The 123,644-nt window shown below is 38.9% G+C and overlaps 1 protein-coding gene across 1 annotated transcript; it reads right to left on the minus strand.

The window, feature by feature from the left end:
* Positions 1-12,023: 12,023 nt before the first annotated feature.
* Positions 12,024-90,594, minus strand: foxn1 (forkhead box N1). The gene is made up of 9 exons (XM_039757073.1): positions 89,717-90,594; positions 58,120-58,234; positions 37,195-37,524; positions 36,957-37,067; positions 33,735-33,862; positions 30,123-30,219; positions 23,012-23,219; positions 20,801-21,292; positions 12,024-13,847 (listed from the first exon to the last, which is right to left on the minus strand). Exons 2-9 carry the CDS (start codon positions 58,216-58,218, stop codon positions 13,564-13,566), a joined length of 1,749 nt encoding a protein of 582 aa, XP_039613007.1. The 5' UTR covers positions 58,219-58,234; positions 89,717-90,594; the 3' UTR covers positions 12,024-13,563.
* Between the last annotated feature and the right edge of the window lie 33,050 nt (positions 90,595-123,644).

Raw genomic sequence — 123,644 nt, forward strand, 5'->3', positions numbered from 1 at the left:
TTGAGAGTAGTAAAGAGAGAAAGGAGTCTTTCTCCCCAATATAAATGCTTGTTGTAAAAACATTTTAAAAAGTTTTAAACAGATCCTCTAAGTGAGAATTTGATTTTTTCCAATTTCAAGTAGTATATAACATCAGTTACCCACTGACTTAAAAGAGGTGGGTTAGGATTCTCCCAGTTGAGCAAGATAAGCCTGTGTGCCAATAGTGAAGTAAAGGCAGTTACAGTTTGTTTGTCCTTCTCCATTTTAAACCCATCTTGAAGTACACCAAACACAGCTATTAGTGGATTAGGAGGGATTGTGACATCAAGGCTGTCTGATACGAATTTAAACATTTTTAATATCCAGAATGATGTGCAGACCTAAAACATGTGGCCTAGTGAAGCTTGGATCTTGCCCTGCAAACATTGTGTTCATTCAAATTTTTTAAACATAACGTTTTTGAAAGACGTATTTAAATCCAAGATGAGGACTGTTTATATGGGTGGTGATGCATGCATGTCTGCATTTCAAATCTTAATTTTGGCATGCATCACACCCGCATGGTTTACTTTACAGTATTGTGAAAGGCTCCATCAGCATGCATCTGCAAAGAAAAAAAAAGGTCAAGTCTGAAAGATGTACCAGATGGAAAGCTGAAATCTCACTTGAAGTCTCGATGTACAACTGCTGACTGCGTCAGACCAAGGTACTGTATGTAGAGCAGGCGTGTAGCTTTGCTAATAATTATATTGTCAGAGAAATACTGGATCATTATAATTTGCAGAAAATGCATCCGTCAGGTTGTTTTTAGTGTAATGGAAATCCTGAATGCAAAGTTATTACCAGATTATGATTGTGTGGAGGCAGATCTTATCCTGGCAGTATTGGACCAAAGCTGGGATTCAGCCCTTGATGGTAAGCTAATCCATTGCAGGGCAGATGCATGCATTTTACCTGTACCTCCCACCTTGTACTGGGCCTGTTCAAAAATATTAGTAAACCTAATCCTTTGGAATGTAGGTGGTGAACTGGAGCACCCACAGGAAAATCCATAAAGGCACAGGGAGAACATGCAGACGCCACACAGACAGTAGGCAATAAACTTAAAGTTTGCACCAGTGAACTGGCAACCTATCTTTACTCACAGCAGCAGATCATACTTTACTTTATTAGGCCTACTTGTTGTATTCAAATTATTAATTAACCTAAAGCTGGTAACTTTCTTCATCTACTAACTCACTATTTAAAGTGACTTGAACCTTACTTGTATGCATATTTGGTTCACCTTACAGCTGCCATGTTTGTAAATGTCTTATTTCACCAATGACTACTTTGCAAGTATAAGCTTCCTCTCAGTCTCTTACGAGGATGATTTTAATTTTTAAAAAATTTAAAAAACAACCCCTGCCCCTTCACATGCTACAACCTGCCCGCCCACACGCATCCTTAGTCCAAGAATGCCGCTGAATGAAGCTGGCATTTATTGCTGGCATTTTCAGGGTGAACTCTGTATCCTGAACTCATTATGTCCGTTTGATAGGTATAAGTAGATTGTGCAGATTCTGCTGACTATATGTACAATTACTTGCATTGAATTCTTTAATTGAAAAAGGTGCCAAGACCAAACTGCCAATAGTGACTTTAAATTCCTGTAATTTACACATCAGGAAAAAAAATGTCCTTTTTAGGTGACAAATACCCAAAGCTGCATCAGTAAATGATGAAAAAGCCAATTATAAAAAGTGCAGTGGGTTTCATTTTAAAATAATAGAATAATAAATTACCATCTTCACAGTCCGGATCATCATAAATGTCAGGTTCATGAACCAGCGGGTACTGAAAAACGTTTCCCATCCCACCTGAGGTGCTGCAAAAGAAAAAGAAGGCAGAAAAAAGCAAAATGGCAGAAATAAATAATTTGTTGCTTTAGCTAGAGTTGACAATTGAACTTCAGTTTGTTATTGCATCATTTTTCATAGCATGTTTATTATAGTGAACTCCATGATAAGGCATTTTACAAGACGGATCTCTAGAGAATTTATTTCGTAATTGTTGGGTTGGCAAGTTAAGAGACGCATTCAGCTTCAAATGATAAGTCTGTGGCAGACTTTGAGCACCTCCTGTAATTTAAAGGCCATCTTCTTAAGCACGAGGCTATACTACCTGCATATAAGTGTAGGGTGTGAAGTCCCAGGGTGATCCTGCATTTCTTCATAACAGTGATGCAAAACAAACCTGCTTGAGATCTCGGGTGTCAGATCCCGTCTAGACAGCAATAGGCACAAGGAAGAAACAAACCCTAGGTGGGGAACTAGTCTGTAACAGGCCACACTTTCACACATAGTCCCTACTATCGGGCCAGATTAGAAGTAGCCATTAAACTTCCCTGCACATCTTTGGGATGTTGGAAGAAAAAAACAGGGTACCTGGAGAAAATCCCATGCAGAACATGCAAACTACATAGACTGTAACTGGGCTTGAACTTGGATTCAGGAGTCCATAATACATAGTCATCCACTGTGTTCCCTTTAAATGAGCGATTCCTGCATCAATTGAACATGACTGGGCCACAGTATTAGTCCTTCTTTTTAGCTATTACCATAATGATTATTAATGCACATATTTATACTGTATAACTATGTTCATAATTCTAGTGTGTATACTTGCAATGCACAAGTAATCAAATGTAATGTCCTTTTATGCTTTTTACAGTGTCTTACATTGCACATTTCTACAGTGAACACTATAGCAAAACAGAAAATCACAAAGCAAATTTTAGAAGCTGGACTTTCATTGACTGACTCAAAGTTTAATCTTTTTGAGAAAAGGATGGCCACCCAACTACACTATGACATCAGCATGAATTTGAAAGTGGACCCAATTAAGAGAGACACGTGTCTAGAGGGATTACAGATATTGAATTGAATGTCCAAGATTGGCACAATAATAAGAGAACCAAGTAAAAACTGTGGTCAAAGAACTGGGAATTGGAAAACAGGAATAACTAGACAGGGGAAGTAAAGGACTCATTAATGAATAATGCTTTTTTTTATGTGACGATTGATTAAAAAATGAAACGCTCATTAGTAAGGAACGATAACAGAGGTTTAAAATAATAACTGAGCAGTGCTGCTTGAAAAGAGAGGAAAGGATTGGTCATGGCAGGTCACCCAAACCAGCATATTACGTGACTTCTAGTTGGAGGGCATGCAATACTTACAGTGATGACTTAAGTTTCGGGATCTCATTGCCTTGAGGATGTCAGATTACAAGACTGGAAATCATGTTTCCAAAGTATCACCTCATTCTGACAGCCAACAGCACTGAGAATTGCCGAATCAATGATGACTTTCCAAATCGACATCCCGAAGCACTGTTATTCCTTTTTCTGTTCTACCGTGGTAGGCTAAACAGGACACATCTTTTTGCGTAATACAAAACATCGACATGATGTCTTTCTTGGTGGGTTGTGCTTCCAGGTGAGCGCTCATTGGCTGTCACAAGCATAGACATAGAATTACTAGACACCGCATGACCAGTAGCATCGTACATCAGTGTTGCCCCCATATTGCTAGTGGCACTGCTGTGGAGTGAAGTAATGGATAAAGATGCCTCACGCATGTGCTGCTTGGGATTGTACAAACCGCTGTACACTCCAAACCAGATCCTGGGGGATTACATTTCATAGGTAAGGCTGAAAAGTTGTTTTGGTTATATTTGGCCATTAGAAAATCCCATTTTCTAATCTTTATTTTAGCTACGCCAGGCTAAGATAGCAAAGCTATGCATTCATGTGCTCAATTGCGCCTCCAAACAGCGTTTTGGCTAAACGTATTTAGTCACTAACTATGTAGATTGTTGTTAGCTGTTAACATTTCTCAAACTTTGAAGGTTTCCCAAAGAAATCCACCTCAGGAAGCAGTGGGAGGTAGCCCTTTGACGGGATTTTGAGAAAGCTGTCCTGTGATGTGTGCCGTGCTAGTTTGGTAACAGATGCTGTACCGGCATCATATGATCAAAGCTACCACTTGCTCACATTAAAAAGCAAATGAGGTTTGATGATTCCTTCTGAGGGTCCAGTCAAAGTGGTCAAAGTAGTTGAGCGTGTTATTGGACAGTCGTCATTTGGGCAAGCTGTCAGTGTATCTGATCAATCAGTTTGTTTGGGCTCAGATTGGTTCAGATGATGTGTTTTTTCTCAAGGAGCACATTGAGGAAACACAGTTTGAAACTGACAACCATTATTTTATGCTCCTGTCTTTAGTTGTGTCTGTCTTCCACAAACTAAGGCTGCACTATATTGCCAGACTGAATACTCTCAAATTACAGAGTGGCAATACAAAGAAAAAGCTATGTAAGACAATTCTGTTTCAGGGATTTTAGATCCTATCCTGTATATATTTAAGTAACCACATTCTGTGTGTGTGTGTGTGACAGAGAGAGAGAGATTGAGAGAGGAATGAGTGAAATGTTTTCAGAAATTATTAAGTCAGTTTGTATACAATACAATTGTTTATTTTTGTCATTGAGTGTATCATTTCACTGTTAAAAGAAAGACAAACAAAGATAACTGGCAGTAACAGTGCAAAACTCACAATTGGTATGCCAGTTTTCAAAGATAAGTTTTGAGGTAGTTTTAAAATGTGTTATTGAATCGAGCTGACGTATATGACAGGGAAGAGAATTCCCGAGTTGAGGAGCACCATGAGAGACGCTCGAGCTCCCATAGCACAGAGTTTGATGTGTGGTACAGAAAGTCGAGCAGCAGATGAGAATCTGAGTGAGCAAGACGAGTGTCAGTCTGTAGGAGATCAGTGAGGTTGTGGAGAGCTTTAAATGTTAAGAGCGGTATTTAGTATTGTATTCTGTAGTTAACAGGGAGCCAGTGAAGTTGAGAGAGAATAGGTGTTTATGTTCAGTGGATTTAGAACAGCAGGTTATTATCCTGGCAGCAGAATTTTGAAGAAGTTGTAAGCGATGGATAAGTTTTTTTTTAATACAGTAATCTGTAAGTGAGGTAACTAGGGCATTAACCAATACTTTAGTACTGTGTTGCGTAAGAACAGGACGAAGTCTAGAAATGTTTCGGAGATGGAAGAAGGCAGTCCGAGAAATGTTACTTATACGGGATGAATTATTTAATAATAATAGTAATTATTATTATTTAATAATTGCCATTATTAGTGTATAAATGGATATAAATAATTGCATTTAAACGATTCGCCAAAATCTGTTGTATGTAAACTGTTTTGAACGTTATTGTTTTTTCATCAGAAAGCCCAGTTTCCACGTCTACCTGTATTAGTTTAAATGGCACTTTTGCCTCTCGCAGTATGGCGGACGCGCTGACGTATCGTGTCGACTGGGCAACACAGTGAATGCGGCGTCTGCCAATATATGTCTATGGTCACATGAACTGGGGCGCGTTGGAGTTTGGGGATAACCAAGTGGCGGCCACGAGAATGCGCAACGACTGCGTCGACTCGCTGAGTTTATGTAAATTAAGTCTACGACTGAAAATAACTATGACGAAAGCTCTACTTTCTTATAATATGGCCTTTCTGAGGTGAGTGACAGGTAGCCATTAATACAACTCTGTCATTGCTTTGTGTTGCTTTATAGGAAAATGTAATGTAAGAGGACGTTTTAGTAAGGGAGTTAACCAGCAGTCAACATAACTAATCAGTGTGAATATTTGAACGTCCAACATAAAAGTAGAAATGAAAGTCCAGTATTGCTGTTAATTGCATAGGTAATTACTTATAATTCTGTCGTCAAAATTACTGAAAGAATAAGCTGAATTTGATGGTGTCAAAGCCTAATTGAAGGACAGAAATGCGGCAGACTGGCCGGCCACATGTGTTCGTGAACAGTGCCTCTATTTGATATTTCGCTGGTTACTCTTGATACTGAGCTCCAGCAAAAAGTGAAAATAAATAATTGATTAGTATTGGTGTTTTTAAGCTTCAGCAGAACGTGTAAAGAGGTAAAAGTTATTGGTTAGCATTAGTCCTTTTAAGTATTTTTAACAAAATTAGTCCTTTCAAGTATTTTTAACAAAAATATGTATGGAGCCCCAAAACATATTTACAAGTTAAAATCTTCGGTACTTGTGTATTTCTATAATACTCCAATTTCTGTAAATTTCTATATATTTTTTATGTTATGAATTCGTCAAAACACTTCTGTTTTCCTTTGTAATGTCGTCCTTTTAATACACAAGTACCACATCTTAGTGTATTTTAGTTTGAGTATTCTAACATAATTCATTAATTATTCACGCTGTGGGTGCATCTCACCCTCCAGAATTTTTTAAAATGTGGATATTCAATAATAGACATTGAAGTTGCACAACAGTATCGTCCATAACAGTGGAAAACTGAAAGAAAGCAGCATATAACACCTGCATTTGGCAGGATTCTTCCCTGAATGGCATAGCGGCACTCTCAGTTACACGACAAATCTTCTAACTACACAGGAATCTTCTACCTACAAGCTCTGTGCTGACATTATGGTAGCAAAAGAAAAGCGATTGTTCAGTGTTCCGTACCTGTGAGATTATGGCCGAGTAGTGGGTTTCTTGATATTACACCTGTTTTTCAGTTTGACCTGACATTGCCTGACATTTGGCAAGTAACCCAATGGTAATGGGATTCTCTCTATTCACAAACTCACTTCACTATTTGACACATTTACTGTAAACACAACAGAAGAGCAAACACTAACACATTTATTTACTTTTTCACTATTACCTAAAATAACAAAAAAAGTCACTGGATATCACAAGCTATCCCATAATACCATCTTATGCAAATATAATTTGTTTCATTTTCAAAATACAAGTTACATGTATTTTCAAAAATAAACTCCACGCAACTGAGTGCTTTATACAGTTCATTTCAATTTAGTTGACTAAAAAACACCTTATTACTCATTTTTGTGTTTTTATTTCCACAAACATTCATATTTTTTGAATTTTAAATATACAGTATGTGTGAAATGATAGATTTATAGACTTTCTGTATTTGTAATTTTAATTCTGAGTTATTACATGATTTTGTTAAATTATTGTACTTCTGGATGGTTCATCGTAGAGATGCATGCCATTTTTTACTTTGAAAATGACATACTAACCTCCCAAAATTTAACTGACAAACCTAAATACATTATTTTTCTTGCAGTGTAGCTGTAAAATTGGTAATGGTATCTTCTGAAAATAAATTGAATTATTCATAGATACATTTTCAATCCCACGTAATCCAATTAGGGCTTATAAGGATCAGAGCAGGTCTCGACATAAGGTAGGAACCCACCTTGGAGTGGAGGCAGTTCATTGGAAAGCATACTGAATACAAACCTACACTCAAACAAAGGGAAACTTCTAAAATGCATGTCTTTTAGAAGAGGGAGGAAAATACATGCAGACATGAGGAAAGCTTGCCAGCTCTGTGCAGGCCTAGAATGGGGCCAGGATTTGAGCTCAGTTTCCTAGTTTATGCAAAGTTATTGTGTGTCTGTTATACTTGCATTTTTATCACTCTTTAATTTAATATTGTTTTTTTATCAGTAGGCTGCTGCTGGAATATGTGAATTTCCCCTTGGGATTAATAAAGTATCTATCTATCTATCTATCTATCTATCTATCTATCTATCTATCTATCTATCTATCTATCTATCTATCTATCTATCTATCTATCTATCTATCTATCTAAAGCAGTAGCTCTCTATCCACCATTCTATTATGTTGCTCTCTTATGATAGAAGACCACTGAATTGCGTAATTTCTACTTCATCTCCATATTCATCCTGTTTGCCCCCAGGTCTGAAAGAAGCAGGGCATCCCTGATTTACAGTTTTGGCTCATTTCCTGAAACCGAGATGACATTCTCAAAATAACATGGACAAATCTCCAAACCACCTTGCAATTGTTCACAACAGAATGTCATTTTTCATTGGTTTAATCAAATTGCAAATGCTTTAGTACATGTCTCAAGTGACTCTGTGCTTCTTTTCAAATGATTATGTACAAGTAGCTACAGTTAGCACAATGAGCCCACATTTAGCACATTTTCCAAATAAATAGATCTTGCCGATCTAAACTGATTAGTTGATTTTTCAGTGAAATGGTCACTCACTCCAAAACATATCAGCATGGTTTCATTGTGTAAGTCATCATATGCACAATTGTCTGTTCAACTGTCAAAATTAGTCAAAGATATAATACCATGAAAGAATATCTTGGAACATTTGATAAAGTTATGACAGTACTTGACAATCAATCAGGTGAAATTCGAACTAACGAAGGAGCAGTTTCCCACATCTCAGATGACCAATCAAACAGGTTGTTCAGATACCTGACAGGTGTTGTCTATGATTATGACTGCTGCCAAAAGTATATAGACAGAGCTTGGTGTGGGGCCAGTTTCATTTGCAGTGTGAACATGGAAGCACCTCGCCAAGTACAACAGCAACTTCCTGCTCGAGGAAGAGGAGGAAGAAGAAGAGGAAGAGGAGGAGTGAGAATGCGTGGAGGAATAGGGGGAAGAGGCCGAGGAGCACGGAGGCACCATGATGTCCCAGATGAAATCCGGGCCACCCTTATTGACCACGCCATAAACCATCGCCTCACAATGGCAGAGGCAGGTCGCCGAGTGCAGCCTAATGTGCCTCGGTCTACAGTCTCCTCCATCATCCAAACCTTTCGCAGGGAAAACAGGTACAGAACTATGCTATTGAACTATTCAGTGTTGGTGTGTGTGTAGGCCTAGAGTACTGTAATATCGTCATGTGATGTTATATGATACTATAAAAATGACAAAGACAAAAAAATGGAGAAAATACTGTGAATAGTATTCCAGTCACTGTGCAGTGCATCACACTTCTAGTACCATAAGACAGCAGTACAATTACATTGGTAACTCATTTTGTAACAAATTTACAGTGTTGACCTTTGACTTGTATGTCTAGGATTGGACGACAGCTTCAAGTGGGTGGCAGAAGAAAACTTCTAAATGAACAACAAGAACAAGAAATATGCAACATGGTCATTGCAAATAATGCCATCACACTGAGACAGATTCGTAATGCAATCCTGCTAGACAATGTAACGTTCCAAAATATAAACTCTATCAGCATCTCCACAATAGACCGGGTATTGAAGAAACATCAGATGACCATGAAACAGATTTACAGGGTACCATTTGAGAGAAACTCTGACAGAGTGAAAGGGCTGCGGTACCAGTATGTGCATGTAAGTCAACTACTGGTTGTCTATCATTGTAACACTATTACAGTAAGACATGGTTACCACTGTTTTTGTTTTTGCGTTATCCTTTTCACCTTCAGAATCCAGCTTTGTGTGACTAGAGCATTTTTCCTAGAAATTGTCTTCAGTTTCCCACTCCCTGTTTGTACAGTACTTTAGATCCTCCCTGCAGTATCTGTCTCTACTTGACTGATTAGATTTATTTCTATTCTATTGTAGAGAATTATGGCATTAGAAGGCAACGAAACCCCTCACATCCTAGTGTTCGTTGATTAAGCTGGCTTCAACCTGGCCAAAGGTCGAAGGTGTGGCCGTAACATCATTGGCCACCGAGCCACTGTGGATGTCCCAGGCCAGCGAGGAGCAAATATAACAATGTGTGCCGCTATATCAGAAAGAGGTGTGGCCACACACATTCCCAGTTTAGGGCCCTACAATACACAAAAGCTCCTCAATTTTTTGGACCACCTTTATACTGATCTGATCCCAGAAAATGAGAGAGGTGTAGAAGGACCTCAGCTACCACATTATGTCATTGTGTGGGATAATGTGAACTTCCACCATGCCCACGCATCAGAACCTGGTTCACCACCCATCCCCGGATGCTAATGGAGTTTCTTCCACCTTACTCTCCTTTCCTGAATCCAATTGAGGAGTTTTTCAGCTTGGAGGTGGAGGGTGTATGAGCATCAGGCTCAAGACCAGAGGGCCCTGCTGCATGCAATGGATGCTGCATGTGAGGACATCACAGGGGATCAATGTAGGGGATGGTTGAGACATTCACGCCGTTTCTTCCCTCGCTGCATCGCACGAGAAAATATCCGTTGCGATGTGGATGAGAATTTATGGCCTGACAGAGAGCAGCGCGTCGATGGCCAGGAGGATGAGGATGGTGGCCAGGAAAGAGACGGTGACAATGGCGACCACTGAAAATATTACTGTTCTATAGTTCTGAGACTTTATTTACAGTATGGTGGGCTAGAGTTTTTTTGGTTTTTTTTGTTTGTGTTTATAACTGTTCACATTTACAGAATCCTGTATATGTTTTCTTTTCACAGTATGTTCTCTAATGTTAACATTTCTTTGTACGAATAAAAATGTTTACAGTTTCCTTGAGTATGAGTGGTTTATTGGAGGCTGATTTTACTGTAAAATCTTTTGGTTTTATTCATAGTGGTATTCTGTTGCTAGACCTGTGCCTCAGTGACAAAACGTCTAAGCATTTTGACTTGCAGTGCTTAAACAATGCCAAAGGTATAATGCATTTTGGGGGCATTGACTATTTATATGGGAAGGATATTTAGTTTTGACACATGGATAAACTCTTTTGGGAGAGATATGAGCTTTTGCAGGGGATCCATGGTGTTGTGCTAAACCATCCGGGGTATTCTGACAAAAGCACTAAATGAATGCACATGTGCCAAGGCAATTGAGAAGGATCTGTGCTATTCTGACTGTACTGACCTTTTATATGGGAAAGGAATCTGCTTTTGAAGCATGGACGAAGAGTTTGGGGTAAGATATTTGTTTTGCTAGTGAGCTATAATGTTGGGCAGCACTGTAAGACTGTTTGGCCAAATGACCTTATGGTTTTGAGAATGTCATCTCGGTTTCAAGAAATGAGCCAAACCAATCGAGAAAAACTGTAATAGATTTAAAGGGTCATTATTGTCATGAATACAGAATGCAATGAAATTTAGCTTTTCAGCAATACTGTGCTTTTAAATTGAAAACAGTACTCTTGAGCAACAGATCTTCAACGTAAATGCACAGTATTATGAAAATGTATTTTTCTGTTTATAATATATACTGATTTTTCTGGAAGTAGCTATTAATATTATTTTAGCATTCATTTTGCACGTCTTGATCTTATGACTGGATAATAGACATGTGGTGATGTGAGAATTGTTTTGCTTTTTAATGTTTTGTCATTGTACAACATTGTGGTCACCCATTGGGTTCTCTTATGTCAAAATCGTTTTGCTCTGGTTCTGCCTAAGATGAGTTAAGTAATATATAAAAAAACAAATTTTTCGCAAAGTATTCCTTTAATTAACATGTAACACATTTCCAGTCTCTGGCTCCATGATTAGTGACTATTAAACACCTTACCTCAAAACTGTTTTCCTTAAATGAAAAATCTCAGAACACAGTATTCAGCATTGTCCACGTTTAGGAGAAATATCAATTTGGCAAATTCAAAAAATAATTATATAATAACAGTAAAAAGTAAATATTCTTGTTGGTCACTTAAACCTTACACATTATTTGTAGTAATTATCCAGGTGGCAGGATGCTGCAGTACTAAAACTGTGATTACAAGTTTAATTCTTTAGTCTTTTGAATACCAATTTTTTTTTAATTCAGATTTTTTTTTACAGTTTTTAAATAAAATGTCCAGCTGACAGCTCTACCAAATACCACCAGACACTTCCTTTTTCACTTCACTCTTCTTCTGTTTCTCTGGTCGCATTGTGTAGGCCCGTTGGACAGTAAGGCGTTCTTCAGAGGTTTCTAATATTTGCTCTTATTACTCAGAGGATGCTTTTATCCTTGATTCTGATTCTCTTTCTGCCAATGAGTTGGACTGTACACATTTATTTGATTTGTAATAGGAAAAAATAAAATAATTATTTAAGGACAATATTTTGCCTAGGATGGAGGCATTATTAATCTTTATTTTATTTCCTTGTAAAAACAATATATTTTAATTAAAATAATGAAGAAAATCTGAAAATTCATGATAAAGATAAAAAAGAGAATACAAATTGTAGGTTTGTGCTCAAAATAAGGAGAATACTAAGTAAAGATAGATGAGAAAATATAATTGAACTAATCAAATGAATTAACAACAAACAATTACATTCTTAAAATGATTGTCTTATCAGTATTTGGTTGTGAAATTTGTACCATCAGCACTCTGCAGTGTGTGCTTTAATAAATCCAAGGTGTAGATGAGATTTAATGTTTGTGCTGAACCTGAAATGCTTTGGTCACATTAAGTGACAAAAAGACTCAGCAGGGATAGATAGCACTGATACCTGGAAACATTAAAGGTCAAATACTGAAAACTAGATGAATGAGTGCCATTCCAGAATGAGACAAAATGCATCTCCAAAATGTGTCAAATATCATTATGCTCATCTGGTGACAAGTCTGAAGTGTTGTGGGTTGATGTTAGGGATTCATAAGAAGGAAAGATGGAGACATTGGGTTGAAGCCGGTAAGGTGATTTGGGAAAATCAATATCATTGTCATGCATTAAGTATAATTTGTCACAGTTTCATTTAATCAAATTTTTTGGTAAATTTAGAATTATGAAAAAGTTGGATGACTTCTGGTCAGATTACATATGAGCTGTGTTTTCTGCCACACAGAGGGTGTTACTAAGAACTGAGTGAAAGGGGGCCCAATCTTCTGTGCATGCCACATTTTCTTTTCCAGTTTGTTGCATTTAGTAAATAAGCAGTAATTTTGCACATGTCAGGTTTTTCCCAATCGGTTAAATTTAGTTAAATTAGTAATTGTGCATTACATTTGCAGAAGTATGTTGTGTTTACATTAAGTTTGTTCCCTGTAATGGTTGTGCTAACTTATTTTTATTTAGAAAAGCAACAAAACATGTAATCTGGCCAGGCGTGTCTAAACATTTGCACAAGACTATTTGATATTTGAAGTTGACCCTTTTAAAAGGTATCTCTTCTTTGTCTTGGTCAGGTTTGTTGAGGTAACTATGTGTACTTGTTGATTGTGCACAGTCCATTTTGGTTTACTTTAGCAAACTAATTTAAGAGATAAACATCATTTTAGGAGCTCTTGACACAATAAGAGTGCTTAAGGAAAGCCTCACGTAAATGGGTCTGAATCTGCAAATTCCACTCAAAGTGCCCTAACCAGGATTCAAAAGGAGTTGGGTGAGAATATTTACCTTAGCGTCTTTCTAAAGACAGGCAGAGCCCTTGTAGTGACATGCTTTTTAGTTTGTGCTGCTTACTGTTTGGTCATTAGTAGACGGGGAGTTAGATTTAAGCATCAGCAATTTTAATGTGTCATGATAATCAAATGTGCTTCTACTCCTCATTGAATTCTTGTTTGTAATGACTGTGCTTTCAAGGCCAGTTAAAGACAGATGAACACCATGACTTTGGTTGACAGTAACACTCCTAGAAATGTATTGCTTTAAGACATGATTTCAAGCTATTATTGTATTTCAGTATATTAGTATCTGTGAGAATCAACGGGTGCTTAGTAGTCCCCAAAATTCTGTAGTTGATTATTTGAAATGCTAACATCTTGATGTGTTATCCAATCTGTATTCAAGAAAGAGGTATCGTTGTGTTGCCAGAAGTAGAGAGGTAGCCACTGGAGATGCTGTCAAGGTTAGCGAAGGTAGTTGAGTAGATTCCAGTAATGTGCAGGTCAGATAGGCTGGGCTTCTCCTCAAAGTTTGGCGTCACTAGGTCAGCACTGGAGCAGCCAATATCTTCTGGACAGCTGGCCAAACAGGACGGGCTGACTGCAGACATAAAAGGAGTCGTTGAAATAATAACCAGTGGGTCAAGATTCAGGCTGTCATCTTTCAGTTCCTCCCATAGGTTTTCTGTTTTTTGGGGAAAAAAAATGCACTGTGGGAGCAGTTTAAACATTGCTGTTGAAGTAGGTTTTATTGACAAACCTCCTGCATACATCTTGGAGGTTTTGGTTGTTTCACTCATACTTCAGCACCTGCGCATGCATACTTGCATCATTTACAATCTTGTGATACACACACAGGCATGCAAAACAGTGTGTTCTATCACTCACAAACGTATACGCCTGTATATGAGCACTTTCACATATGAACAGTAAAGCTAATTAATTAACCTGCACTGAGCCTTTGCTTTCTTTTGTGCACACCATCGTGCCCTCTAGTTGAGTTATTAAGATTTGGCAGATGTGGATTCCTTGAATAAGTGCAGCATTAAAGAAGGATGGCAGTTAGATTCAGAGATGTGGACAGTACAAGCAAAAGTTAGTTGTCTGATTGAGTTAAAAAAAAAATAATACTTCAGGGTGGAAATGAGACAAAACCTGGCAAAATGTTATGTAAACTCATTTTGCAAAAAGAAAAAGAAAAGGGAGGTTGATATCAAAAAGACATGGAAATAAAACTTCATGCTCAATTAAAAAGATAAGATTAAGTGTCAGGTTACTTAAATAACTGACAGATTAAGGTCCAAAAACCTCTGATAGTGGAGTGATTCACAGTACCAGGCATTGGTATGTTTAGAGAAAGAACATCTCAGGAATTGATAAATAAAACATTCAAATAAAAATCAATCCTATAATAACGCTGGTCAACAACAATTTTGCCCCAAGGATTGTGACAGATGATCTTATTTTACTTTATAATGCTTAATCCAAATATGAAGTCAGATTTTTTTCTGTTAGCTTAATTTTCTTGTGGTACAACCTTAATATTTTCATCAAAAATAATAGTTATCATATTAAAAAAAGAATAAAGTTATAGAGATTCGTGGCCATGAACTCATTGTGGATAGATAGTGTTAGTTGATTGACTCGTCAAAGGTCATCTTGAAAGCTGTCTTCTATAGTGAAAGAGATGGGAGTGTTGAAGAAGAGTTGAATAAAGATATGGAAGCTGCTTGGCAGAGAATCAAAAGTGTCTGCACCAACTTTTTGGGAAATTGAAAAGCTGAAATCTATCCTGAAACAGTGAGTGATCTTCTCAAGTTATACCAAACAATGCTGTGCAGTATCTTAACTGTAACTTTATTGTTTGACTCTCACTTGGATTTTTTTTCCCCGAAAATCTTTTTGCACTCAATGATGAACATGAACAAGGGAAAGTATTACCAAGGCAGGTGAAGTCTCACTATGCTTTTCTGAGTATTGCTGTACCGATAAAGGACAGGTCTGGTATTTTTCAAATTTCTTCACAACCATGGTACAGCATATAGTTTGGCCACATGAAATTGTGTTCAAAAATGAAGCATATTTTATAAATTAAAAAGGCAACTAGCCATCTTGTATATTTTATAAAGAAGGTGAAGGGTACTGAAGTCCCAATGTGATAAAAAGCCTTAAAACTTATCAAATTTGTTATGAAGTATTGACCCATATCTTGAGATTACACACATATTTTAAAACAGCATATCCTTGTCATTTTAAAAAGGAAAAAAGTGAATGCAAACCATAGTTTTGAGATTCAGCCATTTTTAAAGGAGGCAGGCTTTGTGCCTTTTTGCCGAGTTTGTTATTCTCCATGGCACCCTTTCAGATCCTAGGACATGAGTTCACCTTGGAAAGTATTTGCCGAGTGCTGTTAGGGACACTGAATTTTGATGTCCAGGTGTGAATTACTGTCTTAGTTATGTAGACAACTAGACTATAATAACTGAAAAAATCATGCAATCACTTATATTCTTTCACTATATGAATATTATTCTTTATTTTGCAAAGATACTGCCTGCTGGCACTGGAATGATAATGCAGGCATGTGCTTCACTGAGAGAGAATATTGAGCTTGTGCGTAGCATGTTATAAGTGACAAAAACTGAACTGACATTAATGATATACATCCATCCATCTGTCTTCCTAGCCCACTTATCTAGGGCAGGGTCTTTGTACAGCTGGAGCCTATCTCCGCAAGGGTGCACACACACAAAATCTCACATACACACCACACTATAGGGCCATTTTAGCAATGCAAATCTACCTAATCTGCAAGTGTTTGTTTGGACTGTGGACTGTGGGAAGAAACTGGAATACTATGGGAGAACATGCAAACTCTATGCAGAAAGCAGCCGAAATGCAAACGGAGTTCTCTGTCACTGCCAGATTACAGTGCTATCACTTAGCAGCCTATTAATAATAATCATAATTATTACTGTCCTGAATATCTTCCATCCATGAATTTATGTATATATTTTTCTCTGCAGTAGGCACAATAATAATAAACCATCCATCCATCCATCCATCTTCCTAACCTGCTTATCCAGGATAGGGTTGCAAGGGCAGCAGGAGCATATCCCAACGATCCAGGGCACAATTGTAGTGTTCTAATAATAATTATTTTCATAATTGTTGTTGTCAATATCTTCTATCTATTAATCTATTTTTTCTGCTAGAAGCACAATAATAATAATATTAATAATCCATTCATCCAAATAAGGCTACTATCCAGGGCAGGTTCTGTAGGCAGCAGCTGACGCTCCGTAAGCATTGGTTGGATGGAAGGAAGGAAGGAGCAACAGCTAGACAGAGCGACGGTCCACTGCAGGGCAAACATACATACCTACACACACACACAAGTCAGTTTTGCAATACCAATTCAACTAAGTTTAATCATGTTGAAATGTAGTAAATTTAGCACAGAGCTGCCATTCCTGCCTTATAGTGTCATGTTTTACATGTGCATTTATGGATTGATTGGTATTAGTAAATGTCAAAGAGTTTTTTTACCCAGAAACACTGTCCTTGGCTCTTTTATTACAATACCCTCAGCAAAAGCAGTTCATCATGCATTTAAAAAAATTGATAATTGGTTTGTGGCTCATCAATCTGCCTTATTGCAAACTCTGCCTTGTTCATTTTCTGAGCATGTTTTTTTTATTGTGCGTCCACACAACATACCACAGGTTGTCATAACTCCAGTCTGACAACCTCTGCAATGAGCGAAGTAACCAAGAAACATATTCTTACCTTGAGAAAATAGTACCAAGAATCTGTGCTAAAATGTTTTATTTTCAGTTTACTTTTGTTGTCACAAGCATACCTCAGAAACATGGAACACCAGTTTACTTGAAAACTTTTCTTATTTCAAACCAAACGTATTTAGGAAGTTTTAAGGCTTTTCTTCACATTGGGACTCTGGTGTCCATTAGGTCCATTATACAGTAAAATGCAAGAGTAGGCCATGTATTTTTAAAACTTTTGAACACAATTTCATGTGGCAAATTACTTTTGATTTGAAAAATACCAAACGTTTCCTCCGAGAGATGTTCTTGAGGCAAAGTACAGCAAAAAATCAAAAACAGCTACGTTTTACATTGTAAACTATGTGTGTTATATTAATAAGCATGTAAATATATGTTTTCAAGTTTAAGTTGCACAATACTCAAAAATCTTCCCTGATATGGAAATTCTAAAAACATATTTGGATTTATTGTCATATCACTCATACATGCTACTATAAGATTCTTTTGTTGAACAATGTAATGTTTTACACTCACACATTTGTATTGTTGACATCAATATCTAATACAGTCTTAATTATTTTTTTTTTTAGTTTTGTTGATATGAGGGCTGAAATCAAAGCAAATCAGGTCAGAAATAGACTTACTGTTGTAATCAATGCCAAAGCTGCTTACAGAAACTAAAGTGTGTTTTTATATTTTTTTACTTCCTCACTAGGATTGTGACCTTGACTTAGTGGTGGCAGGGGGTTATATCTCTCGATGATCCTTAAGGCAATGTTGTCTCAAAATATGTACTCCTGATAGACTAACCCAGGGCAAGGATAGGAGCGAGACAAACAAATTATAATTCTACTTCGATCTTAGAGAACTTTTGCTGAAACAGGGATACCAGGTTTCTGGATGAAGCTCAGCCTAAAAAAATGTAGTATGAACCATCTTTTGGGTTCTTCGCCCACAAAACAGGTAATAGTCAAGTGCAGTGCCAGTCAAGTGACAAGAAAGAATTCAGCAAACCCCATACTATACCATGACAATGTAAACTGGTTGTTGGTATGTGAAATGCTAATTCTGTAGTGCGGAAGGAGCTGGAATTTATATGGGAGGTTGAAAAATACCAACCAGAATTAGTTGTATTTACCTCTGTGTACTTGATTGGATGTAGATCTAAACTTCTTAATCATAGGTGGTCTCTCTCTTTCTTACTCTTAGGTTGTCCTACTGGAGAGACCCAAACTGGTTGTGGGGATATTTGTAATGTGTTTGTTTCATTGAGTGGCTGCACACACAGACGCAGCTGCTCTATACCCTCCCTTTCAGTGCTCATTATGTGTGTTTTTGTTTATATGCATGTTTGTCACTGTTAAGTTCAGCCTGGTGAATCTCAAGTATAGTGACCTAGATCTTATAAAAATTGGATTTCTGCATAACCAGGCTGTTGTGGGCAAATTTTTGCACTCACACAACACCCTGCAGGAAATAGCAAGGACACTAGGTCCTCCATAAAAGATGGAGAGATTAAGCACATATGTAGTATGCAATCAACTGACATTCATGGGGGAGAACTTGCCAACCCTGGCATCATTAGTCAGGAATGTTGTGGGGAGTGGGTAATCAGAGACTTTAGCCCCCGATTTATTGCGTGAAACTCCTGATGTTTTTTAGGAATGTGCAAGAATAATATCATTAAGACTGATCTTTTTGTCTATCCTATTTGTTTCAGTCCCTGATCATAGCACGAAAGGCAAAGGAGAATGCTCTTCAAATTTATACATTGGATAGACTATTGTACAACATAAAGGGAGAAACTCCATGCCATGCAACCCCCTAACCTTCCCTCCCCAAGGGCTCATCGTTTTTATTTGGATAATCTGGGTAAGACTGGATGCAAAAATCACAAGGGGCCTTAGACCCTGATCTCTGCAAATCCTAATGACGTGCCACCACTCTGTGTATGTTAAAACATATATACCAAGCTTACTAAACTGTGATCTGACTCTCCCTCCATGCACAATTTACCCTTCAGCACATTCAGGATTATTTAAATGTATACCTATGGCTTTGTTCAATTCTTGTCACTTGATTTCACATGTACACATTCCTAATCTATCACTCACTAGTCATCACTGGATGATAAGAGCACACACATGCACAATGATACTACCCACACCAGGCAATATCTTTTGCATAATAATGCAATACTTTTGTGAACTAACACAATAATTTGATGCAAAATAATGTATTACTTTTGAAAAATAATGCAGTTCTTTTTGAAATAACACAATACTGTTGCAAAATAATGCAATCATTTTAAAAAATAATGCCATGTTTTTTTTAATATGAAAATAAGCTTCCTTACTTTATTTGGACCAAAGGTTTTTTTTCCTCTATCTGCCTTTGATATTAGGACGTTAAAAACCTTTGCCCAGTTTCTGGGCCTGTACAGGCAGTAAACATGCCTTTTGTTTAGTGGCCAGGCAGCCTAAAGTGGTGAGGCCACAAAGTTTGGTACTGAGTTGTGAAGCTGATAGCAGGTCTGGCTTTTAGCATTTGAGGCCTGCATCCATTTTCAAGTTATGACGAACTTATGACTCTCTTCAGAATAAGTTCAACTCTCCCCACTGCAGGAGCTTTCTCTTGCATCTAGGAAAAGGTCAGGGACATAAGGTTAAAGACTTCAGTGGGGGAGATAGCTGGAAGGAGCTGTCGCCAAAAGGTTTATGGTACCTGTCATGGTGGCAACCTTAGGGACCCGTTGGTGGACACCAGCAATTAAAGAAGCTATCAGTGTCAAATATTAGGTGTAGATTCTTTAGATTTGACTGGGAGGTGTTGGCAGGCCAAAATACTCATGTCATATTGTGGAAGTTGCTATAGGAATATGAAGTTCCAGGCCTGTTGCTTTGATACCCAACTGCACTTGCAGTTTGCAGGATATTCAGTTTGAGAACCAAAGGGTTTAATCTGTGCTGTTTGTAAATGGTAATGATATACCCCTGTCTTCATCAAAGTTGTGATATCTGGTGTTCACTGGAACAGTCATGTTTATCTCCTGGTGAAGAATTTCCTGTTCATCCAGGTAGTGGATGAGAACATGGCCCAAGTGGATTATTTCAAGTACCTTGGGATCTTGTTTATGAGTAGGTGTAGAAGTGACCATGAGATTGAGCAACTAATTGGTGTAGCTATAGCAGATTTGTAGATGAAGCTTTTAAATGTCTGGTCAGAATAAACCCTCATGTTCATCTATGGTCATGAGTTCTGTATAGTAACAGAAAGAATGAAATCATGACTATAAGCAACGGAAACCAGGTTTCTGCACAGGGTTGCTGGGTATACTATGATAGGGTGAGGAGCTTGGCCATTCTTGAGGATATTGACTAGAACTGCTGCTCCTCCACATCAGTTAAGGTGGTTTGGGTATGTAGCTAGAATGTTTCCTGGGATCCAAGGGAGGTGTACAAGGTGCTCACAGGAGACTTAGTAGTTGACCCAGGAAACGCTGTAGGAATTCTGTTTCTTATGTGCTTGTGTTGCTACTGTGACTCTGACCAAGGAAAGTGGAAATGAAAATGGTGTTTTTGCCTTTTATTTTATTTGCTAATATTTTGCATTTATTGGTTACAGGATCTTATTAATGATGGGGAGAAAATCTGGAATGATTTGTCATGATTAAGGCCTTTACATGAACAAAAGCTGAAGTTTAAGCAGGAGTGTGTAGACTTTTGTTATTCATATAAAAATTAAACTGCTCTATACCCGATCGGATCCATGTGTACATAATGTCTTACTTACAATTAAGCACTATTTACAAACACACTTTAACAAACTGTTAGACACACTGCATGTCCCTTACCCTGCAATTCCAAGTCAGTGAGGCTGGGATTCAGGGTGTCAATGTCGCTGCCAAGATCTCCATCTGGCAAGAGTTCCTTCAAGCTTTGACCTGCACATACTTTGTATTCGGCCTGCATTGGAACACATTGAGCTGGAAAGGTCGGGGTGAGAAGTGGAGAGTCCAAGGATCCTGGATGAGATGACTCGTGGATAGTTTGACCCAAAGAAATCTGTTGTCTGCTGGTATGAATGCTTCCTATACCCTGCAGAGGAGGAGGAGGTGGTATGTAGTGTGGCCTTTGACTGAAAGAGATGGACCCTGATCTGGAGTTCGTTGAATATGTGATAGACTGGCTGGAAATGTGTGCTGATGGAAATGGAGATTGAATTTGGTATTCAGGTTGATCTTGGACCAACAAATGTGTATTGGAGAGATGTGCTGAGCTGGTATAGGCAGAAGAGGAGACTTTGTATTTATCTGATTTTTCTCCAAGCAGCCGGTCTAGTTCTTCTGAAATGAAAATAAAGATACATATTAAAAATTTGACTTTAACTTCAGGTATATTTTGTGGCTGTCAAATATTGGCTAATAGCATATGTTTGTACTATGGCAATAAAACATACCTCTCTTGTACCTTTTTAAATATCAAAATGAAAATGATTTACAGTTTTGGACAAACTGGAAACTAATACAGCAACAATCTTTGTGCACATAAAATATTGGTATTTAGATGCTTAGGAAAGATTATAAATCAAAGTTTTGTACAATTGTTTACAAATTGTCATGCCAAAATGAACTTAATATTGTCTAGGCCCACTTTGATCCTGAGAAACAAGCCTTGCCTGCAGTATGGAGTGCAGCATTAAGGCTGTGGTACCATCAAAGCTGACCACCAAGATTCTAGACTTATTACTTTCAACCTGCACAGCTGGATTTTGAATTTTCTAAATGGTAAACCCAGCATGTCCAGATTGGTAGCATCACTTCTCCATTTGAATTCTTCACATTGGTATCCCACATTGTAGTATAGTGAAGTCCCAGCTGTACTCTTAGATAATCCATGGTTTATTTAAATTTTTTGGATTGACCACAACACCTTAGCTATAGTTGAGAAAGCTCAACAACATATTTACTTCCTCAGATGTTGAAGGGTGGCCTAGATATCTCCTTCTATGCTCACCGACTTATACAGGCAAAGAGCTGTGTCCAACCTTACTGGCTCCATTATGTCCTGTAAATGCATCTGGTCAGCTGTGGACCACAAAGCATTACTGGGTGGTAAGAGATGGCTGAAAATATTACTGCAACCTTTTGCTCAGGACATGCGCAGCACACATTGCTGTAGAAAGGCAAATAGTATTATTAAAGACTTCATCCATGCTGCACAGCCACTTTTTTCTCTCCTCAGTTCTGGCAAACTGTACAGGACTTTTAGCTTTGATATCACTATATTGGGGAGGATTTTTATCCACTGATTCTAAGAATACTCAGTAATCACTCTAGCTGCATATGTTTATTTTAAATACTGTTGCATTTTTAATGTATATATTCATTATCTTAGAAAGACTCATTGTTTATATTTTGTCAATATTTCACTAGTGTCACTAATCTGTGGAAGAAATTTAATTTTATTATGCATACATTTCAATGAATTAAAACATGAGTTTTGAGTTATTTTGTGTAGATTAGTGTTGAACAATACTAAATGAGTAAGATTTGGTTTCCATGGTCTAATAGAAAAAAATGTTAAGAAAGCTCAGTATATAAAAGGAATTGGTAAATATATTTTCTGATACCAATCTAAAGTCTGGAAGGTCAGTTTTTAATGAAATACAGAGACATTGCTTAAAGTGAAACAACATCCATCAAAAGAATTTCCCTTCTATGGCACTGGTTTTTAAGAAACATTTATCAATTTTAAACATCTGCTTATTCCAATATGTGATGTTTTTGAGACCAGAGACTATCCCTGAAGGAACAAGGATAAGGCAGGAAACAGCTGTGGACATGACAGGGCACTCAGTCATATTAGGCCAATTAACATGCAAAAGACTAGAGAGGAACTTGCACCTACTCACAGATAGTGAAACAAGAGTGAAATCTGAAACTAGCAGGCTAGAGCTGTGATTAACAGTAGCAACATTGTGCAGTGCCTGTTTAAATCCATTGTTATTGTGACTTTGGCTGTGTTCTTTTTGTAGCTAAAGATGTACTTAGTCTGCTACCTACCAGGTCTTGCCATGCTCTTGCGCACAGTGATAGGGTCTTTCCTCCTCCATTTATGCAGCTCTTCTTGCATTTTTTCCACCTTGGTGGGATTCAGTGCCCAAAGACAACCTTTGCGGGATGAACTTCCATTCTTATTTTCCACCTTCTCAAAACACTTGTTCAGTGACAGGTTGTGGCGGACAGAGTTCTTCCAGCCATCTGGGGCTGTCTGTATCAGGGCAAAGGTTGGTGAAACATAGGTTATGGAAAAACGTCAAAAACAGGAGGACAAGAAACGATAAGGCAAAAAAACCAAAGGATTACTTGAACATGAGAAGCTGAACATATGTTGATAGGTCAATGAATGATCAAAGAAATCTAATAGTCAAGGAAACGGACTTCTTTACTAATACCCTGTAAATTTTTGAGACAAGCTATTTAGGTTTCCTCAGTCTACATCTCGAGCGGGGCTTCAGACATTTAAAAGTCTGCACTGCACTTTTGTACCTGTTTTTTGGTTGTACCACTTTTTGACTACCTTGTCTCTCTTCCCCCAGACATCCTCTGCTTTATTCTTTATGCTTTATTATACTGCATTCAAATAAAGTTTCAGTTTCTTGAAAACCCTGAGTGAACCTGAGCAACTGTGACCCAAAGCATGACAATATGCAATTATATACACATAAGTCACAACATTACTGCTACTATAAACTGTAGTAGAAACGGCATCATTTTTCATCCTCATCATCATTATTATTATTGCTGGGACTTGCATCTCCAACACTGTATAATTATAGTTTAATATAGGATAGTAAGTAAATTGTAAACCCTAAACTCTAAATTGTTTAAGTAAATGTGTTGTTGTAATTATATGCTCTACTTATATCTTAGATTATTAGGTAATATAATATTCTCTGCCATGTTAAGTTGCCCAGATATGTAGTGGAAGTTTGATTAGGTGGCCCGTCTTGCATTTTGAGACATGCAAAGAGGTAAATAACCTGTCTGTTTCTTAACAGTGTTTTTCCTTTTTATATTTTTCTATTTTTGTAATGACTGCAATGTAAAACTGTTTTGCTTTAGTCACAAATAATATTGTGATACTTGTGACTCATATTTTCTGTTATTTTTTTGGAATATGTGGCTGAAACATATATACAGTATATATTTTACTAAATGCATATATCTGCTTTTACTTCAGCTGAACCCCATATACAGTATATCTGTAATGGCTAGATTTGACCTTTTTGGCTAACAATACATAATGGCTTTCAGAATGCACACTGTAAATAGGTTGGTTATTTCTGCTCATCAGCTTAGCTTGATTTTTTTTCCTGCATATATTCAGATTAGTGAGGCTATGTTCAAGTAAAGGAGAACAATTTCATTTTTACAGTGTAAGCCACTATTGTAATGTACTGACGTTTGCAGTGATATTGTAGAGTTCATGTCATCTTTTTTTCTCAGTGTAGAGCTGTTTTTTACTTTAGAAGCAGAGCCTTTTCTGAAAAAGTTAACACAACTTGGGTCTATGTTGATCTGTCATGTTGATAAAGTGGTCAATTTATTAATGCTGTATGTTTAATCTTCATCAGACACATCTACAGGAATGCTGCCCTTGCTTGCAGTGTGCATTCCTTACACCCCCTAATACTTTTTTTATATGTACCTTTTCTTGGAAAGAAGCCATGCTTTTAACTGATCAGCCTCTTCAGTCAACACCAAGATTCACCTACCCATTCATTTTTTAATCAGACAAAGTATACCATCAATTGCCAATGTTATTTTTTTCATTCTAAATAGTGAATTGTTTACAGTACTTTTCAAATATGCTATATGCAGCTGTACATACAGAATGTATCACACTGTAGGTTTCAGGCTCTAGGAGAGGTGGCTTAACCCAGAAGACCTCTCTACATTTGCTTTCTTTATTCAGCCCTTGTGGTCGGCAGTTTTGGCCTGGTATTGCCATAATATTTCCACCGTGCCTCTTAAAACTCTGAACTGCAATTGTGACAATGCACAAGAGTGTATATGACGGCTGAAATAGTGAGTTGTAGTTAAAGACTTGGTTACGAGCCATTTTAAGGTCATTTAAATTTACAGTGTTGGCTCTGAGATATACTTGTGAACTGGAATGATTGGTATTGCTATTTGAAAGTTAACTTCACTAAGCTCTGGCTCTGTGTGTGTGTGTGTGCAAAGAGTTTACAATAAAATTACAGGCTGATAATTTTAGGTTCTTTTGCAAATTAAAGGAAATTTGAAGCTAAGGTCTGCTCAACACTCAACTCATGCTATGTGAGCATCTGAGAAATTTGAACTTAGAGACACTTTTTAACATATGTTTGTCAATTATTTTCTTAATATCCATTACAATGCTTTGAATGACCGAGTCTGCATACGGTGTTTCACTGATTTGATAGCAAGTAATCCAACTGTATAATTTTAAGTTCCACAATATGTAAAATTCCCTTCTTATTGGGTTTTATAAAGAAAAGTAAATGATGAAAAATAAACTCTTCAACACAGTTTTGTAACTTAGGTAGAGACTGTACTGAAGCTCTCTCTACTTTGCTTTTGTCAATATATCTGGATTCATGCCCAGTTTATTATTTCACGGTTTTTGTCATTTAGATATTTCATTTACTTGTCATATCACCAGAGATTGAAGGATGTGTTGCATGTTGGCCCTTGCAGATTTATGCTTTTTTCTGCATATAGCCTAGTTCAGTCTCTTTCCATAGTTATTTCTTATGCTCACTAAAGGTCTAATTAAACATCAGAGTGAGTATTTAAGATTCAGTTTTTAACTTGTCAAATAAGGAGCTACAATAACAGCCAACACAACCAGATGAATAGAACTAGGAAATGGTAATAAAGTCAAGGTGACCAAGTGAGGACAAAACACAGCAGTAATCAACCTCCCTTGTCAGTGTTTTTCTGTCTAAAGTTCATTCAAATTAACTGACAGTAACGCAAGATCAGCTTGACAAAGTGATATCAGAACCTGCTTACCTGATCTGTAGTATTTAATTATCATGTTCCATCTGTTTACCTACTGAGAGAATTCCCCAGTCTTTTAGGTACATTCACAGACAATTAAAACAGCACCTACTACCATTGTCATGTCTGCCTGTCCACATGAAACAAGATGGCTCCCAGTGCACTGATTTTGTTGAAATCTGGGAGTGTTCTTTAAGGGAATTTGTCTGGAAAGTTGTCTCAAATACAAATACAACACACTATACAAAGTTTTGAAATTTCAAAAGTTCACATTAAAAAAATACTACATTTTCAGATTTGTCTGCCTTTTACACAGAGAAATATTCAGTGCAGCTTCAATTACAGATTAGTTTTCTGTATCTAATTTTCTCATTCAAGAGTCATTCTGGACAACAGAACAGTTAAACACTGGTAGATTTGTGCGCGTTGCTTAATATGTTGCTTGTAGAAGCAGCTCTGCAGCGGCATGCTTAAACTTCAGTCACAGTAGCTCACTTCTAGTCCCTTTATATTGAAACAGGTACAGTGCATCCGGAAAGTATTCACATCGCATCACTTTTTCCACATTTTGTTATGTTACAGCCTTATTTGAAAATGGATTAAATTCATTTTTTTACTCAGAATTCTACACACAGCACCCCATAATGACAATGTGAAAAAAGATTACTTGAGGTTTTTGCAAATTTATTAAAAATAAAAAAATTGAGAAAGCACATGTACATAAGTATTCACAGCCTTTGCCATGAAGCTCACAATTGAGCTCAGGTGCATCCTGTTTCCCCTGATCATCCTTGAGATGTTTCTGCAGCTTAATTGGAGTCCACCTGTAGTAAATTCAGTTGATTGGACATGATTTGGAAAGGCAAACACCTGTCTATATAAGGTCTCACAGTTGACAGTTCATGTCAGAGCACAAACCAAGCATGAAGTCAAAGGAATTGTCTGCAGATCTCTGAGACAGGATTGTCTCGCGGCACAAATCTGGGGAAGGTTACAGAAAAACTTCTGCTGCTTTGAAGGTCCCAATGAGCACAGTGGCCTCCATCATCCGTAAGTGGAAGAAGTTCGAAACCACCAGGACTCTTCCTAGAGCTGGCCGGCTATCTAAACTCAGCGATTAGGGGAGAAGGGCGTTAGTCAGGGAGGTGACCAAGAACCCGATGGTCACTCTTGTCAGAGCTCCAGAGGTCCTCTGTGGAGAGAGGAGAACCTTCCAGAAGGACAACCATCTCTGCAGCAATCCACCAATCAGGCCTGTATGGTAGAGGGGCCAGACGGAAGCCACTCCTTAGTAAAAGGCACATGGCAGCCCGCCTGGAGTTTGCCAAAAGTCACCTGAAGGACTCTCAGACCATGAGAAACAAAATTCTCTGGTCTGATGAGACAAAGATTGAACTCTTTGGTGTGAATGTCAGGCGTCACGTTTGGAGGAAACCAGGCCAATACCATCTCTACAGTGAAGCATGGTGGTGGCAGTATCATGCTGTGGGGATGTTTTTCAGTGGCAGGAACTGGGAGACTAGTCAGGATAAAGGGAAAGATGACTGCAGCAATGTACAGAGACATCCTGGATGAAAACCTGCTCCAGAGCGCTCTTGACCTCAGACTGGGGCGACGGTTCATCTTTCAGCAGGACAACAACCCTAAGCACACAGCCAAGATATCAAAGGAGTGGCTTCAGGACAACTCTGTGAATGTCCTTGAGTGCCCAGCCAGAGCCCAGACTTGAATCCAATTGAACATCTCTGAAGAGATCTTAATATGGTTGTGCACTGATGCTTCCCATCCAACCTGATGGAGCTTGAGAGGTGCTGCAAAGTGGAATGGGCAAAACTGGCCAAGGATAGGTGTGCCAAGCTTGTGGCATCATATTCAAAAAGACTTGAGGCTGTAATTGCTGCCAAAGGTGCATCGACAAAAGTATTGAGCAAAGGCTGTGAATACTTATGTACATGTGCTTTCTCAATTTTTTTATTCTTAATAAATTTGCAAAAACCTCAAGTAAACTTTTACATTGTCATATTGGGGTGTTGTGTGTAGAATTCTGAGGAAAAAAATAAATGTAATCCATTTTGGAATAAGGCTGTAACATAACAAAATGTGGAAAAAGCGATGTGCTGTGAATACTTTCCGGATGCACTTAAGCTAACTGAGTGAGTCTAGTCACTAGAAAATTAAAAAAAAAAAATTCAAATTTTATAACAGTAAATGTTCTAATTACCTCTAGATGTTACACCTTATGTACATTTTCTTACTTGTTATAATGAGTGTCTACATCCCACTGAAGCTAACATTAGGATGATGCTAACCAATCTGTAAAACAGCATTATGAATGAGTACTTTACATCTGGGGAGATTATTTTTGCTGAGGACTTCATTAAAGCAGATTTCAGGAAATTTACCCTAAATATCAACAACATCTCACCTTCCGGGAGGGCTAACACTCTGGGCCACTATAGCTTACTTAAACTGGACTAAAGAGGCATATAAAAAGCTGCAGGATTATTTTGTATCTGTAAGTTGTGGAATGTTTAGGGATTCCTCCTCAGATCTGCATGAGTATGCAACTGCTGCAACTGCATTGATCAAAAAATGTTTGGATAGCTCTGTGACTGTGAAAACAATCCACATATTTCATAATAAGAAACACTAGATTGCCAGTGTCATCCATAATTTACTGCAGGTTTCGGATCAGTGATATAGAGACATACTAGAAATGAAGCCGAAGAAAACAATTGAAGTTTCTAAATATCAATATAATGATAAACTACAGACTTAGGCAGGGTTTATAGATGCCTACAGATAACTGAAGACTGATCTAGACACTCAGATTTTCTCTTCTGGATGCACTTAATTCTTTGTCCAGCTGTGTCCACAGAACCACATGATTTGTGTGTGTTTGAAAGATTAATCTGGAAAATCTGTAGCAACCGGTTAGCTGCCATTGTTATAAGCCTCTTTAATATTTCACTTACAGAATTGATGGGCGCTTGTCTGCTCCAGTAAGTCAGTAAGAAAATCACTGTTCCAGTGGCACTAACTCCCATTATGATGATATGATTTGAGAGATTAGTACTGGTAAACAATAATTGTAAGATTCCAGGTAGTTTGTACCACCTCTTGCTTGAATGTTGTCACATCTTGTCTGTTGAGGTCTGTAGGGGATGTCATATTTCTTGCACTTTTATTTGAATACATGACAATAAACATGACTTTCTAAACCATGAAACATTTTTTGAGCCAGAGCTCATCCAGGCTACATTAGTTGCAAATATGGAACAAAACTGGTTAGAATGTCAGACCATAACATTACATGCTGATTTTTACACCCACCCTAACTCAGTTCAACATTTCAATTTAGATTTGACACTCAAACTAATATACATGTTTTTATGATGCAGAAGGAAACTAGAGTGCCTAGTGAAAATTTACAACAACTTTTCAAAGCAGTGTACATGATGGAAACAGGACTACCCATTGAGGGAAGACGTTTTCTCAGGAATAAGCAAGACGATAGTTTTCTCAGTTCATTTACTGCTGCTAATGATGGAGAGCACTGGCCTTAGAGCAAGCAATCACAGAAAATAGAAATAGAAAGTATTTGATACACTTAACGCTTATTTCACAAAAACTTTACTGGGTCAACATATAAGATGCAAGCAAAAAAGAAAGAAGTAGGCCACCTAATTAATGGGATTTGTATCCACCTTATAAACTGTCACTCCCTTTTAGATTCACTGACAATAATATGTTTAAATTACTAAGAAGTAGTCAACTACCAAGAAACAGTTTAGTAAAAGAGTCCTCAAAATTTGGTCTCATGTTTTGAATGTTCTATATTGTAAACTCTTTCCAAACTGAGAAATGGGACCATGCGCTCATATTAATAGATCATGCTGTTCCTTCTCCGTATCAATTGCTTATCCCTCACCTCTAACCCTGTTTTTGTCTTTTAAGTTGTAATTTAATTCTTGAATGATCCCATTCTCCCCCTGTCATGGTGTAAGTAAACTCCTACAAATGTACTATGCCGTTGACCTCACAGTTTTTCTACTTATCCTTTAGGTCTGGGCAAATCTCCTGAATTGAATACTGTATAAAAGATGTTTTCTATTTGCTGTATTACCTTGAAATATGGGAAATGCTCTGTCATGAAGTTGTAAATTTCACTGACTGGCAAGCTTCCTGTTTTGCTGTTCCTTAGTGCCATGAAGATCAAAATACTGTTAAAAAGAAAAGAACACAGGTTTTATTCACTACTTGAACATATCTAAAATAGTTCCAGTGGCAGCCTTTATGTAACACAAAAACACAAAAAAGCAATCTGGCATTACTAAACTAATTTTTGAAGTTTTAAGCCACCCAGTAGCCAGTGTCAAATAAAACAGAAGTCAAGTCAGAGTTGATTTATAGAGCACATTTAAGGCCACAGAAGTGGTTTTCAAAGTGCTGTACATGAAAGTAAGAAAATAATGTCAAAGATTATTGAATAAAAAGTTAATAAAAAGAAATACACATCAAAAAGTAAATAAAAATCAATAAACAATTAACAAATTATAATTTGCAACACATAAAAACATGTCCTGAGTAACTAAAAGCCAGAGAGAAAAAATGTGTTCCCAGCATAGATTAAAAATTGACAAGGTTGGAGCTGCTTTTACCAGCAGTAGGCTGATCCAAAGCCAAGGAGCAGTCACCACAAAAGCACAGTCCCCCCAATTTCTTTCGCCTTGATCATGGTAAGGCCAGTAGCAACTGGTCAGGCGATCTTAAGGATCGAGAAGGGGGCATAAGAGACAAGGAGGTCAAACAGATAAGCCGGGGCCAGCCCATTTAAACAGTTTAAAGTGTACAATAAAAATTTGAAATAATGTGCTTACGCTTGCGTGACTCAGTTAAAAGCCCTACAGCAGAGTTTTGGACAAACTGCAGGCAAGAGAGAAGTTTGATTGACACCACTGAACAATGAGTTACAATAGTCAAGGCGGGATGAAACAAGAGCGTGAACAACTCTGTCTAAATCAGCAAAACAAAGAAGATGCTTGATTTTTTGAAATTATTCTTAACTGGGAAAAACAACTTCTTACAACTGAGTTTATCTGCTTATCCAGTTTAAGACTGTTCTCGAGGATAACACCCAGACATTTTGCAGATATCTTGCAATGTTTCGCTAGAGGGCCTAGGTTAGTGATGGGTGCACTGGATGGACTAAAAAGCACAATCTTAGTTTTACTATGATTTAAGTCGAGAAAATTTGATGACATCCAGTCATCCGCAAAACAGTGGAACATTATGCTTACAGAAAATAGATCCAAGAGCCGTGTATGATGAAAACAGAATTTGTTCAAGTATAGAACCTTGTGGGCTCCCATATTTTAGTTAAATGTGTGAAGGTGACGATTCAACCAAATTAACTGAGAGATTCTTTTCAGAGAAATATGAACAAAACCAATTTAGAGCAGTACCTCGAATGCCAATAACATTCTGTAGACGATACAATGAAATGTTCTGATCAATGGTGTCAAATGCTGCAGTGAAATCTAAAAGCAAAAGTACAACAGATGACCCAGAATCAGCAGTTTAAAAATATTAAGAACTTTTAAAAGAACCGTTTCAGTACTGTGATGTTGTTTAAAACCAGATTAAAAAATTTCATGTTTGCACTTGATTGAGTACAATCTTTTTCAGGATATTTGACATAAACGTTAGCTGAGATACTGGTCTAAAATTTGACGGTACAGTTGGATCAAGGTTTTTTTTTTTTTTTAAGAGGGGGCGCACCAAAGCATTTTTAAAATAGGCCAGAATTAAAACAGTTTTAAGGGGGAGATATTAAGGAGGTATTAGTAATACTCATAATAAAAGGCCCAAGAGTTTCAAAGACCTCTTTTAATAACCAGGTAGCAGTTATATCAGAGGGACAGGTTGTGGATTTGAAATGACTGACCAACTGGGACAAAAGAAAAGTGAGACAGGTACAAATTAATTTAATAAGACAGAATAGCTAGAGGAATTAGGTTCCTCATAGGAGAGTGATGGCAAACTAGATCTGATTGTATTGACTTTATCCACAAAGAAATTAAAAAACTTCCCACACATGAAGATTGACAACTCAGAGCAAATGGGGGTCAGAGGATTTCATGCTGAATATACGATGTTGATTAGAACTTGGGGTGTATGATAATTTTTTTGCTATTAACTCAGTGAAATATTTTGATTTTGAATTTTTAACTGTCCCCTGGTAATGGGAACAGCTATTTTTTTAATGTTCAAAACATACCTGGAGGTTGTGTGTCTTCCACCTACGCTCAGCCCCCCTACACACCTGTCTCAATATGTGGTTGTTGTCATTTAACCAGAGTTCTAATATAATCTTGGGATGAAATGTTTTAACAGGAGCGACTGTGTCTAATATTTAAGTGCAAAAAAACAGTAAATTCGTTAACTAATGTATCTGCACTTATGAGGTTGAATGAATTTTCTAACGTGGGAGCAGAGTCCCTAAATGCACACAGAGGGTTTAATTATACAAGATCTGTGAGAAGTAATTCTAAAAGTTGTGTGACATATGCATTAAAACAGTCAGGTGGTCAGAGAAATGCACATCACATATTTCAAGATTACAGATATTAAAACACTGAAATAAAACAAGGTCCAATGTGTGATTATGAACATATGTGGGAATCTTAACAGCCTGTATAAGATTAAAAAATGAATAACATCTATAAATTCCTTTACCATTGACTTATCAGGACAACAGACATGGATATTAAAGTCCCCAATAATAATACGGTTTGTATATATTGATGTAAAAACTGCCAAGAAGTCAGAGAATTCCATGAAAAAATCTGTGCTGTCTTTAGCGGTCTGTGAACTACAGTGCACAGAAGGGGAATTCATTCTATATTTATTTATCTTTTTTTTAATTAAAGAGTCACATTCTTGATAGAGTGATAGTCTGTCACTTAAAACAGTTAAGTAATTGGCCAATTTATTGCTGCCAGCCAAACTAATATATGAGTTTTTAGATAGATGGAAATTTGTTTTTTTTTTTTTGCAGAAGCTCTTTAAATAAATAAATACATAAATAGATAAATTAATATAAATACACACATACTATGGTCTGAATGTACCCCATAATGACATTTTTAAAAGGAAACAAAAGATTGTCATAGTCACAATGCTGTTTGTATAAATGAGCCCCAGCAGTGTTTCTTGACACACCTTTGCTTAATAATTCATTGGCTGAAAGTCCTCAGTGTTAGTGTATCAGAAGAAAGGATGTGCAGCATTGTTCCTAATGGCACTGTTTAGTTTTAATCCTGTCCTTTGGTACTATCTCCAGGGGGTCCAGAGTGTGTCCCATAACTGAACTTGCCCTTTAATTAGCTTGTTGAAATCTAAGATTTGAAAGATTCCTCTTTAAGGTTGTCCACAAATGGAATGGAGGAAGGTGTTTATTGATACTGATCTTTTTGTTAGCAACTGGTGATGTAGAAGCTGATATTCAGATCTCTGAAGATTAAGTGTTTAGTAGTTTGGAGTTGACCGACTGGTAAATGCATACAGTACTGCATTGCAGTTCATAGTTTGTTGATGCATGTCTGTTATTCAGATCCTGCTTAACTTTCATTTTTTAGTAAATGTTTTTCATACATGAATGTTTATGTTCTACATAGTGAGTAACCAGGAATGGAATTCAATTATTGTACGTTCAACTGGTAATCACCAGACATACCTGTAAGAGTAAATGGGCTTTGGGTAGAGCGACTGCTGGCTCTCCGGCAAACTTTGTGGTGCTATCCGCTGATAGGGATAATGAGATCCATCTGAAAGTCCCATTGGAAAAGTTGATCCTTGTGAGACCTGCACACATAAATAAGAGAAAACTGTAAATTGGCTGCATAAAAAAAAAATCCTTGTTTTTAGAAAATAAGTCCAAACTCCACATGAACTGATTCAGTGGTTGAGGCACTAGAGTGCCATTCATGTAATTACTGGTTGAGTTTTCAAAATTTAACTTCTACTGCTGGAAATTTTAAAATGTAAAAGAGTTGTAGTCTGCTGTTGTGATGTTTGAGTTACTTTTTCAAAAAGGTTACAGGGCTATTCTATATTACAGTACCACCATGTGTTACAAAAAGCTGATTATGAAAATTGAGGCCTTGTGTTTTTTTCTTAAAGGTCTTCCAGTTATTAAGAATTTATAGCTTTCTTAAAACATACTACTCCAATGTTCTGCTGTAGACCCATACTTTCCATATGCAGTTAAGATGTACCAGTAGCAGAAATAATTTTGTTGTCTTCTGATTTTTATTTTGTTCATTATTGCTGAGTATTTTCCAATGTTGTCCCTAGAGAATAAAGCTGGTTTAAAAAAAGTGAATATTCTTTCTTAACTTCATAACTTCAAATTTCAAATCACCTACAGCAGTGTTTCTCAGTCCAGGCTCTTGGAGATACCCTGTGGCTGTAGATTTTTGAATTATCATATTTTTTAACACTACGTTTAACTGAATTTGTATAGTTGGGCTAACTTGTTTCTGCTTGCAATCTGTCAAATCTGAAATTCCAAATAGTGGGCTTTAGGTTTTGAAAAAAAAATGGTAGCACCTTTTAAGTAGACATTACAAATCCTGAGGCACTGCAGTACGATTGTTAACATATTGTAACATTCTTAGATCTTGCTTAATCCAATACAGGGATGTGGGGAGCCAGAGCCTATATTTGCATCATTGGGCACAAGGAAGGAAATATTTAAATAATTCTACATTAGCCCACATCAAGTGAATATAGGTGTGTGCCTGAGTGTACCCTGTGCCAGAAAGAGTCCTCCATTGTTGCCAGGACAGGCTTCAGCCTCTGCAAACCCAGAATGGATAAATTGGATTCCTTAATGAATGGATAACAGACATGCACTGTATTTGAAATATAAAAATATATACACATTATAACATAAAAAGTGATAAAGGTAAAAAACAAACACCTAAATTAACAGAATAAAAGAAGGATAAGAACTAAGTACTAAAGCAAAAAAAGCAGAAATAAGCACTGCTGCCATATAGTCCATGTTATACTATACTGGTATTGAGTTTTCTTTCTTCCTGATGGGGTGACTCAAACACTTGCCCACCTTGCTTTTTACATTTGCAGAACAAAAAACGCTGATGGAGAGGTGTGAAAGAATTTAAGGTTGACCAGGATTACGAGTTTTTTCGTGGGTATTAGGGATTCTAGTGTTAAGAACTCAAGGGTAAATATTATCTGGTCTTGGTAATTTGTTTGGTTTTTGCCTAATTGATCTGAGCAGTACTTCTTCCTCTACAATTTTCAAATCCTTCAGTACCTTCCTAGTTGTACAATTTACCACTGGGAGGTTATCCACTACCTCACTTGTGAAGACCTAAGAAAAGAGCATCTGCTATTTCCGCTACATCTTTTAATTCCCTTTTACTATTTCTGATGTACTTTGCCTTTACTTTTACTGTTCTTTTACTACTAAAATACTGAAAGAATCTCTTTGGGTCTGTCTTTCGCCTTATCTGCTATATTCCTCTCCAACTGTCTTTTAGCCTGCCAAATATCCTTCTTAATGGTTGCCCTCATGTTATTATATGCCCTACAATTCACTTTGGAGTGATTAGTCTTATATGCCTTATAAAGCTGTTTTTTTCCCTTTTCAGCTTCTTTTTTAACTCTTTATTAACCCACTGCAGAGTTGTTGTTTTTTTATTTCCTATTAATTCCAAATTTAGGTATGTACCTGTCCTGCATTACATTTAAAACATTTTAAACCACTGCTCCTGAACTGTCTCCACACTTAAAAGGTTATCCCAGTCTATTCTCCTTAGACTTTACCACATCTGCTCATAATTTGCCCTATCTAAGTTAAACTTAAAACTTTTAGTCTTTACATCCGCACTCTTACAAAACACTCAGAACTCTATTACATTATGGTCACTTGACCCTAGTGGTCCAATCACCTCTATACCCTCAATTCTATCATGATTATTATAAAATACTAAATCCATACAGGCTTCACCTCACATTGGTGCTTTAACATGCTGTGTTAAAAAACAGTCACTGATTACTTCTAAAAACTTCTCTTCTGCTCCGCCATATGCAATATTCCCCCAGTTAATATTTGGATAATTAAAGTCCCCCATGACTATAATATCTCCCTGTAAACTTGCCTTTTTAATATTACTAAAAAGATGTGTGTTGAAATTACTATCTGAATTGGGTGGTCCATAACACGCTCCTTAAATAAGGTCTCTTTCCCTAATGCTTTCCAGGCAAAGCCACATGTCCTCACTAAGATGGAGCTCATTGTCCAACTTGCATTTAAATTCTGCCTGACATAAACAACAACCCTACCTCCCTTTAACATGGACAAATTTGAAAACACTGTTTTCGATTCAAAAGTTCACTGTTCACTCTTGCATTTTCAGATCATGTTCTAAATGTTTTTTATATTTCAAAATTGGCAAATCTTTCCAACTTAACATGTATGCTTTACCAGTCAAGAGCAAGTTTTTTTTTTTTTTTAATGGGAAAACACATCCACTCTGCCACACAAGATCCAGCATTTTTAATTTAATACACTTTGGATCGCATGTTTAGAAAGATTAATTTTCAATGGTCAAAAATGCAGTTTCATTGTGGATGGAAGGCCAGAATTAACAATACAATATTTTTTAAAAGTATCCATGTTAGTGTGCACTAGGCCTAATTGACACGGAAACTGCTAAATTAATAGATTTGTGTATTAAAGACAATGTTAGATAAATTTGGTTGCACACTGCACAGTTAAGAAACATAATATTGTATTGAATAATAATAAATAATTTCAATGAAAGCCAGATATTGTTTGTCTAATTAATGCATTGTTAATACACAAGCCATGATTCACAAGTTTCCTCTACAGCAAAGTTTGAAAAGTATAGTTCCAGAAGCATACCGTTGTTAGGTGTGGGTCGATATTACAGACTTGATGAATTGGTAAGCGATAGCTTGGTGGTTTTATTTTAGCTTCTTCTGGAACATCAGGGGAGTAGCTTTGATCAGCAGTCTAGTAAATAAAGACATACATGACTGTTCAAAAGTATGCTTTGAATCTAGAAACCAATGTGCATTAGTGTTTAAACTTTTTCTTCCCATCTCATTAACACCGACGCCAGATTTCTTCTCCTACCCACCATTAGTCTGTTGCATTGTGTACCCACGTTTCCTGCTTCAGCCCACTCAGCCAGGATCTGTGGCAGGACATCTGGCTTGCACTGAGCAGTCTGTACAGGGCCCTCAACAGCTTTGAAAGAGTGTGGACATCGAGACAGATGCAGAGAGTCGACACCTCTTAAACCTGAGAACTCCTCAGCACTATTCTGCCGACGGTAGGGGTGAAACCGACTTGTGTCTGCACCTCCATATGTTTCTCCTTGGATCCCGTCACTGCTTTGAAGCCTGTACTTTTCACTATTGCAACTCTTTACCCGGTAAAGGGTGCCATCCTCAATACTTAATTCATCCTGCAAATTAGAGAAGAAGCTGTGATTAGTTATCATGACAATTCCATTTATTCTATTCCATTAGTGATTTCCAGTGTTGATGCAGACAAACAGACAAGTCAAGGGTAAAGCAAGTCCGATTAAAATGTGAGTATAAGCAATATGAATGGCAGAAGTGCAGGCTTGAGGGAGAATTAAAAAAACTAATCATTGCTTGAGGCTGGCATTGCCAAATGAAATGCAAAAATAAGCCATACCTACTTTGTGCTACCTTCAAATTCAATAAAACTAGCACCATGTTAAACTGGTGCGGAGGTTGATCTAGCCTCAAAAAAGAGATGCCATTGTTTATATATTCATTTCAGTGGAATTAAGCCAACTTCTCAGGCTGAGTGTTTTAGATATATTTTATTTTTTTACTTTATCCTTTTAAAAAACTTTCTACACTAATCTCTTGATTAACAAGGCAAACAGAAGTTTGATGTCCTATATTAAAATGTATTTTTGTAAGTAAATGATAGACCACAAGAGTTAACTGTTCATTTTAATTGACAAAATTAAATTATACAGACCTGTTGTTCAGGCCTGAGACAGTTAATGCATTAATTTTTGCAATTAATGTGGCCTGTTTAACTCGTTAAGAAGTATTGTCGCATTCCGAGCCAGCATCAAGGCAATTGCATCAGTGCTCTGGTCAGGATGGCATTTTCAAGTAATTTTTAATGCTTACTGCCCTAATATAATGACAAAATTATGTGAAACAAAAATGTAATAATTATCCATATGCATGATTCAAGTTTGCAGTATTTTTTACTAATTTATGCAAAGAATGCAACATAACCACCCAAGCAATGCAGGGTGTCAGTTTTTAAGTGAGATAATAGCTATGGAGATCTTTTTAGGTATACCAGGAGCAAAGTTTTGGTAGAGCAGTATTTTTCCAACAGTTTTTCTGTGGCAGCACACTTTTTGTAACCCAAAAAATCCCAAGACTCACCACAATTCTACCAAACACAAAAGCATTAAAACTATACGTTTGCTAAACTGTCTGAAAGGGTGGGACTATCAGAGATGCCAGCAAAAAAAAAAAAAAGCTTGGCATTTTAAGACACAGCACCTAGTGAGCACTTTGAATGCATTTTCCCAGTTGCTTCCTCCCTTTGCCTGCACATACTGGTGGTGCTATATGGTACACCTGGGTAGCTCTCATTGCACACCAGTTGAAAAACACTTGTTTAGAGTATAATTATAAAGTCATCAATGGTGATGAGCAATTGAGGATGGCATTTGTGGAGTTTTAACTCAAGTTGTAATGAATGCCCATTTAAGAGATGCTTATTTCAGTTAAATCAGTCTTTAGCAGTGAATTTAAAGTCTATAGTTATTTAAGTTGTTTAATTTTTACTTTGACATGTCTGTGTCTCATATGCCATTCCAATTTGAGAATTAATACGATGGCCTCATTTTCTTATTTCCTCCTTTTCAACTTGACTTTTAGGAAAGCATTCAAATTTAGGTTGTACTATCTCAAGTAGTATTTTGTTAAAAGGTCAGGTTTCAGGTCATTGTTTAAGTTTAAACGTAACCATTAAATTTTTAAAAGTTCCTTTGTGTTGATTCTATATTAATTTTGAGATTCAGTATATATTTGCTTCATGATTTGTGTATTTGTTTTATGATTGAATGTTTTAATGTTAGATGCAGTTAATCGCAATTTATCCCATACAATTAGGAAATTAATTTTTTTAATCATAGTCACACACATGCGCATAGGAGGTAGCTGAGGGTCTTAAGTAATTGAAATTGTACATCAGACCAAAGGGTGATACTGTCCACTAATACCTTCTATCTTTCCTCTGCAGACTAATATAAGGAAATCCCATCTGATTGTTCTGACCTCACTTCCTGTTCTGGCTCCCATGATCTCACTTCTGGTCAACCCACTAAATAAATGCCATCTTAACTCAATGTATTCAATTCTGTTCCAAACTCCATTTGTAAGGACCGTTTTTGCTTCAATTCATCGATTATTTCAAATATAAGGGGTAGCTATCCCAAATCTTTATCTTTGTTTCTTGTGTTTATGCCTCAGTTGGCGTATTTGGCATGATCTTTGGTACTAGTAAGACCAAGGAGCAAGCCTGAATGGCATTCTCACTAACATGGCCACAGAACTCCAGTGACACAACCTCGTCGGTCATAACCATATGTTGTTATTCAGCAGGACAAGTCGTGGGCACCGTTGCAGGTATTGTTCTTGAGAAAGATGATATCGAAACTTAGTTTTTGATTTTTGAATGTACCGCCACTAGATACCACTAGGAGCACATATAGTCCATAAAGGGCGAAGTGCAGAGACCTATTAGATAGATAGATACTTTATTAATTCCAAGGGGAAATTCACATAAAATTATGATCTATCATAGGAGAATGCCTCTAACTGTGACAGTCTTAAGGCCATGGACATAAAGAGGTATGGCGTTTCTTCGGCATGGATTTCTCATGAGTGGAGGTTTGACCTAGAGAGTCCAGCTTGCTTGCAAGGTTTTGATATATGGGTAAGACAAGGTGCTGGCTACGGCCAGATGTTAATGATGTCCGGAAGATTGTTGAGAAGATCGCTTGTGACATTTTCGTTAACAAACTCCCTGAATATCTCTCCCAGATGGTCCGGAGATAGTCCTGTTGGAACATGGAAACTAGAGCGACATATCAGTTTTGCTATCTGAGAAGTCAGAACAGACTGCTCATCAAGTCCAAACAGGATGTGTTGCTCACTGAGAGCCCACCCACCGCAGTATGGAGTCCGTGACAAGGCCGAAGAAGAAGCAGCACATGAAACCCCCACACTGTTTCAAGTACAGTGGAACCTCGGTTCACGACCATAATTCGTTCCAAAACTCTGGTCGTAAACCGAGTTGCTCGTGAACCAAAGCAATTTCCCCCATAGGATTGTATGTAATTACAATTAATATGTTCCAGACAGTACGAACTGTATGTAAATAGATTTCTTTAAAGATTTTTAAGCACAAATTTAGTTAATTATACGATAGAATGCACATCTAATAGTAAACTAAATGTAAAAACATTGAATAACACCGAGAAAACCTTGAACAACAGAGAAAACTAACATTGGAAGAGTTTGCGCTATAGCCTTATGACCCGATTGCTGTAAACACTTTTTTTAATGAGTTTTAAGCACAAGGGAAAAAAAAAGGAACATTTGAACAAATCCGAAATTTATTTAAAAACCAACCACAAGCAACCAAGAAAGTAACATTGCACGAGTTCACGCTAATAGCCTTACAACCCGATCGCTGTACAGTAAACACTTTTTTTAAAATGATTTTTAAGCACAGGGAAAAAAAAGGAACATCTGAAAAATCTGTAATTTAATAAACCACCAAGAAAGATAGATAGATAGATACTTTATTAATCCCAAGGGGAAATTCACATAATCCAGCAGCAGTAACATTGCAACAAATCACGCTACGAACTAAAAAATTAACTTTTGAAAAATCCGTAATACATAAACCACCAAGAAAACTAAGCTTGCATGAGTTGAGTTCTGGCATGAAGTGAGGAGGAAATGGGTGGAGAGGAAGTTTTGAGGGAGAGTCTGGCTCCGCAATGGAGGGATGTTTTCCTTCAGGTGTTTTCTCTGTTGTGATTTCTTGGGTCTCTGGTGTGTTTAGCTGGTGGATCAGACTTAGTGAAATAGTGGTCTAATGTGACTTGCCTTTTCCTACGCATTAAAATTTTTCGGAAATGCGAGACAATATTGTCGTTCATCATGTTTATCACTCTGTTCGTAACTGCTTTGTCAGGGTGGATAGTTTTGCAGCAAATCGCCATGAATCTTCCTGGCTTTCTCGCATAACATCTCTCTTATGCTGTCCCCTGCAAGTTGGTTCTCGTTCAACCACACTAGCAACAATTTTTCCACCTCTTCCAGCACTTGAGGCCTCTGCCTAGTTAACGCTGTAACTCCTTTTGAAACATCAGCTGCTTTAATAGATTCTTTCTGCTTTAGAATAGTCGAAATCGTAGATTTTGACTTCTTGTACTTGGCGGCAAGAGCAGTAAAACGAATGCCACGCTCAAACTTTTCAATAATTTCTTTCTTTACTTCGATTTCAATTTTCTTCAAAACTTTCTTCTTACCACTGTTCACTTTCTTAGAAGCCATGGTTAACTGCAAAAGCATACAAAATACTGTAGAGCACAAAGAGATCACAGGTAAAGCACGCACGTCTGACTGAAATCAATGAACAGGGAGCGGCTCAACACGTTCCTAAATACAGTAATCGGTGCGTATGAACTGGAAGGGAAATGGAATAGAGCACAAAGAGTTCACAGCAAAAGCAGGTACGCACGTGCAGGCAGGCACGTCTGACCGAGAAAAATGCAACATGTACGGAAATCATCGGCGTGCACAAACCGAAAGGGAAACTGGCTTGTTCGTATACCGAGTGTGTGGTCGTGAACTGAGGGGCGAACTTTTTGGTCATGAACCGAGTTGTATGTGTACCGAGACGTTCGTGAACCGAGGTTCCACTGTACAGGGAGGTAGGGCACGCTATCCTCAAGTGCCCTCTGTTCAGTAAGCCCATGGACTGCAGCTCGGTGAAGGAAGAAAGGTACTATGCTCTCTCTAACACTCTGTCTCTTCCCTGTAAAGGGATGTTGTTTGTATATGGTGATAAGGTTACGGCAGTCATCATTTTGGCAGTAACATTTCCATTGTCACTCACCGTTTTGTGTTACCGTGACAGTGGTTTGAGAGAAAGACCACTCTGACCTGTATTCATGGGGAAGCATGCTGGTATACTGATATAGTGATACTGGGACGAGACTGGTCTGAAGTAAAAGTGATATGAAACAATCCACTACTGAAAAACCTTTAGGCCTAGTGATGGACAATGATAACTTGCATGTGGCCGTGCATTATGACATGGTGGATCCTGCAACGTCACATGTTGCATTTCCAGTTTAGGCAAACACTGGCATCCTTCAAAAGGTAACAGTAGAATGAGGATTCCCTCAAGTTTGCAAGAAATGCAGTGGTTCTGGTAAACTGCTAATGCACTTAACATCCCATGCCACAGGAACCACACTTTGTTTTAAATAACGGCCTCCTGTATCAAGTAGCAAAGCATGAGGGGGAGGTAAGGTAGCTCCTGTTATTCCCAACTTTTGGCTGCAAGTCTGTGAGCTAGCATACACCCACTTCCTTAGGTGCCTACTTGGGAACCAAATAAAACCCTGGAGTGCATTAAGCTCCCATTAGATTGGCTGGGAATTAAAGATGAGGTCCGTTGCTTTTGTGCTTCATGTCAAGAGTGTCAAATGCGACAGATTCCTAAGAAGGACCATGATTCTTTAATTTCCATTGCCCTTATTGACATCCCATTTGAAGGTATAGGAGTCAACATTGTCCTTATTGATTATGCTACCCGTTATCTTGAGGTTGTCTCTTTGCATACAGCCATTAGCAAAAACATTGCACGGGAGCTACTGGGGGTCTTTGCGTGAGTCAGCATCACCAGGAAAGTCTTTATAGACCATGTGACGCCTTTCTGTTCGGAGACGTTCTGGGAAGTGACCAAGTTACTCAAAGTTAAGCACATAAAGATCTCTGTATATCATTCTCAAACTGATGGTTTAACCAGATCTTCAAACATATGCTATGCAAAGTGGTCAGCAAGGACAAGAGAAACGGTGATCAATGACTTCCCCTTGTGTTATTTGCCTATTAGGAAGTCCCCAAAGCCTCTATGGGCTTCTCCCCTTTTGAATTACTTTATGGGCAACAACCCCAGTCCATATTGGACATTCTAAAAGAATGCTGGGAGGCCCTTCCTTCCACAATATATTATAATATTTTGCGCAATTACATTATAGATTCATGAAAATTTGGCTCGATCTTTAAGAACAAATGGAAAAGACGTAAGCAGCATAGGCCCACTATTATGACTGTGGTACGTCTCTTCAGGAATCTGACTGGGAAATTGTATCATGGTCCTCGTTCCCACCTCCCACTCTAAACTACTGGCCCATTGGCAAGCCTGTACAAAGTTAAGCAAAGGAAGGAGTTTGTCGATTATTTGGTAAAACAACCCAATTGTCGACCAAGCAAATGGGTTTATCACGTAAACCTGCTGAAACCATAGAAGGACAGGAACCTTGGTCCCCCTCACTGGACAGCCCTGTTCACTCTTCACTTGCAAAACAATCCTTAAATTTGGTCCCAATTTGATGGCCAAGCAGTGGCAGGAGCTGGAATCAGTCATCCAGTCTGTCCCGGAGGTGGTAAGTGAGAAACACAGGCAGACTTCTCTGGTAGCCCATGACATTGTTACTGAACCTGGGGTGATCATCAGAGAACAGCCATATAAACTCCCAGAGGTAGACTGAACAGGAGTGGAACTGGAAAACAAGTGCATGCTGGACTTAGGTGTAATTGAGTAAAGTCTTAGTTTCTGGTGCAGTCCCTTAGTCTTGGTTACTAACTTGATGTCAACCTGATGCCATTAGTGAATGACCTCCTTGTGCAGCTTGGCAGGGTGGAGTTTTTGACCACTCTTGACATGACAAAATGTTACTGGCAGGTTCCTTTAATGAACTCCACAAAGGTAAAGGCAGTGTTTAGCAACCTTAGTGGACACTGGAATTATTGTGTCCTTACATTTAGATTGCATGGGGCACTGGCAACCTTCCAATGTCTGATGGTATAGAGTGTTTCATTCCCGCAATGCCTATAGTGCCATCTAATTTAATGACATCATCTATTCCAGCACGTGGAAGAAACACCTACAGCATATCCAAGCAGTGCTTCATACATTTGGTAAATCCGGACTTCGGATTAACCCAAATAAATGCTTCTTTGGATTAACTGAGGCCAAATATTTAGGCTACCTTGTAGGCTGGGTCACAGTACTTACTTATCTACTTAACTGTCCCCATCCAAAGACCAAGTAGCAAGTCCAAGCATTTCTAGGTTTAGCAAGGTACTACCACCGGTTTATACCTAGCTGCTCCAAGAGAGCAGTGCCCTTGACGGATTTAACTAAGAAAAGGGCCCCAAACAACGTGGTATGGGATGAAAAAACAGACACTGCATTTTGTGACCTAAAGCAAGCCCCGATGTCAGCACCAATGTTTAAGGCTCCTAACTTTTTTTTGCCTTTGGTTCTCCAGACTGAAGTGTCAGACACAGGTCTTGATTCCGTGCTGTGAAAAAGCGTTGATGGTGTTGATATGTTCCAGAGCCTAAGTTGGACCAGGAAACCAGGTATGCAGTGGTGGAATGAGAGGTTCTGGCAATCAAATGGGGAGTTATCCAGTTGAAGTATTCCCTTGTAGTCCATGGTTACTGACCACATCACTCCCCAGTGGATGGTAGTACACAAGAAATCAATCCCCCTATTCACAAGTTGTTTTTTGGACCTCCAGCCTTACAGGTTTACACTCATTCAATGTCGAGGATCTCTCCACACCAACGGCAATGCTATTTCACGGGTTCACGACCTCTCGGTTCTGGCCGTTCGACCCTTTGGGTCTGGTGTGGGGATGAAGGGCCATGTCACATACGTTCTCATGGGAGGCAGCTGCCCTAGCTATTAGATGCAATCTAATACTAATATCAATGTGACAGTACCTTAAAAAGGTGTTTGTCCAAACCATCACCCTCCACCCCTAGTCTTAGATGCCATATGATACATATTAATGAGCTACAACCTTCAACGTGGACAACCCGAACCCACCATTATTAGATGCTGTCTAATACTAATATAAACACACCAGTTCCTTCAAGGGGGATCATTTAGAAGTTATTAAGCATTGTGAGGTAGAACAAGAATACAACAGAGTACCAAGTAATGTGGTACCACTGTAATCTCTTTTAGTCATACTATTTTAAAGAAGAAAATTCATTAGAGGAGACACCATTAGTCAATGTGGCTTTAGTGCAGCATATAATCTTAAACCTTACCTTAAGCCTTCCCTGACCACAGCTCTATAACCTTCCTTATCATACACTACTGTACTTCCCCTGCAACCACCAAAGGTCAAGAGCAAAGCAATTAATTGATATCTTCATCTGAGGACATAGCTCACTCTGGCGACTTTACCAATCTGCACTTTTACTTTTTGATTATATATATATATTCTGCAGCCCTTTAGGAATAAATAAATTGAGATGATTTGCATTAAGATAATTTAAGACAACATCATTTGTGATTTGTAAAACAATATGGACACTCTTCTTACAAGAAATCAAAAGCATCCTCTTAAACATAATTTTAGTAATATGATGGAAACATTAAGCAAGGTGTTAATAGGTGGCATCCCCTCCATGTTACTTTAGCTGACGAAATTAATATTGACAAAATGTACATCCTCCCAGAGCCTCTATCTTTTTTAGGGCATCCCTATATACAGTATATTAACAAATCCTCCTAGAAGAGGTTAGACTTAATTGTAATTTTATTTCTCTGGAATTCAGGTTGGTCAAAATAACCACACATTAAAATGGTGATTCTATAGAGACCTAAAGATAAAGGTGGCATTGCACTATTAAGGTTTTCGTTCTATTACTCGGTTGCAAATATAGAGACACCAAAACATTGGAAAGTGGCTGAAGTCCATGAAATAACACATTCTTGGTTAGGCATGGAAAATAAATCTTGTTCATCATAATCCCACAGTGAACACTAATAACCATTACGTTAAATATAGGGAACCAAAACAGGACACATTTAAAGGCAGAGAAACGTATCTATTGTTTCTATGTAAGATAATCAATCCCTCATTCCTTCCTGCTTTCTGTAACCTATTCAGAAGTCACTAGGCATTGTGAAATTTAGAGATTTCTATACCGATAATGTATTTGTGTCTTTTAAACTATTATGCTCCAAATTTAATCTTCCAGCAGCACACATTTTCTTCTATATACAAATGAAAAACTTTGTTAGAAGCAGCCTACCCAACTTCCCTCATCTTTCATTCCTGAATAAATACTGGCTAATTTGGAAGAGTATGCAGATAGCATCTCCAGAGTACATTAACACATTTCAAAGAATTTACCCTTTATTGATATTAGAAAATGATGGGAAAATGAATTTTTCAAATATCAGAAATGAAACGAAAGTCAGCCATTCATAAAGTACAATATAATTTAGTATGCACCAAGCATGCCAGAATTTAACTTACAGTATATTTCACCTAAAATTGTCTAAAATGTACCCAGGACAACATCTAAACTGTGACTAATTTCATATTCTTGCATCTATAGGTCATATGTTTCAGAATGTCCTGCAGTCAAGCCATTTTGGGTAAAGATTTTTGGATACCTCTAAGATAGCCTTTGATCTAAAATTACTACTAATGCTTTAACAGCATTATTTGAAGTGACACCAGATGGAATATCACTTTGCTATGAAAAACCTATTTCTATATCTTATACTACACTGCTTGCATGCAGACTTATTTTGGTAAGTAGGAAGAATCCTAACTAATCTAGCTTTCTTAACTCATTGGGGAAATTATGTTCTATAATATCTCAAACTTGTAAAAATCAGATTCTATAATTGAGGATTCTGTTCTTTATTTTGGAAATCATTAGAGGAATTCTAAAATAAGCAGACCAGCTTGTGCTGAACTTTTTAATTTTATTTTATTTTTTATTCTATACTAGCCGTCCCCCGTGGATCCGCCCATGTAGTAGTGAAACAGGACAGTGAGAAAAGCTCCACCTGGCTCCCTACTCCTGAAGTTATGCTTCCTCCTCCCGTTGGCCCGCAGCCTCTGTCCCAGATTTGTGCGAATATATCGCTCCTGCAAGTGAACTATGATTCTTAGCGCAATAAGAGAAGTCACAAAATCAACTAGAATGTTCAAGCAAGTTATAGAAAAAAAAAGATCTAAATCTGTTAAGTAGTTCTCTCGTTCGCTAGCTAAGCGGAGATAAGATATATGCTCCGAGGCTGGTGTGTGAGTGAGGAGGTCAGCCACCACCCTCCCCTCGACCTGCTGTATGTCTCTCAGATTTGCACAAATAAATCTGTACCACAAGTGAACTATGATACATAAAGCAGTGAAAGAAGTCGCAAAGTCAACCAGAATGTTCAAGCAAATTATAGAAAAAAAAACAATCTAAATCCGTTAAGTAGTTCTCTCGTGAAAGCGGACTGACATACAGACAGACATTGGATTTTATATATATATATAAAGAGTGTTGGGAAGCACCTGGAGCCCATCCGGGCATGTATATAAGGGGCCGCCTCCCTCCATTTGATGGCTGGAGTCAGGTGGAAGTGGATAAGAGTCTTGGAGCAGAGGAGTGGAGGCGGCTCCAAGTGAGACACTAAGGAAAGAGGCCTGGACTTTGGGGTGATTGGTGCTATGGCACTGGGTTATGCACTCTTTATTGTAAATAACAGTTTGTAAATAAACGTGTGCTGGGTAACAAACTGATGTCCGCCTGTCTGTGTCCGGGGCTCGATATATTACATCCATCCATCTATCACCCAACCCGCTATATCCTAACTACAGGGTCATGGGGGTCTGCTGGAGCCAATCCTAGCCAACACAAGGCACAAGGCAGGAAACAAACCCCGGGAAGGGCGCCAGCCCACCGCAGGGCACACACACCCACACACCAAGCACACTCTAGGGACAATTTCAGATCGCCAATGCACCTAACCTGCATGTCTTTGGATTATGGGAGGAAACCCACGCAGATACAGGGAGAACATGCAAACTCTATACTAGCAAAATACCCGCGCTTCGCAGCGGAGAAGTAGTGTGTTAAAGAAGTTATAAAAAAGAAAAGAAAACATTTAAAAAATAACGTAAAATGATTGTCAAAGTAATTGTTTTGTCACTGTTATGAGTGTTACTGTCATCAAGGATTTGATTATCATTATTTCTTTCAATCAGGTTTGTATTTGGAGGATGTGTTGTGCTCAAATTATGTTCCTTGTTTGTCAACTGTTGTAAAGATAACAGGTTTCATTCATTGAAGTGTTCACTACCCAAATCGGTACTTGTGAATCTAAGATGTTTAACAGGCATTCCCGGTATTAAGTTGTGGATTTGCCTGCGAATATTTAGCAGCAGCATGTCTATGAACTTATGTTAACCTTAAGCTTTACACCTTGCTTTCCTATTGATATGTCTACAAAGGCTTGTCCAGATTCAGAGGGTTGTTCCTTTCTTACTGCATCAATAAACAGCTAGTCTTCCTCTTTATCTTAGACATCACACACTGCATGCACGGGTTTACCTTTACCAGTCCTGCAAAGTCAGTTCATGTGAGCCACTCGGAGTACATGCATCGAAGGTTCTTAGCTGTGGTTGTGCTATTTCGTTAGCTCAGACCCAGCACTTAAAAGTTTCTCTCACACTTTCACTGAGTTTGTGCCAAACACTGGTCTATCCCTGACCATCTCATCTTCGTTTGCATAAGCACAGTCCTTCACCCGTGAATATTTAGCGGCAGCATGTCTATTGGATTGCTGCTGACGGACGGCCTTATATGGGCAGGCACTCAATTACGTGGGAGGCGTGATGATGAGGGACGCAACTCTGCCTCACACAGTGACCGAGCTGCAGGCTATGGCCGTATATATGTACGTAACTAGGTTCCAGTTATGACCGTCACGTAGAATTTCGAAATGAAAATCTTCACCTACTGAAATCGTCACCTGTGAATCTAAGATGTTTAAGAGGCATTGGCGGTTGTCGAAAGGTGTAAAATATTTGGCCATTTTGGTACACTTGAAAGCGACAACCGAACAATTCAGCGGCAGCCATCAACTCACATGCAGATGCATAGGTGAAGGGCTTAAGCATTTCACTCTTATAGTGCTCCTGTGTAGTATAATTATCGCCTTTACCGTCATCAGTCCACACCTTGAACCTGTCCCAGTCATTCAATACATAAGACACAATGTTCCTCCGGATATGAAGAGTGAGCCTGATATGGCCGTGCAATATGTAACAAAGAGAATGGAAAAGGTAGGTGCCATCTCCGGGCATGGAAACCACTCGGCAAGTGACAGTTCTTTGATTGATGGTGATCACCGCGATAGACATGTCAATGGGGGTACGGTTGGAATGATAAAGGAAATGGGTACCTGAACATTGTAAAGTAAGTCTAAAATACCTACACAATAACTATAATCATAATAAATGAACAATAAAACAGCGGAGAAGCCGTGGATTAAATAAAAAGGCTGTAGTTATCAGCAGGGAGACGTGAATCCCGTGGCGAAGCAAGGAAGGGAATGTAGAGACTGGAGCGACGGACGGTCTTATATAGGCAGGCAGCCAACAACGTGGGAGGCGTTGGGATGGGGGACCCAACGCCGCCTCACACAGTGACCGAGCTGCAGGTTATGGACGTATATATGTTGTGGTCCCAGGAGGACCAGAGAAGGGCTTGTGCCTCCTCTAGACCGCAAGGGGGCGTCCGTCCTGGTTATGTTGGGGGCCTCGGGTACAGGGCTTGGAAGCCCAGCCCTGTAGGGACCGTGGCCACCGCCAGGCGGCGCCCAGATGCCTGAGGAACCCTGGAGCCCAGCACTTCCGCCACACCAGGAAGTGCTGGGGGGAAGACGACAGGGGACACCCGGACGGCTTCTGGGTGCGCAGCACTTCCGCCACACTGGGGTGTGGCTAGGACTGATTGCCGGGAAGCAGCTGGAGCCCATCCGGGTTCCTATAAAAGGGGCCGCCTCACTCCAGTCATGGGCGGAAGTCGGGTGGAAGAGGACGGAGCTGGAGTGAGGACTGGAGGCGGCCAGGAGAAAGAAAGGCACAGGACTGTGTGGCCTGGACATTGGGGGAATCGGTGCAGGAGGCACTGGAGTTGGTAGTGCACGATTAAAGACTTGTAAATATTGTAAATAAACGGTGTGTTGGGTGATAAACAAGATGTCCGTCTGTCTGTGTCCGGGCCAGCGTTCACAATGTATGCAAGTAGGATTCAGTTAGCGTTGGGAACCCGCGTACCAAATTTTTAAAGATGGGCCCATAAGTAACAAAGACTGTTGAAAAGTTCAATATGGCGGCCGACAGTGGCATCATACCACCGAAATAAGTACGTACAAAGTTCAACATGGTGGACGTTGTCGACTGTTATGACCGTTACGCGTAGAATTTCGAAATGAAAGTAAGCTGTAAGGAATGAGCCTGCTAAATTTCAGCCTTCTACCAACACGGGAAGTTGGAGAATTAGTGACGTTGGAAAGTTCAATATGGCGGCCGACAGTGACGTCATACCATTGAAATAAGTACGTACATCGGTTTTGGTTAGCACAGGGAAGACGCCTACCAAATTTCATGAAGATGGGGTCATAAATAAGAAAGTTCAACTATGGCGGACGTTGTCGACCGTTATCGACTGTTATGACCGTTACGTGTAGAATTTCAAAATGAAACCTGCTTAACTTTTGTAAGTTAAGCTGTAAGGAATAAGCCTGCCAAATTTCACCTTTCAGCCTTCTACCTACACAGGAAGTTGGAGAATTAGTGATGAGTGAGTGAGTGAGTGAGGGCTTTGCCGTTTATTAGTATAGATATAATATAGAGAGAGAGAGATGAAGATCCACTTTACATGATTTTGTGGCACTCTAAGTCATGTGGCAAAAGTAGCAAAAGGGTTTAAATCACTGATCATACTGTATTTGATTAATTATTAAAGATATCTATGTTTATTAATTGCTTATTGTTGCATCCTGCTACACTTCTCTGTGCTGCAGGAGACAAGAACATGTTACTGGTAATCTATTTTATAGAATTTGAGATACTGAAGCAACTGAATGTAATAAAGCATAATAATAATCATTGTGTGTTTTCTGACAGCTGTATTGCTTACTGTTACACTTACAAATCATTTCAGCATTTACCTACTTTCAATATCAAAATATGGAAAAAATTTATAAAATTATACTGGTAGCGTTTAAACTTGCTCTCAGAGCAACAGTACAAAATGATGAAATTGTGCTTATTTCACTTAGACCAGTCAAAATTTACCAATGAGTAAAGTACACAGATGAAAGGGTTATTATTTTTTGAGTAACTTTCATTATAACAAATACCAAAAATAAAGATGGTAGGACAATAAGGAAATAAAGAATATAAACCAAAGAAAACATTATAATCTAGAGATTAGAGCCATGCAGCATGTTTAAAGAATTAAGTATATACAGTACATTGCTTTTCTTGCTTGTTTATTTTCTTGTTTTGATACTTTGTAAATACTGCTCCACATCTACCTCAATTTTCATCAGCGCCATGTATAAAAAATGACATGTTTGGAGTGACATCAGAAAAGCACACATGTCATGCAGGGGGTTTGTTCATTACAGCTTGGAAGAATGTAAACTTGGCATTGTACTGCTTGCACAGGGCTACAGCACATATGTATAGTTGCTGAGGTTTTAAAGGTCATGGTATCTATTTTTATTATTTATTTTTTGTTCCCTTGTGCTTTTACTAGTGTTAAGTATGATTCATGTTCTCCCATGATGATATCTTGTTTTTCTTATGAATGACAACATTCTGGGATATTTTTGTTGATGGTTGCCATGCCATTACTAGGCCTGGTGATGGGGACGACGCAGTGTGTGATGTCCTCACCACAGCAGAATAAAGGTCAGTGTTTTACACTTTCTGGTCATCCATGGTTTGAATTTACAAACAAAAACCTTTAGAGTGTTTCTTATTGATATTTTCTGAATTACTGTTTCCGAGTATTTTTTCTGTTCTCTGACTATGAATTATATTTCATGTTCTGTTTGTTTCTGGTTACATTTTCCCTTTTAGCTTGCAACCAATAACTAGGTGGAGTAGCAGATACCCAAAAGTTTAAAATTCACAGTTCAACTTAAGAATTAGTTGGTATTTTCTTTGGTGTATTTCAGTGAAGATTCAGTTGATATTCATTAGAAAAATGAGGAAGGATGTTAACATTGTTATTGTATTTGTTTCCTCAGCTAATCCGGCATGTTATATTTATTTTATATTGGGATAATGACAGTGATGAAAACCTCAGTCCGCAATAGGAAATATATATTGATAGATACCAGCTGTAAGAAAGTGTATTTTATACAACATAATGCATAATCTTCTCAAGCCAGCCTACTCCAGTTCATGGCCATAGGGGATTAAATCTTATTCTTGTGCCATTGGCTACAAACCATGCTCCGCAAAATTATACTTATATATATATATATATATACTAGCAGAACACCCGCGCTTCGCAGCGGAGAAGTAGTGTGTTAAAGAAGTTATGAAAAAGAAAAGCAAACATTTTAAATATAACGTAAGATGATTGTTAATGTAATTGTTTTGTCATTGATATGAGTGTTGTTGTCATATCTATCTATTTATATACTGTATATATATATATATATATAGCAAAATACCTGCGATTGGCAGCGGAGAAGTAAAAAGAAAAGGAAACATTTTAATAATAACGTAACATGATTGACAATGTAATTGTTTTGTAATTGTCATGAGTGTTGCTGGCATATATATATATATATATATATATATATATATATATATATATACACACAGAGACACATATATAAACATATATATACATATAAACATATATATAAATATATATATATATATATACACATCTATACACATATATACATACTGTATATACAACATATACATATCTACATATTTACTGTATATACACATATATATACAAATCTACATATATATATCTACATATATATATTAGGTGGGACTCGATTAAAAAATTAATCCAATTAATTAGAGGCTGTGTAAGAATTAATCTTGATTAATCGTATGTAATCGCACACGTAAATTTGCCCCAAATCGCAAATGTTTTTTTTTTTATTTAAAACGGTTTTAGTGGGCGACAGAATCAAATAATAGACATGGACATGAATATTGTAAACTGAAGCTGTTTTAATTTCTGAAAAAAAAGCTTTTAAACTGCATTTGAATTCAAAACAGAAACAAAAATATCATCCCTGGTTAAAATTGGGCAGACTTAAAAATAAAGTGGTAGTTTAAGTACTTTAAGTACATTTTCAGAATAGTATTGTCTTTAAATAATAATAACCAAAATTTCACCATAAAGTGCAGTTTTTCTTCTTAAAAAATAAGTCAGAAACATAAAAGGTAATTTGACCAGCTTACTCTTTAAACTCTGAGTAACATTAGCCAAAATTATTTTGTACATTAGGCTAAAACAGTGTGATCATTGAACATTTTGTAATTAGATGTATTTAGAATTACTAACGGTCACGGAAGTCCAATGATCCCCAGTAAAGCCACAAAGTCCGCTTTCTGTAATGCATCTAATTTTGCTTGCTTTTCAGTGTGCACAAAACCATGCTTTTATCAAGGCTTCTCGGGTAGTCGAAATGATCAGTCGTAGGAACGCGCTTTATTCCGACTCTAACATTTTTGTAGCTGTGATGTGTGCATCAGTGTAATGGATGTACCAGGAAATCATGCATTGACAAAAGTTCCCGTTTGCTTGGAATTGAAAGTGTGATTAAATGCGTTATTTTTTAACGCGTTATGGAGTACATGCATCGAAGCTTCTCAACTGTGCTTGTGCTAAGAAAGGGAAAATTTTAAAAATAACGTAACATGATTCTGTTAACCTAATATTTTTCATACGCCCCAAACCAAGGAGATGAAGGTAAAATGAATCGGTAGCGCTACATAGTCAGTACACCCTCTCGAATCGAACCTCAGTGTTAGAGGCGAAGACTCTACAATTGAGCCACAGCGTGTGGCTTGTCTATGCTAAAGTATGTATTGTAGATCGGGCTATAGATATACATTTATATATATATATATACCCGTACCGCAGTGGAGAAGTAGAAGTTATGAAAAAGAAAAGGGAACATTTTAAAAATAACGTAACATGATTGTCAATATACAGTAATTGTTTTGTGAGTGTTATTGAATGTTGCTGTCATCAAGGATTTGATTATCATTATTTCTTTCAATCAGGCTCGTATTTGTAGGATGTGTTCAAGTTACATTCCGTGTTTGTCAATCGTTGTAAAGATAAGAGGTTTCATTCATCGATTAGTTCCTTACTGCATCAATAAACAGCTCGTCTTCCTTTTATCTGTGATGTGACAAACTGCATGCACGGGTTTTTTTTACGCTGTCTTCCTTTAGCAGGACATTCACTTTTTCCACCGTGTGCTTTGTTTCCGCAGTAGCTGCACTTATGAATATGATTGTATGTATAAGACGCTTCATATTTTTTTGCTGCCTTCTCAATTGTGTAATTCGGTTTTTGTTCAGCACTCTTTGGAACTGTTGCTTTTGTCTGTGCACTGCGTCAGTTCACGTGAGCCGCTTGGTGTTCTTGCATCGAAGGTTCCCAGCTGTACTGGTGTCATCTCGTGTAATGTCAGCTAAGACCCGGCACTTAAAAGTTTCTCTCGCAGTTTCAATGAGTTTGTGCCAAACACCACCCTGACCATCTCATCTTCCTCTGCATAAGCACAGTCCTTCACACGTGAATATTTACCGGCAGTGTTTGTATTGGATTGCCGCTGATGGACGGCCTTATATGGGCAGGCACTAAATTACAAACGCTAGTGGCAGCCTGTCTATGAACTTAATTTAATATAAACTTACGGTTCACGCCGTGCTTTGTTTCTGCAGTAGCTGTACTTATGAATATGCTTGTATGCATCATTTGCTTCATAATGTTTTTCTGCCTTCTCAATTGTGAAATGGCGTTTTGTGCTCATCGCTGGAGTTCTTCCTTGTTCTCTACGTACTTACGTAGGAGGCGTGATGATGTCACACGAAACTCCGCCCCCCGCGGCCATCTCCAACTCAAGACTCCATTACATTATATGGGAAAAAATAGCTTCCAGTTATGACCCTTATGCGTAGAATTTCGAAATGAAACTTGCCCAACTTTTGTAAGTAAGCTGTAAGGAATAAGCCTGCCAAATTTCAGCCTTCTACCTACACGGGAAGTTGGAGAATTAGTGATGAGTCAGTGAGTCAGTCAGTGAGTGAGTGAGTCAGTGAGTGAGTGAGGGCTTTGCCTTTTATTAGTATAGATATGGAGACAACATTCAATTGTAACTGGAACACTATTAGGGCTAACATCAAACTACTCATTTTCTTGTCTAAATAGGACGCTTGTCCTTGCAAGGCCTAGTCATGAATACACCTAGACTCACATGGCAGATGTAATATGATAATAATCCTAGTGTCTGATTTGATTTTTGTAGGTTGTAAAAGCTACCTTCGACTACTTTTACAAGTTATACAGTTTGTAGTAAGTTATATGTTCTAATTGGATATTATTTTGTCATCTTATTGTTAAATATGTACTGGTATTTTAACTTGGTAATGAAACTGTTGAGGTTTTGAATGCTCCATTCATTGGATATTTCTGTGGTTTGCTGGAATGAGGCTGACTAAAGCCAAACAATACAAAGTTTTCATTCCTGTGACGATATTTCCGTCACGTTTTAATATTTCTGTACATTAGCTACATGATTATGGTCATTGTGATGGTGATACATACATTACACAGATTGATTAATGTAAAAACCAAGCAAGTTATTTTACATATTGTTGTATAATGGAGGTAAATAGGGAGATCCTCTGGGCAGAAACCCAGGCTGAATTGCAAGATTTAAAAATGCCTGCAGGATGGGCTTCATACTCTGTGTCTGGGAATTTAACAACATGTTTCAAATATCTGATCCAGATTTAAGTGAACATAACAAAAACTCCTTGATCATTGTGTTAGTCTTTACTTTGTGTGCACTCCAGAATTAGGTAACAATAACAGGTTTGCACAACACTTTACATGTTACATGATGTACACTTTATGACAAAAAGATGTCAGTGATATATGGACCCCTAATATAATTATATATAAAAAAGATTTATTATCTTATAAAATATATCTCCTTTGGGGTATAAATTAAGTATTAAAAAAACTTGGAAGAATGTTTCATTCCTAAAAGACAAGTTGTCCTCATTAAAATTCCTCAGCAGCTGCCGCAGCATTGCATGTTTTTTGATGAAGTGGAGGAGCAATGCACAGACAGTCTGATATGCCTCTGTGCTATTTATGTGTATTGACTAATAAACCAAGCCTTACACTCTTAGCAGGATAGAGACATTTCAGAATTTTGTATGGCAAATTATGTCTCTGCACTTAAAACTATGCTTTTTTGTCAGTACCAAGTCAACAATTGTTTGTATCTCTTGCAAAGTGGAAATGAGAAGACAAACATTTAAATATATCAAAACACTTTCAAGGTGGCTTCAGATTCTTCACTAGACTAATAGTTAAGTGCAGTTCATAGAAAATTTGTACCTGTAGATTCATATCTTTGAAATGTTTTAAGGCCTCAGGGTGCGGTTATTCTCTATGAAAACCCATGGACCAAGTAATTTATAATTCTTTTAAGTACAAGTTAATCTATTTCTGGATCTGCCTTTTCCACTATAGGGCTGTAGGGAACCTGAGTCTATCCTGGTAACAAATAGGTGCAAGGCAGGAAGTGTCTGAGGTCAGAATAACAATCCATCATAGGCCCAAATAAATCCAAAGTAATAAAAGGGCTGGTAAAGGCTGTCACAATTTATGGATTAAAGGGATAATGTACTGTACTTGCTGACTTTTAGCTCTTATTTATAAATGAGTCATTCTGTTTTAGGAGATCGACTAGCATGTCTCTTGCTTTTTGATTAGATTTTAGGTCTACTCTAGGTACAGTCTAGGTTTTATTTAAGTTAAAGAGTTCTGAATGACTGACATTTGGGGTCTATAAACAGTGTAAAGTGATCTTTAACATCCTCACCACAGCATACACATACTTGTCGACAAGCAAATAATGAGCCAAACAAATGAAATGATCTTTATCACTCAGTGTCAGTGGTTTGTCAATTTGTTGAGTAGGCAGCAATTGTAAATTTATAAAGCAAAGAAAACCACAGGTGCCTCCAAGGCAAAACAGTAAGAATAATTCTGCAAATGTTTAGTCTAAATATTTTAAACATAACTAAATTGTCAGAATTCAAATATAAAAAAAGAATTCAATATATTTTGTACTTTGCATTTTTATTGTGGGCTCCATCCCAATGTATTTTACATTTGCAACATAGTGCAATTGCCTTCCTGTTTTGTTTTTCATTTGTTTTTTTATTATTATTAAACTATTGAGATGTGACATACTGGGATACATAAAGTGTGAGATGGGAACTGAACTGGCAGCCTTGTGGTTTACACTGCAGTAGATTATCCACTAGGTTACAGGATGCAAAACCTTTAAATGTACTATAATATTTTACAAGTGAGTGGAAAGAATAAAGAGTGCTCAATACACATTTTCCAACTAGATACAGTGCTCTATGCATTGTGTGAAGTTAATAATGAAATAAGGTATAAGGGAGCAATGGAGTTGAACCAAGGCTCACTGAACTACTGACAAATGTTTGCTAACAGAGTGCTGCTGCTTACATGCTTCAAGCAAAAAAACCAAGTAATAGAGCAATAACCAAAAGGGCTCTGCCAGTCCAGTTCCACTCTCAGTAGTGTACTTGCGTCCATTGCACCTGCATGTGTGATGACTCTGCTGTTCTGTATGTCTGCATTGAAAGGTCTGGGTTGTTGACAGGTCCAGGGAGAAAATTGTTGGAAGACACTGCAGACATTGTTCAAATTTCAGTTCTGAAAAAAAAAAATATGCAGAAATAAGAAAAGAGAGGATTACAATGGCAGTCACTTGGAGATTGGAGAGACTGTGGTGCCCCAGTTATAATATTTCCTTTTCTGCATTTGTGACTCTGTGTCACTGACTGGTGTATTTTACACCAGTTTTTGAAAGATTAATGAATAGATTTTAATTTCTTCCATGTCCTCTTTATATTCTACTAGCCGTCCCCCACAGCTGTGCCCACGTGGAAGTGAAACAAGACAACGATGAGGGCCCTGCCTGGCTCCCTACTCCTGACATCACGCTTCCCCCTCCCCTCAGCCCGCAGCCTCTGTCTCAGATTAGCATGAATATATCACTTCTGCAAGCGAACAATGATTCTTAGCGTGATGAGAGAAGTCACAAAATCAACCGGAATGTTCAAGCAAATTATAGAAAAAAACCCAATCTAAATCCGTTAAGTAGTTCTCTCATGAAAAAGAAACAGACAGATGTTGGATTTTATATAAATATATAGAGATATCTCTTGTAGTCTTCACTGTTTATGTACATGTTAAAAAGGGAGAAGCCCCTAACTCCTTCAGACCACATTGATCTCACTTAAGCATCTTTTGAAGCAACTGTATATCAAAGTTAATATACTGCAGCTCATTTTTGGTCTTATTCATTAATTTGCAAAAATTCATTTATTTAAAGTGTAATTTTAAATTGGACATATTGGGTAACTCACATCATGTTCTAGGTAATTATATGATTTGATAATTGTGCCCAACAAAATAACAACAATTTGCATTGTTGGCATTGATAGATAGATAGATACTTTATTAATCCCAGGGGAAAATTCAAAAAATTGCTGCACAATGTGAAGGTTGATATATGTTGACTGTACTTCACACAGTATGTAGCTATACAGTGAAGACATTCATAAAACACCTGTTTATATGCAGACAGCAGTTAAGCTAATAACATATTATTTCCTATACACTGTACATGTCATTCCTACATATTGTTATTATGAGGGTGTAATATTGCTAGCAAAATACCCGCGCTTCGCATCGGAGAAGTAGTGTGTTAAAGAAGTTGTGAAAAAGAAAAGGAAAAATTTTAAAAATAACGTAACATGATTGTCACTGTAATAGTTTTGTGACTGTTATGAGTGTTGCTGTCATCAAGGATTTGATTATCATTATTTCTTTCAATCAGGTTCGTATTTGTAGGATGTGTTGTGTTCAAGTTACATTCCGTGTTTGTCAATCGTTGTAAAGATAACAGGTTTCATTCATCGATTCGTTTCTTACTGCATCAATAAACAGCTCGTCTTCTTCTTTATCTGAGACCTGACACACTGCATGCACAGGTTTTTTTTACACTGTCTTCCTTTATGCGTTTTTTGTTCAGCGCTCTTTGGAGCTGTTGCTTTTTGTCTGCTTACTGCGTTCACAGTCAGTTCACGTGAGCCGCTCGGAGTACATGCATCGAAGGTTCTTAGCTGTGCTTGTGCTATCTCGTGCGATGTCCACGGCTTTATTTAATGTTAGCTAAGACCCGGCACTTAAAAGTTTCTCTTGCATTTTCGCTGAGTTTGTGCCAAACACCACCCTGACCATCTCATCTTCGTCTGCATAAGCACAGTCCTTCACCTGCGAATATTTAGTGGCAGAGTGTTTCTATTGGATTGCCGCTGACGGACGGCCTTATATGGGCAGGCACTCAATTACGTGGGAGGCGTGATGATGAGGGACGCAACTCCGCCTCACACGGCGACCGAGCTGCAGGCTATGGCCGGTATATACGTACATAAGTAGGTTCCAGTTATGGCATCATACCACTGAAATAAGTACGTACATCGGTTTTGGTTAGCGCAGGGAAGCCACCTATCAAATTTCGTGAAGATGGGGCCATAAATAAGGAAGTTCAACATGGCGAACATTGTCAACCGTTGTGACCGTTACACGTAAAATTTCGAAGGACTGAGCCTGCCAAATTTCAGCCTTCTACTTACACGGGAAGTTGGAGAATTAGTGATGAATGAGTGAGTGAGTGAGTCAGTCAGTCAATCAGTGAATGAGGGCTTTGCCTTTTATTAGTATAGATTCTTACTTTTAGTTTTCATTATTATACCTCATCCGCCTCTTCCAGAAGAGACATTGGGAAAGTTCTTGGCTTTGACAGATTGTAAAAGTCCACTCCTAAAGGGTGTCCACCCAGTGAAAAATCAGTAAAAAAATAATGTTTTAGCCTTTTTTGTCATGTACTTGCCCTCATATCATATATTTAAATACTGATCCCATAATAACATCCTAGTAACAACACTGATCCTGGTAAAAATAAACCCCTCTGGGTATATGGCCTTTATAAAAATGTAATGGCCTATTTAATGGCACTTTAATTACGGGGAGCAAAACTTCAGTAATCAATATATCCATTCATTTCTTGAACCCACATATTCCATTACAGTGTCACAGGCAGCAGAACCAGATGCAAAGTAAGAACCCAACTTTGATAGAAAACCAGGCCACTGTAAGCTATGCACATTCACTCACTCACATACCCTTACTCCTTTATTTAGGGTAATTTTCGAGGGTCAAGGAAACCGCCTGCTTGTACCTGAGATGTGTGAGGAAGACATGTTATATGAAGAAAAAAACATCATGAGAATTTGTAGACAAAGCTGCACAGATGGTGACAAGCTAGGGTTTAAACCAAGGAAGGAACTGTTAGCTGTCCAGTGCTAACTGCTGCATCCTTGGGCTGCTGAAGATCTAAATTAATCTGAAAAAAAAATCTAAAGCATAAATGAATAAATAAATAAACATGCCAAAACTGAAGTATTAGCATTTCCCTTCCCTTTGATATTTTCTACTGATTTACAGGCTGCACCTCACAGTTTATCAAAATATTAAATTCCATACCCCCACTTTCATGGTTTTTTAAAGGCATTTCTTATGTCTCTTTCTTTGCTTATTGTCTTCCAATTTGTATATCATGAGCAAGGGAAAGGTGCTACATAAGTAAATTGTAATATTATTATTATTATTATTATCTGCCTATGATGCTCACATTTTTTTTAATACACTTGCAAAGCACTATTGCAGTTTTAACATGCAGCCTGTGAGTAGGTCCCAGTGCCCTTCTGCCTCAACAATTTGTTTAAAGCTCCTTGCTTTTTCACTGTAGAGTGTTTCACCTGGCCAAGCAATGCAGAACTGTTATTTGCTTGTGACACTGAGGTTCCATTTGTTTCTCACGGCCTAAAACTCCAGCTCTTCCTGGATACTTGATGCAACACCATGCCCCACCAAATATTTTAAAATATGTTCAGATTGGACTTTCCTCTTCTTTAATTGTGCAGAATTATCTACACTTTTATTCCTTATTAAATACTGTATATATGAAAATATACAGAAGTTAATTTACTCAGTTATGAAATCAATAGGATTTTAAGAGGAGTCATCTCAGCACTGCCCTGTCAGCACAAACTATCAAGTCTCATTAAAGTCTCCAGTAAAGCATAAAGATTAGATCATTGAAAACAGATTCCCCTTCCCCATCCACATACTGGTTTGCATCATCACTTTATACACTCTGTCTAACAAATATGAGCTGTTTTGCCAGATAAGCATGAAGTTGAAATTCTTAAATATAATTTAGTAAATGCACTTCTACAGCTATCTGTGAAAGATGAGAAGACTCTGGGTGGGCAATGTGGGGGAGTTGTCTTTACTGTACGAACCCTGGTGCTCCAGATCTGTCTATCAGAAGGAGCTTTTTCCCTTTTCATCAGATTTTCATGGACTGCCATGTGGCCTGCCTTGACCTATATTGTAAAAGGCGGCTGTCAAGTGCCCACTTCACTGAGGTCAGAGCGTGACGGGACCACTTGACACCACACGCTACGGTTAAATTTCAGGGAGACGCACTATAGTTTCTAGAGCCTAGCTCATTATACAGTAGCTACCATTGTGTAAAAAAAGAACTGCTGACTAAGATCTGAACATATTAACTTATAAATCCAGCTAGTTATTTTGCTATATGCTCACATCATATGATGTCTCAAAGGTAATTAATTTCAGAATTTTGATCTGCACAACCTTGAACTAGTCCAAAAGTGAATAGTGCTCTGCCCATGATGTGCAGTGTGTACGGTTTTCTTTCAACCAGACTATGAATATGAACATTAAACTGGGTCAGTCAAGGTTCTGTGTTATTGTGTGGTTCTGAGTCTCTCATTTTTCTCAATTTGTCTTAATTGCTAAACAAAGTCTGTTCAATTGTACTATTTTTGTTTTTACAAGTCAAATTTGCAAGCTTTTTCTTGGGTCATTTTCTTCATTTTACTCCCTGCTGCACCAGTGCAACATTACATTTACAAGAGTACCAAGTGGCCAATGGCAAAATAAAATATGACAAAATTGTAAAATAAGTTCTACATAGATATGATGAGATAATAATAGCTCATATAGGAGTAATATTCCAGGTACACCAGAAATCTGAAATTGAGAAGAGTGGCAAAAAAAGACACTTGGGGAAAAAAAAGTAATGTAAAATTTTATCTACTTTTATCATAACAAAAAAATGGGATGATTTAGTTTGACTGTTTAATTTGTCTGTCCTCTGTGCTAAGTGTTATGTATGGTAAAAACGCTGTGTCTAAAATACATCACATAATCTTCTCAGACATGTTAATCCAATTCGGAGTAGAGAGGTACTGAAGAGAAAACCTGCCAAAATTTCTGAAAGTTTTGAGATTTTTTTTTAACTCAGTGGAGCGCCTGATAGCAAAAAAAAAAAAAAAAATAGGTGACTGATAAAGAATTGAACATTTTCAAAAATATTTTAATAACTAAGTATCATGAACATGTGGTCTAAACTAAATTGTAAAGAAACCCTCACCATTTTTTCTAAATCTTAGAAAAGCTCAATATGTACACCTCATGTCACATGGCACACGCCAGTCCCATAGGCTAATTCATCGCAGACCCTTGGCAGCATATTATTGTTGAAGGTGAACACCGCTGCCAAAATTGTGGTATTATTTGAGTATCACTGTTCAATAAACATCCACTGTCCAAGTTTGGCAAGGTTAAACAATTTGATAAAAAAATGCCCAAGTACTACGATTTTTATCCAATGATAGCTAGATATAGGTCATCTCTTGGTGAAGAGAGATTCAATGATCTTGACTTTGCTGATGATGCTGTGATCTTCGTGGAGTCAATGGAAGCTTTAATCTGGGCCCTTGAGACACTGAGCGAGGAGTCTGAATGTCTGGGCTTGCAAGTGTCCAGGATAAAAAAAACAAGATCCAGGCCTTTAATGACTTCTTGGGCTCAGCCATCAACAGTGTTTCTGTCTGCAGAGAGAGTGTCAACCTCGTTGAGAGATTTACTTACCTCAGCATCAACATTCATGTCTCCAGTGACTCTTCCTATGAAGAGAGTAGACTATTTGGTAGAGCATGGTGGGTCATGAGGTCACTGGAAGGGCGGTGTAGCGCTCCTGCTATCAATGCAAAAGGATTAAGGTCCAAGTCCTTGTGCTTCCTGTTTTGCTATATGGTTGTGAGACATGGATGCTATCCAGTGACCTGAGATGAAGACTGGACTCCTTTGGTAATGTTTGTCTTTAGAGAATCCTTGGGTACAGCTGGTTACAAGCGGCTGCTCACAATGTCCCGAATGAGGCACATTACGCACATTGTGAGGGAGCGTTAGTTATGGCACTTTGGCCATGTGGCGTGAATCCCCGAGGGTGATCTGACTCACAGGTTCCTCATTGTTGAGGACCCCAGCTGCTGAACCAGGCCAAGGGGACACTCACGTAATATCTGGCTGCTGTAGATAGATGGTTATTTCCAGAGGGTGAGACTAGACTGCATGTCTGCTTGAGGGGTTGCCAACCGGTATCCTGAGCTGTTTCATCATGTGGTGGGTGTGGCAACGCACTGTACCAGTGCATGCTCCCCATCCTAACCTGACCTGTTCTGACAGCTAGAAATACTGATCCTAAAAGAGTCAGGGTGGTATTATATTTTCATTCTATTTTAGGGGGGGCTTGAATGTAGTGCATAACACCCATACACATGATCTAACCTCTGGCCTGTTGTTTTGTCATTCAGTGTCCCCAGTTTCATTGTGCATGTGTTGATGTTGCTAACAAATATTGCTGACTGAAATGATGTTCCTGTTGGTGGCAGCCCTGTTGTATTTTTGCTGTCTGTGTCTTGTGGCTTTTTATTCACACCTGACAAATATGTTATGAGGTATGTGCTACAGAATTGTAATTACTCTATTGCATCACTGACTAATACTATGCAGTTCTTACTTACTGTACATGCTAAACTTAATGAAATCCTTTATTCATAGGGATTAGGTGTGCTGAATGTCTATTATTGTCTAAAGTTTAACATAAGCTGCCTTTATTCAGTCTATTCTCTCCTGACATTTTAGACCTCCCTAACTTTCTCGTATACAAAGCATAGGGGAAGTTTTGGAATCCTATAAAAATTCCATTTCGAGATTTTGATGAATCTTGACATTTTAGACCTCCCTGTGTCCGAAAAACACCATATTTGTGTGTGTGTGTGTGTGTATGTAAACATGATCACTTGAGTATGCTTTCACTTCGGTCAACCAAAATTTGCATACAAGTATTAGGTACAAAATGTAGATTTCTATCAACTTTTTGTCTATTTCCGTTAACCGGAAGTGGTACTTTGCCTTTTATTCATGTAGGTGCAGAGTCCAATTTGTTCAATTTCACTTTTATAATAATTGTTCATTATATTATTAATTTGATTTGACTTGTTGATGGTTCTTTAATGTACATAATATAAAAATATAGTTATTGTCTTGCGGTTTACTCCTTAAATATCCTTCCCCATATCTGAGTATATGAGAAAGTCTAGGGGAGAACACTCCTGATTTTTTTGTTTACTGAACCCCTAAGATCCTACAGAATCATTTAACCTTTATGTACTTTTGTATGTAGGATTTTGACTTAAATTGTGACTTTGTATCTTTGTGTACATATTTAGGTTTGTTCTGTTTCTGTATTTTGTGAGATTATATGTTTTTTCCAACATTTGCTTTATTTTTTTTTAAAGCGTTCAAACATTATGTTGCCTATTGTTCTGATGCTTTATTACTTTTACATTCCAACATGTTGGAAAAATATTCTTGCATACTTAAGAGAAGCCATTTATCTATATGTTCACATGTTTGCTATGTGTGTTTGTGTGTGTGTTAAGTGCCTTTAAAGGGTAATCGCTCCCTCGAAGTTTTCACATTTCTTAAACAACACTGAATCACAGTAATTTTAATTTGGCTTTTTGACACTGATCAACAGAAAAAGACTCTTTAATGTAAAAGTTATAAATATATTACAAATATAAAATAATTGCAAACATATATTAAAATAATTAATGTGTGTCATATTAAAGGGAGTGAATACTTGTTTTATATTAGTAATTAATTTAGATCACTTTCTGAGATATGTTTTCACAGGTTTCATATGTTTGAACATTATGAAATCTTTTTCTTTCGATTAATTTTTTTTTGAAAAAGGTAAATTAAATCTACTGTGCTTCAGTGTTGTATAGCAATAAAATGTGAAAACTTCCAAGGGATGAACAATTTTTATAGTCACAGTACACGAGGTGTGGCAGAAAAGTAATAAGACTGGCAACACTGCAAGCGATCTGGCAACGCAGCGCTGTTGTCCTTGATAGAGCACGTGTATCAGTACCCTCCCATAGCTCAGTGCGCGTTTCAACTCCTTCCGTTAACTACGTGATTTTCGTGACTGCTATTAGCGAAGTTGTGTTTTTGGTTGTGCGTCACGCAAAATGGAACAGCGGAATTTGGAGCAACGTTGTGCCATTAAACGGCAAGTGTGACGTTTGAAAAGTTAAAACAGGCCCATGGGGAACATTCTTTATCCCGAGCTCAAGTTTTTCGCTGGCACAAATCATTTTTGGAAGGCAGAAAACACATTGAAGATGAACACCGTTCAGGGAGGACTTCAACTTTGAAAACCAATGAAAACATCGAACGTGTGAACACTCTTGTGAGATCAGACTGTCGTTTAACATTAAGAATGTTGAGTGAACAATTAAATTTGAACAGATTTACCGTTCATCAAATTTTGACTGAACATTTGCACATGCGAAAGGTCTGTGCCAAAATGGTGCCGAAAAACTGCCCTCTCCATAACAGAATTTTTGACCTCACAAGGCATTCCTGTGGTTCCCCAGCCCCCTTATTCACATGACCTCAGTCTGTGTGACTTTTTCCTTTTTCCTAAACTGAAAAATGTCCTCAAAGGACGTAATTTCGGGACTTTAGAAAACATCCAAAAGAGTGTAACGCACATGCTGAAGACCATACCAGTTGAAAACTTCCAGCGCTGCTACCAACAGTGGGAACGTCGTCTCCATCGGTGTGTAGCTGCCCAAGGGAACTACTTTGAAGGGGATAACATTGATGTTTGAAAAAAATAAAAACTTTGGTAAATAAAAAATCAGTCTCATTACTTTTCTGCCACACCTCGTATGTGAATATTTTCTGCACAAATATAATTTAGTTCATATTTAAGATTGTGTTACCTATGATAAAAATTGCATTGAAAATACTTGATTATCATGAAACATTTAAATTTTCTATCTAAAAGATGCACAGCTTTTCCATAGCCATAAATACCAATAATTTTGTAGATAAATGGCAGAAAACAGCACTTTGCCTTACCATGAGTTTACAGAGTTACATAATGTCAAACAACTTAGGAAAAAAAACTGAAATATTATCTATTATTAAAAAAAATATCTTGGAAGGAGACGAGACGCAATTTTCTTGGAGAGACACTTACACGTCCTTCGAGACGAGACTTTGTGCCAAGAGATTTAACCACACCCGGTCCGGAAATAAAAGACATAATAGATGACAAAGTAGAATGTCGTAAAAAATTCAAAAACTTTGGCGTGGTACACATGCAGAGCAGGTTAGAGATAATGGAATTATGAAAATTCGAAAGTCTCAAAAAAATGATAGTAAAGATTGCATTAGTGCAAACAAACGGAAATTATTACTCTGTGAAATAAAGGAACAGCTAAAAGAGATTGAATATATTATTTGGATTTAAACTTTAAGTCGCAAACTTGTAGAACGTCTAATTCATGCTGCCATAATGGAAAAAAAGTGATTCTGCCCAATGAAGAGGTGCATCCACGAGAATTAAAAGATTTGTTGTTTGGTGAAAGTGAAATCCCATGAGAGAAAATTTCAAGCCCTGCGAGAAAAGTCCTGTCCACATAACCATACAAAACGGTTCAATCATTTCTCATTTGTGTGAATGCTGTTGTCAGACACATTTGTCGTATTGGATGTATTTACAAACAGGCAATCAAAATTCAATGTGATATTGATGAAAAGGTAAAAGCGAAAAGAGATCGAATATATTGACATAGGTGATATGACAGAAGTATGTAGATATTATTTGGCTTTAAATGTTAAGCCGGAGACTTGTAGATCATCTAATTTGTGTTGCCATCAGGGAAAAGTAGTGTTTCTTCCCAATGAAGAGGCCTATTCACAAAAATTAAAAGTTATGTTGTTTGGTAAAAGTGAAATCCACATGCGCACGAGATAGAGATGTGAATTTGCTGATGCGAAGCGTGGGCAGGGTGTGGGCATTGGGTAGGTAGCAGGGGGCATAGCCCCTTAGTTTAATAAAATATTAGGTTTCTATTCAAGTTGTAATGCCAATCTGTCACCCTGTGGCACACCTGGTTGAGAACTATGTGGTGCTCTGTTAACAATTTCCTGTGCCATTTTTTGTTTGTAAAGAATTGCCAACATGCTGTTCTTATGCATGTTATATTTCCAAATTAGTGACTGTGATAGATGGCCAGGAACCCTGCCCCGCAGCACTTCCGCCACACTGGGGAGTGCTGCCGGAAGTACATCGTCAGGCATCTGGAGCACATCCAGGACGAGATAAAAGGGGCCACCTCACTCCAATCAGAGATGGAAGAAGGACGAAGCTTGCGTGGCAGGAGTGGAGGCGGCCAAGAGAACCAACGACTGTAACCTGTAAATAATTGTAAATAAGTGTGTGTGGTGGACACTGCGTTGTCGTGTCTGTCTGTTGCCGGGCTATCCTTTACATGACTTGGAAGCAATTCCTGAGTCCTGATTTTGTTGCTTGTGCAAATATAATCTAGTGTACAAAGGATTATTTCCTGCCCTTCATCTGATGCTGCTGAGGTAGGCATGAACCTGAAATTGAGAAAATAGTTGATGAGTATATTTTTGCTGGTTTATTTTCACTCAAGATTTTTGCATTAATTGACAAAAATCAAGATTTATATCATGATTATTTTGCATGGTAACAAATTAAATGAAATATCCAAGCATTGCAAAGGGAGCAGTGAAGAATGGTTCTTATATCCAGTATGTTATGGATTTGACGTAATGAGCCTAGAAATGTTCATGGCTATATTCTCAGAACATTCAGAATGAAGCCCAACTGACAAGTGCCTGTATCCATATATTCACATTTATTACCAGTTTTTCATGTCATGACAAAAATAATTTGAAGAAACTCCCACTGGTAGCACTCAGTGTTATGTTTCCTGAAATTCTCAATTTTCTTTCTTGCATTGATGTACCTCTCTAATTTAGCAATTCGGATCACTTCCTGACATGTTGATTTTGTCACACATGAGATCCTTGAAATCATCTCTCACTATGTGGCCCTGATTGGCATTTCTAATGAGCTGTAATTTTTTTTTTGACTTCCAACTTCATCCAATGTGTTTAATCTTTTTTCCCATTTGTTTGGTGAGACACCAAAAAAAACTCTCAAATTGAATCAAAGAGCTATCACAGCATTATATGTCTGATAGTGTGGGCATCACTATTCCAGCTTTTCTCAGTATGGTTTCTTTCATAAACAGAAGACTATGTAGGTGTAGAAATTAATTTCTTATGTCAAACTGTTCCTATTGTGTACTGTTTCTTAATATTTTGTCCTTTATTTTGATAGCTTGCTTTTTTGTGGTCAATAAGTGAAAACTGCAGTTTTGCCTGTGCTAAAGAAGCTAACTGAAAATTAGTTATTGCTCCACTTTGTGTTGTAATGTCTGTAAAATACACTGAAACCTATGCTGGCAATATATTACTACATGTGGTATCCATCCATCTGTCTGTTTTCTCAATATTATGGTTAAAGGAAAATGGAGGTTATTTCAGCAGAATTTGGCATGAAGCAGGAGGAACCCTGAATAATAAGATAGCTTTCTTAAATTATATAAAATCGAACAGTAGTTCCTAGGTTCAGTCCTGGAGAGCCCATTTCGGCTCTTTGCTTTTAATTGGACCCCAATCTTAATAATATGACTGTGACTGCCAAGTCAGAAGGTATTTCTTTCTTTTTAAATTTTCTTCCTTTTTAATCATTCTGATGTGTGTTTGGACCATAATATTTGTGTATATATATTTTTTATCTATCTATTTATGTATTTATTTATTTTGAAAGCACCCGTAGAAAGTCAAACTTCTCTTGTAGACAAATGACATTCTGTCTATCTATGTTTGTAGCTTTGCTTCCAAAAATGCATAAAATTCATAAAAATATGAAGATATAATACCAGTTTGCACTGTTTTGGACATACTACACTTCATTTCTTGTTTATTATGGCCATGGAGAGTAGCAACATGATGTTTGTTGGTTTGAAATTCACAAAAGAATTTCATTGTACTCTGTTTGTGTGGCACTACTACTACTATTATCATTAAGTGTTATTACTAGAATACAGTTAAATGAGCAGACTACAGAGAAAGGAAAAGTTAGATGATAATAAAATGACAATAGAATTGAACATGTGAAACTATGTAAAAATTATAAATATGCCAAAATTACTTATAAATGGGATGCCTAGCACGACTGCATTTTCCAAATACGGAATACAAGAAGAAAAAAAGCCCAGCTAATTGAACAACAAAATCAGTTTGAGGTAAAATGAATTAACTGATTATGAAACTGATTGGAACAAAAACCTGTAGCCACAGTGAACGAAGCTGCCTCTACTGGACTCTTCATTTTTTTGTCTATACTCTGGTCATCATATATTAACCCTTTATTTATTTTCATCTTGGTATTGACCACATTTATATGTATTTTTGCATCAGTCGCATGACTTTGCTGTCAAGAGCTTTTGCAAAGAGTCACCATAGACATGAATGTCACTACTGAGATAAGTAAACCTCTCAACAAGGTCGATAATCTCTCTGCAGACAGACACACTGTTGATGGCTGTGTCTTAGAGGTCATTAAAGGCCTGGATTTTGTTTTTTATTCAGGACACTTGCAAGCCTAGACTCTCAGACTCCTCGCTCCGTCTCTTGAAAGCCCTGATCAGAGCCTCCACTGACTCCGTGAAGATCACAGCATTGTCAGCAAAGATGAGATCAGTGAATCTTTCTTCAGCAGCAGATGCCCCACAGCCGCTGGTCCCCACGACCCTGCCCAACACCCAGTCCATGGAAGTATTTAATAAAGTAGAAGCAAGAACACATCCCTGACGAACCTCAGAATAAACTGGGAAAAACACAGAAGTTATTCCTCATTTCTGCACAGCACTCATAGTTCCAGTGTTCAGGCCAATCATGATATCCAGCAACCTTGAGGGAATCCCGTGAAGTTTCAGGATGCTGAGATTTTTTCTTTTCAAAAAATGCTATTACTTTCTGAAAATGTTCAGATGCACCAGTACAACTAATTTTTGTAGATCACCTTCATCCACTACTTTTTTTCCATTTTTCATACTATAGAAAAAAATGGGGAACTAACTGGTTAGCTGTAATCTCTTACACAGATAATAAAGTCCTTCAAGTCCACTTTGCTTATAACTAAATCTAAAGGATGTTAGATATTGTTAAGATGCATGCAATTTTTGTTCAGTTAACCCAAGAATGTTTTTAAGAAAAAAAAAAAGAAAAATAATGAGGCAAATATTTAATTTGTCAGTGGTGGGCTGGCGCCCTGCCCGGGGTTCATTTCCTGCCTTGCACCCTGTGTTGGCTGGGATTGGCTCCAGCAGAACCCCGTGACACTGTAGTTAGGATATAGCAGGTTGGATAATGGATGGATGGATGGATATTTAACTTGTACCTTGTGTAAAGGCATGAAAAGGTATAGATGAGGTGTGGAACAGGAGTGGAGCACCATACTGGCAAGAAAGAGAAGAGACCCTCTACAAGCCATGGTATTGTAAACACAGACTGCAAGGGGCAATAAGTCCAGTTTTGTGGGGTCTGCCTCAGGTGGTATTTGAAACTGTATTACATTCTACTTGAAGCAGACAATTCTGATTAATAAGTACGACACAGCATAAACTGGGTTATAAGTCATCAATATATAGATAAGGAAAACAGGAATTCAACAGAAGTTCAGTTTAATAACAAGTGTCTTATCGTTCTTTGTGTAAAGAAAAACTTCTAAATGTTTGTGTGAAATTTACCCTTAAGTTTCCAAATGTGTCCCTGCGTTCTTGATGAACTCATTTTAAATTAGCAGTCTCGATCCACCGTACTAATTCCGTTTATAATTTGAAACACTTCAATCATGTCACCTCTTGATCTTCTTTTCCTTAAACTGTATAGACTCAGCTCTTTAAATCTTTTCTCATAATTCAACCCTTGTAACTCTGGAATCAGCCTAGTTTAGGGCGGAGTGGTTGCTCTGAGGCTAAGGATCTGTGCCGGTATCCAGAAGGTTGCCAGTTCGAATCCCCATCACTGCCAAAAGAGATTCTACTCTTCTGGGCCCTTGAGCAAGACCATTAAACTTCAATTGCTCCAGGGGCGCTGTACAATGGCTGACCCTGCGCTCTGACCCCAAGGGGTATGCAAAAACTAACAAATTCCTAATACGAGAAATTGTATAAGGTGAAATAAAGAACAAAAAAATAAACAAATTACAAGCCATTATGTAGTGTTAAAGTGGCTTTAAAACCATGATTAAAGAGTCACAAATTTTCAGTAAGATAAATACACTAAATTTGAACTTATTGCCTCCAATTCATATGCAACTACTTTTTCCATATATTGTGGTAGAAATGAAGCAACTGAGGAATTGCGGAAATAGATTTCTGTTGGGATGAATGGCTTGTACACACTGAAATTGTTCTAATATTCTTACTCATTTATACTATGTGGAGACAGCAGGGGGCTGGAGACCATCTACAAACACTAAAATATATACTTTATATCAACTACAGATTAGTATCTAATCGATATAATAAGGTATATCCTACTTTCATAGCCTAAAGTAATATCTACTCCTTAAATATTTGAATTCTAGAATGTGTAGGTCAAATTTTGTTTAATATTCTAAAAACACTTCCGAAATATAATCAAAAGCCTTTAGTGACATTGGCCATTTGTTATTGTGTAAATTGTTTGCACATTTCTTCATTATAAATTAACTTTTTGTTATTTAATCAAACTTCAGGTGTGCCACTGCTGTATAATGGATCATTTGTGTAACATATTTTTTTACTGTTTAATAAGGAAAATAAGGGGAAATCAAAACCCAAATTGTGCAAGGAATTTTAATATGTAAACCATGAATACAGCTGGTTAAGCCTTGAGAAATGTGCTGAATAATTTTTATTAAGTGATACTTAGAATTACTGATTGATGTTCTAGTAGAGCAGAAATGCTTTTGGCCAGTTAGAAGTGCAATCTGTCTCTAGTGGCATTTATATTGTCAACAGAAGACCTTGAATACATTTCCTATAATTTCTCATGTATTTCTTTTTGCCTTATTATAATTATTATTATAATGTAGCCAAGTATCCAGTTTGGCCCAGGTATCTTTGTAGAATGAGGTAAGGAAAGAAAGCAGTTGTTTTTTAATTGATGACCCCATTGTTATTGCTAGCTGGCCCATCCATTAACCACATTATCGCTCTATCAATGTTCCTGCTCTTAGAAGTCGCAAATTTTTCTTTTTGGGTCCAATTTGATTCTAGATTTATGATAACTGTTTGCTGGGTTGTAACAATGAATGCTGTTGTGTCCGACTCATCCTCATAATTCAAGGTAGACCATTCGTAGTGCTTAAGGTATGAAGAACAACTGACAAAGAGGTTGTTAAACAGCAACTCTTTTATTCTTCTTTGTATTGTGCTGCACTTCCACTGTCAATGAAGCCTCATCCAACATCTCCCTGTAAAATAGTACGCTATTCCTTTTTGTATTAGAATTGATAGAAGCAGCATTCAGCGTTGTCCAGGTAAGTAATGTTAAGCTCTTGTCATTTTGTCTGCTAGTCTGCCTTCAGTCTGTTAAGTTGTTTCACTTGCTCTGAGCCAGCAGGTATCATCCATCCATCCATTAATCAACCCGCTATGTCCTAACTACAGCATCACAGGGTGCAAGGCAAGAAACAAACCCCGGGCAGGGCACCAGCCCACCGCAGGGCACGCACACACACACACACTAGGGACAATTTAGAATTGCCAATGCACCTAACCTGCATGTCTTTGGACTGTGGGAGAACATGCAAGCTCCATGCAGGGAGGACCTGGGAAGTGAACCCAGGTCTCCTAACTGCGAGGCAGCAGCGTTACCACTGCACCACCGTGCCACCCTGCAGGTATCACTGGTGTGCAAAATGTAGCATCAAGGAAAATAAAGACCAACTTGGACCACTAAGATCCAGGTTTTGGGTTTTAAAGTACCATATATACTCGCGGATACATTTTTACTGTATAATTTCTGGTGTTTTATAATGTCGGTCGTATAAGTCCAATGCGGAGAACTCACGGTATTGGTCCAAAGTGATGTAACAACTCCCAATGGAAAACAACCCCCAAACCCCAAGTCAAAACTCAAAGTAAAAAATTTAAATCACAGGCAGTTCCAACTTGCGTGGTTTTCATCACGGCAACTTATATAATGTGATTCCGTACAGTGTCTGTATGCACTCCCAACAAAGTCTGCTCCTGATGAGACAGCAGATATTGTCTGGATCAAGGCATCAGTTAGCTAGTAGTAGTCAGGGTACTACTGTTGCAGAGGACTCGAATGTCTGTGTGACTCTCCAAGGATATGCCTCCCCAGACTATCACTGACCTACCACCAAACCAGTCATGCTGGATGATGTTGCAGGCTGCAAAACACCACACATCTCCAGACGATTTCACATCTGCCACATGTGCTCATTGTGAACCTGCTCTCATGTGTGAAGAGAATGGGGTGTCAATGGCGGAGCTGTCAATTGTGCTTTTTTTGTGGCAAATGCCAATCAAACTACACGATGATGGGCTGTCACCTCACACAAAGGAGCAAATACCAGTCCTGCTGCTGGGTTGATGCCTTTCTATGGCCCTGTCTAGCTCTCCTCGTATAATGGCCCATCTCCTGGTCTCTCCTCCGTGCTCTTGAGACTGTGCTGGGAGGCACAACAACCTTCTTGTGATGGCACATATGGATGTGCCATCCTGGAGGAATTGGACTAGCTGTGCAACCTGAATCGGCTGCAGGTACCACCTTGTGCTACCAGCAGTGACAAGGACACTAGTAAAACACAAGACTAGAGAAGAATCAGTCAGGAAGGATAAGGAGAGTTCAATTGTCTGTGGCTGTTGCTTCTCCAGTGCACCTGTTGTCAATTTTGTGTGCACCAAAGCAGCAGGTGAAGTTGATTTACAATCGCTAATGCTTCCTAAATGGACAGACTGATATCTCAGAAGCTTAACTGACTTGGTGAGGAGACTGTGATGATTAAGTGTTGCCTTAATTATTTGTGCATCATATAATATATTATATATATATATATATATATATATTTATTTATAATACTGTAGCATTAAAGAGAAGAAATTATTTCAGTGTCATGTTCTCTTGTCCGCTCACTTGCAAGAAATGTCTCTTAATGAACAGACATGTGGCAATAGCAGTGAACTAATTGACCCCCTGTAGCATTCAATATTTGCACTGGTGTCTGCTTTGCTTATTGCTGATCATCAGCATTTGGCTATAATGAAGGGAGTAAACACTACAGAGAAGGGTAAATAAAAAAGAAAGCTGTCAACAAAACATAAGCATTTAAGGCAATGAAAAGAGAATACAAATACAGTACTTATGAATGTATGAGTAATATTTTTAAATCAGATAACTAACCAGTAAGATCAATTAAATGTAAGAATGATGTGCTAATTGTGAAGTTGTTTGTATTAAAAAATCCTTAGGACAAAACTTCATTCCTCTAAGCTAGATAAATTCATAAAAATGCACATAGATTTTAAGATTGATTTTCCTATTGTGCCTTTAACCATTTTATAGAGAGTTAAAAAAAATGGATTTATTGATAAATCACACCAAAACAAATAGTATTCAAATTGTAATAGAAGGAAATGTTTCAGCATTGCCTGGTGAACGTTCAAAACAGCATTCATTGGTATTGGCTGATATACAGTAGTGCGAAGTAATGAAATGTATGTAACTTACAGACACCCGTCCAATAAGCACCTTTCAAGGATTCACGGATAGATCCATGAAAGAATTGAAGCTTCTGGACCCTGCTCTTTATCTGTTGATTAAGTACAGACCTACTGGCTCCAATTACAAAGGCTGAATGGAGTTTACTTTTAAGCAAAACGTTTTTGAAAGAAATAACAGAATCTTTTTGCCAAGGATATGTAATTTTGATTTATAGGTGCACTGTAATTTTATATCCCTAAGGGCTTTCAACTGTGATGGTGATTTACGATGGGTGGGTGTATGTGCCTTTGCCTCAGGAGAAGGGAAGCTCTGTGGAGTAGTATAGTGAAGGGCAGGGTAGCAGTGACAGTGGGTAAAAGAACATGGGTGAAGCACCTGAGTTTGCCTTTACCTCAAAACATTACAGGGATTACAAGTTGTTGTCAACCAAAAATTTGCAGTAGTATTTGTTTGTTAAATGTTATCCTAATTTATATGAAGTCTTTTTTTTTAGATAGTGCCTTTCATAGGGTTGCATATAAATAAGAATACATCCACTCCAATATTATCTTTCTAACTATGTGCCTTTTCATTTTTTTTCTGTGAGCTCTGTGGTCTTGTTTTCAACTAGATATATAAAAAAATAAATTTCATATTTTCTCAGAATCTGTAAAATACCTGGTTGGAACATTTAGTCATAGATGTTTCTCCCGATTCAGTGCTCAGTCTATGGCCTTTATCTTCTCAAATGTCAAGCGCCACTTGCTAGCTCAGGACATATAATCACTAGGTGAGAGTGTGGTAGGTAAACCTTCCCTAAGCCCTGCTACACCTGACAGGTCATCCATCCTTGAGCATGGCTGAGTTTCAATTCCAGGTATTAAAAACCTCATATGTAAAGCACATGGGCATAACTTTGCTGGTGAACTATGGGACATGTCATTGCCCACTCTTTAAAAGTTCTGCTTTTTTCGACATAACTTTTGACAACATAATTCAATAAATATTAACACCTATTTAAAAATCCTGTAGTTTATTTAACTAAGACACCCCATTGTGCTGCGCTCAGGGGAAAGAAGGAAACATGCCTCAAAAATCTATGTCCCATACTGTGTGTTAAATACTGGAGCAGTGCCAGTTTAAAGTAGAAATGATCTGAACTCATGTTTTCACAGGATGATAAAAATTAAAAGTGGAAACAGTGGATCACAAAAAGCCATGTTGCCTTTGATGACAAAATGCCTCCTTTTCCATTAGTTAACCATGAGGTGGTCACCTATGAAAAACATTGTCATTTTTATAGAGTGCAGCTCTAAGGTTCAGAGTTAAAAACATAAATGTGAAATAAGCTTGGACAAAACAAGTGCAAGACCATTATCCACTCAGAATGTTGAAAAGTTTCCTCTGCCCTGTGCCCTGACGTGAGTTTCAATGTGTTATGTTATTGTTATTAGGCCGATGCCTTTATCCCAGGCAATTTACAACATTTGAGATACAATTGTTTATTTTATTTTTCCAATTGAAAAGTTGAAGAGAAATAAAGACAAATCTTGTATATCTATAATATACAAAAATTACTGTATATCCAAGAGAAATCCCTGGTTTATAATATAAAAACTTGCTTGTTTTGCCTTTATTGGGAGATGGAAAGATGGAATATTAAAAAGTAACTACAAATTATTTATGACAAAACTTTATTACCTTCTTACTTATTGCATTTACAATTGTGCTTGAAAGTTTGTGAACCCTTTAGAATTGTCTATATTTCTGCATAAATATGACCTAAAATATCATCATATTTTCACTCAAGTCCTAAAAATAGATAAAGAGAAACCAGTTAAACAAATGAAACAAAATATTATACTTGGTCATTTATTTATTGAGGAAAATAATCAAATATTACATATTTGTGAGTGGCAAAGGTATGTGAACCTCTAGGATTAGCAGTTAGTTTGAAGGTGAAATTAGAGTCAGGTGTTTTCAATCAATGGGATGACAATCAGGTGTGAGTGAGCACCCTGTGTTATCTAAAGAACAGGGATCTATCAAAGTCTGCTCTTCACAACACGTTTGTGGAAGTGTATCATGGCACGAACAAAGGAGATTTCTGAGGAGCTCAGAAAGAGAGTTGTTGATGCTCATCAGGCTGGAAAAGGTTACAAAACCATCTGTAAAAAGTTTGAACTCCACCAATCCATAGTCAGACAGATTGTGTACAAATGGAGGAAATCCAAGACCATTGTTACCCTCCCCAGGAGTGGTCAACCAACAAAGATCACTCCAAGAGCAAGGCGTGTAATAGTCAGCGAGGTCATACTGAATGTCTTTGGGCTGTGGGAGGAAACCCACGCAGACACGGGGAGAATATGCAAACTCCACGCAGGGAGAACCCGGGAAACACTACCACTGCGCCACCGTGCCACCCTTGCTAAAGATCACATGGACAAATCAGAAGGCTATTGGAAGAATGTTTTGTGGATGGATGAGACCAAAATAGAGCTTTTTGGTTTAAATGAAAAGCGTTATGTTTGGAGAAAGGAAGACACTGCATTCCAGCATAAGAACCTTATTCCATCTGTGAAACATGGTGGTGGTAGTATCATGGTTTGGGCCTGTTTTGCTGCATCTGGCTCAGGACGGCTTGCCTTCATTGATGGAACAATGAATTCTGAATTATATCAGAAAATTCCAAGGAAAATGTCAGGATATCTGTCCATAAACTGAATCTCAAGAGAAGGTGGGTCATGCAGCAAGACAACGACCCTAAGCACACAAGTCGTTCTATCAAAGAATGGTTAAAGAAGAATAAAGTTAATGTTTTGGAATGGCCAAGTCAAAATCCTGACCTTAATCCAATCGAAATGTTATGGAAGGATCTGAAGCGAGCAGTTAATGTGAGGAAACCCACCAACATCCCAGAGTTGAAGCTGTTCTGTACGGAAGAATGGGCTAAAATTCCTCCATGCTGGTGTGCAGGAATGATCAAAAGTTACCGGAAACGTTTAGTTGCAGTTATTGCTGCAAAAGGGGGGCCACAGCATATAATGAAAGCAAAGGTTCACATACTTTTGCCACTCACAAATATGTAATATTCAATCATTTTCTTTAATAAATAAATGACCAAGTATAATATTTTTTATCTCATTTGTTTAACTGGTTTCTCTTTATCTACTTTTAGGACTTGAGTGAAAATCTGATGATATTTTAGGTCATATTTATGCAGAAATATAGAAAATTCTAAAGGGTTCACAAACTTTCAAGCACAGCTGTAGTACTGGGGTGTCCAACTCCAGTCCTGGTGGGCTGAAGTGGCTGCAGGGTTTTCATTCTAACCATCTTCTTAATTAGTGAGCCATTTTCTCTGCTGATTAACTTCTTTTGCATTAGTTTCAACGTGGCTCAGACCCCTTAGTTGTTTCTTTTTTCTTAATGAGCAGCCAAACAATAATGAGACACAAAGCAAGTCGCCACATGACCAGCTAACATGAAAATAAAGAAAGGTGAAGGTCTCGGTCATGTTGGTCTGCTCAGGTCACCAAAACATCTGGACGGTGATGTTAGAAAAAATAGAAAATCAACAGTCCGCTGTGGCAGAATGAGAGCAGCAACAAGTCATGATATTCAGTGACGGCTTGAATTAACAGCAAGAATTGGCTTCTTATTAAGAAACTGGTTGGAGTGAAATTGGCTGTAGTTTGATGTTCCAATTTAGCTGGTCATCTGTTGGCTCATTTCACATCTCATTTCTGTTTGGCTGCCATTTAATGAAGAAACAAATAAATTCAGAGGACTGAATCCTTAAAAAACAGGACTATGAGAATGAAGGAAAAAGGAGTTCATTAGCAATGAAAACTGCTTGCTGACTAGGAAAAGGGTTAGAATGAAAACCTGCAGACACTGCGGCCCGCCAGGTCCAGAGTTGAACACCCCTGATTTAACACATACGTACACTATGGTTGGTACACCACTATTTTTGAAAGGTTTCGTTGTATAGAATATTGTTAATTTTACTTCTGGTAAGCCCAAAATTACAGTTACAAATTCTGGAGATAATAGTGACCTTCACCAAGGGTGGCTTGTGACTATGACAAAAATTGTGATGGGAATACTTGATTAATGAAAAGTTAAATGCAACGGACAGGAATTGAACCCAGATTTCTTGGTTTAAAATAAAGTTTGCTAACCATGACACTCTGGTTGGCTCTGTGTCTCTGTTAATAGATCACAATATAGTTGTTCTGACCTGGAGCCAACATTTGTATTTCAAAAACCTGACTTATACTGTGAAGTAGTTGTGTGTCTTATTTGAAGTCTGTGGCTAAACAAACAACAGATGTGTGTAAAGAACCAGTAAGCAGGGATTGTGCTTTATAAAACTCTGAGACATTGGGAGAGTTAAGTAGTGTGCCGTAAAGATACTGTGTACATTTATCACTCAATGCCTTACTGTACTTAAATAAAGTGTAGAACTGTACTACAGAATTGTTGGTTTAGTCCACAGCACTGAATTACAGTGCAAGTCTGAGCAAATCACTTAACCTTCCAGTCAGTACTCCAGTTGCTGTAAGTTACATGTAAAGCACCTAGGGACGGTGTTCACTTTAGAAAAGCACAACTTATTATAAATCGGGTTTGTTTATTTGGGCACACCATGGTATAATAATGCTGCTTTAAATATGCAATAATAACCTGGGTTCAGTGTCTGGACAGTCACTTACTGTGTTAGATTTGCAAACCCCTCCAAATTCTCTGTATGTATTTGTTTTCTCCTACATTTACTAACTGAGAATTCTGAATTAGCCCAGAAAGAGTTGCTTATAACTTAGTAATCATTGATCATGGTATATTGCCGGTGTATAGGCAATGCTGGAGACTTAAGGCATGAAGGAAATGGACTAGAAATGTCAACAATGACTTCATTAGACTAGATAGTTTATGCAGTTCTGACAAGTGCAAAATTGTATGCCATCATGCCAGGCTGAAGGGAAGAGCTGCTTGATTGCTGAGAGCTGTTGCATCGACAGACTGGAGGGACTATGAGAAACAGGAGTAGAAAATGGGAGCACCTCTGTTTTGCCCACTGATACCCCTCACACACTCTCCCATGTCAGTAAGACATCGCTGAAGGGGGGCCATGGCCGGCAGAACGTTAAATTAAAGACTTTGGCTCGGCAGGCTGCCAGGTCCCCTGTCAATGAGAAATGAGGAGAAGCCTGTTACAACAGGTCTGAGCTCATCACTCAAGGGCTATAGCACTTTTTCTTTCTTGTCATTATTTGCTTTAAAAGAGGGAATCATTACAGCTTCTCAGACCATCTAGTTAACAACTAATGGAGGCACTGTTTATAAAATTACTTCCTTTGAGGAGGGACTGAATAGCTTTGAACGGTCTTTTTTACTTGGTGGTTTTCTTGTTATTTTTTTTTTATTCAGTATAATTTCCAGCACACATTTCAGTCTAAGCTAATTTCAAGCTTTCTTTTTTTGTTTTAATTACTCCTATGCAGCGGAATTGTGTTTGAGTCAGCCCATCGTTCCCTTTCCTGTGTCCTGTTTTACCTGTTTGAAGTTGGAAGGAAGCCAAAGGCCATGCACAACCACTTGAAATAGTGGACAGAATTCTGAGTCACTAAACCCTCACAAACACAGAACATGCTCCACATCACAATCCTACCTATAAACGAAGTTGCTTCAGCCAAAGGAGGGTGCTGATTCATTGTGATTTAAGCGCATTAGCAGTGAATATCAGACACATTAGCAAACAGGATTGGAGAATGTAAGAGGCCAGATCCTAAGGTTGGAAAAGCAACTGTGATTATCAGCTTTGTAAATGAAGCTGCTGAAGTAGGCTGTTGCCAACAGTTACCCTAAATCTAGAGTAAGAAGGTCTGAGAAATGTGTCAATGAAAGAATAAAGAATGAATCTGTTGTATTTACCCATCCATCCATTATCCAACCTGCTATATCCTAACACAGGGGTCTGCTTGAGCCAATCCCAGCCAACACAGGGCGCAAGGCAGGAAACAAACCCCGGGCAGGATGCCAGCCCACCACAGGGCACACACACACTATGGACAATTTCAATCGGCAATGCACCTAACCTGCATGTCTTTGGACTGTGGGAGGAAACCCACGGAGAACATGCAAACTCCATGCACAGAGGACCCGGGAAGCGAACCCAGGTCTCCTTACTGCGAGGCAGCAGCGTTACCCACTGCGCCACCATGTCGCCCCTGTTGTATTTAGCTGTATGAAAATAATGCCTGCGAACAGAGAACAACAGTGGCTAATGAACTGAGTACACTGCAGCTTAAACCATTTCCCTTGTTTTATTAATTTCTTTTTCATTCTTTTTAAAATTTTTTAGTGTGAAATTATAATTCCAATGTACATGTTCTATATGGGCTACTAATAATTTCTGCCAGAGCCTGGTAATAAGAAAACTAACTGAAAAAGTGGAAAAATGCAGAGTTCCATATTTTAAATGAAACCTAAACATGTATTCAAGTTTATTTATACTTGAGTATATCTGCACATATACAGGTATGTCTGTTTGGTTAGTCATACATGGGCATGGGCTTGTCTTTTATATCTAAGGACATGCATTATAAAAATGATGCCTACATATATCTTTAAATGGACCCACTCTTCATAGTCCCAGGGATCTGGGTCTGAATCTTGTACTAGATGCTATTTGTATAGAATATGCATCCATTATGAATGGCAGGTGCTTTTTTTCCCTGGGCTTAATATTTTTCTTTCTGTTTTGGATTTTCACTTATGTTGTATATTGTTAATGTAAGCATTTTATCCGGTTCATGTTTTTTATATTAAGGATTCCATTTTTGTGTGTTTTTTTTTTATTTTGACTTGAATTTTCATTAATGTCTTGTTTTTATTGTTTACCTGACATTCCAAGTATCTTCTCATCATGTTCAGTCTCATAATTGACATCATCATGATATGATGTTATAAATATGGTGGTGCTCATATTTCTCACTGTCCCTTGCTGGATACAGTTAATGAATCTCTTAAGAACTTTCGTTTCAGTTTAAGTTAGTCCTGTATTCAGGTGACTTTGATTTTTTTTGTTTTTTGGTTTTGTTAATCTCTTTGTCTTCTTTGGTTATGACCTCTTGACTACTTTTTGACCATGCTTCTGGTGTGTGTTCATCATCCCTTGTTCCTTATTTTTCACTCACAGTAATTTTGAGACTTGCATCTCGTAACATGTGCAATTTGACTTAATCATCTTTTTTTGGACTTATTTTATTTTAGATTTTGTAATTACTGCAATTTCATCTTGTTTTTTAGTGGGTGCTGCCAATTTGAGTGTCTGTTACCATAAACTGATGGCATTTTGCTGGAGGGAGTGGTCCTGAAAGTTGCTCTATGCAACATCATCACTGAGACAATAGTTGAGCCTGTGCCACATGTTTATCCTTGTCTAAGTTTGAGGATTCTTTATTCAGAAGCCTTTAGTAAATGATTTCAAGATTCTAATGTTTTGAAGACTACTGTCTTACCCTTTAAGACTGATTTTTGGTTTACATATACAGTATATGGTAAAGTGAGGAGCAGGAGCGACTATGAGATTGAATGGCTTGCCGTGGAAGGTAGCGGGAGTCAAGTAGGCTTGGCAGAGAGAGTCTCAGTGTGAGCACCCTGGGTGCTGGGGACCTGAGTCTTGATCCAGCGAGGGAGATGTATGTAGCCAGGACACGGAAGGCAACCGGACCATTTGAAGGTCAGCTGCACCTGCTGATAGGGCGACTCCCCTGCTGCTAGGCCCGCATGGGATAAGCAGGGAAGAGCCGCCAGTTAAAAGGGAGAAGGACAACTTCCTGCCATGGTTTTAACCTCATTTTAAAGGATTTGTTTTTGGATTTTAACCTCCACTTTTTCATATGTTTTTATGAATTTATGGAACTCTGAGCACTGGACTGTGGACACTGTTTTTAGTTTTGGGGTTGTTTTAATAAAGGCACTTAACACTTTTCCACATCCCATTGCTTAGCATGTTTTGTCCCCATTTGCCAGGCTCTTCTGGTTACATTATCAACGGTGGCAAGTTCAAATCTGGTAGAGGGAGCATGGAGCAGGACCTACACCGTCACAACATTAGGTTCTGATGCACAACCATTGTAAAATTCTGGTTATAACTTCCATTAGTTTCTTGACTTATGTTTTCATCTTCTGGCTCTGTTTTGTTGCCTTTGTACCTTCCAAGTTTCATCTTATGGCAGTGCAGCACCATCTTCTTATGCTCATGTGTTTTTTTTAGCCCAGTCCTCCAGTTTACTCCTACATAGATCATCTTATTTGAATGCTAAAATGTTCCTTTTCATGTAAGTGTGACTAAACGCAAGTCTTGTGCTTTGGGATGGCATTTCGACCCTGCATTGTACTCAGTGCTGTTGGGATAGGCTGTGACATCCCTTATTCCTGTAATAGAGAACAACATGTTCACAAAAAGAATGGATGCGTGCACAGTTTGTCAGTTGTAAATTAAACTGAACTGATTTTTTTTTATTACATTTGTATTTGCATGTCTATTTGACTGCCTGTATTTATGGATATTTGTGTATTTATGTTATATAAATTGCATTATTATTAGTATTATTATATACAGTATGTGTACTGTAGGTTTTATTCTAAACTAGGCTCACCCGCCTTTTAAGGCGACCGACTTTTATGTTGACCACTTCTTAAGGCAATTCAATATGTAGATCAATTTGATATTTTATACAAACTCATTCATTTGGTTATATTGCATTTGAGCGGTATTACTTTAATACTCGTAGTTTCTGTTATTTTTGTGATGAAATTTAAACTTTTTTTCTTTATTGAGGTCGCCCTTTTGAACCCCCCCAATATTTACTATGCGGTGAGACATTTGTACTCCATCAACATTAATTATTTCCAGAGACATAATTTTGTCTATTTTTCCAGCGCATCGCGCACAAAAGCAAGGGAACGATGGGAGCACCAGAACTCTGCTCACATCAGGTCGCTTCGTACCGCAAGCTGCAAGTAGTAAGTCTGTGATAAGCGGAATACCGCTACGCTTTCCACTCACGAGACGGAAGGACAATCCCGACCGCTTTTATTTAGTAAGAAATAAGAAGAAGAAGATATCACACAGTATGGAGTAGAAAATCATCTTTTACCTGGAAAACGAAACTACAAATCCCATCGTGCATTGCAAAATGGACAGGGCGTGTGTGAAACTCCGCGCCTGCGTAGCACTCACGGGACGGAAGGACAATCCCAACCGCTTTTATATAGAAGGATGTCTAATTTGTGTGTTTGTATTCCTGGTTTGTGTTTGTTTTTTCTTGGGCATGATTGCTGTTGCTGAACATGGAGGTCTGTAGTTGTGTGTGTATGTTTGTGGCCTTCCTTGGGTATCTGAGCAGTCTCTGGATAATTTTCGCCTTTTTTATCAGCAGTTCCCCTCAGAGGCTGCTTGCTCTCTGTCTGCATTCCTAAAAGATCATTATTCCATCAATGACAGACACTTTTGTAATAAACAGAGCTGAGTGAGTTAACTCTTTCACTGATACAGTTTTGCAATTTTTTAATTAAAAAAAAATTAAATTTTTTTAATGTACTGATATCAAGATGCACAGCTGTTTTTGTGTCCTGCACTTTTAAATTTTTGATTGAAGTACATTTGTAAACCTTTGCTGTTGTAGGATTTCTTTATTTTTGTGATGACTTGATAAGTGCTTTGCTCACAGTATTCCCTGGGTTTGAGGAGTGGTGTGACAGTGAAGCATTTTGCTTGTAAACTGTAATGGCAAGGCTAAAGATCCACATTTATTGATTTTGGCTTTTGTTATTGTTTACTGAGCAACATGGCCTAAGCTTGGCAGGATATATTGATCCTTTATGGCTATTCAAGGGTGGCACAGTGGCGCAGTGGCGCAGTGGTAGTGTTGCTGCAGACATGCAGGTTAGGTGCATTGGCGATCTGAAATTGTCCCTAGTGTGTGCTTGGTGTGTGGGTGTGTGTGCCCTGTGGTGGGCTGGCATCCTGCCCGGGGTTTGTTTCCTGCCTTGCGCCCTGTGTTGGCTGGGATTGGCTCCAGCAGACCCCCGTGACCCTGTAGTCAGGATATAGTGGGTTGGATAATGGATGAATGGATGGTTATTCAGGCTGTTGGCTAGCACTGTAGCAGTCTGATGTTTCTGTTATGTCTTCTCCTTTTATCAAGGAGTCCCTTTTGAGTGACATGCAAGTTGTTTAAAGATGCCATATCTTCCCAAGTGTCACATACAAAGTTGTTTTTTTGAATTAAACATTCTCCTTCCCTAAACCCATCACTCATGCCTGACCACTTATTGCCCCAATGTATCAAGGAAACTAGTAAAATAAAAAAGATCCTTAGAGTGAAGCAAGTAGCCCAGCTTTAGTATATGACAGCTGCGGGGTCTTAATTCCATTATAATTATTACAACTATTTGTTAGTTTTTCCTTTTCTGCCCTGCATTTTAAAAGTGATCATTTTCAAAATTGCTCTTGATTGAGTGAACACCGCCCACCAAATATTTAGGAGCCTAAAGAAGTGTTAAATGTGTCAAGTTAATCAAACAAGCAGATCAATTATGTAATTGAGTGTAAGTGAGAAAGAAAAGAATATGACTTTTCAGTGACTGAGGACAGGAGCTGACATGCTTTCCAAATATGTAATTTTGTAAATCAAATTTTAATCTGGAAGTTTTTAAAAAGGGTTTTTTTTTTTTTATAAATTCATGTGTCCTATGGTGTGTTTATATTTGTTACACAACAAAAAAAAAATCAAACATTTCCAGCTTTTCCATACAGTATTGTTTGTATTGAAAAACACTTCAATTGTATGCTGATAACATTAAGGAATAAATCTGACAACAGTGTGAAGAGTGCTAACACAAATGATACTTATATGGGTAATCAATACATACATATCTGTTTTTGTAACCTTTTTCCCATTACTGAGTTGTGGGAAATGGCAAATACAAGGCAGGAACTAACTCAGGGCAGAATGACAGTCTACTGTGAGCACTGGGCCAGATGAAGTCACTGGTAATGAGATTGTGCCTCTCTAGGATGATGGCCGGACTTGAATTATCCAGAGAAAACTGGATTGAAGGTGAATATCAAAGTACTAAACAGGGCAGTCACCAGACCAAAAAATACATTAATGTCACAGCATCTTTGAGACATCAGTAATAACAGTGCCACATCTGGTTATAACAATCAGGTACCACTAAATTAGCATCAGGGTATTCATGTCTAAGCAAGTCATTGTGTAATAAATACAGCAGAATGAAATGTGACAAAAGTGTTTTAGTTGCTCATGGTCAGATTAATAATTTATTTAATAAACAGCAAGAAAGCTGTTGTGTATTACTGATTGCTGTACTTTTTGTTGACTTGAGAATACAGCTAATTATCACTATAAGCCTGGCAATGGAAATAAATTGGGTTTTATAGATGATGGGAGCCTGTATGAGCTCTTTAGCCAAAGCATTCCACAGGATTTTGATTCTGGTAAAGCCTGCTATAAGGTAGTATGCTGTTTTCATCCTCCCAGTCTAATCAACTTAAAAAGCAATGGAATAACACACTTCAAGGTCTTTGGGATTTCTTATTGGCAGTCAAAAAAGTGCCAACACAGCCTATTATGAAACACCAATATAGTGAAAATGCACAAAAGTGTCAGTTCAATTCAAGTTTATGTCATTTTGACATGTGTTTTAAAGCGGTTAACAGAGAAATGAGGATATGCCTAAAGTATGGTGTGACACTGCAATACTTTCAACCAGAGAAACTGAGGGGGGAAAAAATCTAGTCCATAGTCTTTACAATATGCTAAATATGGAATCTCATATTTGTGGCACAGTTGTCCGTTTTGTTACTTGATGTGATCGTTTTGTTAACTTTTGTAGAACTGAAACATATAAATTGAGAATAATTTCACAGACAAACTTTTAGGTATTGCTCAGACATCTCCTAAAGGTGCATTTAAGTAGTTTTAAATGGGCAACAATTTCTTTCAATGCCAATTAACCAGTTTTGAAATACTGAAACAGATAATCTCTTACACGTACCCATTTTAGATCTTTAGACAGATGGAAAAATGATAATCTCCTGCAAGCACCATTTCCTACAGATGCCCTATTTTGTCCTTAGAAGGATAATTCTCTGCACATGCTCCCCATCAGTGGTCACATAGAAAGATAGACAGATTTTAGAATAATCATCGTTTTGATGTAAGTGATGCACTGCTGCTCTTAGCATTCAAATCTAGAATTAAAACCCATTACTTCAGGTCAGTGTACCTTTGTTAATTAGGCTGTTTATACTGCAAAAATGTTTGGTGTTTCTTTTTTCTTAGTCTCAGTAGTTGCTATTAAAATTACCCCTTTTTTCAATAGCACTTGGTACCACTGCAGACCATAGAATGAGAAACTAGACTTCTTGGGGACCTTTTGCATCAATGAAAACTGACTTAGCACCATGTCATCATTATATTACAGTAATGTATCCCAGCTTAATATTGTAAGGTGCCAAGTAGGAGGATTTGGATTAGGCCAGCCGGACTTTGATTTTGCTCATTGCATTGGTCATGCACTTTTCTGTTAATGTTTTATAATTGTATATCTGTATAGGCAGTACGACGCGGTCTTTTAGTGTGTTGTAGGAATAAAGTGAACTGAATTGAATATCTAATGTTCTACTGGTGCCACTAACCAGATTTCAGACAGGTAAATAATTTTCAATAGATTCCGCTAATGGATTTTGACATGGATACCCAGTAATCTTCAGATGTATCTAATCTGGTTTAAACAGATAGGTATATAACAGGGCTGTCAAACTCCAGGCCTAATCAGTGACCAGTTTTCACTGCTAATTATCTTCTTTTTCCTTCATTTTAATAGCCCTGTTTTTTAAGGATTCAGTCCTCTGAATTGATTCTTTTCTTCATTAAATGACAGCCAAACAGAAATGAGACATGAAACAAGCCAACAGATGACCAGCTAAATTGGGGCGTCAGACTCCAACCAATTTCACTCCAACCAATCTCTTAATGAGACGCTCAGTCTTGCTGTTATTTAAACCCGTTATTTAATTCCACAGCTTGTTGCTGCTCTCATTCTGCTGCAGCAGACATTTCTAAAACTGTTGATTTTTCTGTTTTTTCTAAGAACACCGTCAAAATGTTTTGGTGGCCTGAGAGATCAACCTCCCTGAGACTTTCACCTTTCTTTATTTTCTGATATTGTGTGATGAGCACATTTGAGCTGGTCACGTGGCAGGTTGTTTTGTGTCTCATTATTGTTTGGCTGCTAATTAAGGAAATAGAGACAACATGGTGAAGAATGTTAGAATGAAAACTTGCAGCTACTGCAGCCCTCCAGGACTGGAGTTCGACATCTGTGAAATAGATCATTTTCAGCAAATGGTCCTAACATGTTTTTAGACAAATAAATAATATACTTTTTCTTCTGGTGTCTCTTGTAAGTTTTCATACAGATAGGCAGCCCTATAGAGAACTCTATCCAGTTTTATAGAAAGACACATAAAGGTCTTCTTTAGTTGCTCCTAATGAGTTCTCAAAAAGAAAGGCAGTTAGATAATTTCATTCAGATGCATTTATCCAGTTTTCAGTAAGGTACCCCAACTAGTTTTATCCTTAGCAGCTGTTTTGTTGGAAAGAAGTTGAGAATTATAAAACAAGAACCTAAATGTTCTTTTCAGTAGAAGAATAGACAAAAGAATCACCTTATAAACTGTACAGTTGACACCTCTGTATTGCCTGGATGAAGCAAAACCTTGAGGCCTCTCCCTCAAATCAGCAGCGGAATTAAAAGTAAAGATAGACTCAGCGTTGATGTTCCATCACTCTTCAATTGTCCACTACTTGGGAAATTGCTGTTAATGTTTAAATATGGTATGGACTTTTCAAACTCTTTTCTCACGTGCTATTAAAAATATTATCTCTTAAGTGGATAACTTACCTATGGGATTTATGGTTAACAGTACAGGTTTCCTTATAGATGTTTGTCCTCTTCTAAAGGAACGGCAATCAAATGCACGGATCAAGACCAGAATCTGGAGATGCTATTATTATATATGTAGAGTCAGGCTTCTCTTTGGTGTAGATTTACTTTTTTTGCAGAAATTATATAAATACTTGAAAGACCTGTTCAATTTCCTTCAGGGGAGGAGATGTTAACACAAATAAGCAGTCTACCTTAGTTGATGATGCTTCCTCTTCTTGATAAATTTCAGCATTTTTTTTTTGTTTGTCACCCACTTTGTTCTCTGTGATGTATGCGTCTCTGCCTTGGTTTGGATTTTACAGTTTTAGCTGAATGCTTCCATAAGAATAACAGGTTGATGGATGCAACTGGTGCTGAATTTCAAGAAGGTCTCTTTATAATTAGTCTTGTGTTTTGCAGGGAGCCAACTCCTACTTAGGTTAACTATAGTTTGTTATGTCAGGAGTAGTTTTAGTGTGAACAGGCCTAGTTGTCTTCTGAGTAGAGATGTTTGACTCTGAAGTGAAGTATTCTAACGGTGGACTCCTCTGTATAGATATGGACACTTCAGTAGCATGCCTTCATTCCTCTGGAGAGATGCATGTGTCTTCTCAAAATGGTTTGGCCTCTTCGATACAGTGATGGCTCTTTCAGTAAAACATGAACTCCACAACTAAGAGCTGCATGGCTTCTTGAAAGTAATTGTGTTGAGAGATATCACTCTTATTTAAATTTAAGCTTTTTCTCTGGAGGCACTCCTTGTCTTGTGTGAAACTCTTCAAGTTGCTCTTCTTGGATGCTCTTTCTCAAGGCTACTGAATGTTCTCTGTATAAAGAGATTAGTACCATTTCAAGTTCTTTGGCACTAGCAAACTGAAATATTGGAGTAAGTGAGCTTTTTATAGGAACAGAGAGAGAGAGAGAGAGAGAGAGAGAGAGTGAAAATACAAGTGAATTCTCCTCTTACCTTCCTAATGAACCAAAACAGCGTGCCTCTCACTCACTCTGAAAGTTAGCTCAATGAAGTCATAGAAGGGGGGGTAACAAAGGATTTTTTTTAGTTTTTTTTTTTTTTTAAGAAAATGATATCTAAGATTACATCAGGTGAAATAAGGCAGCTGGTAGAGCGAAGCAATAAATATACACTCTTATTTTCCTGCAGGCCAAGACTACATGAAACCAAATGTCAGATGTAGCTGGAGGCTGGGTTTCACATCACTTGATTTACTCCAAATGAGATTGGGGATGATCACTTTTTACTACCAATAAAGGCTATTTCCTATCCTGTAATTTTTAAGGCAATTACATTACCTTTACAGTAACAAAGGTCACGTTTAGGGGTATCACAAGGCAGTGGCAGCATGCCTGAACACATTTCATTCTATTTGGAGACCCCAGGCAGCACTTCCTCAGTTGGGTTGTGAGAATTCAGAGGGGTTCTAGAAAAAAAACTCCATTTGGTTTAGTGGACCATTTCAGTTATTGTAGCAGACTCACAGGCAGCATAAGAAATTGTTTTTTAAAGGGCAATGTTTGCGCCCACTTACAGAATTCCAGGAGTATTTTATAAGCAAATGGGGGCATTTCACAAAATATGCAAAATAATGTTCTACATTATGAAAATAGTGGGCAGCATGGTGGTGAAGTGGGAAGTGGGTAGCCCTGCTGCCTTGCAGTTAGGAGACCTGGGTTCACTTCCTGGGTCCTCCCTGTGTGGAGTTTGCATGTTCTCCCCGTGTTTGCGGCGTGGGTTCCTTCCACAGTCCAAAGACATGCAGGTTAGGCGCATTGGTGATTCAAAATTGTCCCTAGTGTGTGCTAGGTGTGTGGGTGTGTGTCTGTGAGCACCCTGCGGTGGGCTGGCACCTTGTCCAGGGTTTGTTTCCTGCCTTGTGCCCAGTGTTGGCTGGGATTTGCTCCAGCAGACCCCTGTGACCCTGTAGTTAGGATATAGTGGGTTGGATAATGGATGGACGGATGAAAATAGTGAAAGCAACTTATGTAGACTCATTATATGTCAAACAATCAAAAGAAGACATGTTCACCTAAATTAATGGACAAGTGTCAGTGTATCTGTATGTCCTTTGCTTTCTATGTTTCTATCATTCCAACAGATGGCGCATCACAAACATTAACACTGTTTCTACCACTCCCATATCAAATGGCATATATCAGAGACATATGTATTGCATTTGTCATTCCAACAGATGGCACATCACAAACATTTGTAGTAATGCATTTTATTACTACATGCATCACAAAATCCATTCCAATAGATGATGCACTTCAAATGTTAATGCTGAGGTCAGTGTTGACTCGTTAGATTTAACCCATCTAGATAGGTAGCACAGCTAGTTTTGTGTAAGTCAGTGGTTGTTAAAATATTTTAAACTAAGGACAGTTTTGCTAAAGTTGAGTATACGGTTTGGAGTGAGTTATAGGGTATGAGTATAAGTCCTTCAAAAAAAAAAGTCCTTTAACTGCGGGGTCTGTGGTTATTTTCATCATAAAGGAGTTAATTCTGTATGTTACCATTTTGGGTGCTTGAAAGTGGAGAACCTATTTTGCACAGATTTTAGATTTTATTTTCATTTTAAGGTTATTTTTCATGCTACCATTTTGTATTTTGTTTCTACTTTTGCATGTTGTCATTTTGTGTTTATTTTTGTGGCTGTGTTTTAGTTGGCAACAGTGCCCTGTTGCTACCACGTGGGGGCTGAGAGTTGCAATGCATGATCTTACTGGGCTGTCATGGCTAAATTATTGGATTATGTAACAAGCCTTTGTGCGAATTTGCATAAAATGTGGCAGAACACTGTGTTTACACCAAGTCAAACATTTCTCTTACTCTATGATGCTTGAATGTAGATGGTTTATTTATTTATTGTTTTGTTATTATCACCTGTCAAAGGCCTTTATCAATGGCATCTTACAAAATCAGGATACTTACGATTCATTTGAAACGCCTGACAGATATATCAGAAATATAGTACTGCAGGTAGCACAGAAACTAGATGGCAGAAGAGCAATCTTTCAATTTGGTTATACTAAATTTTAAATAGAGATGGTCAAACAATCATAAGTTAACTTTAATAGCAGAAGGCCTACGCAGTTCTGAAGGTTGTCATATGAAATATGGCCATCAAAATCCATCTGACGGGTAGTAGGGCAACAAACTGGAGACCCCCTGTTGGACTTAAGATATTGAGAAGTAAATTGTAGTTTGAGAGAGAGGACAGACTGACTGGTGTCTGAAGAGATGAGACGGAGTACATAGGCAGGTGGAGTCAATATTTCCGGGGAGAGAACAAAGTAGAGGTGGCAATGGGAAGAGTCATGCTGGAAGTCAGGAATGAAGATTTGAACTGTTTGTAAAAAGTAATGAGAAGACAGAGGAGTGAGAGTGAGTGCAAAGCAGAGGAGTTGTACGAGAGGAACAAGGAACAGTGTGCTAATTGGGAAGTAACACACAGAATGTCAAGGTGCCTATTCAGCAGAAAGCTGCAGTAGCATATTTCTTTGCTGTGTACCTTTTACAAAGTCCCCTCAAACTAAAAATGGAGAGTGCTCTTCTCAACCATGAAGGTGGCAAAACTATGAACAATTCTTCACTTAAATGTAGGTAATATATTTAATTATCTCTTGCAGGCTGGTGTCATGGATATCCCAGACAGGCAGAGCCCTCGGTCCCAGGGGCAAATCTGGCAATCGGGTGGAATACGTGGCTGCATTTCAGAAAAGTGGCCAGGCAGCAACTGCATACCAGAGCACACCTGGCCATGCCGCAAAAAGGAGCTGTCACTCATCGCTTGCTTCTGGGAACATTTTTGAATGGTTTCTCATCAACTCTCAAAGGCAGGCATGAATGAGAGTGATAGCCCAGGCAGCCAATCTGGAGCTTTTTCACTCTGTTGAATATTTAATAAAATGTACATTTCTCTGGGCTTGGGATTATGTAAAAGAGAAAGTGGAAAGTCAATAAAGCTGAAAAGCATCTGATTTAGTAAGTCAGAGTATGGCTACAGTTTCTCCCACCCCACCCTGGGAAACTTGTTAAAGCAAGTAAGCAATGTAGATTGCTTATTATTGCTCTTTGCCCTGTATGTGCATTCCATGCAGACTACCTATTCCAAATAAAAAATCAGGTGTTGTATTATAACCTCAAAAATGTCAGGAACTAATGATGAAGAACATTCACATCGAATAAAAGAACAAGCAAAATCTAACCCAGCCCATCATTTGGCATCACTACATGGGGTAAGTTGTGCCCCACAAAAACAGTATCAACAACCTCTGTTCTCATTTCCTCCTACTTTTCTGTTCTAAAACTCACCATGCAGTGATAGAAGAGCTAACCTGGATGTTTAACTTTTCACTACATGGTACCATAACGTCTGTGATCTAACATGTCTTGGATCCCATCTTACATCTTATTGCTGTTGAGATGTTGCTGAGCTTCTTGCAGCACTGAGCAGGTTAAAGTGCTGTGAAGATAATAAATGCAAGGGAGACAGACTAAGGGTTGGGGAGCCTTCCCCATATACTGTTGGTGATCCAAAATAAATCCGTATGCACAGATACAATGGTCAATTTCTTGAATACACTTGACAACCAAGCAAGGACAAATGGAGCAATTTATGTAATCTGGACAGGAAGTAGGCAGAAGAAATGCGGTGACGTGAACAGAAGGTGACGGAGGTGATGTCATTGGAGGGCAACCGGAAGTGAAGTCATCAGGGATGGATGGATGAAAATATGGAAGTTCTTCGTGTATTGGGATGGTGTTTTTGTGTGTAGCATTCAAGGTGTGTGGTGTTTTGTTCTTCCTTTTTTCTGGTGAGGAAAAGAGAAAAGCATTAATGCTCTGCCTTAAACTCCCCTCCGGTGTGTTTTCGTGCTCTGTTGGGCCCTTTGGCTGCCCCCAATCACACGCGTGTATGACAGTGCATTTTAAAATTATATATAGATAGATAGATACATATATAAGGTACTATATGATGGATAGATGTAAGGGATCACATGATTCATAAGACCCAGACTGGTTTTTCTAAACCAGTATGAATTTTTTTTTACTGCTCTCTCAGTGTGTTTATGCAGACTAAACAGGGCACTTCAAAAAGTCCATCTTGCACCCTTCCTCAGTAATCTTGCTGTCTACACTGTACACATGAGGAAACTTTGTCCACACTTGGCCATATTCCAGTCCTGCAGTATCAACAAACTGTATGTTAGAGTAATTCCTCCTAGTGTTGTCATCTTGGCCACAATGGTTTCTGGAGAGGTTCTGCTTCTACTCATGTGACTGCTTCTTAGATATTGGTGCACTATACATAGCCAGTGGGCCTGGTCTGGTTGTTCAAAAAATATTACTTGCTTTTAAAAGCCATGTTTCATTGATTATTAGCTCAAATCCCTCACTAAAATTACTTTTTACCTAATGTAATGGTATATCTGTGAAGTAGAACTTCCATTTGTCTTATACTATGTACTGAGCAAGATCACAGAGAGAGTAGCAAATTAAAACACAGAAGCTTTTCCCACATGTATTATTCTCTTAGAGCTGACTGATGTTCAGAGAAAGCTATCGCAGTGAGCAGTAGCTTATATTTAATACTTCCCAGTGATTTATACTTGAACAGTTGTGCACATACACAGTATGTGCTCCATTTTGTCCATATTTACATAGAAATTTACTTTGCATTTATCCATTTATCTAAAATGATCTAGCTTTCAGAAGAAAAAGTGTTTTTCACATAATATCTAATGATATATATTTTCACCTGTAAGAATAGGCCCTTTTCAAATGTGCACATCCAGACACAAAGCTCAAAATCAGATGCAATATTCTTTTATATAACCAAGACATTTTCTATCAGTAAAAGAAAGATGGTATACGTAATATGAGTGTTTACAAGCAATTTGAACTATTTGAACAATATTAAAGTAAGATGTTAAAAAGTGGAGGTAACACATGCTGCGCTCTGGTTTAACATTTGCACATCTTTTTGGAATTTATTGCCATCCAGTTTTTGTGTATCTTTTCTTCACACGATGTTAGCTCATCTTAAAACCCAATAAATCAGCAATAGGCAACAAACGTGGCCTTGATCGTGTTTTCACAATTGCTTTGATGTGATTTAACAGCTGTTTGTTTCTGGAAGTTAAACCAGCATTAAAATCAAAGCTCAATGGAATATGTTTATAAAATTCTAGTGTTTGTCCTTCCTTTACTTATTTTGACAGTGAGGGCTTGGGCATGTATGTATGTAGGATTAGGCAATTAGCCAAGGAGGTAAGATAAAAGACACCGATTTTTCAGGGAGCATATGCCCACAGCAAAATCCTGCTGTACATTCCTGTTCTTCAATATCAGGCCCGTGAACCCATTTCCTTTCAGACTACCTTTTTAAACTCTTCTTTCTGAATCTTTCATTTACTCCTTATATTGTGATTTTTTTCTTTTTTGTCATGATCTCAGTAATGAGAGCAATAAGCAGTAGCCAGGATGAGAGTGGTTTTTTACAATTTGTTGTGGTAGCTGATTTATTTTTGCTCTTTTTGCCAAATCACACAACAGAGGAATGCCATAAGAAGACGGATTTACGACTTAGAAGATCAGTCAATTAGCTGAAGGTGATACCATAAAACTTCTATTAGAGCGCCTACTGCAATACAAGTGTTGTCATGATATTTATGAGGCAGATGTTTTAATTATTGTGCAAATAGGAAAACACATAGAGTGGTGAGCCAGGGCCATGTTCATAAAACTGAGCTGCTGGCACTTGAAATTTCACTGGTGCAAAGGTTCTGCCTTTGGTATGAAGTTTGCGGGTCACAGTTGGATTTAGGATTTGTCCTATCTTTTTTTTAAATAAATACACAACAATAGATTATCATAGTTTACTTAGGCTAAGGGTTTCAGCATATACTGTACAATATTATCTGATGCCTGTTGGCCTGTGTTAGTCAAACTCTGATCTATAACTTTGATTGATCCAAAAGACTGCAAAACCCTCAGAGGTTTATTTTCTTTAGTAATGGTGTTAACTAGGGTTTTTATTTTCTTGTTACGTACAGTAGTTATATATTTTACTAGTACAAGTTTATTACTTTTTAAACTATGTTTCTGGATCGCTTTGTTAATTCTAAATATACAATGCATCCGGAAAGTATTCACAGCGCATCACTTTTTCCACACTTTATATTACAGCCTTATTCCAAAATGGATTAAATTCATTTTTTCCTCAGAATTCTACACACAACACCCCATAATGACAACGTGAAAAAAGTTTACTTGAGATTTTTGCAATTTTATTTAAAATAAAAAAAAATGAGAAATCACATGTACATAAATATTCACAGCCTTTGCCTTGAAACTCAAAATTGAGCTCAGGTGCATCCTGTTTCCCCTGATCATCCTTGAGATGTTTCTGCAGCTTAATTGGAGTCCACCTGTGGTAAATTCAGTTGATTGGACCTGATTTGGAAAGGCACACACCTGTCTATATAAGGTCCCACAGTTGACAGTTCATGTCAGAGCACAAACCAAGCATGAAGTCAAAGGATTTGTCTGTAGACCTCTGAGACAGGATTGTCTCGAGGCACAAATCTGGGGAAGGTTACAGAAAAATGTCTGCTGCTTTGAAGGTCCCAATGAGCACAGTGGCCTCCATCATCCGTAAGTGGAAGAAGTTCGAAACCACCAGGACTCTTCCTAGAGCTGGCCGGCCATCTAAACTGAGCGATCGGGGGAGAAGGGCCTTAGTCAGGGAGGTGACCAAGAACCCGATGGTCACTCTGTCAGAGCTCCAGAGGTCCTCTGTGGAGAGAGGAGAACCTTCCAGAAGGACATTCATCTCTGCAGCAATCCGCCAATCAGGCCTGTATGGTAGAGTGGCCAGACGGAAGCCACTCCTTAGTAAAAGGCACATGACAGCCCGCCTGGAGTTTGCCAAAAGGCACCTGAAGGACTCTCAGACTATGAGAAACAAAATTCTCTGGTCTGATGAGACAAAGATTGAACTCTTTGGTGTGAATGCCAGGCGTCACGTTTGGAGGAAACCAGGCACCGCTCATCACCAGACCAATACCATCCCTACAGTGAAGCATGGTGGTGGCAGCATCATGTTGTGGGGATGTTTTTCAGCGGCAGGAACTGGGAGACTAGTTGGGATAAAGGAAAAGATGACTGCAGCAATGTACAGAGACATCCTGGATGAAAACCTGTTCCAGAGCGCTCTTGACCTCGGACTGGGACGACGGTTTATCTTTCAGCAGGACAACGACCCTAATCACACAGCCAAGATATCAAAGGAGTGGCTTCAGGACAACTCTGTGAATGTCCTTGAGTGGCCCAGCCAGAGCCCAGACTTGAATCTGATTGAACATCTCTGGAGAGATCTTGAAATGGCTGTGCATCGACGCTTCCCATCCAACCTGTTGGAGCTTGAGAGGTGCTGCAAAGGGGAATGGGCGAAACTGGCCAAGGATACGTGTGCCAAGCTTGTGGCATCATATTCAAAAAGACTTGAGGCTGTAATTGCTGCCAAAGGTGCATCGACAAAAGAATTGAGCAAAGGCTGTGAATACTTATGTACATGTGATTTCTCAGTTTTTTTATTTTTAATAAATTTGTAAAAACCTCAAGTAAACGTTTTTCATGTTGTCATTATGGGGTGTTGTGTGTAGTATTCTGAGGAAAAAAATGAATTTAATCCATTTTGGAATAAGGCTGTAACATAACAAAATGTGGAAAAAGTGATGCGCTGTGAATACTTGCCGGATGCACTTTATATCTGGAATGGACTGAGCATATTTACTGGACTCAGGTGATTCAGGGCTCAGCTGCTAGAAGGGGGTGTGGACGAAGTTAATGTCCTGAACTGCTTTTTCTATAGATTTTCCTTTCCACAGATGCATTCTTCCAATGACCAGTCTCCCCACGCCATTCCTATTACATTAACAACACCTACCACATCAACTGGAATGGCCAGTGACAAGTCCACCTCTCGCCACCAGTATGGGCTATCCATAATTGAAGACAAAGTAAGGAGACAATTGAGGAAGCTACACACTGGACAAGCTGTGGGACCAGATGGAGTTAATCCTCTAGTTTCGGACAGTAGCACTTATGTCTCACATCATCAAGACTTTTGAGAGACTGGTCCTGGACAATATGAGTCCTCTTGAGGTTGACCCTCTAGAGCAGGGGTGTCCAAACTTTTTTCACTGGGGGCCACATACAGAGAAATAATCGAAGGGCTGGGCCACCCACTAGAGGTGAGGTCTATTGCCTCACCTCCTGCGTATTAAGCAAGCAAAATCAATCAAATAGGTAAATTATGTTTCATAATTGAATATGCTTAAAGAAAAAACAGCATCACAGATGTCCATTAATGGTTTTTCATTTATTGTATTACAAAGTGCCCTCATCACATGCAATCGAATAAATAAAAATCAAAAGCACAAGCTTTATCTGACACTTGATGTTTTAATTCGCCACACAACTGCCTTTCTGGACAAGCAAACGTTGTTGAATTCCTGCATTTTCTTAGGGCACATTATTCCTGTGATTTTAGTGAGGCACCGTTTTATGAAGTCACCATCTGAGAAAGGTTTCCCGTGGCAGGCAGTGAGTTATGCTACTTTGTGACTGGCTAATGTGGCATGTCATTGTGTTTTGTTAGCAGAGAAAAAATACTGTTGTTGAGATAGCAGACTAGCTGCCATTTGCTTAACTTTCTGTTCTTGCTCGGTACCAGTGTAGGACATGTACAGTAGATCGGATGCTTGGTTTCGTAGTGTCGACACACATTATATTATTTCATCACTGCAAATCAAATAGACACACTTGCTCTTGACTTCTAGGAAGAAATATTCTTTTTCCCCACTGTGTCTGAAATTTTCTGCACTCACTTGCTATTGTGCGTTTCTTTGGTTCTGCCATTTTTGGTCACCCATAGCAAAATTGTTCTTTGGTTGCACTTGTTTGTGAAGACGCTGCCTTGATCAAGACAGTAGCTCCGCCTTGTGTTATATCTAAGAAGTACAATACAGTTAAGAACAGGTTTCGTGTGTGGGCCATATTTCATTATATTTTTAGAATTTGCTGTCGGCCAAATTAGTAGTTTGGACACCCCTGATCTAGAGCCACTGCATTTTGTCTATTGGCCAAAACTGGCAGCCCTGTGAGGATTATGTTGTTTGATTTTTCAAGTGCCTTCAACACCATCTAGCCCTCTCTTTTAAGGACTAAGTCCAGGGATATGCAGGTGGATGAGCCTATGGTGTTCTGGGTAATGGACAATCTTTTGGGAAGACCACAGTTTGTGAGACTGAATGACTGTGTTTCTGATATGGATGTGAGCAACACTGGAGCACCACAAGAAACAGACCTGTCTCCTTTTCTCATCACTCTGTACAGCTCCCACTATAAATATAATACCAGCTCATGTCACTTTTAGAAATTCTCAAATGATTCTGCACTTATGGGGTGTATTGATAATGTGGATGAGACAAAGTATAGGAATCAGGTGAAGAAGTCTGTTTCTTGGTGCCAAGAGTATTGTCTGCATCTTAACATCAGGAAAACCAAGGAACTGGTTATTAATGTTCACCACACTAAAGCGCCTCTATATCCAGTCACTATTCAGGCAGTGGGTGTAGAGGGTGGTCCACATCAGTCACAGGTTGGACTGGTCTTGGAACTATATTTTTTCTTAGGAGGCTGTTATTTTAGTGTTCCTTCAATGTAATTTTAAATTTCCTACGAAATATTGGGATGTACCTGTCCTGCATTGTATGTAAAATATTTTTAAACCTTTTCCACTGCTCCTCGACTGCCTCCACCCTTAACAGCTTATCCCAGTTTACCCCTTTTACAGTTTGCTGCATCTGTTCAAAATTCATGCTACCAGTGTTAAAACTTAACCGTTTTCGTCTTTGCATTTGTGCTCTTCAAAAATACAAAGAAGTGTATTATATTATGGTCACTTGACCATAGCAGTTCAATCACCTCTACATACTTAATTCTGTCCTGATTATTACAAAATACTAAATTTAATCAGGTTTCATCCAATGTTGGTGCTTTAACATACATAAAAAACAGTCACTGATAACGTCTAAAATCTCCTCTGTTTTCAAATTTTGCCCAATTAATATTTGGGTAGTTAAAGTCCACCATGCCTATAATTTCCCCCTGCAACCTTGGCTTTTTATATTATTAGAAAGATGTGCATTGAAATTACCATCTGCACTGGGGGTCTTTAGCAAAATCCTACTGTAAAATAAGGCCTCTTTCCCTAATGCTTTCTAGACGAATCCATATGTCCTCACTAAGATGTGGCTGATCATCCATTGAAGAAGGTCAATTAAATTCTGTTTATCATAACCCCTTCTCCTTTTCTGCTGTCTGTCCTTCCTAAAAATATTGTAACCATCTATGTTATAGTCATCACAATTTTTGCTATTTAGCCAGGTGTCTGTTATTGCTATAATATCATAGTTATGCTCATCTATATACAGCTATAACTCCTTTGTTTTACTTGTGATTCTTCTATCTTTAAGACAAGCTATTTTTTAATGTATTAGTTATATTACTTTTGCACTTAAACTTTAGGTTACTATGCATATTTATTTTTGTTCGTCCTTTCCTGTAGAATTCTGAACTTGCCCTGTCCTAAACTCCCTGCCGCACCATATCCTAGTTTAAACAATCTTCCATTAACCTACTCATACACCTCTTCAATATATTGGTGCCCTGCAGTTCAATTGAAATCGTCATGGCAGAACAGGTTCACATTTGTTCCAAAAGGAATCTCAATAGCCCATAAAAACCTTTACCCTTCTAAACCTGTATCAAGATTTTAGCCACACATTACGTTTTCTAATCTGTTGGATCTTACCTGGACTGGCATGTGGCAAAGGTAGAACTTAAGAAATGACTGCCTTGTTAGTTCTGCTCCTTAGTCTGGCACTTAACTCTTTAAGTTTGGGTTACAGAACTGACACTCTGCCCTTATGTGTGTTATTTGTTCCTACATAGATAATGAAAACTGGATCCACCCCTGCTCAGGCCAAGACTCTATCAGCCCTTCCAGGGAGGTCTCCCACCTGTGCACCTAGAAGGACAAACACCATGCGAAACTCTCTGTCTCTGGAGCAAACCCACGCTTCAATCCCCCTAATGACTGAGCCCACAACTATCACAACTTCGCTCTTTCTGAGAACTGGGTTTGAGGTGGCCCATGTGGTTCTTCATGCCTGCTTAAAACCTCAGAATCTTCAGAGACACCATCCAGCTCCACAAGTACCTGAAAGTGTTATGACAATTCTGGGGTTGATGCCCTCAGTCAGTGTGCACCCTTTGCCTTGCACCTTGAGACCGTGACCCAGCTATCTCTAACTGTCTGGTCTGAAGTCTTTCAGTGTGCCATCTTGGGTGTGCACAATATCTTTCTAAAGGACTCCTGGCCAAGTCTCCCAATTCTCTACTACAAAGCAGGCTAGCCAACTCCTCCAGTGTCACTGAGCTCGAATTGCTTGATCAGCTGGCATCTCCTGTAGACGTAGCCTTCAAGGAGGACTAAATACTCGAGTCCTATTCCAAAAAGTCCATCATCCAACATTACTTGAATTCCACTAGCCTCATTATTAAAATTTGGCTTTGGATTGCTAAAATTCGTCAACCCTTTTTTAAATTCAATTTAAATTATTTTTAAATTATTAAACTAAAAAGAAAATAGATAAAAGAACTAAAACAGTTATAGTATTTTACACTTTCTGGTCCATAAAGCACCTGTAATACTCTCACCCTCAACTGCCTGCTGTTTGTATTTCTTTGAAGTTTATTTTTCCATGTCCATTTTACTAATTTATGCTTCACTTGTGCTTCTCTTATTCAAGTAATGAACCCTTATGCTGTTGCTGTCACCCTCTTATTTGCTCTGCTTTCCTGACTGCTTATAAATGTTCCATCCAGTAAAATCTTTAACACACTACTCCTTCTTACTAAGAAAACTCATTTACTGACTAGTTATTTACTTACTCACTGTCTGTTTTGTAGGGATGCTTTTACCTGGCTGGCATTTCCCCACTAGATGCCTTTCTGCGTACTGCAGAGCCCCTCCATTTACTGGTTACAAGTCAGTGACCTACCTGTACTTAAAATGAATACATGCTTACTAATGAACGAACACATGTGCCCTCACTTTCTACCTGCATTAACGCTTACCCGAATGAGTGCTATATAGTGTCTATCCAGTTATTCTTTATATGCCTTAACTTCTCCCCACTAAGAAGTCACTGTTACCTTCAAGTATTCATGGCTATGATGCCACTTATTTACTTACAGACTTGCTGGTTTCAATTACCACTCAGCTACTCCCTTCTGCCCTGCCTCACCAAAGCTAGTTTTGAATACAAATAACAGAACAAGTGCAAATAGCTATTAATGCAAGTAAACATTTTTAAAAAACTTTTTCCAAACACTCAGCTACTTTGCTCCTGTGCAGGCAAAACAAAAAGCAAAAAAAGCTTTAATAATTCCCACATGGCTCCCTAGTGGCAAACAAAAAACAAAGTTTTCAGGAGAAAAATCTGTATCTTAATTAACTCTCACACCACAGTTACACAAACACTCATCCTTACAATTGGAAGATGAGGAAGTACTGTAAGTATGTCTCAGTGTATGCATGTAATTATTTGTAAGTAATTTCATGATATGTAAGAATTAGGCTATTTGCTAATCCACTTGCCAAAATGACATCTGTAGTTTCTAATATACCTGTATATATAGTAGCAGAATACCCGCGCTTCGCAGCGGAGAAGTAGTCTGTTAAAGAAGTTATGAAAAAGAAAAGGAAAAATGTAAAAAATAACGTAACATGATTGTTAATGTAATTGTTTTGTCATTGATATGAGTGTTGTTCTCATATCTATATCCATCCATCCATCCATCCATTTTCCAACCCGCTGAATCCAAATACAGGGTCACGGGGGTCTGCTGGAGCCAATCCCAGCCAACACAGGGCACAAGGCAGGAACCAATCCTGGGCAGGGTGCCAACCCACCACAGGACACACACACACACACACACACACTAGGGCCAATTTAGAATCGCCAATCCACCTAACCTGCATGCCTTTGGATTGTGGGAGGAAACCGGAGCGCCTGGAGGAAACCCACGCAGACACGGGGAGAACATGCAAACTCCACACAGGGAGGACCCGGGAAGCGAACCTATATATATATAAAGCGAATATATATATTGTGACAGATTCAGGCTCGCTCGCACCCTTGTACCCTCAGACTATACGTCAGACACCAGGTAAAAGTCCAATAATGATATTTATTATAATGATAAAGTGCACAAAGCACACTCCTCTCCACAATTCTCAATAAACAATACAATAATTAATAAACCAATCCTCCACTCCCAGACGCTTAGCCACCCTGCCTCCCAACTCAGCTCCTTGTCTGGGAGCTCCCATAGTCCTTTTATATTTCCTGACCCGGAAGTGTTTCTGCCCAATAGTCCACAAGTCCTTATTCCTTCCGGGTCAGGGTAAATAGTCCTTTTTTCAACCCGGAAGTCCATCGCTCTTCCTGTGACGAACCTCCGGGTCACAGGGCACGAAGAAGCCCTTGGTCCTCCCTGCAGCTCCCTCCTGTGGCCCCCACGGCATCCAGCAGGGCTTTGCATAAAAACTCCATTGTCCATGATGCCCTGCTGGTCTTCTGGGGACCTCCACGCTGCAAGGAGGGCTCCACCAGGCGGCTTGGGGGTATTGGCCGAGATAAATGGCCGGCCATCCTTCACAATATATATATATATATATATATATATATATATATATATATAGCAAAATACCCACGCTTGGCAACGGAGAAGTAAAAAGAAAAGGAAACATTTTAATAATAACGTAACATGATTGACAATGTAATTGTTTTGTTATTGTCATGAGTGTTGCTAGCATATATATATATATATATATATATTGTCACACACATGCGCATAGGAGGACGTTGTGTGGAACAAGTAAAGGTAATTCCACGCCAGGCCGGGGAGGGGGGTATTGGGCAGAGTGCATTAAACCTTCACCTATTATCTCTGCAGACCAGCCGCGGGAAAACCTTTCTGAATCAAGAGCGTCACTTCCAGTTCCGGCGCCTAGAAGAGCATCACTTCCGGTCCTGGGGCCTCATGTATAACGCCGTGCGTAGAACTCGCACTATAACATGGCGTAAGCACAAAAGCTGAAATGTGCTTACACACAGAAAATTTCAGATGCAGGAATCTGTGCGTACTCCAACTTCCACGTTCTTTCGCTACATAAATCCCAGTCAGCGTGGAAATTAGCACACGTGCACGAGCTTACTGCCCCACCCCAACTCCTCCCAGAATTACGCCTCTTTGAATATGCAAATCAATATAAATAGCCCCTTACCATCAGCGCTTCAGCAAGACAATGGCAAAAGCACGTGGAAAAACCAAAAAAAAAAAACTTCAGCGATTGTGAAATGGAGGTCCTGCTATCTGAAATAGGGGCCAGGAAAAATGTTTTATTTGGCAACCTAGGAAGCGGCATCAGCAACAAAAGGAAAGTGATGGAGTGGCATAGCGTGGCGGACGCAGTCAAGAGTGCTGGGGCAGAAGATCGTACTGTGAGCGAATTAAAAAAGAAGTGGTCAGACATCAAAGTTAAAAAGGAGAGTGGCAGCTCATCGTCTGCATGTTAGCTCCACTGGAGGAGGCACTGAACTCCCGGAGCTCACACCATTTGAACAGCGAGTTGCAGCAATAATTGGCGACACACTCATTGTCGGCATTCTACCTGCGGGTGAGGGAGATTCTGACATCACCGCAGGTGCCGGTGAGTTTTTATTTCTTTTTTGATTACCATTATCTATACTCGTGTAAAAACTTTGCATGAGTTATAAGACAAAACAATCAGGTATTAATTACTGTTTATTTACTTCTAGACAATAGTACAAAAGCTGACCCAAATGAGGAGAACATGGTTCCGGGCGATGCTGGTGCTGCTTCTGTGCCGACCACATCTTCGGGCGCTGGCTGCTCACACACCTGCTTCGGAAACTGGTGGACGATCATCTGGCCGTGTACTGACTGATGCAGTCCTAGAATCACAAAATGCATTGGTGAATGCGGTGAGAGATGTGGCCAGTGCACAACGGGATGTAGCCAATGAACTAAGAAATATCAAGGACGTATTGCATGATATTAGCGAAAAATTAACTGTATTTGGTAAGAAAATAAATGATGAATCCACTTACCTGTTTTTACATTCTGTCTATTACATCCATTCGACATTGTAATGCTGTCCGGTGTGGCTGATCATTTGGTGGTCCAGGGTCAGGTTCATCATACCGCATCTCTTCAGGTACCAGCAAGTTACGAAGGAGTGCCATATTATGTAGAATGGTGCATGCTTGCACGATGCGACAGACTTTGTGTGGACTATAGAGCAGCACTCCACCAGTCTTATCCAGGCAGCGCCAACGGCCCTTAAGCTGCCCTATAGTACGTTCTACCACCCGTGAGTGAAGGTCAGTATAACGTCGCTCTTGTTCAGTCAGTGGGTTGGCGAGAGGGGTGAGGAGCCACGTCTTCAGCGGGTACCCACAGTCACCTAAGTAATTGTGTTATATGGTTACATCGTACAGATAACATACAACTGTAACCAAAATGGTAATGAATGTCTTATCTTACCGAGAAGCCAGCCATCACGCACAGCACCATTTTCAAGTTTGTTCCCCACACTACTATGTCTCAGGATGAATGAATCATGAGTTGAGCCAGGCCATCTCGCAACAACATTAGTGAGGCATTTTCGCATCACTGATGACTTGCACATTAATAGAGTGAAAATGCTTTCTATTCACATACACAAATTCATTCTGTGAAGGTGCCTTTATAGCAATGTGTGTGCAGTCGATCGCTCCGATTACATTGGGAAAATCGGACATTGCTGCAAATTGCGCTTTGATGTTTGCCTGTTCAACTGTAGTGTACGGAAATCTTATATATCTGCTTGACAAGCGGATAATACCATCCCATACAGCTGGCATGGCACGACTCAGTGATGACTGAGAAATACCGGATCGGTTATCCAGTTCACGCTGAAAAGCTCCTGTGGCTAAAAACCCGAGAGTGGACAAAACTTGCAAAGGAGCAGGTAGAGCACAATTCCTTACGGTCTGCCTTTGTAAAGCCAGCGCCAGTTCAGCACACAGCTCCAAGAGGATTGCTCTTGGAAATCTAAACCGACTTAGAAGCCAGTCATCATCATGTGCCAAGAAATCAGTATGATCTCGGAATACGCGTTCTTTTCTAAGCCTTCCATTTGCGAGGTCCTCTAGCAACGCTAAAGCAGCCATGCTAGTGGAATAGTTTGGCCATTCTCTGCACCGTTATATTACAGGTTGATTACAATCAGGTGCCTTAAATTCATGAACGATATGCGGTTAATTTCAGTGTATTTGATAAAGCCGCCGTCATGGATGTGGATCTAAGAATAGGTTCACCACACAGGAACAGTAGCACTGCTTTGACGCTGAGTGCCGCCAGTCTGCAAAACCGAGCGGAGAACTTGCGTACGACAAGGCATGAGGTACCGTGGAAAAGTGCGTAGCTTTACGCCAAGTGTAGGTTTTATACATCGCGATTTGAACGTGGAAAAGTTCTTACGCAACATTTCTGTGCGTATGCACCGTTTATACATGAGGCCCCTGGTGCCTAGGAAAATGTCACTTCCGGTTCCGGCCCATAGAGGAATGCCACTTCCGGTTCCGGTGCCTGAAACATCACTTCCTGTCTGACCATTTAAAACCGCCATTTCTCACAACCTTCAGCAGTTCAATCTTGGACTCTCAACAGTCAACTTCATTGTTGCATAAAACTAAATCCTTTGCAGCTAGGAATATTATACGGGTGGCTGCCCCAAACCTTTTTTTATGTGTGTCAAGTCTCTTCCTTTTACAGTGGCGTAGTCGGCAGGATGATGGCCTCCTGGAGAGATCGGAAGGCGAACGTGAACCTTGACTTGACACACGTTTATAAACCAACAAATCATCAGATGGATAAGTACCGCTCCCGAGTTGCCGAGTGGGAGTCAGTCGGGGCGTGTTGGGGAAAACTGGAATGTACCTCAACCCATCATCCTGTTAAAGGTCCGGGGAATAATAGCTCCGGGACCCACAGGCTAGAGCCAGGTACGTCAGGGAACGCATCGGGTGATTATTATGACCTCCCGGGTGTGGGGACTGCCCCAGCTTATCCCACGAAGGGCAAGTCCTTTAATAAAGGTGGGAGAAACCCAGGCTGGCAGGTGGAAACCATAATGGCCTGGAAATTTAATACTGCCAAGTTAGCTAAGAAGCAGGCCATGGCTTTATGGGGTAAGGTGGTTGGTTGGTTACAGCCTCATAAAAATACCAGCCACCAAATAGCAGTGCAGGTGGCCTGTGCCTTATTACTCAAAAGCCTCCCCGAAAAACTCACCCAGCCGGCCTGGGGATATACGGATATTGCCGCCTTAGCGGAGATCATAGAACACTTTAGGGCAGAAACTGGCTTGGGGGCGTCAGAACGGGGCTCGTGTGAACCCAGGTGTGCTTGCGTCCCTAATACAGAGTTCCGCGGCTATAAACTAAGGCATGTTCGGGTGGACCCTGAGACGCGCCGGCAGGCACTACGAACCAACAAAGGGGTCTGCGGGTGAAGTGGGAGGAGGTGCGGTGTGCTCTCGCTAATCCGCTGGCCTGTTCACATACGGGAAAAGTGTTAGTCAATGGAATTAAAGTAACCGCTTTATTTGATTTATTATTTATTTGATTGAGTAACATTTCCATTGTTGCTTGCCACTTAATATTACCGCGACAATGGTGTAAGAATAAGACCCACATTACCTGTATTCACGGGGATGTCCGGTATTATCGATCCGCCAAATGTTTTATATGCCAAGACGGCATCATTAAAAAAATAATGGTGGCAGTGATGGATGATCCGCCCTTCCCTGTGATACTAGGAAGAGATTGGGTCGAAATAAATAGCAGTAATATAGGCACTTCTCCACGATCGCTAGGTCTAGTCACGGACGCGAATTCAGCACCCTCAACCTCCACGCCGTGTTTACAGCCGGCTGAGGAGCGGACTTCTGCCTCTGGTGATGACGACGAAAGACCCGGGACGTCGCAGCCTGAAACGTCATCAGTAAGCGCTCTGACGTCTCGGGACGAAACTCCACCCCATGAGGTCGAATCCAATCCTCTCTCATGTCTGCAGTTTCAATTCAGGCAGACGCCGGCTTCATTTAAAAGGGAACAATGGAATGACGATTCCCTTAAATTTGCAAAAAATGCAGTCGTTCTAAGAGACGGCCAACGCACGTCATATCCCATGCCACAAGGTCCTCATTTTGTGCTTAATAATGATCTGCTATATCGGGTAGCAGAACATGAGGGGCAGATAAGGTCACTGTTGTTAGTACCATGAACCTACCGGCGACAGGTCTGTGAACTAGCACATACCCATCTGCTAGGAGCCCATTTGGGACCCGAAAAAACACTGGAGAGAATTAAGCTCCGATTTTTTTGGCCCGGAATTAATGAGGAGGTTCGCGGCTTTTGCACATCCTGTCCAGAATGTCAATTGAGGCAAATTCCTAGGAGGGACCGTGCTCCTCTAGTTCCCTTACCCTTAATTGATATCCCGTTTGAACACATAGGGGTCGACCAGGTGGGACCCCTGGAACCCTCAGCCAGAGGTTATAAATATATAATGGTTCTGGTCGATTATGCTACTCGATTTCCAGAGGCTGTTCCATTGCGCTCAGCTACTTCAAAAGCTAGCACACGGGAATTAGTGGGAGTATTTGCGCGTGTCAGAATCCCTAAAGAAATCCTGACGGATCAAGGGACTCCTTTTACCTCGCAGACGTTCAGGGAGACTGCCAAGCTACTTCAAATAAAGCATTTAAAGACCTTGGTATATCATCCTCAAACCGGCAGTCTTGTGGAGAGGTTTAATCAAACTCTCAAACAGATGTTGCGTAAGGTAGTCAATGAGGACAGAAGGAACTGGGATCAGCTCCTCCCCCTCGTCCTTTTTGCATATCGGGAAGTCCCACAAGCCTCCACGGGGTTCTCACCTTTTGAATTACTATATGGACGACAACCCTGGGGCATATTAGACATCCTAAAGGAAGGATGGGAGGAAGAGGCCCTCCCGTCAACAAATATATTAGAATATATCGCGCAGTTACGCGATAGATTTGAAAAAATTAGACCAATATTGAAAACACATATGGAGAAGGCGCAAGCAGCTCAGGCCTGATGTTATAACCGTGGCACATCTCTCCGGGAATTCCGCCCGGGAGACCGGGTCATGGTTTTAGTTCCTACCTCACACTCCAAATTATTGGCCCATTGGCAAGGCCCTTATGAAATTAAGGAGAGGAAGGGGCTGGTCGATTATTTGGTGAAACAACCGAATCGTCAACCCAGCGAGCGGATTTATCATATCAATCTGCTGAAACCGTGGAAGGATAGGGATTCCGAGTCCTCCTCTGGACAGCTACGCTCTCTCTTCGCTCGTCAATTACACCTTAATTTCGGAGATAATTTGACTCGCCAACAATGTCAGGAGCTCGAAGCAGCTATCCTGTCTGTCCCTGAGGTAGTCAGTGAAAAGCCAGGTCGGACCTCCCTGGTTGCGCATGACATTGTGACGAAACCTGGGGTTATTGTCCGAGGATGTCCGTACAGAATTCCCGAGGCAAAAAAGGCTGAAGTGGAGTTGGAGATCATACGAATGCTGGAGCTAGGTGTGATTGAGGAAAGTTATATAGTCCCTGGTCCAGTCCTATCGTTATGGTCAGTAAGCCCGATGGAAGTTGGAGGTTTTGCAATGATTTCCGTCGGCTTAACCAAGTCTCCCAATTTGACACCTATCCAATGCCACGAGTGGATGACCTCCTCGAGCGGCTAGGACATGCCAAATTTTTGACTACCTTAGATATGACTAAGGGGTACTGGCAGGTTCCCTTAACGGACTCCGCTAAGGAAAAGACAGCGTTCAGCACCCCTAGTGGTCACTGGCAGTATCGTGTCCTCCCATTTGAATTACATGGGGCACCTGCGACCTTCCAATGTCTGGTGGATAAAGTGTTCCGTCCTCATAATTCATATAGGGCTGCCTACTTGGATGACGTTGTCATCTATTCCAACACCTGGGAGGAACACATACAACAGGTTGGAGCTGTGTTGCGGACACTAGCACAAGCTGGACTTTGTATCAACCCGAAAAAGTGTTTCTTTGGGTTAGTCGAGGCCAAATATTTAGGCTATCTAGTGGACCGGGGTATGGTGAGACCACAGTGTTCCAAAATTGATGCCATTGCAAATTGGCCCCGTCCGATAACCAAGAGGCAAGTACAAGCATTTCTTGGCTTGGCGGGTTACTATCGCCGGTTAGTACCTCGGTTTTCCGAGGGAGCTATGCCCTTGACAAACCTCACAAAGAAGGGTCGACCTAATCATGTGGTATGGGATGAGATATCAGAAGCTGCATTCAGTGACTTGAAACTGGCCCTTACGTCAGCTCCCATATTAAAAACACCAGATTTTTCTGAACCTTTTATTCTCCAGATGGACGCTTCGGACACAGGTCTTGGAGCCGTGCTGAGCCAGAGCGTCAATGGAGTTGAACACACCATAATGTACCTGAGCCGGAAACTGTTGGATCGGGAAACTAGGTATGCGGCAGTGGAGCGGGAGGCTTTGGCTATTAGATGGGCGATTACTCAGCTGAGATATTACCTCTTGGGACGTGAATTCACTCTTGTGACAGACCATGCATCCTTACAGTTGATGGCCTTGCACAGGGAGTCCAATCCGCGGGTCACGAAGTGGTTTTTGGATCTCCAGCCATATAAGTATTTGGTCGTTTATCGCCGGGGTATTCTGCAGGCCAATGCCGATGCCCTTTCCAGGTGCCACGACTTGTCGGACCGGTACGCCTGACCCGATGGGTCTGGGCTGAGGGGGGGGACCATGTCACACACGTGCGCATAGGAGGATGTTGTGTGGACCAAGTAAAGGTAATTCCACGCCAGGCCAGGAGGGGGTGGAGTGCATTAAACCTTCTCCTATTATCTTTGCAGACCAGCCGCGGGAAAACCATTCTGAATCAAGAGCGTCACTTCCAGTTCCGGCGCCTAGAAGAGTGTCACTTCCGGTTCCGGTGCCTAGGAAAAATGTCACGTCCGGTTCCGGCCACTAGAGGAACGTCACTTCCGGTTCCGGTGCCTGAAACATCACTTCCTGTCTGACCATTTAAAACCGCAATTTCTCACAACCTTCAGCAGTTCAGTCTTGGACTCTCAACAGTCAACTTCATTGTTGCATAAAACTAAATCCTTTGCAGCTAGGAATATTATACGGGTGGCCGCCCCAAACCTTTTTTTACGTGTGTCAAGTCTCTTCCTTATATATATACATACATGTGTACATATATACACACACACACATATACTATGGGGTGCCAAACAAGCAAATAAATAGAATTTTTGTAGGCGTCAGAATATATAATGTCAAAACTTGAATATATAAAGTCATTCCCGAATATATAAAGTCAGCGTCGGTGTATATAAAGTCAAAACCTGAATATATAAAGTCAGCGTCGAAACTTATAAAGTAATTCCTGATTATATAAAGTCAACATCGGAGTATATAAACTCATTCCTGAATATATAAAGTCAAAGTCAAAATCTATTGATTGAAACGACTCTGAACTGAACTAAGTGAACAAAAACATATTCAGAAAAATAAATTAAAAAAACACTGTTCGGTTAATGTTTTGAAAATAATGCATGTGCCCTGCCCAGGATTGGTTCCTGCCTTGTGCCCAGTGTTGGCTAAGATTGGCTCCAGCAGACCCCCGTGACCCTGTGGTCGGATTCAACGGGTTGGGAAATGGATGGATATTCCAGCGCTGACTTTGTATATTCCGACGCTGACTTTATATATTGAAGTTTTGACTTTATATATTGCAGCGCTTACTTTATATATTCTGACGCTGACTTTATATATTCAAGATTTGACTTTATATATTCCAGCACTTACTTTATATATACCGAAATATTCCAACGCTGTCTTTATATACTCAGTTTTTGACTTTATATATTTGGGAATAACTTTATATATTCAAGTTTTGACTTTATATATACCGACGCTGACTTTATATATTTAAGTTTTGACTTTATTTATTCCGACAGTGACTTTATATAATCAAGTTTTGACTTTATATAGTTAAATGTAGTCATCATTGCATAACTTTTTCTTTACCATAGAAATTTAAAGACTAAATTCAACTTCCATTCCTAACAAAGATATTTCTGGCAACTAAATAGAACCTACTTATATCCAAATTCGAGCTATTGAGCTGTCGCCTGCCTGCCTGAATAAGTCACCCTCGCTTCGCTCTTACTTTTTTACTGTTCATTTAATCATGGCTAGTGGCGGAAAAATTACAAAATGGAAGGAGGATTACACTGAGTATGGTTTTACCAAAACAAGGTAAAGTGCTGATCAATGTAATTGGTGTACCAGGAAATCATGCATTGACAGAAGTTCCCCTTTGCTTGTAATGCAAAGTGTGATTAAATGCATTATTTTTTAACGCGTTATGGAGCACATGCATCGAAGCTTCTCAGCTGTGCTTGTGCTAAGAAAAGGAAACATTTTTAAAATAATGTAACACGATTGTCAATGTAACCTTTTGTAAGTAGTGCCTGGAGGATTCAGTGTGGAGAAACTCTAGAGACAGTGTGTGTATTAACTTGTGGATTTTTCTGATTCATTCATATCCTGCGTCCTCTCATTAAACTTGTATCCGGCATTACCCATGGGCATGACAAACGCCAGCGGCAGCCTGTCTATGAACTTAATTTAAACTTTAGGTTTACACCTTGCTTTCTTTCCGAGGTAGCAGCACTCATGAATATGGTTGTATATGTCACTCGCTTGCTTCTTATTGTTTCGCTGCCTTCTCAATTATATAATGCATGTTTTCTTCAGTGCTTTTTGGAGCTCTTCCTGGTTTTCTACGTACTGCGTTGACAGTCAGTTCACGTGATTACGCGGGAGGCGTGATGATGTCACACGAAACTCCGCCCCCCACGGCTTTCGAGCTCAACTCCATTACAGTAAATGGAGAAAAATAGCTTCCAGTTATGACCATTACGCGTAGAATTTCGAAATGAAACCTGCCCAACTTTTGTAAGTAAGCTGTAAGGAATGAGCCTGCCAAATTTCAGCCTTCTACCTACACAGGAAGTTGGAGAATTAGTGGTGAGTCAGTCAGTCAGTCAGTCAGTCAGTGAGGGCTTTGCCATTTATTAGTATAGAATCAAGGCATTCGTAGTCTGAATCACAATCTGATTGCATGGAACGCTTGCGGTTGGTCAGCAAGTCGGCTGACGTCCGCCACGGTGCCCTCTTTCAGTTGCGAGAAGCAAATCATAGAATGGTTGAAATAGTTATTTGACAGTAAAACTATTTCAACATATATATACACATATATATACAGTACATACATATATATACATACTGTATATATACACACACACTAGGGGATTCCCCCCTGCTCGCTTTGCTCACCAGCCACTTCCTGTCTCTGCTGTTTGTGTTGTGAAGAGGGGGCTGAACACACCCCATGGAGACATGGCTGCTCCTCCGAAACCCCCTCTTAAACAGTGATACAATGGGAAACAAATAGTTTTTTTTTTTTACCTCCTCTTTGCTTGATCAGGTGCTGGCATGCTGCTGCTGCTGGCTTGCTGCTGCTGCTGCCGTGCCACGTGACCTGCATTTCGTATGGTGCTTTGAACATTTAAAAGCCTGTACAACAGCTGTCCTACTGTGTTTTATTTCCGGCCCCGGGCGTGGTTAAATTTTTTGGCACAAAGTCCCGTCTCACGAGACGTGAGTTCTTCATATTTTTTAGTTTATAATTTAAAAATGGAATAAGAATCTGAAAATCTAACAACATCACATTAAAGTTTGATAAATCCTGAAAAGAATGATGCCAAACATATATATTTAGGTTTTAAAATAAGCCCGATTTAAAGCATGACAAAAAAATGGGACATTAAAAACGTCATTGTTGCACTTCCGTTGCACTTTTAGGCTTAGGATTTTATATATACAGTATAGAGTAGATATATGTATGTATATTTTTTTTAAAGGAGTGGCCCCAATACTTAACCCTATGGAACCCACTAGGCCTTTGTCCACTTTCTTTTTTTGATTGCTACCCTGCAGATTGTTTATGACGGTCTCTTGCATATCCTTCAGAGCCTGCATTATTGTATCTTCTTTCTTGCTTTCAAGCGAGAAATTTGCTTTTTCACACTTCTCTTTGTGACTTTAAATGGCATGAATACCAATTTTAGCTTCCTGGCTATCAAATTACCTGATTTCCCTTATAATTGTCAACTTTTTTCATGCTCTTCTCTATATTTAAAAGAATTTTGACAAAAATAACTATAGGGCCTATCCTTGGACAATGCTGTTGTGTTCATGTGCTCTTCACCTCAACCATTATCTCACCTATTCAGTGTTGCTCTTGTGTTTATGTCCAAAAAAATCTTAAAAGAAATCTGTAAAAATGTTCTATATGTTCCCTTACTAGCAACCAAAATAGAGCGCTAGGAGCAAATGCTGCAGATGCAGATAAACCCATGTTTCTTCTCCAAGTGCAGCCGCAATCAGAAAGATTAATGTAGTCGTCAATCTTTCTGATTGCCAGTCAAGTGTTGTACCTTGTCACAGACAACATACTGCGACCAAAACCCCAGACAAATTCCATTTAGTTGCAGTGGACACAAACATTATGCTTCCATCACCAGCTAATAAACAAAAGTAATGTTTTCTGTGTTATTGAGATCATAACATAACATTCTCATATCTGTTTAAACCAATTCAGGGATATACAGCTTGACAGAGCACCAAGCATGCATTATCTGTATTTGAGTCAATTTGGAAAACACTATTATACCAACCTAGTTTTGCTTCTTTTTGGGGGTATAGGAGGAAAACCAGAGTACAAGAGGACAACCCACACAGACACTGGGAGAATGTGCAGACTCCACACATATAGTGACCAGACATAGGATTCACTCCCAAGAAGCTGAATCCATGAAGTGGCAGTGCTTCCCTCTGTATCAACCATTGTTGAGATCATGACTCCACAAGTATAGGTTATTGTAAAGGCTAATGGAGAACAACTTAGTTTTCAGCATAGGTGTAGGTAAAAAGTGGTTACACGGTTTACACCTGAAAAAAATGATGAGGCTTGTTGCCACTGTGTGTTCCATATTATCTTATTGTGGCTCACTGACACATGGAGCTTAAGATAGGCAGGCAGACTTGGTCCTGATACTTCACTGCATATTCTGATTTACCCTCTAATTTTGTTTATGATCTATTGCCTATAATTGGGCTCATTACTATCATTTTTTATTTATGATGCAGAACATTATTGCAAAACACAACCTAATTAAATCAGAAAATCATATGATGTACAATAGTATGTTCTAAGGACAATCCATGAAACTCAGCCCTCAGACCCGGCCCAAATGTGGGAGTTACATAGCTAGAGAGCTTTGCCTAGGCAGCAAGTAAAAGGAAAAGATTCATCACAGACCCTGCATGCTTACTTCAGAATTTTGTTATTAGTTCTCTCCAAATTCTATAACATTTTGAACAGATCCGTGGAATGAGAATTTGAGATTTTCCAGTTTGTGATTATATAGAACACTTACATAATTTGCTTCCATTCATGATGCTGTTTTCCTGTTGTCCATTCATTGTCATTCTTCAGCAGAACACAGTGGGCAAATTACTAAGAGGAAAGTGACTTCATAAATTGCACAGCCAGTGAGCAAGATAACAATACACTACAGCCCTGACTTTCGACACCTGCATATTCTACTCCAATTAGTTGGAGAGCAGTTAGTGTGCTACTGCATCAGTTTTATATTGCTATACTTGTATTTGTAACAGAGATTAATTATAACCAACAATTCTTAAGTACAGCTTGACAGCATTAGACTAAAAAACAAACCTAATTAAATAAACGTGTTGGTTAAAAGCAGTAATTGGTGTTAGAATTCAAAAAATTGTCCAAAGGAAGACCAGCAGTCACACTGGCACTCTAGGCCTGAATTTGGGAACCCCTGAGACAGAGAAACATTAAATAAGAAGACAAGCTGGACAAACTGCTGTGACATTGTTTCGTACAGTATATAATATATAGATATAGCAGTAGTACTGTCACGTTTACACTGAAATTTTTACTTGAATGTCCAACTAACATGCAGCTTGTGGCCAGACTTTGGTGACATAGAAATAGGATACAGCATTCAGTTTCCCCAAAGGTACCCCACACTTTCCAGGTACTCTTTTTCTCTCCTCCATTACTCTGCTAATTGATATTAAGAATCATTCACTCATTTGCTTGTCCGGATGCACAGTGTGTAGTGTGTATACAGTGTCAGGGATGCCAGGGGCAACGACCCGGCCGGGACGCCGTGAGGGACCAGAAGAGGGTCAAAGCCCACCCTGGATCACGTGGGGGCCGCCTTCCTGGTTGCTCTGGGGGCCACCGCCAGGAGGCGCCCCAATGCCTTGGGGACCTGTTACTTCCTGGTGTGGCGGAAGTGCTGGGGGGAAGATTTAGGACGGCACCCGGAGAGCTGCCGGGAGGACAGCCGGCACTTCCGCCACGCTGGGGCGTGGCCAAGAGAGGAACGCCAGGAACACCTGGGGCTCATCCGGGAACTCGATAAAAGGGGCCGTCTCCATTCATTCAGGGCTGGAGTCGGGAGGAGGCAGGATGAAGCACAGAGGAGGTGTGGAGGCGGCCCGAAGAGAGGCATTGTGGCCAGGACTGAGTTATTGGGGGGTGTTTGTGCACGTGACTGGGTCTGAGTGACCATTATTTGGGTCTGTGTGACCAGTTTATTTGTTGTAAATAGTAAAAATAAAACGTGCGGTGGTGATTACAACTTGTCCGCCTGTGTGTGTCCAGGTCGGCTCCACAACAGTAGATTCAGAAAGTATTTAGACCCTGTTGTGATGTGAGATTTTGCATATAACTTGATAAATATTTTGTATGTCTTTATTTGTAACTTAGGCAAAGCAATGTAATATTAACAGCAGTGGTTTGATGGTTTAAGAACCCCTTCCCCTCTTTTACAACTGAGTCTCTTTGAATTTTACGACAGAGTTGGGGGGTGCTTTAAACAAGTTTGGCTAATGTTTCTCTGAAGTCTCTCAGTCAACCCCCATAGGAGAATCTGGCTGCCTAACTGGCAAACTTTAGCTCAACAAATGGTTTGGGGGGTGGCAGGTGTGAAGATGTTCTGTCCCCCCATTGGTCTAGAGTATGGCTGTTTGGAACTGGCTTGTATCAGAAGCCTTTAAGTACCATGACATCTTATTGGCTCTAGGGGTTGGACAGAAAACCTATAAATGTGCTCACTCCCTCACTCTCTGCTCTTACCAAACTGATGCATTAACTGAAAAGGACAACACAATGAAGAGCACAACTCGGCAGCCATATTGAGACAGGCATGCGGTCTGTTCTGAAGAAAGCTGACCACAAATGATGCCTTAACTAGAGACATTTTAAGTAACTAACAAGTCTGTGTGCCGCCTGAAACTACACATCACCATTTATCAGGTTGTATGGTTGCCAATATTCAAATCTACTTTGCATATTGTTATTAGTTATGAATATTACCAATAATACACTGTTTAAATTGTAACTTAACTCCTGCTTGTCTTTTACTACACCTAATTGCCTGAGGTTATAGATGTAGAAGGGAAGGTGGGGAGAAGTTATATACTATAATATCTTATAAACAGTGGTAAGTCTGTGAGATCCGAGGCATTCTGACAAAGGCTACATATTAATAATACAACAGGGGAAAGTAGAGTAAAATATATTACTCTACCAAGTTAAATTCTTCTTGGGTAAGTCTCTACAAGATTCGCACACCTGGAATTCATGCTGTTTATCCCATTCTTCCTGGCAAATGGTCTCAAGTTCAATTAGATTACTTGGGAATTGCAGTCTTCTGGTTATTGGACTTTGACTAGGCCAATCAGGAACAGTCAGAGACATCTCAATATGCCAAGAGGTGAACCATCGCCCCTGTCTGACGTCACATGCACTCTGGATGAGGTTTTCTTTAAGGACCTCTCAGTATTTGGCTGCATTCATTCTTTGTTCAGTTCTAAGCAGTCTCCCTGACCCTGCTGCTGAGAAGAACCCCCATAGTATTGTGCTGCCACAGCCATGCTTCACCATGGGGATAGTCTTAGGCAGCTGATGGGCAGTGCCTGGCGTTCGGCAGACATAGTACTTGGAGTTCTGCCCAAAGTGCTCAAGTTTTGTAACATCAGACCAGAGAATCTTTTCCTTTATGCTTTCAGAGTCCTTTAAATGCCATTTGGAAAACTCTAAGCAGGAGTGCTATTAATATGGTCACCTTTCCTATAGGTTCTCCCATCCCAGCAGACACTTCTGAAGCTCTATTAGAGTGGTCATTGGCTTCTTGGTCACCTTCCTGATCAAGGTGCTTCTTACCCACTTGTGTGCCTGGATGCCCAGCTTCAAAAGAGTCCTGTTGGTCCCAATCTTCTTCCATTTCACAATAAATGAGGCCACTGTGCTCTTGGGAATACTCTCAGCGTTATACATCTTTTGATTCTTGCCCTGATTTGTGTCTCACTTCAATTTTATTGTGTGGGTCTACAGACAGTTCCTTAGACTTCATGGCTTTTTTTACCTTGATATGAAGTGTGAATTGTAGGACCTTACATATACAACTGTGCCATTCTAAACTACCAGTCCAGTTCTAGACGAATCTCAAAGATAATTAAAGCAAACAGGATTCACCCAATCACAATTTGGAGTGCCACAGAAAAGGGTCTGAATACTTATATAAATGGGAAAGTTCAGTTTTTGATTTTTAATAATATTCAAACTTTACTGATTTATTTATCCATTTACAAATTAAATCTTCTAGTGAACAGTGTACAGAAAGTAAAGGAATCTGAATCCGCTGTATAATAAATAACTTTATAGACAGAAATGTACACGAGTGTGCGATAAGTAATTACATTTTTTTGTAATTGAATGACTGGTAAAAGGTTCCTGAATATAGAATGTGAACGTTCTATGGTATACGTTTGTAGACTATACACATACAGTAATGTACTTGTTCATTTTCCTGGTCATTGTTAAGGTTTATGAATAATCTTTAATGAAATAGTACCAATTCTAAGAGATGACACAGCTGTTAATTTAGAAAAAAATGTGTTCATTTGGTATAGTACTTCATGGTAGTGAGCTGGCCTGGGTGAACAAAATAAAATTGTTGTGGATAAAACAAACATGCACTAATAGCTGTAAGACATTTCAGTGTATTGGACATGACTGAGCTGTGTGAATGTGTTACAGATAATGGGATACAATGCTACTGCTATTTACGCAAAAGAGAGAGTGCATGGGACTCAGTATTTCATTAGCTGCGCCACTCGGAAATGCAAGGAATTAACTAAAGACTCCTTACATTGATCGAGCATACCCTGATTAGAGCAGCTCATTGACTGTTCTTATTGCTTCTCTGTTTGTCAGTCGTTTCTACAAACATAAGTATCTGGTAATTATTAAGATCCAATTATTATGGTAATTTGATCCCTTTTGAAAGGTGCTACATGACAGCTGTGGTATAGAAATTACATTTTCTATGTGAACATCCAAATTTCTGCCTGTGGTAATGTGCCTTACCGGCATTACCAGCAATTAAAAGAAAATCATTTTTGTGTCCTCTGCAGTGTTAAGAGAGAAAGGCTTTGGTTTGGGATAAAAGGAAAAAGGTGTAAAGAAAGGAAACTTGCCTTTTTCTTTTATATAGTGTAGAGAGAGGTCTTCGCTGACGGTATGAGCGTCGCAGTGGGTCTCGTGTAGACTGGAGAGACGGCCCTGCCATTAACTGTCCAGGATGGCACTGTCGGTCCTCCACTCCTGTGCGTGTCTTCATAATCCGACCTGACAACCTCATAATCGTATATGTGTAAAAGAAAGTGCGAAGCGCCTTAATATTAGTTTGCCGCGGTCTAGAAATGGGATCCCGTGTTTACAGTTGTCTGGGCTATAGCTCATGGGAAGGGGGAAAAAAATTAAAAGTGTTTACTTTCACTTAAGGCAGAAGAGCAGTCAGCGTCTCAAAGGCTGGCACAGCTACACACGCGCGTGCCGGCTGCCCGACTTTTGTAGTATTTTTGCAGTGCAGGAAACAACACTTTTTGCAGACACGTTCACATGAGCCAAAGTCTCCGCGCTCTTTAGAGGTCTTGCTTTCTCTGCGTACTGCGTTCATAGTCAGTTCACGTGAGCCGCTCGGAGTACATGCATTGAAGCTTCTGAGCTGTGCCTGTGCTATCTCGTGCGTTATTTAATGTTAGCTAAGACCCGGCACTTAAAAGTTTCTCGCTACAGCAATTTTAACTCCGTTACAAAGTGATCCAAAGTCTCGTTTATACCTCGTGTCTTCTCATTAAACTTGTATCTCGCGAATAAAGTATTCGGCGTTTTTCTTCAGCACTCTTTGGGAGCTCTTCCTTCTTTTCTATGTACTGCAGTCACAGTCAGTTCACGTGATTACGTGGGAGGCGTGATGATGTCACACGCAGCTCCGCCCCCCACAGCCATCGAGCTAATGTCCACTACAGTATAAGGAGAAAAATAGGTTCCAGTTATGACCATTACGCGTATAATTTCGAAATGAAACCTGCCCAACTTTTGTAAGTAATCTGTAAGGAATGAGCCTGCCAAATTTCAGCCTTCTACCTACACAGGAAGTTGGAGAATTAGTGATGAGTGAGTGAGTGAGTGAGTGAGTCAGTGAGGGCTTTGCCTTTTATTAGTATAGATAAAAAAATCCTGGGACGAGACAAGACTTTTTTACAGAGATACTTTCACATCCCATGAGATGAGACTTTGTGCCAAGAGATTTAACCACGCCCGGGGCTGGAAATAAAAGACAAAGAGTAGATGACAAAGTAGAACGTTGTAAAGAGGTTCAAAAATGTTGGTGCGGTACACATGCAGAAAGGGTTAGAGATAATGAAAGTACTAAAATTCAAAAGTCTCAAAAACTGATAGTAAAGGTCGCATTAGCGCAAACAAATGGAAATTATTACTCTGTGAAATAACAGAACAGTGAAAAGAGATCGAATGTATGGCCATAGGTGATATGACAGAAGTATGTAGATATTGTTTGGCTTTAAACTTTTAAGTCAGAATTTTGTAGATCGTCTAATTCGTGTTGTCATCAGGGAAAAGTAGTGTTTCTTTCCAATGAAGAGGCGTATCTGCTAGAAATAAAAGATTTGTTATTTGGTGAAAATGAAATTCACATACATGAGTGGCAGAGACGTGAAGTGGGTTGGCAAGCAATGCGAGCAGGGGGCGAAGCCTCCTAGTATATATATATATATATATATATATACACTGTATGTGTTTGGTGTATTTATCGAAGCTGTACAGCACTTTGGTGAGCTTCTGTTGTTTTTTAAATCTGCTCTATAAATAAAATTTGACTTGACTTGCGCCTTCTCTGTTCTTTTTCTTACTACTTCCCTGCTGTTGTACTTGGTGCCACTGCTGTTCCTTCAAGATGTGTTCCTGCACATGGGAAAGGCACTAAAGATATTAGGAGCCTTAGAATCCAAGTATTGAAGGATTCTGCTGTCATATTAGACAGCTTACCACTCTCATGTTATGACTACATTTAAATTTTTTTTCTTGGCCTCAAAAACCCATTAACCTGTGCTATTTATTCAACTACTGTTTTGCATTTAGTATTGTACTACATCAAAAGACAATGGTGTTATGCTTAAACAAGGTTCTAAACATGTGTAGGATGTGACACTATCCCCTTCACAAGCTGTGTGACATCTGGACACATCTGGAAAAGTGATGGAAGAGCTGGTAGTCTCAAAGTCATGATAGAAAATGTTTTACATGTTGTTTTCCTCAGCAAGCAGAGATGTTGTGCTACTAAAATCTGGAATAGTAAAACCTTTGTTCATAGCAAAGTCAAACATAATTGATGGACTGTATAAGTTAACCAGATCTTTGGGCAAAGAAATCCAGGGACGGGAAGGAGGCACAATTATTATCAGTGAGCTAAACTAGACTTTAATAAAGCCATTGTAATACTTTAGGTTGGAAGCGCCTCTAGAACAATGTGGCTTCAGATTTCAAAAGATGGTTTAACTAGTAAAGTAATTTATTATTGTTTATGTTGTGAAAAAGCAGAAAAACATCTCCCAGGACTTCAGCATTATGTATGTTAGCAGATCTGTAGGGATTGGGGTGCCTCTGATTAATCAATGCCAAACACTTTCTTATCTGGACATTTTATTGTACTACTGTTCAGAAACATGCTAAGCATATACAGTATAAAGAATCCCTAAAATTAATAACTATTCATTTGGTGCCCTCTTATGGTGGTATTAATTATTCTTTGTTATTCATGGTATGTTGGTATGGCCGTAATTTTTCTGTTGTACAAATTATTAAATTACAGACTTTTGCAGCAAGGAATTTGCAAAACGTATTATAATGAAATCATTGGTTTTCAAAGATATGTGGCGCCAATCCAGCAAAGTCTTTACTTAGACAAACTCCAGTGTAATGCCTACTGAGTTTATGATACTGGACATCATTACAACATATCAGTCTTAATGCATTCCTAGTGTTTAGATTTAAATTTCTTTAAGGCTAAAGTGTTTTGGCTTCAGACTT

The sequence above is a fragment of the Polypterus senegalus genome, chromosome 6 (genome assembly GCF_016835505.1).
Source record: "Polypterus senegalus isolate Bchr_013 chromosome 6, ASM1683550v1, whole genome shotgun sequence".
Lineage (NCBI taxonomy): Eukaryota > Metazoa > Chordata > Cladistia > Polypteriformes > Polypteridae > Polypterus > Polypterus senegalus.

What these genes read in the sequence shown, in the direction of transcription:
- foxn1 (XM_039757073.1), bottom strand. Translation starts at nt 58,218, where the DNA reads ATGTCTGCAGTGTCTTCCAACAATTTTCTCCCTGGACCTGTCAACAAC. An exon ending in TCGACCCACACCTAACAACG is followed by an intron (nt 33,863 to 36,956) that starts GTATGCTTCTGG and finishes TTATGTGTGCAG; the next exon opens with GTCTCACAAGGATCAACTTT. An exon ending in AAGCCCATTTACTCTTACAG is followed by an intron (nt 30,220 to 33,734) that starts GTATGTCTGGTG and finishes TCTTTTTAACAG; the next exon opens with TATTTTGATCTTCATGGCAC.